This window comes from Vitis vinifera, chromosome 5 (assembly GCF_030704535.1).
Source record: "Vitis vinifera cultivar Pinot Noir 40024 chromosome 5, ASM3070453v1".
In the NCBI taxonomy this organism is placed as follows: domain Eukaryota; kingdom Viridiplantae; phylum Streptophyta; class Magnoliopsida; order Vitales; family Vitaceae; genus Vitis; species Vitis vinifera.
Window position 1 is genome coordinate 573,701 of NC_081809.1, and position 125,809 is coordinate 699,509.

A 125,809-nucleotide genomic window follows, 5' to 3' on the forward strand; every position below is an offset into this window, starting at 1 on the left:
GAACATGAGAATTTTTGGGATTAGGAGTTTAATTCGGAAATCAGAAGTTTTAGAGAATTTGATTTAAAATGGAGTTTTGAAATAAATAAATAAATAAAATATCAATGATCAAATAATTTAGTGCGAACATGAGAATTTTTGGGATTAGGAATTTAATTCGAGAATCAGAAGTTTTAGAGAATTTGATTTGAAATGGGGTTTTGAAATAAATAATCAAAATAACAATAATTAAATAGATTAAAGTGAGTATGAGAATTTTCGGAAATCGAAATTGAGTTTTAAAGATCGGAATTTTGGAGTATCATTTGAAGGTTGAATTTTTATAAATTGGGCTTGGAAATTGGAAGTTAGAAAGTTTGAATTAATAATAATAATAAGGTTTTGAAAGTTTTAATCAATGATAATAATAAAAATAAGATTTTGAAAGTTGAGGTAATAATAACAATAATGATGAGATTTTTGAAAGCTTGGATTAATGATGATAATAATAATAAATAAATTTTGAAAGTTGAGTTAATTATAATAATAATGATGAGATCTTGGAGGTTTGGACTGATGATAATAATAAATAATAATAAATAGGTGTTGAAAGTTTGAATTAATAATAATGATAATGATGAGATTTTGGAGGTTGGGTTTAATGATAAGGATAACAATAATAAATAGATTTTGAAATTTGGATTAATGATAATAATAAATAATAATAAATAAATAGATTTTGAAATTTGGGTTAGTAATAATAATTATAGGGTTTTGAAAGTTTGGATTAATGATAGTGATAATAATAATATTTTAAATGTTGAATTAATAATAATAATGATAATAATATTTTAAATGTTGAATAGAAATAATAATAATGATAAACGTAATAATAATAATAGTAATAATAAGATTTTTAAAAGTTTGATTAATAACAATGATAATAATAGTATTTTAAATGTTGAATTAATAATAATAATAGAGCCCAAACCCAGTCCATCAGCAACCCTAATAAAGCCCAAACCTAGTCAAGCCCAAATCCACCAATAAGCCCCATCCTCATCAAGCCCAATCCATATGATATTAATGGGCAAGCCCAAGGCAATTAAAGCCTTCATAAACCTGGGCTTCTCTTCATAGGCTTGGGCCTGGGTTCCCAGTTCAAACCCAAGCCCAAAAACCATCATGGGCAAAGCTTCTCTTCACCAATTGCCTCTCCACCCGCGAAGACTCCACCGGCGGCACGATGAAGAGGAGAGCCATGGCGGCGCGGGGAAAAGAGGAGCAGCGGCGGCGCGGGGAAGAGGGGAGCCGTGGCGGCGGTCTGGTGACGTTCAGAAGGTGCCGCCGCCATGGCTGCTGGTGCAGGCGCGCGCGTTGCCGGAGCAGGTGGCAGCGGCCTGGCGACGTCCAGAAGGCGCTGCCGCCATTGGTGGCTGGTGCAGGCGCGCACATAGCCGGTGCAGGAAGACGCGGGGAGGGGCGGCATGCATGGCTCCCATGCAAGTAGGCGAACGGCTTTGAGGTTCCTATGGGGGTGAGCTAGGCGCGGGCATGGCGGGGTGCAGGTATGAGGGTTAGGTGTTGTGTTGAGGAGTTTGGAAGGATGAGAATATAGGAATAGTAGTGAGGGATCGTATGCATGAGATGGACGAAGCATAACCACGGCTGGCGAGAGGAAAATGGGTTAGTGATGAACTAGATATGACGATGGGTGTGATGGATAGGTGAGGAAGGTACGGGAAAGGTGAAAAATGGGTATGGAGATATGTATTTGACTGAGGATGGTGTAATCATGGAAGTGTAGCCGTGATGAGTGAATGAGAAAGATGAGATGGGTGCATAGAAGGTGATCCGTTCACGAAGTCACTTCCCCAGTTTCGATAACCTGGCCATCGATGACCTCATTCCCACAACCAACAAGGAATAGAGCAACAAACAGAGGGAAGAAACCACAGGGAACAAAGCATGATTTTTATATAATCGGGCTCAGGGATGAATTCATACATTCAGGTGCTTATGGAAGGAGTTAGGGAAACCAGAATAGAGTCAAACAGAGCACCTCCGCACACGGATAAATTCAGCAAAAATAAACCAATAATCCATGACATCCAAACCGACCAACAAATCACATCCTGGAATCAACAAAAGAAGTGAGCACAATAATGTCATAACGAAGAAACATGGAGTTCACAGAAAATTTTACCTGAAAGTTTTCTCCTTGAGCAAGGTATCCCCCCCGTCCTCCAACACTTTTTTTCCTGCCTTTCTTTCGCTTCCTTCCCCTGTTTTGAGTCTTCCTCCACAAGCCATCCCCCGTACACCATCCCATCTGCCGCCCAAAAAAAAAAAAAAACGCCCACTTGAGTCCCCTCTCTGCCCCAAAAACCAGCCCACTTTAGTCCCATCATGTCGAGCGGCTTGGGAAGAAAAAGGTAGGAAAAATTAAAAATAAACAAATAATAATAATAACTAAAAAAACTGTCTGCCTCCGGGGGTCTACACCTTTTTAATTAGATAACCCAAAATTATATTAAATCCAAACTTGTTTATCTTTTCATTGTGAGCGCTTCAATACATTTTGTGCTTAAAGAAGCTATTGTACGAGTGGTTAAGGAATTTTATTTATAAGGTGTTTATTTTTTAAAATTTTTATTGAAAACAATCTGTTTTTACACTTCAAGTTGTTTGTTTGTTTGTTTATTTTTTATTTTTTATTATAAATTTTTAGCTTAAAAAAAAGTCAAAATATTTGACTTTTTTTAAATAAAAAAAAAACATACTGATTTTTCTTTACTTTTTAATATTATATAGAAATAAAATGTTATAAAAAAAACAACCTAATACTTGATATTATTAAATATTATTTAGTTTTAACTTATATTTAGAATTAAGTGAAAAAACAAACGTCATCTTAGTGATTGTAAAAGTCTATTGAAACTTAAGAAATCCAGACTTAAAGAACAATAAGGAGAATCATGATTAAAAAAACTTTTAAAATTGTGAAATATGTCAAGGTGTGGAAGTGGATAGGTCGTTGAACCACAATAAAAACATTTTATTTACAACATTTCTCCCCTTACTTTTTTATTTTATTTTTTTATCACATTCATTCCATTACTTGCATATATAAAGAGATCATCACCTAATTTACTCATTTATCGGATGATTATCTATATTTGTTAATTAGATTAACTTACGACTTTGTACTCCATTTATGCAAGGATGAAACATAGAAAAATAAAAGATAAAAGCATCCTTGAATGTGAGTTAATAGAAAACTATTTTTAAGAACAGTTTTTAAAAACAGTTCTAAGTTGTTTTATGTTTTGAAATTCAAATATAAAAATTGTTTTTATCGATTTATTTTTCATAAAAGCCTCGTGTAAGTATCTTACTTATGCAAAAGTTTTTAAAGTATTCTGTATATTTCTCATTGCTTCTCAAAACTCTTTACCACAAAAAATACCTAAACATGCCTCAAATTTATTCTAAAAAAATTATATATTTTTAATTTTTTTTAAAAAAATTTATTATTAACCAAAAAAAAAAAAAGTTACCAAATGTGTTTTTAAGTAAGTCCTTATATTTCAATGTTAAAAATTTAATTTTATACAGAAACACATTCAATACTCATTGGGCTCAGACAGCTGAATCCAGTACAAAACCCATCCACTGGTTTAAAATTCAGGCCCATTATATTGTTCATCCTGGCGGGCCTTTCGGTTCAGCCCATCTCAATTGTACCTAACAAAAAGCCCGAAAACAAGTTCCACGAATCTAAAAACACAATCTGAAATTGGATTTGGGAAATTCAGAGACTGCAAGTATCTATGCCACACCTCTCCATACTTCATGAAGCTCCTATAGCAAGTATCTATGACTTCTTCCAACTCTTTCCACCGTTTCATGAAGCTGCTCGGGCGGGGGCCGACACTGCATAGCTTCCAATCAGTTCAATTATATAAATAAATCCTCAAACTTAACCAGATCACTCCATGATGATTCTTTCCCTTCAGGAGTAGGTTCTGAGCTCTGAGAGCAATTTGCATGAGAAGACAAAGCCCCCTTCTCCTCTTCATTGCATCATTGCTCCAATAGCGTGTAATGTTTAGATCCTCCATTGGTTATGTAGTGTCTTCCACCCTCTCTGTGGTAGGCAGCAATGTCAAGTGGTTCAACCATCTTTCTATAATTCGTTCCTGTACAGAGCCAGAGGGTTTGCAAAGCTGCCCCTTCCTGGTGAGGCTTCCTCTCTACTTGTGCTCATCTTTTGATTTCTTTCTTGTACCGTTCTAGCTGGAACATATCTAGTTTTATGTCAGTCAGAAGCTTAAAAGGAAATTTTCAATGGGAAGTTGTTGCAAGTTTTGGTGGAGTTGAATCTAAACAAACATGTTTTTCTTCCCCTCCCCCCCCCCCCCCCCCCCCCCCCCCTTTTTTTTTTGAAGGAAAAGACTCTTTGAAGTCTTATTTGATTTTCTTGTTTACATTTATTTGTTTAGGATATAAATAAAACACAATGTAATAGAACAACAATGAAAGTGCATCCCAGCAACATCATAATATTCATTTCCTAACAAAAAAAACAGAGGAAAAGAAGGAAGAAAATAGTGCTGAGAATATGGGCAGCAACCAAGAAAAAGGGAAAAAGGTCACACTCTTTCTAGTTTTATCCATTGAACGCTCACAAAACAATAAACACAACACACAAACTGGATTGCCCCTCTAACCATACTTCATATAGCTACGTTTCTTCATGAAGTTGATCAATTGCGACCCATGGGAATTACTGCAAGTATCTATGTAGCCCTCATACAGTCCCCACCATTTCATGAAGCTGCTTTCCCGCAAGAAAATCTCAGGGGACGCTGCATAGTTGTTAATCTGTTCCATTACATACTCCTCGAACTTAACTAGATTATCCCATGATGATTTTCCCTGCTCAAGAGTACAGTTTTTACTCTTGAGCAATTCGCATGACAAGATGGCCTCCTCCACATGTGCCCAAAACAAAGAATCCTCAGTTAGGATACCAGACACCTTTTGCTTCTTGGAATCAAGCTTATCTCTAGAGGGGGGTTTCACATCTTCTTCATACCATTGCTGCAACAGCTTGTAATGAAGAGATCTTCCATTGTTTATGTAGTCTGTTCCACCCTCTCTATAGAAGGCAGCAATGTCCAGTGGTTCAACCATTCTCCTATAAACTGTCCCTGCATAGAACCAACGGGTTCGAAATGTTGCTCCTTCCTCCTGGGGCTTCCTCTGTACTTGTGCAACCATGTCTTCCCAGTACATTGTGAGGTTTCCCCTAAACTGTTCAACGTTGAGGTCCCTTTTAGACCCCTGGTTTTTGAAGCAATCGTAGTAACCCATTTCCGATTTCTTCTTATACCATTCTAGCTGGGCCATGTCTCTTTTTATGTCATTCAGTTTCTTGGCATCGGAAACTTTATTTTTCTGGATTAGTCTTCTGGTTTCCGCTTCCATTGTTCTTATCATAGCATTGATATCAATGTTATGCTGCAGCAGCTGCCATGAATTTTAAAAATGAGACGAGTTATGGAAGATCCCAAAGAACAAGAAGATAAATCTGAATAGGGAAGTTATTGCAGTATTTGGTGTAGTGTAAACCATGTTTCATAACATCATTAGATGGGAGAAAGCTGTTTACCTTTGTTTGATTAAATCCAATTGTCTCAAGTTCCATGATGATCCCAGCTGAAAATGGATCTGCAAACCGTTCACCCACCTGCGGCAGTCCCTTGCAGATTGCCCTCTCCTTGAGGTTTCTTAAAATCTCCCCATAGTCAACATCCTGCAATCCTCCGGCAACCTCTGATGATATGACTTTAAGCAATCCCAAAATTAAATCAGGGTTGTCAAAACAAGCACAACCAAGTTCAGAGCACAAGAGATATGTCCCAAAGGGCTTGTAACCGGTAGTTTGTGAATGGGAGGATGTGAGCGGAGATCTGCCGGATGGGAGGAAGAGTCCGGGGACTGGGTCTTGGTTAGACACTACATGCAGGAAGAAAGAATTCCATATGGAGTGTTGGAGGCCAAAGTCGCCTATAAGGGGTGAACCAAAGGTGATACAAAAGGGGCGGCATTTGGGTTTTAATAAATTGCCATCTAGCAGGCGTAAGGTGAAGAGAGAAGCAACGGATCCTCCCAGGGAGTGCCCAGTGATGATTAACTGACCTTCAATCTGAGTCAACTGCAAAACAAGTAACCATATGAAATCCATGTCAGAATAATGCCACTAATCTCACTTCTGAACATTCCTTTTTCAGTGACAAGATATATGCAAGCTGATCTAAAGACAGATACCAACACCAGTTCTACTGTGTTCCTATTAAGAGTTGAATCACAACCGATCAATGGGTCATGTGACGATGCCATGAAAATGGATATGTGTGACGTCTTATCCTTCAGGTAGTTCGACTCCATGAGGGAGATCTCATGGTCAAGCTGTTTCGTGTCTCACAATTGTTAACGAAAAGGAAACGAAAATTCAAACAAGTATCAGATTTTGACCTCATCTGTTAGTCCAGAGAGATGATCATGGAGAGGGGTAAAGAGGGCTAATGCTGCTCTGTTAATGGAGACGGACGGGTATTCTTCGGTACGGAGGAAGTCAAAGAGAGGAGACCGATCTAAATCTCCTTGTCCAGGAAGAGGGTATTGAGTGCAGTCAGGTGAAGAGACAAAAGCTACAATTGTGCACTTGGAAGACAGTTGATAAAGTCTGTATTGAACAGGCAAGGCTGTTTGGCCTCTCTTAAGTTCAAGAATTTTGGTGAAAGCACAGTCGATTAGATTGGAGCTCAGCACCAAATTTGCCAGTTCCCGTGCAGAGCTAAACCTGCAGTGAAAGACCCAACAGAAAAAGGAGAAATTAAGCAAGAACAGAGCGAGGATTCGATTCTAGGAACCAAAAAATGAATCAGAGACATTGATACTTACAAAGGAACTTGATTCATCTTCTTTCCTTCCACGGAGATGCAACCAGAACAAGACCAAAAACAATATTATTTGGGAGGATGAAGGGAATCCTGACAACTTGTAATTGTTAAAGAAAGACTACAAAAGCCGGTCTACGAGCAAAGATGCTTCCCCGGTCCTCACACGGTATGACGACCACTACGATGGTCTACGAGCAAATAAGCTTTGTTTTCTCAGCAAGACTCAAAGGTGATTACGATGTTTTACCAACCTTTCGGAAAAGCTCTCATGGTATAGTCTCTTCAGACTCTCTTTGTTCTGTGTTTCTAAGGTTACGAATTTTCATATCAAATATTGATATATATTTCCGTTAGTTTTCAAGATGAAGAAACCAGCTAGAGAAATTTTCTTTTTAATTTTTTTTTTTACCGTTTAATTGGTTTAAGAGATCTATTTTTCAAACTTAAAAACCTAGTTTTGAATGTGAATTTGTCTTAAGACTTAAATTTAAACTTTGAAACTAGACTCTATATTATATAATACTTTTTTCTTATAATAGCTTCCACACTAAGTTATGAAACTCTTTAAATGATTTTTATTAGTTTATTTATTTAATAAATATTTTTTTAGAGAGAATTGTGTTTTGGGCCTAGTTGGGCCCAAAAATTGACCAAAGATTCATATATTATGCACATTTAAGCCCAAAACCCAAATAAAGTGTAAAAATTAAGTTAAATGATATTATCTTTCATTAATCCCTAAACTACCTTAATCCCTGCCTGGCACATAGTGAGTGTAAATTTCAATTTTTTTTTTTGTATTTTTTCCCCTTTTCTATTCCCAATTAAGTATTACTCATTTTTAACTTTTTGTTTTGTTTTGTTTTTTTTTAAAGATATTGAATCTTTTTACTCTTATAAAAATTTTTCATATAAAATTTAATGGATAATTAATGAATGAAATTTAATTCTTTTTATTATTTTCATATAAAAAATAGTACTAAACAAGGTTTTCAATTTTTATTATTTTTCATTTTTTAATTAAAATTTTTTTTCTAAAAGAAAATATAAAAAATATAAAATCATATTACCATTTTTTTAGAAAGCATTTTTTAAAATAGTTTTTGAACGTAATTTTTCTTTATTTATAATTTAAAATAGAAAATAATGCTAATTTTCAATTATTTATAAAAAAAAGTTTTAAAAAACAATGAAAAATCTAAATGGTTAAAATATAATTATTATGGTTGCATGAATAGTGGTGCAATAAAGACCAAAAAAGCTTACGTGAAATGTCAATGAGTATTTTGGTCTTTTGATAACTTATATCATTTTCGTCAATTATGTAAGTTATATTAACCAAACCTTAATTTTTGGACTCACCTGAGGTCCAAAATACAAATGTCCCTATTTTTTATGTATATATTTGTGTCATTAATTATTTAATTAGGGTTTCAATTATCACAAGTAATAATCAATCTTATGTGTTGACTTGGGTTTGCTCTGTCAATTGAATATGAATTGGAGTATATTGGGGAATTCGTGTCTTTAATGTTGTTAGTAAAACCTTATTATCTTGACTTCGCTACTTCGTCGTTAAAAAAAGAGCATTGATTTACTTCATATGTCCTACCAGAGTTGCTCTTCCAGTGAAAACATAATGTTCATTAACCTTTTTTTTAGGTGAAGTCATCATTGATGGTACCAAATGCTCTAACTATTTTTTTTTTTTGTCCTTCCTAATTCAAGTATAGGGTTTATATATTGTGTGTAAGGGTTTTCACATTATGCTAATTGGGTTAACATCTATAGATGCATAATTGATGCTAAGCCCATGAAAATTTATGGTAAAAAACACCCTTTATCATTCACACTAATTTATTTGCATGTTTTTCTTGATTATCATTATTTGTTTTTTAAATCAAACCATTAGAAAAATTACTTACCCACATGTATAAATATCAAATACTATATTTTTGCATTTTCACAAAGTATAAGGTATATGTATTAAATATACAAGATATTTATACTAATTGAATAAGTTTGTCCATTGAAAATATATTTATATGTTTTTCTTCATTTTTTTTTATTTGTTTTTTTATATCAAACTATCGGAAAATATTGTTTGTATACAAATATAAATGTTGAATATAATTTTATTTATTTATTTCGTATTTTCACACATAATGTATAAGACATTTATAATAATTGTACTATGTTTAATGTGCATATGTTCCATTGGTTATGTTGTTTCTTACACCATCTTAGTAGTAGGCAACAATGTCAAGTGGTTCAACCATTGCCCCTTCCTTTTGAGGCTTCGTCTCTATTTGTTTGACCATGTCTCTCTAGTATATTATATTATGAGGTTTTCCTTTAAAAGCTTCAATTTTAAATTTTATGCTAAAAACTTTAAAAATAAATGTGTAAGAAAATGTTTAATTTCAAAAGTTTTTAAAACTTTAAGATAGAAAATTAACTTGTCATATCAACATACTAGCCTAAAGTTTGGTTAAATCTAAATTTTGATGATAGTAAAATAATATTTTGATTAAATATTTAATTTTAAGTATGATAATGATATCCGGTCAAAAGAGGAAAACAAGGGAGGTTTTTTTTTTCTTTTTTCTTTTTATTATTTTTTTATTTACACTTTTTTACAAGATCATATGTATAGAATAGTTTTTCTTGTAAGGCATAGTAAGGATAAGTATGCTTTAAAATTGACCTTTAGAACCTAAGTATTTGGGAATGAAAAATAATCACATTTTTTATAAGATTTTTTAAAAGAATTCATTCATGTATTATTAATGATTTTTTTGTGAAAAATGAAATTGATTACTTCAAAGATAAAAACTTGTGTTTTACAAGATTTTTCAACATTATAAGCAAGATTTTTGATCTTAAGTTTCAATTTGAAATAATCCGTTATATATATCTTTTATCCAATATTTTTCTAAATTTCTTGAATAATTGATTAATTGACCAAAGTAATCGATTGTATTTATGTCTTTTAATTATTATAAAAAAAAAAATGTCTAATGACTAGGTTGTAGTCAATTGTATGATTGCTTAATTGACCAAAGTAGTAGATTGTATTCCTATCTTCCATTGATTATAAAAAAAAAAAGTGTCGAGCGAAAAATGTGTCTAATAATTAGTGTTTTTACAAAATGTGTCTAATAATTAGTCTTTGTCTAGCCTTCTTAAACTCTTAAAATTATAGAAATAATTAGTTAAAAGGGATGAAATACCCCATATTTGTGAATTTATTCCCTCCAATATTTTTATTTGAAGAGTAATTCATTTTTTTTTTACATAAAAGCCCTTGACTATTTGAAATATTTATAGTGTGGTTTAAAAGAAATGATTATTTTTATAAGAAAATAATAAGAGCATTTTTGTTAAAATGAGGTAAAAAATTGATGAAAGGTTATATTTCCAAAATTGGGTTTTTAATGACCCTTTTAATTAGATAACCCAAAATTATATTGAATCCAAACTTGTTTATCTTTTCATTGTGAGCACTTTAGTCATTTCACCAGAGTTGTATTCATTCATTACATTTTGTGTTTAAAGGATCTATTGTACGAGTGGTTAAGGAATCTTATTTAAAAGGTGTTTGTTTTTTTAAATTTTTGTTGAAAACAATCTGTTTTTACACTTTAAGTTGTTTGTTTATTTGTTTTTATTTTTATTTTTTATTTTTTATTATAAATTTTTAGCTTAAAAAAATCAAAATATTTGACTTTTTTTTAATGAAAAAAATAATATATTGATTTTTCTTTACTTTTTAATATTATATAGAAATAAAATGTTATAAAAAAAAACAACCTAATACTTGATATTATTAAGTATTATTTAGTTTTAACTTATATTTGGAAGTAAGTGAAAAACAAACACCACCTTAGTGATTGTAAAAGTCTATTGAAACTTAAGAAATCCAAACTTAAAGAATAATAAGGAGAATAATGATTAAGAAAACTTTTAAAATTGTGAAATCTATCAAGGTGTGGAAGTGGATAGGTAGTTGAACCACAATAAAAACGCTTTATTTACAACATCTCTCCCCTTATTTTTTTTTCATTTTTCATCACATTCATTACTTGCATATATAAAGAGATCATCACCTAATTTACTCATTTATCGGATGATTATCTATATTTGTTAATTAGATTAACTTACGTCTTTATACTCCCTTTATGCAAGGATGAAACATAGAAAAATAAAAGATAAAAGCTTCCTTGAAGGTGACTTAATAAAAAACTATTTTTAAGAACAATTTTTAAAAACAGTTCTGAGTTGTTTTATGTTTCAAAATTCAAATATGAAAATTGTTTTTATTGATTTATTTTTCATGAAAGCCTCGTGTAAGTATCTTACTTATGCAAAAGTTTTTAAAGTATTCTATATATTTCCCATTGTTTCTCAAAACTCTTTACCACAAAAAATACCTAAACATGCCTCAAATTTATTCTAAAAAATAATATATTTTTCTTAAAGTCCATTATTAACCAAAAAAAATAGAGTTACCAAATGTGTTTTTAAGTAAGTCCTTATATTTCAATGTTAAAAATTTAATTTTATATAGAAACACATTCAACACTCATTGGGCTCAGACAGCTGAATCCAGTACAAAGCCCATCCACAGGTTTAAAATTCAGGCCCATTAATGTTGTTCATCCTGGCGGGCTTTTTGGTTCAGCCCATCTCAATTGTACCTAACAAAAAGCCCCAAAACAGGTTCCACAAATCTAAATACACTCAAATATGGAGGCTAAAATGAAAAATCCTAAAATTGAAAAAAAAAAAAGAAAAAAAGAAAAAGAAAAAAAAAGGGGCCCTTGTGAAAAGAGCAGCTACGCGGCTGCGTTCCTAAAACCCCACTCTCGTTCTCTCTTTTTCTTTGCTTCTCGCCGCTGCCGGTCGCCAAAACAGGTAAAACCCCTCTCTCGTTCTCTCTTTTTCTTTGCTTCTCGCCGCCGCCGGTCGCCAAAACAGGTAAGCGTGCATCATCTCCTCAAAACAAGTTTATCCTCTGTTTGGTTGCTGAAAAACGGAGGAAAATTAGTATGATGATGCACGACGGTCCCTTATTGGAACTGCTATATAAGATTTTCTAAGAGAACCGGAAATTCAGCCTGATCCGGATCGGTAATTTCTCAGGATTTAGTTCTGTTGATTTTTCGTTTGCTTTTTATGGAGAACAACTGAAAATACCTGGTTTTTGGTTTTAGTTTCTTTTTATTTTCCTCTAGTTTGTCCGTAGACAAACCGGGAAGCTGAGAAAATGCAGGAAAGTAAAAGAGATAAAATCTTGAATTTTCGTTACTCAGGCTGAGAAAGCTAAAACTGCTGTTTAGCCAAGTTTAACTGAATTGTTTGGCTTGATTCAGTAACAGATAGCATGATATTGCATTTTTTTCCTCCTTCTCTTCCATTTTCTCCGCTACCAAACGAAGGTTATTAGAGCTTGAGTGCTGAATCAGTTTAGTTAATGAAATGATTTACTGGATTGGCAACATATTGGCGAGCTTTAAAATTTTTAATGCTGTGACTTTCTTATACATTTTTTTTATCTCTTCTTCATCATATGTTTCATAGGATTGCCACCTTTTTTTGGCACTTCCTACTGTGATTTTGAGCTATATTATTTTCGTCATGGTAAGTTGTTTTGTTTCTTTATCAATAGGCAGTTACAGTCAATCTCCCTTAATAACGTCTTGGAACACCTCTCGTATATCTACAATTTCATTTCTAATTTGTAAATTATGAATTGTAAGGACTTTGACATTTAATTTATTCTTTTGATACAGGACCATGGGCCCATCGAATATCCGAGATTTATTAACAACCTTTAGCCCTTCTTTGGACTTCTTTGCTATCAGTTCTGGAGATGGACGAATTAAGGTACTTGAAACTTGGTTGTTGAAGAGGCTAGGAATTAAGAATGGAGATGAAGGAATCTGAGGCATTTGAACTTATTTTCATACTGTCAGTCTCCAAGAGTGATAATAGATAATTTAATGTTTTGTTTTTCACTTGTTTAACAATAATTTTGTAGGTTTTGGTCTGTTTCTTTTTACTAAATTTGATATACTTTTGGATCTTTAATGATCAGTGCTAGAATTGTTTTGTCTTTGTTTATTGTTTGAACCCTCTTCCGGTTGGTAAGCTATTTCTGAAAATCTATATTAGTTTTTAATGTATATATGAATGTTTAAGTATATTGATAGGGATATTTGTTGAAAGAGGAAACAGGTTGTTACCTGTGGTTTGTTTAGTGGTTCATGTAGATTATAATTTTACTTTTTTCTCTGTTCAGATTTGGGATACTTTGAAGGGTCAGGTTCAGACTGAATTTGCAGACATCATATCAACAGACACAACTAATTTATACAGCAAACCTGAAAGAGGGCACCTTTCAGTTGATTATACTTGCTTGAAGTGGTTGTCTCTGGACAGCAAGGTCCTTGTTTAGTTGTTTTAATTAAAATTTAATTGAAGAATTGCTTTGCCATTACATTTTTGGATTGGTAACCTATATCTTTATTTTGTCATCTGTTAATGATTGGCAGAAAAAAAGGAAGCTTCGATGTTCATTATTAGTGCTAGGAACAGGCAGCGGTGATGTTTTAGCACTTGATGTATCTGCTGGTGAGTTGAAGTGGAGAATTGGTGACTGCCATCCTGGGTGAGTTCCTTGCTAACAGCTTTCTTTCTTTTCATTATTTTTAAATGTAAAGGTACATTTTTTGTAAGTTGCTAGAGTTTTCTTTCAGTTAGTTAACTTGAGTTTGGATGCGGTATTTATCCCTCTTATAGCTTCCTGAAGGGCTTGATTCCCAGACCTGACTGTTGGAGCAATATTTTTTTTTGAACAGAGGCAAACAATTGTATTAAAAGAGAAAAACATGAGAAGGATGATAAGTCCTCCCCATGATGTACAAACCTAACCAAAAACTGAGTAAACCTCTACTAAACAAGGAAGACTATACAAAAAGGACAAAAGGCTTATACACATATGACAAACCTAGAACTTGTAGACCCAACCCTAGGGTGTTCAAATCGACAGCCAACTAAGTTGAATTACACTCAAAGGATACGGTTTAAAAATGTCTGTACAATAAGCCCAAAAGGAAACATAGAACTGAAGCGAATCCCACATAATCTCCGGCGTCCTCAAAGTACCCTTGAAAATCCTAGCATTCCTCTCTCTCCTCACAATCCACAACAAGGAGAGACATGCTATCCTCCAAAGAGTCCTGTCTTTGATAGAATTTCTAAAACACTTGAAGGAAATCATCATCATATTGTAAATATTGCCTAGTTGAACCCAATCCATCCTAGCCTAAGAAAAAAAATCCTATGCCATGAATAAAAACCAATCCTACTGTGGAGCAATATTCAAACTTTCTTTCATTCTAACATATCTTGACACAAATTTCCTAGACAATTTCATGCTTCATACTTAATTAACCCTTGATTCCTTCTAATTAATGCAATATAGCAAGTATTATTAGGAGGCTTGGTTAGTAGGAAGTTTGGGGAGGAAGAAGGAGGGTGGTGTACTAGGGATGTGAGGGAAGGGTTTAGTGTGGGATTTTGAAAGGAAATCAAGAAGGAAGAGTCTCTTTTGCAAAACAAAGTTGTATTTTTTGTGGGGGATGGTAGAAGAGTGAAATTTTGGAAAGACAAATGGTGCAAGAACATTGCTCTTTGTGATTCTTTATCCTCTTTGTATGCCTTAACAACTTCTAAAGAGGCTTGGTTAGTGGAGTTGTGGGACTCAACGAGCGTGGAAGGGGGTTGGACTGTTGGAGTCCTAGGTTCTCTAGGCCTTTCAATGATTGGGAAGTGGAGGAGGTGGGGAAGTTACTAGTGACAATACAAAGAAGGTGGCTTAATCCTAATTTGGAAGATAGGGTGCTGTGGAAAGAGACTAAGGACGAGATTTTTTTTTGTAAAATCTCTTTATAGTGCTCTAGATTCAAGAAGTGCTATTCAGTTTTCAAAGAACATCATTTGGAGCCCTTGTGTTCCTACTAAAGTGGTTTTTTTTGCTTGGGAAGCCTCTTGGGGTAAGGTGTTAACTTTGGATCAACTTAAAAAGAGGGGGTGGACTTTAGCTAATAGATGCTTCCTTTGTTGTGCGGAAGAAAAGTTTATTGATCATATTCTAATTCATTGCACCAAGGCAAGAATTTTATGGGAGTTATTGTTTGCTCTTTTTGGAGTGATGTGGGTGCTTCCTTATTTGGTTAGAGATACCCTTCTTGGTTGACATGGTATCAACATGGGCAAGAAGCGTAGTAAGGTGCGGATGACAGCCCCCTTATGTCTTTTTTGGGTGGTTTGGAAGGAAAGAAATATAATTGCTTTTGAAAATGAGGAGCTTTCAATTCATAGGATGAAAAATTCTTTTGTATGTAATTTTTGGTTTTGGACTAAGTTGATTATAGATGAAGGACCTCTTCCTTTAATCAACCTTTTTGATTGGTTGGGTTCTAGATGAGGACTGGTAATATTTTGTATCTCCTCTTCTTTTTGTTTTTGCTTTTTGGCGCCTCTTGTATGCCCCTGTATGCTTTGGGTCAACCTTAAGGCGCCCTTTCTTCTAATATATATATATTTTTTGTGTTTACTTATAAAAAAAAAAAATAGCAAGTATTATTAGGACCAAAGGATGAACCTTGTTTTTCAAAACTTTTTTGTTCTTCTAATATCTATAATCTCATTTATTTATCTGCAATTTGAATTGCATCAAATTCCTTCTTATGATTGATTCTTAAATTAGATACAGTGATGTGATATACTAATGCACATTTTCTGTCTAAAGTACATAGAAGACATGGTAGAAAATGAGGAATTGAGTTAAGCCATTACTATTCAATTCAAATTATATTGCTGTGACCGGATGGTGAGACCAAAAAAGTTTATTGTGTTTTAGGTGATGGAATGCCATTTGTAGCATGCTGGTCTCTCTCTCTCGCTCTCTCTCTCACTCTGAGAATTTAATGGACAAACTCTATTAATTAAATGGATGATGCGGGCTGAATATTCATAATGTTAAAACACAGCATTTACACTTGGAATGCCTGATCAACCGGATTTGCTTCTACAATGTGCAGGGGTGTTAGTGCTATTTCATGTTCTACTGATGGTTCATGCATTTATGCTGCTGGAGCTGATGGGATGATTTCCAAAATCGATTCCAGTGCAGGAAACCTATTGGGGAAGTTTAGAGCTTCTACAAAGGCAATATCATCTATGTCTGTTTCGTCAGGTCTTTGCCCTTAGCTTTTGAGTTGCTGTTGCTTTATTTTATGTAGAAGCAAACACATTATTCGATGGTAAATTAGTGTTTGATTGTCAACTGAATTAAATATTTTATGAAGAATGTCACTGATAAAAAAAAAAAAAAAATTTTATGAAGAATGTCATGTGGAATGATGGAGCTCATGTCTTGAAGATGGCTCTATGGTTACTATTAAATGAATACACAAAATGGACAATTTACTAATATTACAAGAATAAAGCATTAAAAGCCACTGGGAAGACAGGAAATTGTCTATGCTGGAAACCAGAATGCAAGATTTTTCAGTATGCTGATTACTCTTCTTTTTATGATAATGCCACTTGGATGGGAATTTGTCCACCTCAGATGGAAAGGTATTGGCGACTGCAGCTGCTCAATTAAAGATCCTCAATTCTTCTGATCACAAGAAGATACAGAAGTTTTCTGGTCATCCTGTGAGTCCTATTCAGTTTTTATATTTCTTATCAAGTTTACTCCTATTTCATCTCATTCAAAACAATCAACCTGATGTGTGGAGTAAACTGGTTATCTTTTTTATTTTCTGTTCATAGTTGAGTAAATTATCTCTTCACTCATTAACAGGGAGCTGTTCGCTGTATGATCTTTACTGATGATGGGGAGTACATCCTATCATCTGCTATTGGTGAGAGATATATTGCAGTTTGGAGAATTGATGGTAGCAAAAAACAGTCAGCCAGCTGTGTTCTTGCAATGGAGCACCCTGCTGTCTTCCTAGATAGCAGGTGCATTGACAATGGGGATACAGATAAGTCAGGCTTATATGTCTTGGCTATTTCTGAAATTGGTGTTTGTTATTTTTGGTATGCAAAGAATATGGAGGACTTACGTAATACAAAGCCCACAAAAGTTTCAGTATCTCTTGAAGACAACTTCTCTAAGAATCACAAGGGTTCATTGCCTACAATATTTGCTGCGAAATTACAAGGTGTTGTCAAACCTGCATCAGGTGATGTATTTGTTGCCTATGGTTCACTAGTAAAGCCGTCATTTCAGAAAGTCATAGTGCATTCTGGCACAGACATCAAGATAAACATCTCCCAGGATGGTATCCTTCTACCAATGGACCAGTCTCATAAATCTAAGAAAGGGCTTGGTGTGAAAGATGGAGGTAAGGCTTGATCAAAATTTTTACTATTGACTCTGTTTTAATTAGTTGAACACTACAGTATGGATCCTAATGTCTTAGAAACCTGTACAAAAGTTTTGGAAATTCATATTTTATTTACAATGAAGTTTTTCTTTCATAGAATAAACTAGGTTTTATACAAAAATGATTTGCTTCTGATCAAACTTGATACACCTGGATGGTAGTGGTCTCTTGCTGCCCATTTCTTTGACCATTTTCCTTATCTTTTATGGTTCCATAAAAATATCAAAGATGGGTGAAAAAGGGCAATCTTAATCTTTGGCATGGAGATTCTTTAGGTGGGAGCCATCAACTCCTGTGAAATCTTCTTATTTTTAGTATTTGTTTGATTTTTTTTTTTTTGATAAGTAAGCAGATATTAGATTAAAAAGGCAAAAAGCCACACAGCATACAGGACGTATACAAAGCAGCCAAACCCAAAAACCAGAAGAAGCCCACAACCACACCTACCCTCAAGTGGACGCTAGCCACTCTAGAAAACCTAAGAGTGAAGAGGACTCCTCTCCAATATACACCCTAGCCCAACTCCACAGATTACATACAAAAGAATTTTTGAGTTTCTGTATAGATAAGAATCCCCCCCTAAAAGCTAATCTATTCTTTTCCTTCCAAACCGTCCAAAAAATACACAACGGGATGGAAATCCAAGTCTTTTTCCTTTTTTTCCCCACAAAAGAACCCCTCCAACTGAAAAGCATATCTTTAATCGTTTATGGAAACACCCACTGAATGCCAAACAAGACTAGGACAATCTCCCAAAGAACCCGGATCACTGTACAATGTAGAAGAATGTGATTTACAGTTTCTTCTTCACACCCACACAAAAAACATCGGTTAGGGAGCTGCCACCCCCTTATTTTGAAGCCTATCCAGGGTTAGAACCTTCCCCCACGTGACCTCCCAAGCAAAAAACACAACTTTAGTTGGGACCTTGTCCACCCAAATGCACTTTTTCGGAAATACAATATCATTTGAATCAACAAGCAGATTGTAAGCCTCCTTAACCCTAAAAATGCCACTTCCCCCACCTTTCCAGAAAACCGAATCCTCCTCTGAAGAAATTTTGTAGTCCCTTAGCATAGACAGCAAATTACCTACCAAATCCACCTCCCAATCATTAAAGTCTCTAGAGAAACTGATGTTCCAACTTCCTTGGCCAAAATTAGGGTCCCAAACTTCATTAACCGTTGCATTCCTATGAGCTGCCAATTCGAATAAAAGGGGGAAAATTTGAGACAGCGCTGCATTGCCGCACCAATGGTCAGTCCAGAACCTAACTTTGGTCCCTTTACCCACCTTGAACTCTATGTTATCCCAACACCAATCAGCCTCCTTCAGAATCTCCTTCCAAACTCCCACTCCAAACGTCCCACGAGCCTCATTAGTCCTCCAACCAAGGCCCTCTTGACCAAACTTCTCCATAATCACCTTCTTCCAAAGCTTATCCTTTTCAAAGGCAAACCTCCATAACCATTTTCCCAGCAAAACCTTATTCAAAAGGGCAATCCTCCTAATGCCAAGACCCCCCTTCTCCTTTTGAGCACACACCACCTCCCAATTAATTAAGTGAACTTTCCTTTCCAAGCTTCCCCCTCCCCAAAGGAAGTCTCTTTGTAGCTTTTCGAGCCTTCTTGCCACCATCTTGGGCATTCGAAAGAGGGACAATTGGTAAATTGGCATGCTGGCCAGTGTGCTCTTAATGAGGGTAACCCTCCCGTCTTTGGAAATATATTGCCTTTTCCACAAGGCTAATCTTCTCCTCATTTTCTCCTCCACCCCATCCCACATCGAGGAAGCCTTGTGGGAAGCCCTTAACGGCAGCCCCAAATACACATTGGGCAAATACCCCACCCTACAACCTAGCTCCACGGCCATCTCCTCAATCTCTTCCACCTCGCCAACTGGAATTAACTCACTTTTGGCTAAATTTATCCTTAACCCAGACGCAGCCTCGAACCAAGCCAGAATCCAGCTTAGAAAAGTCATGTTTTCTTTCCTTGCTTCACAAAAAATAATTGTGTCATCCGCAAAAAGCAAATGAGAGACATTTAACTCCATCCTGCTCCTCCCCCAAAATCTGCAGCCTGAAAAGAAACCCCCGACAGCAGCCCTTCTTAAAAGTGCACTAAGCACTTCCATACCCAAGACAAAAAGGTAAGGAGAAAGGGGGTCTCCCTGACGCAACCCCTTGGTGCTTGAAAAGAAGCCTGTTGGCACTCCATTAACAAGAACAGAGAATTTGGCAGTTGAAATGCACCACCAGATCCACTCCATCCACCTAGACCCAAAGCCCAATTTACACAGAATCTTCATAAGAAAATCCCAATTTATGCTGTCATAGGCTTTTTCAATGTCCAGTTTACAAATCAACCCTTTCTCCTTGCGTTTTTGCCAAGTATCAATCACCTCGTTAGCTATAAGCGAAGCGTCCAATATTTGTCTCCCCTTCACAAACGCATTTTGGTCCAAGGAAACCACCCTTCCTAGGACCTTCTTCAGCCTATTTGCCAACACCTTAGCCAAAAGCTTGTACAATCCCCCTAATAGGCTGATCGGCCTAAAGTCACCCAAATCCTCGGCGCCTCCTTTCTTTGGAATAAGAACCAGAAACGTTGTATTCAAGCTCTTTGCAAAAGATCTTTGGTCATAAAATTCCTTGAATAACTCCAGGATCTCCTCCTTCACAAAGTCCCAGCATTCTTGCCAAAAAGCTACTGTAAACCCATCCGGGCCTGGGGCTTTGTCCCCATCCATATCCATCAAGGCAGAATGTATTTCATCTTCAGAGAAAGGTAACTCCAAATTTCCAGCTTCTTGACTACTTAAATGACTTAGATGCAACCCCTCTATGTCAGCTTTCCAGCCTGACTCTTCTGAGAGAAGCTGCTGAAAGGCATTGACAATCCCCTCCTTCACCTCCTGCTCCTCCGACAGCCATACCCCATTAATCTTGATTCTGTCCAATGTATTATTTCTTTGGTGTGCGTTTGCCATTCGATGGAAGTAGCCTGTGTTCTTATCCCCTTCCTTTAACCAAAGTTCCCTGGACAGTTGCCTCCAATGGAGTTCTTCCAGCAACACCCACTTCTGATAGGTTTCCTTGGCTTCTTTCTTTAGCTCTGTCTCCCTCTCTGAAAGGATCCTCTCATTTTCCACCCCATCCCAGTGCTCTACTTGATGGAGAGCTAAGTTTTTGTTAACTTCCAACCGACCAAATACATCCCTATTCCACACTTTGATCTTCTTCTTCAACTCCTTCAACTTTGAGGCCAGTCTGAAGCTGGCATTCCCTCTCACCACAGTCTCCTGCCACCACCCCCGAAGCAAGTTCTTAAACCCAACAACTTTAAGCCACATATTTTCGAACCTAAACGGGGAGGGACCCCTCCTAAGACCTCCGCACTCCAGCAAAATGGGAAAGTGGTCTGAAGTGGGTCTTGGCAGCCTGCTCTGAATCACCCCACTGAAATGATCAAGCCAATTCTGGGTCACCAAGAATCTGTCGAGCCTAGCCCACGACTGACTCTCCCTACCCCCATTCCAAGTACACCTCCCCCCTTGCAAAGGAAGGTCAATCAGCTCAAGCTCGTCCACCATCTGGGCGAATCTTCTCATCGCCCCAGTAATCCTTCCTTGCCTGCTTCTTTCCCCTTGAAAGAGGGTAATATTGAAGTCCCCCCCTAAGCACCAAGGAACATCCCAAAGACCTCTAATCGCTCCTAGCTCCTCCCACAAACAATCCCTTTCCTCTCTAGAGAAAGGTCCATACACTCCTGTGAACATCCAAATTAGACCATCTTCTACATTCCTGACTCTACAGGAAATTGAGAATTGGCCCACCTCCACATCGAGCACATCCAACGTCCTTTTATCCCAACATACCAAAATCCCTCCTGCAGAGCCTGAAACTTCTAAGGCCCCCCAACCTAGGAACCTACCCATACCCAAGCTTCTCATCACACCCTCCGACATAGCTTGAATTTTTGTTTCTTGGAGGCAGAACACATCCACCCGCTGGCTTCTAATCAGGGCCTTAATCACCTTCCTTTTGGAACTATCATTAGCTCCACGGACATTCCAACTCAATAGTCTTAACTTCATAGGACTTCTAAGATTTGACACCCTCTTCCTTGCCTACCACCAATCTGTCTTTTCCCTCCTTCGTAGTTGATAGAACACTCTAGTCTTCTTAACTCCCTCTCAAATTTAGATTTTTCCAACAAAGATTTACTATGGATTCTTTCCCTTCTCTTTCTAATTTTAACCAGAAAGTCCATGATATCCTTCTCCAGTCCCTCTGTGGAGAACCCCAAGAAATTGCTGAACCTAGCCAAATCACTCTCCTCCCAACTGGCCTCCTCCCAATCTCTACCTTCTTGAGGCTTAGATTGATCTGGTCTCAATTCCGCTCTGCTTACTTCACTGCAACCGTTGTTTGCCTCCACCAGCTCCCACTGAGTAACGGTTTTACCCTCCGTGAAGCCCGAAGCATTGAGCATACATAACGGCGTTTCCCCCTGGACGGTCTCACACACGGTCCCAGAATAGTCGTAATACTCCCTTTCAGGAGTCCGACCATGAAAAAAAGAGAAAGGGGAAGAGAATCCAGAGACTAATGCTCCTTTAAGATTAAAAGCATTCCCATACCTCGAAGCTTCCTCAATTAGGGCAAGATCAGTCTTTGATTTCTCCACAACTTGGATTTCTATTTCAAATTGCTTTCTTAAGCCATCCTTCTCCCAGAAAATGGAAGACTCTGATTTTGGCCATCCCAAGCAGTTTGGATCTAGTCTCTTTGAAGAAGTGGCCTCTCCCACTTGGGCTTTGCCCACTGGCACTGAATGGGGCTGAACCCTTACCAGCCCAGGCTCCTCATTTAATCCATTATCCTTGGTCTGCCCAGAATCCTTCCTTGTGCACAGCCCATTAAGACACGGCCCAAAAGAACCAAAAGCTAAATCCACTTCTAGACTAGGGAGAGGGACCTCAACTGGGCCCTTCTTGGGGGAGCCACCCAGCAATGGCCTGCCTCCACGGGTCCGGCCCAACACCCCATCATGGCTCCGAATAGAGCCCATAGGACGCCCTGACCCATACGTCTGACTCTGCATCCCATCTGCAGACTGAATCATGACCTCGAGCCTCGTGTCGTTACCCTCCTCCACCACGCGCTTCCCCGCGCGTGTATCTGCCTCACCCCCAATGTCGACATCTACCACAGCTCTCTTCCCGCTTTTTTCAGTCGGAAAAATCCTCAGAAGCGGTCTGACTTCCCACCACAGGGTTAGCACATAGCACCTCTCATCAACCCAAATTTCCACCGCATTAGGAAGCTCGTCACCGTTTACCTTCACCAGTATCCGGGCCCACTGCAACTCCTCCAGCTTCTCCGTTTGCGTGTCGACTGCCAAGAATCCCCCACATTCCTCCCCTACTCTTCTCAGAATGTCCCAGTCCCATAACGAGACCGGTAACCCCACTATCCTCACCCAAGCCTCGCTTCTAGCTTCCCCTTCCATCACACACCCCGTTTCGGGGCTCCATTTTTCCACGCGTAAGAAAGTCCCCCCAACCGACATTTTCCCAGAGTTGATTTTGATGCATACAATTAGATCATTTGATTGTTTAATTTTTATTTTATTTTATTTTTTGTCTTTTATAATGTTTCATCCATGTGTCCTCAGGAATGGTTTTTCTCAGTGTTCTCCAAGTCTTCTCTTTACAATTTTGGCTTGATTTGATGTTTATGGTTTGTTAGTCTGAAAGTTTTCGTATTTTTTTTTGAAATATCAAATAGTTGTTGTATGGATGGTAAAAAGAAATGGAAATTTTTACATTTATCCCTATAGTCCCATGTGAAAATTTTTAATTTTTGTTCTACATTTTATATGGATCACTAAATACTTGTTTAATTATTTGACAGTTACTGCTTTAGACCGTGCAAATGCTGAAGAAGCCTTGCTTCCAATCCCCAAGATTTTTGATTTTCATGAAAAAAATAAAAGATATCAAAACTCAAATATTGACCCCGATGAGATAATGGCTGATGATTTGATGAATGTCAGGAGTCAAAATAAGGCTGTGGAAAGCAAAGGTACGCTTAACTTTCTTCCAGAGCAGTTTCCTAATTTTAGCTACACAACTCTTATGTAATTTGTTGGTAGAGTCACTGAATTATTGGTTGCTTTCACTGGGGCAATCTCCATTTTATTGGGGGCCTACAATGGTTCCTTGACCATTAATATTTTCTTCAAGATGGTTTGTTGAGCCTGATCATCCTGAAGGATGTCTATAAGAATGGTTACATAAATCAAATGGTTTTGATGGAAATTTGGTTTTAGATCTCTCCTCACACTAAAAGCAATGACATGTTCTTGTGGTACTTTGGTCTATCCCGTATTTCCTTTTGCATATGCTTGGAGACACAATATAGACTCTACTGCCATTTGGTAGAGGAAAGGAAAATTCAAGAAACACTAATGGAAGTTGGAACTAGGAAGCTGGATTTTGACCTCAAGATGGAGGAAGAAGCAGAGAGGAGGTAAAATTAAATGAACTGAATGTGGTTGGCAGAATTTTGAATTTAAATCCTACCTCATGTTTAAGGCTCATATTCATGAAATAAAGTTGCCTTCCTGTGGTTATTTGCTCTACTCAACAAGAGAGCAAGTTACCCATTGAAAAGTTGGATTTTCAGTTCACCATTAACAATATTTATTGACAAGAGGATGAGGATGGCAATGGGCTTGGATTTTGATGTAAGAATATGCCATCTTTAATAAATATGATCATAAATCCTGTTTTGTGTTTGGTAATTGATGTTTTATGGGTTTGTTCCACTGCTTTTGTTGATGGAAGCAGTGTGGACTTTTATGTCTTCAGAAGGGTTGTGTGTTGAGTTAATATCCTGAATTTTGTGCAATCTAATGAATTTCCTTGAGCTGTCTGGAGTTGTTGGTGGCATTGTAAATATCTTGATATCTTAATATTTGGTGTATATCTCAATGTTAGACTCTTGTTTAAGTTGAGCAAATTCTTGACAAACTCAGATGTGCACAAATCAACAATAAACTTCTCTTTCAGAATTTCCCTTCCTGTTAAAACTACTTGAATTGTGACTTCAACTTTTGGTATAGTGGAAAAGGTTCTCAAAGTATATGGTCATAATATTTTTGTACTTAACTACTCCTGTTAGGGAGTTACCCTTCAGGGATTTTGCTTCTTCCTGGTCCAATTTTTTTTGTTATGTTAGTACATGCAGATGGCTTGGAATCAGTTGAAGCTTCCAATGAAACTTCTTGTTTGGAGGAGCAGCTGAGATCATTAGGGTTGCTTGATAACAAAGATGATCTTACATCCAATTCAATGCTTAATTCTAGAAAATTTAAGGGTATCAGTCTTGAAGAAAATATGCCTCCAAAGAAGGTGTGTTTCTTTGCGGAAATAGAAAAGAGATTGCTAGTGGTGTATTTTTGGTTTCATGTGTTTGTTTTTTCTATTTCAGTTTGTCTTATGACTCTTTCTCTATATATCTTCTCCATCAGATGAGGGCAGCTGTTTCGTCTATAATACCTGGCGATGCATATGAGTTGTTGAAAGTCTTGGTGACTATGTGGCAATCAAGGTATGTGCCTCTATTCTTGCAACATATGCCCTTTTTTGTTTTCTTTATCTAGGGATCCCTAAGTTTATAATTTGAATTCCCATATAATGTGGCAATCATCTATTTCTTTTCTTTTCTTTTTCTTTTTATTTAGGTAAGTTGATTTTTTTTCCATATTCAACTGATAGTGTATGATGCACCGGGTGATGTCTGAGCATGAATATAAGCAAAGTTGTTGACTTATAAAAACTATTATTCTTTTACACAAAAATAAAATATTTTTTTTTTTGATAGATAAACACAGAAAAATTATATTAAAAAGAGGGAAGCAAGAAGGGAACCCAAAGCATACAGGAAGTATACACGAGAGGCCCCAAAAACAAAAAGCACAAGGAAGCATACACTCACCAACCCTCAATTAGAGCCCAACCAATCTACAAAATTAATTAAGGAGTGGGGCTCTCCATCTAAACAAGACTTAGTCCAAGAGGAAAGATTACAAACGAAGGAGGTTTTCAATCTTTGGATCGACAAAGCCTCATTGTCAAAAGCTATCCTATTTATTTCTTTCCACATCGTCCAAAATAAACAAAGGGGGGCTGCCCGCCAAATCTTCCCACGCTTCTTGTCTACAAAGGAAACGGACCAGCCAAGGAGAGTGTCTTTAACTGTGAGCTGAAGAACCCAATTAACCCTAAACATCGTAAACATAAGATTCCACAACACCTTCGCCTTGGGGCAATGAATAAGGATGTGGTTAATAGTCTCCTCATCATCACAACATAAGAAGCATCTGTTTGCTAGAGACCAGCCCCTCCTTTTGAGATGATCTTGGGTTAGGACCTTCCCCTAAGAAGCTTCCCAAGCAAAAAAACCCACCTTAGTAGGCATGCAAGGGCTCCATATGATTCTCCACGGAAACGGGACTGCACCACCAGAATCCAGAGTATTGTAAAGGGATTTTACAGAGAAACTCCCATTCTTAGAAGCATTCCACACCACTTTATCCTCCATCCCAACATTGAGCCTCTTTCCTTGAAGGACCGAAAGGAGACTCGCCACCACCTCCAGCTCCCAGTCATTAAAAGACCTAGAGAAACAAGGATTCCATCCCCCTGCATCCCCCATATAATCCCAACAATCCTCTACCCACGCATCTTGGGAAACCGCAAAGGCAAACAGAGAAGGAAAAGCCTCACATAGGGGAGTGTTTCCACACCAAATGTCCTTCCAAAATTTCACCCTTCTACCATCCCCTACAGTGAAGGAAGCGTTTTTAAACAACAAAACGCCTTCCTTTCTAATTTCCTTCCACAACCCCACCCCATAGCCTTCCCTAACCTCACAAGAGATCCACCCTCCTTCTTCCCCATACTTCGAGCTGATAACAAGTTTCCAAAAGAATCTCTTTCAGCCGCAAAGCGCCAGCTCCATTTACACAACAGGGCCCTATTGAGGATAGAAAAATTTCTGATCCCCAATCCACCCTTCATTTTTTGAGAGCGCACCACATCCCAATTTACAAGGTGAGGCCTCTTCTCCAACGCACCCCCTCCCCAAAGGAAATCCCTTTGGATTTTCTCAAGCCTCAATCTTACAACTCTTGGGATACGCATCAAGGACATAAGATAAATCGGCATGCTAGCCAAAGTGCTCCGAATGAGAGTGAGTCTCCCCCCCTTAGAAATAAACTGCCTCTTCCATAGAGCGAGTCTCTTCCTCATCCTTTCTTCCACACCATCCCACACAACCACTGATTTGTGAGGAGCACCTAGAGGCAGCCCCAAGTAAGTGGAAGGAAGAGACCCCACTTTGCAGCCCAATTTAGAAGCCAAGACCTCAGCATTCTCAACACTTCCCACCGGCAGAATTTCACTCTTTTCCAAGTTAATATTCAGACCAGAAATGGCTTCAAACCACATTAAAAGCCAGCTTAGAACAACCATTTGGTCTTGGGAGTCCTTGCAAAAGACCAGCGTATCATCCGCAAATAATAAATGAGATACTTGAATCCCATTTCCACCCCTTCCCCTTAGTCTGCAGCCGGAAAGGAAGCCCCCCCTAATCGCTTTGTTAATGAGGCAACTTAAGGCCTCCATTCCTAAGACAAACAAGTAGGGGGAAATGGGGTCCCCTTGCCTTAACCCTCGAGTGCTTTGGAAGAAACCCGCTGGTGACCCGTTAATCAGAACTGAGAAAGAGGCAGTGGAGATGCACCACTTGATCCAGCCGGCCCACTTCTCCCCAAAGCCCATTTTTTGCATCACTAACATCAGAAAATCCCAGTTAATATGGTCATAAGCCTTCTCTAGGTCCAGCTTGCATAACACACCAGCTTCATCCCCTTTCAGCATCGAGTCTATGGCCTCGTTAGCAATTAACGCTGCGTCAAGGATTTGCCTTCCTTCAACAAAGGCATTTTGGGCCGAAGACACCACCTTACTCACTACTTTCTTCAGCCTATTGGCTAGAACCTTGGCGAGAATCTTGTACAGACCACCCACCAAGCTGATGGGTCTATAGTCACGTAAATCCTCAGCCCCACCTTTCTTGGGGACTAAAACCAGAAACGTGGAGTTGAGACTTCTAACGAATTTTCCCCTCTCAAAAAAATCCTTAAAGAAGCCCATAATTTCGTCTTTGACAAAATCCCAACAAAACTGCCAGAAGGCAATGGGAAATCCATCCGGTCCAGGAGCCTTGTCCCCATTTAGCTCCGAAAGGGCCAGATACACTTCTTCCAAAGAGAACATCTCCTCCAGCCTGACAGCCTCCTCTCTTCCAATACTATCAAACTCCAAGCTGCTCATACTCGGGTGCTAGCCACCAGGATCCGATAACAGATCCTGATAGGCCCTCACCACTCCCCTTTGAATATCTTGCTTGTCTGAAAGCCAAATACCTCTGACTTTAATCTTTTTCAAACAATTCCTTCTACTGTTAGAGTTCGCCATCTTATGAAAGAACCCCGTGTTCTTATCTCCTTCCTTCAACCATATTTGTCTTGATTTCTGCTTCCACGAGATTTCCTCCATAATCGCCCACTTTTTAAACTCCTCCTTGGCCTCCTTTCTAGCCTCTAACTCCTGCTCGTTTAACGTTCTCTGCCTCTCCTGATCATCCCAGAAAGAAACTCTGCCCAAAGCCATCCTCAAATTTACTCCCACTTTACCAAAGACTTCCTTATTCCAATTCTTCAGCTTAACTTTTAAAGCCTTTAGTTTTTCTGTGAGGACAAAGCTATATGAACCACTGCAATTAAAACCTTGCCACCAACCCCTCAGAAGCTCCTTAAATCCCTCATCCTTCAACCACATATTCTCAAAACGGAAAGGGATAGGACCTCTCCTAACACCACCCCCATCTAAGAGGATTGGGTAATGGTCAGACACAGGCCTTGGTAGTGTGCACTGAGACACTCCACTAAAATGGTTTTCCCAATCCTCCGAAATCAGGAAGCGATCCAATCTCGACCAGGATTGGCCATTTAACCCCCCACTCCACGTATAAGGACCCCCCTGAAGAGGCATATCTCTTAAAGCCAACTCATCTAGCACCTCTGAAAACCTTCTCATAGGACCAGATAGTCTTCCAACTCTACTCCGTTCACTGGGAAATCTAATAACATTGAAGTCCCCACCGATGCACCAGGGATCAGACCACAAACCTCGAATAACACCTAACTCTTCCCCAAAAGGTTCTCTAAACCTTTTCATAGTAGGTCCGTAGACCCCTGTGAAGAACCACATAAACCCATCCTCGCAATTCTTAAATTGACACGAGATTGAGAAGATTCCCACTTCCAGGCCTACTAGCTCCAAAACTCTCTTATCCCAGAAAACCACCACCCCTCCAGCTGCCCCTCTTGCATCCACAGCTCCCCAACCTAAGAATCTTCCCACGCCAAGACTGTGAATAACCCCTTGGGACATTTCTTGGATTTTGGTCTCCTGCAAGCACACCAAATCCACCTTTTGTGATCTGATTAGGGCCTTGATAACCTTCCTTTTACTTCTGTCATTGGCCCCTCTGACATTCCATGATAGAATCTTTAGCTTCATCTAACTGTCGAGATTCTAACCCCTCCTTCTCTGACCACAGATTTCTTCTTTCTTGCCCCAGTATAATTGATAGACCACTCAAGTTTTTTCAATTCCCTATCAAACTTAGTGGTCCTTGACGTGCCCTTCTTCAGATTTTGCTATCTTCTTCTCTTAGTCCTTAGGAGCAAATTCAGAACTTCGCCTTCAAACCCGTCCGTGGAGAAGCCCAAGAATTTGCTAAACCTCGCCAAGTAATTGTCGTCCCACCGGCACCCATCTAGATCCTGAAACATCCCCTCAAACTCCCCCCCCAGTCCTTCTCCAGCCACTTGCTTCTCACCCTTAGAGACTAGCACTCCCTTGCTACCATCAGCCAAAATAATACTCAACGAAGTCTGCTCCTCTTCGATGCCCTCAGAAAACGAAACACCAGTGGTCCCCTCATTCATCGTCACCCGTTCAAAAGAAGAAGAAGAAGGAGAAGAGAGATCCCGACCCCCCAAAGGAATATGACAGAGATCGACATACCTGGAAGCCTCTTCGCATAGAGCTTCGTCAGTCAGGAACCCCCGATCCATCATCTGAGAGGAAACTCGCGCCATCGAGTCTCGCGGCAGCCCGACGAGGGGATCGACTTCTCCTCTTGCGTCTTGACTAGCACCCCTGGAGATGGGAATCGGCTGCAGAAACTGAGCCCTAGGGAGCGAGGAAGGGGTCTCGAAACCATCAAAGACCTCATCTAACAAAGCCCCAGCTTGGACAGGCCCACAGGCCTCACCCGACATCCCCACACTAAAGGAGCAGGGATTGGGCCTTGGACCCCGGCCCAAATCGATCCTATAAAAGACTTGGGCTTCCCCACAGCTTAAAGCTGAAGGGCCAGAGCTCTTGCTTGGGCCTTCCTGCCCACTTCCGCAGTTGACCAAACTGATGGGAGAAGACTCCCTACCCCTTCCCACTAGGTCGGCTGGGCCACCAGCCCATCTCCTCTCAACAGTCCCATCTGCAGAGGCTTCAACAGAGGGAAGGAGAGTTTTTCCTCCATTACACGCCACGTCTCGTACCTCCACCTGCAACCCCAACTGCTCCACCCCCTTCCTTTGACTCCCACAGCAAGCCACCCGAAGAGGCCCATCAACTTCTTCACCTGCCCTTAACCCGCTTTTCTCGGAGGAGCTTCCCGCCGGTACCACCTGTGAGAACCAAGGAGCAGATTCCCACCATAGATGAAGGGCAAAGCACCCTGTCCCCAAAGCTATATGAACTGAGCTAGGGACCTCCCAATCCACACGCTTCACCAAAATCCTCGCCCATTGCAGCTCAGACATGGATTTGGTTCCTTCATCCACTGCTATAAATCCTCCGCACCCATCTCCAATACTTTTAAACACCTCAAGACACTAGAAATGGAGTGGGAGCCCGACCACCCTAACCCATGTCTCTGCGGCAATGGGATTCTTTAAGGAACACCCCACCTCCGAATTCCATTTGTCCAGGATAAGCCAATTATCCTTAATGCTTCTTTTGCCTCTGGCCAAAACACGCTCAGCCTCTTGAGCCTGATCGAATTCGAACAACATAATACACCTGCCCAACGTGGCAATCGACAACTTCCCCTTAACCTCCCAAATCTGGCGGGTCCAATTCCTTACGAAATCCAACTCAGGTAGTGGAACTGAGATAGAACCCCACCTCCCTATTAGACAATGTTTCAGATGCTCTAGTCTACCACGCACCTCATTTTCCCCTACCTCTAACCACACTGACTCACCCGCCCTTCTCGGTGACGATTTAACAGCTTCTGCAAAAGACTTCATTTCCACCCCCTTTTCCTTCCACTGAACCTTCAGGACTCCCTTCGGCTTCATCGAAAACTCTGGCACATTGGAAATCTTTAATCCTTCTGTCAGTGTCACTCCAAGACCTCTCAACCTCATAGCCAAAGAGTTCCATCCACTGGCCTAACCCTTTCCTTCAGGGAAGATAATGCTGTATCTTTTTGCTTCCATATCTCGGACAGAGCATAGGATGAACCTCCCTGCCTTGTTCAACCGACGCTCCATTCTAAACTTTCTGTTACCCTCCAACCATTCAATAGCCCATCTTTGATCATCCACCTCTCTACAACAGGTTTCAACGCCTTCCAAAAGACAACGAAGACTAGCCTCCCCAAATCTAATCCAAGACTCAAAACCCCTACTTCTCTCCCATATGCATCCTTTCAAACTCCCACCTGACTCCTCAATCTCAATCTCAAACCACTTAGACTCCACCACAAACCGACTTCTTCCTCCCCTTAGCACCATCTTCTAAAAATAAAATATTAACTATCATTTACTCAAAATAAACCGTCAACTATCAACTGAATTTGATTGAGACCCATTTAATGAGCTTGCTACATATTTTAAATAAAATATAGAGATACCCTTAACTTGTGTGATTTCAATCCTTGTTTAGTCAATCCTCCATACCCAATTTGTGGTTCCAAAATCCACTCGGAGTACTTGATTGATAATTGTCTATGGTCTAGCTTTAGTTGAATAACAACTTTGGATTTTAACAAAAATAATGTAAAAATGGTTGTGGTGTGCAAGGGGATTCTGATCCATTCCCTTCTGATCATCACCATAAAATGCAAAAGATTGAATTACAACATGGGAAGATGTGACTGAGAGATGCAAGCACATGTAACTTATTTTATTTTATTTTTAAAGAAAGGTTGTGCATATTTGCTTGTGTTGAAAGAAAGTACAAATTTCTTATTTGGTCAAAGTTACTGTTTTTTTTTTGTCCTTTATTCTTTTTGTTTGACATAAAAATTTTCCATATATGTTTTTGGGCTGACCTCTTTAAAGCATTCAATTTTTACCTGTCATTAGTACAAAATATGAGGGAGATTGTACCCATGTCAGGGAGAAAAGAGTGGACCTTAGAATTGATATATGGGGGAGGTTCTTATTCTTCTTCTTCTTCCTCCTCTTTCTCTTCGTTTTTATTTTTCTAAACTTAAAAGTCAAATCAGCCAATTTTCACCAGTACTTTTAGATATATACGAGCCAGGTGGTGCCCAAGTCAGTGTTTGCTTTTACTGCCTCAGAGCTTTGGTTGTCTTCAACAGGTCATGCAGTGGAAACTATGTCCTCCCATGGATTTATACTATATTAGTGAATCATAGTCAACACATAGTATCTCAGGAACCAGTGACCCAGCTTCTTGATTCCTTGCACCAGGTAAAGTCTTGTTTTCTTCATTTCTCCTTCATGTATGTATTTTTATATATGAACTTGCTTTTGTTGTTAGTATTAGAAATTTTTAATTCTGTGAGTCCTTCCCCTTTGTGGTTTGTAGACTGTATGAAAAGATGATGGGGAAAATTTACTTAGTTTCTATGTATAAATTGATAATGTTCGACTGTTTTTGCGTAAATGAAGAGGCTTATAGGGTATCAAAAAGGTGAAGGAGTGGCCTTTACTTGAAAATCATGACTATCTGCCAACAATTCTGAATACTATTGAATGTGAATCTATATCAGGGAACCAGTCAATTAGTGTAGTTACTTTATAGGCAATGCCATTCAAGTTTATCAATTTTAATATTACATGGTTACAATCTATAGTAGTACTATTGATGTAAATAGAATCTGTATAGTGTATTATTCATTAGTCCATTTATCTGCATTGATGTTATATATTAATGTTTATATTAATAAAGAAATTAAATCATTTTCCGAATCAGGAAAATTCATGTTATTCTAAAGTTTGATTATTATTTTTTGGGCAAAAAGTGAAAAAAAGAAGCTGTGCATGGGTTTTATTTTTATTTTTATATGACAACTGATATATTATTGGGCTTGTTCAACGTCTAACCATACCTTGGTATTGACAGTAGGGTTGTTGGTTGGGTTAGGCTGAGATCAGCTGGAGATGCAAAACAGAGCCAAAGCTTTTCCCTAGAGTGTTCCCAGCCCTTAAGCTCCTGCCATAGTGGTCCTGTGATGTATGATTAGAACTTCAGTTGGGTTTTGGTTTGACTTGAAATAACAGCTCACTGAAATAGTGAAATATATAATTTCTGTAATTCAATATAGGTTTCATCAAAATCTAGACTTCAACAGGAGAACCTTTCCTTACAGCTAGACATCTACTTAGAGATCAAAGTCTTGATTTTGGGAACTTGAAGTCCTAAAGTTGGGGTCTGTATTCATGATCCTGACCTCTGCTCCTTCTCAGTTTTGTGGGCTGGGAAATAAATATTTGACCATTTTAGTTCTTTCAACTCAAATGATATCCACAGCTGACCTTCTAGGGTCTTTGTGATATGCATAATATTTGTAGGTTCTCTAGTTTGCACATAGTTTTCATGCTCTGCTGTTCCTATTGGTTTGTTCCCCAAAATGTTGTTGCACTTTATTCATACTTTTCTAGGGTCATAATTCATAGTGTGGAGGACTTGAATGATGTTTTTTCCCCTCTCAGAGCACAAAATCTAGAGGGACGGCTGTTCAATCTTTATTACAGCTATCAGGTGGTTTGCAGCTTGTAATGGCACAGGTTAGTAACTTCACATCCTCACCTTAGTTCAGTATATGTTGTATGATTTTTTTTGGCATTTGACTTTATTTCTTTCTTTTAACAGATTGATAAGGCTTCCCAAAACATAAGTCAAATACAACATGGTCACCAGGTGGATGAAAGTGAAGATGAAGAAGAAGAAGTTGAGGATGTTCTTTATGGAGAAGAAGATGATGAATCCCAGATAAGCAGTGATAATGATGACTAACTGTATCTTACTGCAGAAGGTATTAATTCTTTGTCAAGTCAATATCCCTTTGCCTTTTTTATTACTAGGCATGGGCTTTTGAGTCATTAGTACTTGAAAAATACTTGATGGAGATTATCTGAAGCTGTACAATATTGTAAGGCCCTGTGTAGACAGGGGGAATGAGAGGATAGGAATGCTAGTTGGAATTGGGAATCAAGGAATTGGAATGGGTGACTGCTGTTCCATTACTTCCATACTTGGATGCAGACGGAGTCAGGTGGAATCAGAATCATTAATGGAAATTGCTGAAATGTATGGAGCTTGGCAGAATTTTTGTCAGATATGCAGTTACCTGCCAAGTCATTAAAAAAACATGGCACCCGACTACCTTTTCTGACAGTTTAAGATTTAGCAAGCTGTAGAATTCTTTTGGCTTTAGAGTTTTTTCTGTTGTAAAAAGAAATATTCATGCATTTGAGGTACATTCAGATTTTGAATTAGTTTGAGTTAAAGAATAGAAGTTTTCTTCTTTTATTACTTTCCTTGAGATCTCTCCTATGTTGCTTCTGCTTTACATCACTTCTTTATTAAACAGGCTTCAAGATGAGGCTTGAGCTTGGTCTGGATTCAAGGTAATGAGGCTATTACCAAGCTGGGCCAACATGAATGATGAGTAGCTCAGTTCATTTGCAACCCTATTTGTGAGGGACTTCAATAATGTGGTCATTGTCTTATCTTTATTTATATCATTTCATTAGTTATCATAACCATCTGGTGGTCGACAACTTTGTTCTCTGCTATGCTTTGTGCTCCATAATTTGAAGGAATGACCAACCTCAATTAACAAAAGCCTGAAAGCAGAATTTTGATGTAGTTCATTTTATCCACCATCAATGAAGATAGTGAAAGTATTTTAATTTTCATAAATAATAGAGAATGTGCATTAGTGAGAATATTTTATTTGATGTTGGTAGGTGACAACGAGGCATGGAAGGCTCATCTTTCATATGTCCATTCATTGGGTTTATTGTTAGTGTAGTGACTGAGCATGACCCTTGATGGTAGTTTACACAACACAACTCTTTTATACTTGAAAACATCAATCATAAGATAAAGGCCTCTTATTTGGTAGGCATGAATACATGGTGGTGGAAAGGAATCATATTCAGCTCCAGATTTGTGCAGTAGTTAGAGCCAAGTTTCTTACGGTTTAATGTAAGCTAGGCCTGTCTGATATTAAAAATAAAATATAAGAATAATGGCATTCAGCCATTGTGTGTAGTTTGAAGGGCATGCTTATGTTTGATATAAACTTGGATATTAATTCTCATAGTTCATTTTCTATTTTGCTTCTTGCTTCTCTCTTCCGATTTCGTTTGGGCAAATCTTAACAAATCTAATCACTGGAAAGAAACACTTGAAGACTTCTTTCTTCTGTTGCATGTTTTTCAGAAAATTGAGCTGTTAGGATTGATGTTCCCTTTTTGCTGGTTGCACTTGGAGGTGGAGCCTGATGAAATGAACCTCTGTATGTAGGGCAAAAACAACATCTACCTGCTTCTTCTAGGAGAAATATTGAACTTTCTTCTTTCTCAAATATGCTTCAATTTATGTTGTGAAGCTAAAAATTCAAGCATGATCCTTTTTTGCTGTTAGGTTCCATTGTCACAAAGCGGCTGGGTTCAAATAATAAAAAAGCATCAGTTCTTATGATTCAGGCTGTTACTGAGATGCTGCCAAACTGGATTTTGGTTTGCTCTAGTTATAAGCACCAGGGTCTAGATGATCTATGGTGGTCAGCTTATAGGGATGGGTTTGGCATCAAGTACAGGAGATGGCTGAGCTTTAGACCTCTAATAATTCCCATGGTCGTAATTAACTACAACCTTAAAAAGAAATGTACTATAGTTTCAGGGATCTGTTGTAGTTGTCAATCTTGATTGTGACTATACAAAATAGCTTGAAATTCTTTTGGGGTTTGAATCCCCTTTAACCACTTTCTTTGGTGATCCTTAATTTTACTTCTTTGCATGACTTCAAATATAGTGCAGGTTGGACAATTAGAGAACTAATCATGGTAAAATTATGCTATTATGATGCTTCTTTTAACATTCTAGGACATTGTATCGTTTAACCAAGCAGGAAATTCTGATCCATTGTTTGTCATCATGCATATATATCACACAGCTTGTAGAGTTGAACATCCTGTTATCTTTTGAATTTTAGATGATAGATTATGAATGTCATTGCAGATCTAATCAGCTGAGAAGAAAAAGAAAAGAAAATTTGTACTATCAATGGACTATGGAAAAAGGCAGTTCACATAACTTTATGACAAGCAAAAATTGTTGATCTTTGTTTCGTCTTTCAAGGGCAGATGCTTTTATGAGATAATCTAAACTAAAGAGAAGGATGGATGTCTTTTTGAAAAATGGAAGGATGTGGATTAGGCTTGTAGAATATATGCTTTACAGGATTCTTACATAAGAAATGAATACCCGGCAGTATGTATTGGCCCTATCAGAAGTGGAATGCAGGATCGATTCTTCCTCCACTTACAAGCTCAGAATCTCATTCCTCTCGCAATATCTTCACGTGCTTATTAGGAAACATCACGGCCACAAATTACTTTTATTTCATTAATTATTCTCCAATGACTTTCTAGCTAAGACTCTCTTGGAGGCAAAAGAAAGAGCTCCGTTTTCAAACTGACTTCTCTACCCTGTCTAGACTATTCTACACGCATTTGGATTTTCATCGCTAAACATTGAAGTGATGTTTCCATTGCTGTTATTCACGTTGCGATAATCCTCACTATAGCGGTCCATCCTACTGTAATGTGCGTGCCGTGGTGGCGACCGGATGTACTCGTATTCAGTGATGTAAGGTGGTGGCTTGTATGTGTTGTACCTATGAGTCACATAGACAGGTGGGGGTGGCTCATGATGGAGTCCTTGGACATTGGTGTACATTGTCGGGGGTGGCTCGTGATGGACTCCTTGGACATTGGTGTAGACGGTTGGGGGTGGCTCTTGTTGCAATCCTTGGACATTGGAGTAGTTGTTCCAGTGCCCTCCATACCGGTGACCATACCCATATCTGTAGCCATACTCAGGTGGGTGGTGGTATATTACGTGAACCTCTTCCACATCTTTAGGTCGTGCTGGGTTACCTGCATTAACATCTGCAGCTGCAGGTGCTGGTGTTGCCTCTGGCGGAGGATTTTCAGGTGGTGGTGGGTCTTTTGGTGGCTCCGCTGGTGGGGCAGCCTCGGCTTGTGGAGCTTCTGCAGGGGGAGGGTTTGCAGCTTCTGCTGGGGGTGGGCCGCCGCCTTCAGGTGCTTGTTCCGGTGGCTTTGTGGCTGGGTCTGTCGGTTCTGTATGACTACAGATGGTGGCAATCTTTCTCGTCTTCTTAATGGCTTTCATTATTTTTTCAGGATCCGCCCACCCAATTATTGTCAATTTTTGTTGGGGGAAGTCAATATAGAGATCATATATACCTGTTGGAGAACTCAAAAATTAGGTCACCTACACCAAAACATAGGAGTAAAGGGACAAAATAGAAAGACCACTATTGAGGTACCCATTAGCAATAAATCACTCACCATTGATGCCGTATAGGGCTTTCTTGATCTTCTGTACGCACCCATTACAGTCCATCCGGACCTGTATCTCAGTGACCCGAGGCTTCTGCATTTTTTTTAACAAGAAAACTGACAGGTTAGGAAAATGTCTTGCAAGATATCTGCAAAGAAGAACGCTAGAACTACGATGTAGGCACTAGTTGTTCTGTATCAATATGTTCCTACTGTGGATTTGGCACATACCTCCAGTTCTGGGATCATGAGTTAGGGAAAGGCAGGAAAATGAAGAAAAAACAAAGGGTTGTGTTTTCTATGGAATGGAGAGGGTGGAGAGTGAATGAAGAATCAATAGGTGGCATTTATTTGTATATGAGGAGGGAATATTTGAAGGGCAAAAGGCCTGGGACATGCAAGGAATCTTTTTTTGCTTTTCCCTCAGAGAGTGAATTTTGCCCTTGCTTGGCTTTCAGAAGTCACTTTCAAATCTTAAAGAGAGGGAGGAGGGTATGGCTTCGAGAAAGAGGGCGGTGTTTTGTATGGACCTTTGAATGTTGAGCCAAAGGGAATTTGCTTTAAGATGGATGGCCATCTATAATTGAGGGACGTTTGCGCAGTTTGGATATCCAAAGCCCGGCCAAGAAAGAAATAAAAGAATTAAAGTGAGAGCAGATGATGGATAGATCATTCATATATATGTCAAAAAAAAATCTAAAGTAGCTTTTTCAATGAAGGATATCCACTCTTGAGGAATCCTTTTGTTACAAGAAACACCTTATAGTGTCAAAATTGTAGTTTATTTTTCTTATACTGAGTTGCATCCCACAAACCTTTCTTTCAGCTTTGCCATAAAAGGTTGACGGAGACCAGATTCTCCCACTGACATTGGGTGGTGCTTGAACTTTTTGTTAGTCTTACTGATGAGTTGGGTGTTGATTAGATTGTGATTTAGACATCTACCCAAGTTTTGTTATGGTTTGATTAGTTTGGTTTGCTATTGGCCTCTTTGCAGGAAGTGGTCCTATGACTCGGATTCAGCTCTTCTTTACTCTGCTTCGGATTGAATCACTAAGCACAATTACATGGAATCAGGTTGCATAATTCACAAGTAACGAATCTTCATTTTTAGCCCAGTTTTTGCTGGACTATGTGCTCAATTGTTTAACCTTTATTAGGTTGGGTTCTGATGTTATTGGCTCAACGAGTCAAGATTCCATCCTGAGATCCAGAGAGGTTCCATCTCTGCCCGTCTTAAAAATTTCTAAATATAGTGTCCATCTCCTAAGTAAGACTAGACTGTTTTCAGACTAAACTTTTTGTTACGGTGTGGTCCTAGTTGGCTTGGTTCTTGTTCTTGATGCTATTGTGAACAGTGGACGGTGTTTGGCATGCTTTCTCTAGTAGGCAAGGAAGCCAGTAGCCTTATATGTTTGGCAAATTTTGAGATTTAGGCTTGTGGGATTCAAGAAAAATTAACGGCAATTTTGTAGAAAAAAACCATGATGCTTTATTTTGAGGTGGTATTCACCTTATAGCTTTGAATGATCTTTATGAAAAGCCATGATGTCACCACTGAGGGTGTGAACATGAGGACTCTCTGGAACTTTAGTTTTGATGTTTCACTCTTTTTGAAAATTTAATAGGATTTGCTTGAAAACAGTTCTTAAAAAAAATAATTTTTGAAAACAATTTTTACTTATTTTAAAAAATAAAATTCCATATAAAAATATAAATATGAAAAACAGTTTATCCAGGTTTTTCTCTATAAAGGCATTGTATATTCTTGTATAAAGAGAATGTTTTTTTAAATATTTTTTATATTTTTAATTTTTCTCTAAAAATTCTACAAGGAATAAATGAAAGCACAATAACATTATAGAACAAATTCTTGAAAAACATGATTTTGTTTTTTTTTTTTTTTTTTTGTTTTTTCAAAATGTGCTTATTGAAGTTGGAAAATTGATATGAATGAGGTCATTTTGATTTTCTTCATTTGGTACCGCCCCTCTGGTTGGCCCACAAGAGAAAGGGGGGTGATGTAGATGGGAACATACCCAAATATGCCTCTACGAAATTTAGCCATCTATCAATTCAATGGGTTGACTTCAGTGTGTAGATAAACATAGATTTACACTACATGAACTTTTTTTTTCTATGATTGAAGCAGGCAATTTATAGTGCCTACAGCTACTGTGCTTTATGGAAAGTGAAACCTACTCTTGTTTTCAAGTGTAGGACATTGACTCGCTGCCTTGTATTTTCCAGGTCGTCTTCTTGGGGGAATATACGGTCTGGCTATGCATTCCCCAAATTATCTGTCGCACTTGGTTATGGTGGTAAAAGGCAGCCGACTGCAAAAAAGTGAAAAGGAAAGAACGCTCATCCCAATTCTCTCCCAATCATTGTTGCTGATGCCCATTGCGGATATATCACATTGCTGCATGGCAGGCCAGTCCATATTCATTACCTATTCGCTCAACGAAGGGCCTCTTCTGCAGGATTCTTAAAGAGGGAAGATGGGTTCGTTAAATCTGGAATCCTGGATGAAGACCAACAATACTCATGCTTTCTGATGGAGTGGACAAATGGGTGGAGCTCTTATGGAATTGTAGCATTGTGATTTGGATTTGAAGGGTCTCATTGGGCCTCATTTTTCAGTTCTGTTGAGGCTCGGGCATTAGTAATCCCATCAGCAAATTAGTTGCTGTGGGTGAGAGTGCGGCTAGTACTCTTTTATGGTACTTCAACATCACATCAGTCATGACCATTTCGAGTGTGGCTATTCCACTATATTGCACGTATAACAATCTTGAAGGAGTACCTCCATAATCTTTTCCTTGGAAATCCTAAACCTTAAACTCAAATCTTTTATATAAGCCATACCTATGACTAGGCACCGAAAGCAAACTAGCCATTACCAACATCTCACTATACCATTTTATAAGATTTAATATCATATTCATCCTCATGCCTTGAGTATCATGAGTCATCGTTTTATAACATTAGTCTCCTGATTTTTATCTTCTTCAGGCTTATAGCCAAAATTTATATACACCTATTGATATTAGTGTACTCTTAACAATTGTTTGAGTTCATTTTTTTTAGCCCCGTATTGGTTCGGCGTTTGAACCATCATTTCCCATAGAGCAACATTTTTGCACATGTAACAAGTTCTTCCTAAAGGGCATTTATTTTCTAACTGAATTTGTAGTCTCCTTTGATGGTAGTGAAGTGTATAAAACTCTTCTAATCATTAGAGAGCGTTAGGATATATGTGAATTATATTAAAGCTCTTCTTCTTCCACAAGCTAGGAAAGTAATGGTTTTCATAAAAAGGTTTATAAGAAGAGATTTCAAAATGAATTTTCTTTAATATATCAAATGAATTTCTCTTATTTTTTGAAAGGTTTTTATCGAAAGATGTTACATCCATATGTTGACAACTGTAATAGATATATAAAAGAAGTGATTGTATTGTAGTGTGTACTTAGAAAATGAGGATTCTTTCAACATTGAAAGAGAAAAAAAGTAGATAAGAGAATAATTCTTTTTTCCTAACTAATTTTGCTTTTATAAAATATTCATTGTTCTATATAATTTTTTCATATAAAACCATCCCGAAGTTGAATCCACTATCATCCATTTTATTCATCTCTAATCTAAATCCAAACAAACCTCTTTAAACGTTAAATCAAACCATATGCTTGAATTTCAATCTAGACACTATAAAAACAAAGGAGACAATCATTAATAAGATTTTTAATACCAATTTGTTGGACTTGATATTAAAGACAAATAATAGTATGCTTTTGACACCACTCTACGAGTAAAAGCTTGAATTCTTTTACTTCATAGATCACGTTGAAAAGTATGAAAATCATAGTTGAGACTTGATAGTAATATCTAACCCTTGTTTTACCTTTGCTACTTTTAGGCTTCAAGAAGTTCTCCAAATAAGGCTTCAAATAGAAATTTCATAGGTATATCTAAACATTGTTTTGCCTTTACTACTTTTAGGTTTCGAAAAGCACCCCTAAGGCTTAAGATAGAGATTCATATTTTCATTTTGATCCCAAACCTCTCCAATAGCATACCAATTGCAATTTTTTCATCACATGAATTAAGATGCTTTTATGTTCTCTAGAATTTCACCTAACATCACCAAACTCATAATAACATATCCCCCTTAATTTTCAAACTAATCATTTCATTAACATGCAATATTTAATGAACTAATTATTGAATATTTTTCAATCATCATGCAACTACGAAAAGATTACCCTCAACTTATATGGGTGTTGCCATTCCAACAATTCAAATAGAAAAATTCGTATTTCTTAGTTTTTCCATTTGTCAATAACATTACAATAGGGAAATTTAGAGGCAATTTTGGCCAAGGAAAAAAAGAAAAAAATTAAGGGTACATGTAATGAAGAATACAAAACACCAGTATAAAGTATATAATAGAGAAAACATTGGACAACAGAGAAGTGACAATCAAATATGTGTGAATATGTATATAGAGGAAGATAGAAACTAAGCATAGACATGGGGATTCTCCAATAGATAGGCTTCCACAACTTTGTATATCCCCATAGCTCTAGCCTTACCAGCTTTTATCTCTTCTTCCTTAATCTCAAACTTTCCCTTGGTGTGATACTCGCTTGCCATCTTACAAATGCTACCTCCATCTGCTGCCTCAAACTTCACCTCATGAGCAATTGATTCAAGCTCCTCACCCAATACATCTCCCTCAATCATACGATACTTGCACACAAAATTCTCTTTGTCCAATTCTTCGATTTGGTGCTTCACGTATTTGAGATTGCTAGCTGCATGACAAGCCAAAAGAAACATATTTCAGGCTCTTGCTGTAATATTTCACATGGGATAGGGAAAAAAGTTTCTATTGCAATACATGTATGAGTTGCTTTTAATTATTTAAAAGCATTTTAAATTTGTGTGGGCTCATAAATAATACCTATACACGGTTGAGAGTGGATTGTTATAAATTGTTTCAAAGTAATTCTCAATCCCTATGGAAGTTTTAAAAGCCATGTGGGTTTATTGGACTTAGAGCGAATAATACCTACACATGGGGTTGAGACGAGGTTGTTACAAATAGTATTAGAGCTTGTTTAGCCTCGCAAAGAGTGTATGCCTATTTGGGGAAAAAGTTCCTAATGTTATGTATATACAAACTGCTTTTAACTATTGAGCTTAAAACATATAATATCTATTCTTTTGATTTAAGATTACTGACCTTCGGTGAAGTTCACTTGTTCAATGGTTCCAGCTCCTCCATCTCCTTGGACAACATCGATGCTTCTTATGGTCTGGGGCAAGAGCTTTGGGATCAGGTTGTTGGAGTCTAGGATCAGGGCCTTGAAGATGCGAGAGGGGGCAATTGGGCATGTGAATTCTTGTGTGAAACTGGTGACACCCATGTTTTGGGAGAATATGAAAGCAATGGTCTTTGAAAATTGTGGGGATCTTCACCAGTTTGCAGTACTTATAGATTGGGTTTTAGGTGGTATGTGTTTGGCATGAATTCACAAAAGAGGAATTAATTGGAGATTCAACCTTCTGCCTCTCCGAGTTTTGACTAAACACGCACTTATGCATATGCCACATGGGCGGCTTGACCTGAGGAACCAAGGTACCCACCCCATGTCTGCGATGGCAAGAGCCACCTTTACATGGTCCCAGTATGGGCAAAAGTTCTAGTCAGATGTATACGCATATCCTTTCAATAGAATTGTAGATTTCTTTCTTGATATCAGGTTTAGATCAAGTGTGGAATCACAAAAGCATATCTTATGCTTCTGGGTGGGTTTGAACTACCTCAACAAGGAGGAACTTTCAGAATTGGCTGGGGTCGTGTGACCCAGATGAAGTTTGGGTCCAGCCAAAGGAGAGAAAGCAAAAAGGGTTTAGACCTTTCAGACAAGAACTTTGAACAAGATAGATTTTGGATAAGTTAGGTTGGGTGGCAGCTGAGGTTGAGTCAAAAATGGCCAATTTGATAATTAGAACTACCACAAAAATTGGCCTATAAGTTGTTTTATCATTCTTCCTTTTCCCCTACAGAATCCAAGACCCTTCACACCAAACCAATCTATACTTCAATTTTATTTCTAAGAGATCATAATCTTGCTCTGAAAGCAATGATGGGTGTTACCTGCTTTACTTTACCCAAAAAGTTCATGACTCTGGCTGCTCCTGCTAAAGATGTTCAAGCCTTTGGTACATGGTGAATGATGGAAAATCAAGATGGAATCCCAACAAAAGAAATCAACGCAGGAGATGAGATCCATCACCATGAAGAACATCGAACTAATTTCCACTGTGACCAAACAAACCCCTTATATCATTCTTCTTCTTTTCCCCATTAGAGGAGTCAATTCTCTCATCGTCACCACTGTGATAAAACCCTTGTTTTTATTTTGTGGTTTAATGAACCAGAGGGAGATCATAGTACCATATCATAGAAGGGTGCCTTGAGGTTCAATTGACTTGGAAAGAATCCTACTCTCTCTGTACCACAATCAAACCATTAAAGAGGAAACAGACAAAAACCTGAGAGAGATTCAGTTGATTGAGACCATAGATCAACATAACATGGGAACTCAATATCAACCTGGATAATGTGCATTTATATATGTTTAGATATGAAGATTGATCACATCAATGGCAGTTTTACTTATCTATCAGCTCTTTATCTTTCTTTCTGGAAATTTTATTATTCATCTCCCATTTGATTTCTCCGATCAATTCTCATATTTGGCATTGATAGGATGCTTATGGATTGAACTCCAATGAAAAAGTTCATAACAAGCAAAAAGATCATTAGATAAAAATGAAAACACTGCTAGATCTGCTGCTAAGACTTTTCTGCCTGCCATGAATTTGTCATTTGCAGAGCCACAAAACCAGAGCCCAGAGACAACATAACCCATAACTTGGCAAAATTCACATACTGATTGTATTTTGCATTTTTCAAGACAAGAACCAAAAAAAGAAAAAAAAAGAAAAAAGAAAAAAAGAAAAAAAAAAAAGGTAGCTAAACATATTAGGAAAAAAAACATACAATTCTCAAAATAATCAGAGAGGTTTTTTTCAAGTATAGGCGCGAGGGTGTGCCATGAGATAGGCTTCCAACACTTCATACATCCCAATTGCTCTGTCCTTGCCATGCTCTATGTCCTCTTCTCTGATCTCTACATCCCCTTTTGTTTTGTAGACGCTTGTCAGATTACAAACACACCCCCCAAAACCATATGGCTCGAACTTCACATCATAAGTAATATATTCAATCTTGTCCATTATCAGGGCATCAGTCTCAAACATAGTGTATGTGCATGTGAGTTTCTCTTTGTCTAGTGCATCGATCCGATGCTTCATGTATGTTAAAGGACTAGCTGCATATTCCATCACAATCAAACATGTTTGTTAGCTATGTTATCACTGAATTATCTAATTCAAAGGCACTGAGTATATGCTGGAAAATTAGTATCTAGTACTTTTGCTGACCTTCAGTGAAGTTGATCTGTTTGATGCTCCCAACTTCTCCTTCCCCTTCAAGAAATTCAATGCTCTTAATGGATGAAAACATGAGCTTGGGGCAGAGGTTGTGGGAGTCTAGGATCAAGGCCTTGAACATCCTGCCTGGAGTGACATGAGTCGCGTACTTTTGACTGAGTCTTGTGACACCCATGTTCTTTTACAGAGTTGATTGAGAGGAATGGTATGGAGAGGATTGGGAGAAGGAGATGGAAGAGTTGTAGCTCAATGGGTGGGGATAGATTTCTTTTGAGAGGTGAAGATGAAGACTCTTATGTGTTTTTTTTACTAGTTAGCAACTTGAGATTAGGGTGGCTTGGGTTAAATATTGCTAATCCATGATTCAAAGTTCGATGCCGTTGCAATATTATAATGTTGGCCTCATCTTTTTCATTTCTGACCTGTTCAACATGCCAAGGAGAAATCTCCATATAAAAGTCATCTCAGTGATCTATGGAGACATGAAACTTTCATACTTTAAGGGAATAAAAAAAAAAAGAAAAAGGAAATAAGGAGAAGAATGTGCAGAAAGGAAAATAACAAATATCTTCAACCAACTCCGTTGGTCTCAAACAAAACTTTATACATTATGTTTTGTTTGAAAAATGTTTGAAAATTTGACTTTTAGGACTAACTTTATTAGAAAAAGGGAAAAATAGAGGGATAATTCTTTTTCCCCAAAAACAATTTGTGGGCCTTCATTGCTTTAGAAGAACCTCCTACAATGGGTGCGTTGCCAATGCATATGACTTGTGGTGGTCCGACTTTGAAAAGTAGCAATAATTATTAGAAAGGAAAATTATTGTTGGGCATGAATTACCTTGAAACATCACGTAATAGGTGCAATATTGCCATGGCATATGACCTGTGGTCGTTGTTTGGGTTTGGGCAGGGGTAACATGAGATAACCAGGCCCAGACCTATCCTTCCAAGCTTTCAAAAATAAGGCCTAACCCACTTTGTGGGGCATATGTCCTTTCAAAAGAAAACAAGCCCATTTGAATAGGCATCATAGAGTTGTAAGAGCTTGTAAACCTGGGAGTTGGGACCATGTAATTATCCCTTAGAAGAATTTTATTTATTAGAAGTGGAGAAAAATCAAAATGAAGTGATTATTATTTTTTTTTGTGGGCCATGCGGGGATTTCTAGAATGAATAGTTGTGGTTTAAGGGGTCAATAGTAAGCAACAGTGGGTGGTAAAATTGATCTTAAAATGATATTTCCATATCTTAAGAGAATGAATGTGACATTTGTTGACATTCAAGATACATTAATCTAGACTTGTGTTCTTTGTTTTATTTTATTAGATAGGAGATTTGAATGGTTGCTAATATGTCACAACAAGTTTGAAAATTTGGAGATACTAAATAGGATTTGAGCCAAGAAGACCGGCATAGAGATAGACTCAAGTCTCACAGATTTTATGGATAATTTTCTTTGCTTCTAGGCAGTCTATGCCACAAGCCTTCCTGAAGAAGTTTTGCTTTATCTTCCTTGTGATTTTCTTCCATTCCTTTTATCCTCCCTTTTGTGATAACTGTAATTTGAAGAATACCTAGAAAATCAATTTCATTCAGGACAGCAATGAGAGAGCCTAAAGAAACATTAAAGAACAGGTCATGTCCATTTTTTAGGCTGAAAATATAACTAATAGATGAACCCAGAGACAAGCTGAACTTTTTTACAGTAATAGAATTAATGGATTTCCTTTGTAATCATTATGAAGCATAGATTCCTCAAGTCCCATGTTATCTTCTAGTATTATGGACTTGCTTAGCACCATAATCCATAAATTACAATGAAGCATCCTGTTCTTGAGAAAATAGGCAAAATAGGGAAGTTCACACTGTAGGGCTCACATAGCTCACAGGCTTGAATGGTCTATGTATTCCCTGGAATATTAATGGAAAAGGATGTGGACCCTTGTGATTAATACAATTGGGATGTGTTTGGTGTTGCAATTAAACAGGCATGTGAATCCACAATTTATCAGTTCATGGCCCTGAGGAAACAGTTGGGAATAGTGGCCCGAATTATGTCAAAAGTCACCATCATCAAATCAGTGCACAGATTTTGTCTTTTCTAGTTGATTTCTTTTCTCAAAAAAAGAAAAAAAGTTTCACTAGATTAGTAGAAAACATGGCCATAGTTTGGAGTATGTTTCCTACGGGACAGAGTATCTGGTGGCCATCACAGGCTTAATGTTTTTGGTGAGGTAACCAGTTCTCTAGCTGGTAATGGCTTCCGTTAAGACATAATAGCAGTCCTCTAATCAATTGAATCAATCCTGCTCTATGAGGTCTGGATTTTCAGGAATGTGACGTGTTCTTCTGGATTGATTCATGTTGTAAAATAGATACAGCACAGATCTACATATATATGAAGGGATTAATTCCATCTGGTCATTAGTATTATGAGGACTCAGGAAGTGTATGATAATCTCAGCCAAGTGGTGGAATAGAGAAAATGCTCAAGTTTTCTATACTACTTTAGAAGCTAAAGGGCTTGACAATTCATCACTATCCTAATTATGTCTTGGAACAGTAAGGCAAAGTTAGATTCACGAGTCATACTTTAGATTCTTCTCTGATATGTTAAAGCTGTGAAAGAAAGGTACACATTCTTAGCAGTTTTAATTAAATTCGAACTTTCTAATTAAAACTTTCTAGAGTTCAGTCCAACAAGAAAGAATAGTAGATCAAAATTATCAATATGGAGCAAATCAAATTTGAATATCAGGTTGATAGAGCTTTTATTTATCAGGCCAGAGTGGCAGATTTGGTGGAAGGAAAACAAAAAGGCAGCAAGCAACAAGTGATTAAGTGGAGGAGAAGCAATACAGGTTCGAAACTCTCAACAGGATGCATTAGGCTCAGGCATCAGGATTAGCTAAGAGGTAGGCTTCCACAGCCTTGAAGACAGCTGCTGCCTTTTCTTTGCCATCCTTGATTTCCTCTTCTTTGATCTCCACACCGGGTTTGGAATGATACACGCTCACATTCTTGCTCTTGCATCCCCCATCAGGACTGGCCTCAAATGAAATCTCGTAACTTATATATTCAATCTTGTCCATCAAAGCATCACCTTCAATCAAAGTATACTTGTAGATCATCTTCTCTTTGTCTAGTTCATCAATCCTATGCTTCACATATTTGAATTGGCTACCTGCATAGAGAGCAAAAATTCAAACATCTTTGGTTAGTACAATTTTATATATGTGAGTAAATTAAGACCATATGCTAGTGAAAATTTATGTAAAGTAGCTAGCCTTCAGCAAAGTTCAGCTGCTTGATGGTTCCAGGGCCTCCATTTCCTTCCACTGTTTCGATACTTTTAATGGCCTGAGGGACGATCTTGGGCAAAAGGGAGTCAGCCTCAAGGATCAGGGCCTTGAAGAGTCGTGGTGCAGGGACAGGACTAGTGAGCTCATCAGTGTAAGTGACAACACCCATGTTCTCCTTATGGTCTTGGAAGTGATCAGAGGGAGAACCAAGGAGGTGGATCAATTGAAATTGGAAAACTTTGGAGTGAGTGAGATGGTGAAGACTACTAGAGGTGGTATTTGTAGATTGAGAAATGGATGCGTAAATGCTCTGCATTAATTACCATGAAATACCTTATAGAAAGCCATCATTTTTAGGTGCATATCAGTATGGTGGATCAGTTCTAAGGACCTATGTCTCAGTTACTGCAAGTCATGACTGGGAATTTAGGTACAGTTTGTCCTTTGACTGATAAAGCACAAAAAATTGAACTACCAAAATATTTTTATCTGATCTTTGAATTGAAACTGAGCCAGAAAATGCAAATGATTTCCATTGTTTTTACTTGCCAGAGAAAGCATAGTATCCTGAGAATGGTTTAGAAAGAAGAATACAAGACATTTAGTTCCAAATATGCTCAGAATATTCTCAACCTTACCTGTAGATTAAATTTCATGGGATATTTAAGGGTGCCTTAATTCGAAGAGAACCAACAAAAGTATATTAATCTAAGTCGTAATTAAGTTAAAAGTAAGAATATCAGAAGGCAAGAGACACCAACAAAAATGCCAGAAGATGATGCATAGTGTGACATATTCAAGAGGCTTACACCTCTATCTTCAATGTCACTTTTGTAGCTGATTTTAATTGAGGTCGTTGGAGATCTATACTGCTTCCAACCAACAAATTAAATAATGGAAGATTGGTCTTCTATGTGTACCACCAAAAAAAAAAAAAAAAAAAAAAAAAAAAAAAAAAAGGAAAGAAAGAAAAATAATGCTATGGGGGTCATCATCATAATGATCAATGTATTAAGATAAATTGTTCTTTGTTACTAGCTTCTTGTGGAATGGCTGCATCTCAATTCAATTTTTTTAGGAAGATTACAAACAAAGGAACTGCTCTCGTAAATAGCCGAAGTATGTGGTAGAATTTAATTTTCTAACAAGGTCCATGCCCTTCTGTTGCCTTAAATCTTTCATTTTCTACTTCCACCTTCACTCCTGCGGATGTCTCTTTGAGATCTGGAGATTCAGTCAAGGAGATATTTTCGAAGCTAGTCATTTGGGGTGGCCACCCATTTCACCCAACAGAAATATTCTCCAAACTGGGATAGACACAAACTGACCCAACACCAATGGGCGCATCTTCATTTCTGGGTGTATATATATATATATATGATAGGGCCTATTGCATTTAAGGTCTAGCTAAGAAGGACAGATCGAAGATATTTACCCATGCCCAGTTTGTAACACAAAGTCTTCACCTTATATTAACAAGGATAGAAGCCCACAAGGGGGCCTTCAATATATGTTATTGCATTCTAATTATTATAGATCTAGTATATTAAATATGTAAGTCCTTATCAAAGGATAAGCTCCATCTGAAACACAAAGTCAACAGTTAATGTATGTGGTGTATATTCAAAACTGCCAGCAGAGATTTTTGGCAATGTCAGAGACCTCTCCGTGCTTCTTAAAATTTACAAGTGATAATGATATACTTAAAACACATATCTCCAAAATCAAGATAACCCTCCAGATTTATAGGTTTAGGAATCTCTTTTCTTAGTGGATGTGAGATATTACAGTTAGTCAAAAACACGTTGATTTTCATACCAAGTTGGGGAACAGGTTGTTACAAAATAGTGTCAGAACTAATCCTTAAATCTAAGGTAAATATAATGACTGATCTTTACAATTCCATGGGACATGATGTAAAGGTCCTATCTGTATTAAGGTGATTATGATAATCTACATTGGTTAAGGAGAAGACATTCCATCATTATATATCGTTTTAAAATTATGGGAACCTTATTTCAAAATAGGTAATACCTATATAAAAGGGAGTGACCATTACAACTTCAATCATCAATAAATCCTTCAACCAGTCTTTGATATCCTTCCCAATCGCATGACAAGTTCACTCTTTTCATATTTCTATTGTTTAAAGTGGAATAATTACATTCTATGTTTTTAATAATTATTGAATTTATTTGATGATTTTTATATGTTCAAGTAACTTGTATTATGCAGTAAAAGATATTAGTGAAACTAATGAAGGATCCACCTTTCAAGTTGTTCACACTTCATATCAAGAGACCTTCAAAGAAGTGTAGTCGCTTGTGCTTTTCTTCACTGGTTGACTCTGGATGAGTAAATTCTCCCTCGGTTCTTTCCTCTATATTACAAAGCAAGACTGCCAAAAATTCTATCCACCCTTTTGGCTGTTCAGATTTATATTTTAATTTGGAACTAGTTGCAGAAAAAGTCCAATAGACTAAGCAAATACATAATTTTAATTAATCACATAATCAATTAATTAAGAATAAATTTTAATATATATATATATATATAGATATTTTCCTTATTGGGTTTGAAGCCAAATTCAAGTATGAATAAATATTTTGGTCATCTTCCTGAATCATGCCCAGTTACTGGTTTAATGAAAAGTTGATCTTCATTGTATTTATTAGATCCATACAACAACCAATGCTCTTCATTCCAATCAAATATTACAAGCCAAGTTCAATAATCACACACCCACAAAACTCTTATTACCAAGCCGGAGGGTTTTAGCCACAAGGTAGGATTTATATCAAAGCCAAGCCTTTTAACTGATGTATATGAAGGAATGACACAAATTAAAGATAATCTCAATACGGTCAATTTTACTTAATAGGCATCAGGATTGGCCAAGAGATAGGCTTCAATGGCCTTGAACATGCCCATAGCCTTCTCTTTGCCAGCCTTGATTTGATCTTCTGTGATCTGGATGTCGCCTTTGGTATGGTACTTGCTGATGTTCTTGCAGATGGATCCTCCATCAGGAGAGGCCACCAGCTTCACCTCATAATAGATTGACTCAAGGTTGTCCATCAAAGCATCTCCTTCAATTATGGTGTAACAGTATGTGAAATTCTCTTTGTCCAATGAATCGATCCAGTGCTTCACGTAGTTGAATTGGCTGCCTGCAGCATACCAACGAGTTAAGGAAAAAAAAAAAGCACTGCTTACCCTATTTGCTAACATATATAACAAATCATATAAATAAGTACTTCTATTGTTTTTAAAAGCATAAACATAAAAATACAAAAAAAAAAAAGGTACTAATAAAATAGTAGTAACGCATGCTAACCTTCACCGAAATTAATCTTCTTGATCGTTCCTGGCCCTCCATCTCCTTCAATTATTTCGACGCACTTAATGGCTTGTGGAAGGACCTTAGGGATGAGGTTATCAACATCAAGGACAAAAGCCTTGAACATCTTGGCCGGAGGGATTGAAGAGGTGACCTCCATTTCATAAGTGATAGCACCCATGATGCTAGAGTGTCTGAATTAATGAACAAAGGAGGAGGACGAGGATTGATTGGTACGTAAAGAGTGGGTTTGGGGTGAAGAGAAGTGAGAAGTAGGGGGTGGTATTTATAGATTGAGTTCAAGCTTCACATGTTTGATGTAGGGGGTGGTATATCCTTTTTTTCTCAGCAGATGCCTTAAAGAAAACTCCAATGAGTCCATTATTATTCTCAATAAAAAACCTTAATTTTGTTTTATTTTTGAGTGGGACCAGGTTTTACAAATTGGGTCGGGTATAGACTCTTGACCCTGATATTCAAAGCACCAGCCAAAGGGAATAGAGATTGAGTGATCTTAAAGATGACACAGGAAGTGTAAATGGAAAACAAAAAATTGGATCAAAGTTAAGAGTGAGAAAAATTACGGAACCAGTGACAAAACTATGGATCTTTCTCAATTTTGAATGAAATAGTGAGGACTTGACTTAGAACAAGGGGCAAAAACCATGAATCTTTGAGTTTAAATCTACTTGTAAGGGAGAAGTTTTTGACTCAGTAAACAATAACATATCAGTGGAAAGTGACCTTTTATATTTAACTTTTTTTACTAATTATGGTGACCTTAGTGGTGAAGGAAGAGGATGTTAAGAATTTTTTCTAAGCTACTTATTTCAATCATTAGCGTCAAGATTAATAATTAAATAATTTTTTTATTATTTGATGTCTTTGTTATGTTCAAATTAGGTGTTTGATAAAATTTCAAAATTACTTTTAAACTAAAAATATTTTAAACCTTTTTTTTTATTATATTTAAATATAATTAATTCTCTATAAATACATTTTAATAAAAATATTGGACCTCTTATATCATTTGAGGACATTTTTAAAATTTTATTTGTTTTTTCATTGTCTCATAAACCTTTAATTTTATGAGAGCAATTGAGTTTTTATTAATTGGAATTAAAATAATTTACTAAGTATTGCTCTTAATTAATTGGGGAAAGTTATCTTATTACTAGTTAAGTTCATAGGCGTAATAGTATATAAGAAATGAATCATTTTCTTCTCTATATTTAAGTTTCTAGAATCAAGCCTATATAAAAAAAAAATAACTTTTAAGTTTCTAAAATCAGAAACCATATGATATTAATCTTAGACCATAATAATGATAACATTTTCAAGAAAGTGAAAGTTATATGAAAAATCATAGGTTCTGTTAGTATCATAGAAAATTTGAGCATAACTTTACAAAAGAAAAAAAATAAAGGAAAAAAAATGAAAATACAAAGTTATTTTTCTCTTTTTTTTCTTCTCTCATAAAAAAACATATATATATATATATATATATATTTTAATAATTCTAGATATATCGGTTTTTTTGTGTACTTCTTATGATAAATAAAGAAAAATATGAAATTTGATTTTATCCCATTTTTTTTTTTTTTTGTTGATATTTTGAGTTTAGTGAGGAACTCCATCCTTGCAACTTGATCAGACAACTCGATCCCGGTATTCCCAACAAAATGCAACAAAATTGATTAAGGTTTCACAATCCAACAAAAACTATAATCAAACTTAATAAAACAAGATGATCATTTCTTTATATTTATTAAAATCATGCGTCTTTCCTTCTTTGGAGTTAAATATTACAAGTCCAAGGATTACACACAGGAAACTCTTTTTATTTCAAGCCGGACGTCGGAGAAATATATATGAAACCCAACCCACAACTTTAACTGATGATATGAGACAAAGGAGTTTCTTAATAGGCATCTGGATTTGCCAAGAGATAGGCTTCAACAGCCTTGAACAGGCCCAAAGCCTTCTCTTTGCCAGCCTTAATTTGGTCTTCTGTGATCTCAAAGTCACCTTTGGTATGGTACTTGCTAGTGCTCTTGCAGATGGATCCTCCACTGGGAGAAGCCACCAACTTGACCTCATAAGAAATTGATTCAAGGGTGCCCATCAAAGCATCTCCCTCAATCACACTGTAACTGTATGTGAAGTTCTCTTTGTCTATTCCATCAACCCTGTGCTTCACATAATTGAATTGGCTCCCTGCATATATATCAACAAGTTTGGTTAGTATTTTGAAGTGCCTTTGCTGCTTTTAAAAGCTAAAAACAGAATATTGAGGACAAAAAAATTTAGAATGTTAGTGATTCAATCTCTAGAAATTATAATTCAGATTAACCTTCTCCAAAAGTAATCTTCTTGATGGATCCAGGCCCTCCATCTCCTTCAATTATTTCAACGCACTTTATGGCTTGAGGAAGGACCTTGGGAATGAGGTTATCAGAGTCAAGGATAAAGGCCTTGAAAATCTTGGCTGGTGGGATTGAAGAAATGATCTCATGCTCATAACTGATAACACCCATGATGCTAGAGTTTGAGAGGGGATCAAAGGAGGAGCAAGAGGAGTGACTGGTTTGTTGGGATAGTTTTGGGGTGGGGGAGATGTGTGAACCAGGGATGATATTTATAGACTTGGGGGAAGATTACTATGTTTGAAAGTGCCCTCCAGTATTCCAAGTGTTGAGGCAATCCGTCATTTAAAAAACAGATGCTTCTCATAAAACTATAATGTAATCCATTATATATATTTTTTCTAATAAATAAATCTTTTCGTGTCAGGGCAGGCTGCCAAATTTGAATTCAAATGATGATCTAGTCTTGATGTCCAATGCACTGAAAAAAAAAGGTAAAATGAGACAGATCACATGATATCCTGATAAATAAGCAATCTACAAATCATAAGAGGGAGAAGTAAAATACAAAAAAATGGATCTCGTGAAATGATTTGGTATAATTAAATTTTAATACCCGCGGAGGGACAAAATTAAGGATATGGAAGTTGGACTTAATAAGCATATGCTTTTGGCTTAGTAAAAATCAAAGGTGCTTGAGGGAGAGTCACATTGTTGAAAATTGGCCCTAAGGTTCTTGGATGTATTATTAACCTCTTCTTATTATAATAGCTTTGCTTGTCAAGGTTTAATTTAGGTCATTTATCAAAGGAAAACTCTTTCCTTTCAACTATATGTTCACATGCCCATTTTTATCTTTTCTTCAACCACAATTCAGGTCGCAATGGCTTATAGATATTCCTTTATATTTCACATTTTAATTTTTAATATATCATGTTCACATGTCATATTAATGTGCATTTGACTTTCTTGTACTAGAAGTGTTGAGAATATCTGTAGGCTCAAATGGTAAATCATAGGGTAGTTTGCATAAATATTATAAATGCAACCATAATTTAAAGATTATAAACAACCATAAAAAAATGAATTCAAATACTATAAGCCATGTATCACATGTTTGAACCCATAAAAAAGGCCCATAGAAATATCACACCAAAAATACACTAACAATGTCTACAAACAAGGCCCAAGAATATCAATTACCTACTCAAAAAATGCTTAAAAAGTAACTCTCAAAAGAACTCTTTTCTCCCCAAACGCTCCCCAAGCAACTTTGCTTCTTTGCCTTCTTTGACACTCCTCACTCAAACCCCATGATCTCGTGTTGTTGCAAACATGGAGAATGAAATCACACACTTGTATTAAAATTACTAGAAGCTTAGAGGGTGGAAAAAGGTTATAGTTAGAAATGAAGGGCAATGGCTGCAACCAATGATGATGGTTTTAACTTCACTTTCAACTTTTCTCTTGAATTCTTTGAATGTATTCAAAATTTTTTATTTTTGTTTTTAGAAATTACACCTATGCATATTTGAAAAATCATCTATATATCAATGTCACTATGCAATGACTTCCATTGATTGATACTTTATCAAAAAGGTTCAAGGAGAGAGAGTCAAAGTCTTAAGTACATAATATGTGAATTTAATTACTTTGGGCAATTAATCCACCACCCAAGTCATCGACCACCCAAGTCATCGGTAGGGCTTAATTTATAGTTTCTCTTTCATCTTTACTCACTAAATAAACTTTCCTTTTATAATATTTTATATTAAATTAGAAGTAAGAATTGAGGCAAAATCTACCAACTTCATGGCCCATGGGAGAACAAGTTAATTACTCTAATTAGTAAGTTAAATAGTCAACTAATTACATTGAATAATTTTTAGAAATGAAACTACAGATTGTCTCTAGTTAATATATAACTACCTATTTGTTACCACCATTCGTAATAATAAAATTTGCCAAACTTAATCTTATTCCATAGGAAACTGTTTTCATGAACAAGCTATTCAATGAGCCATGAACACCGGCATATGTGGTAAATTCAAGTCTAATAAATACTTTGGTTGTTTGTTCCCAATTAGACCATCATATCCAAACTTTATCAGATCTTTGTGGAAATTTGAAGATTAAAAGCAACACTAAAATCATACCAGAACTCATCTATTGCTTAATAAAATATGATTTCCACTATGTTTATTAAAATAATAGAACAATTGTTAGAACTAATGAGAGTTTGCCTCTGAAGTTTGAAAAAGTCTTAGTTAGACTTGGTCTTTGTTATTGTTTCATATCATATTCTTGCTTCATAATTTTATGTTTTCAATTAGTAAAAGTAGTGCCAATAAAATCTGAAAGTAGCTGAGATTTTTTTGCAATTTCCGTTTGGTTGTAAGCCTATAAATAGGCATTCTCATTTGTGAAATAGATGTGTGTGCCTTCTTTCAATTCTTAACTCTCAAATTATTAATTTTTTCTTTGCAAGTTCTAGTTTTTTTTTATAGATTCTGACAATGGTATCAAAGCCCTGTTCCTACAGGTTGTGAGGCAAAGTTTCTTTGAGTGTTTTGAGTGCTAAACACAGGGAGGTTAAGTGATTTATTTTTTTCAGGCAGTTGTGGTGCAAACATGTCTACTTCCAGTAGTACTTCCTTTGTTATTCCAGTGTTTAATGGTGAACATTATCACATTTGGGCTGTCAAGATGAGGTTTTACTTAAGGTCTCAAGGTTTGTGGAATGTTGTGGTGTTTGAAGCTGATCCACCACCATTGGGAGCAAATCCTACAATTGCTCAGATGAAAGCATATGAGGAGGAAAAACTCAAGAAAGACAAAGCCATCACCTGCCTACATTCAGGACTTGCAGACCACATCTTCACCAAAACCATGGACTTGGAAACACCTAAATAGGTATGGGACAAGCTCCAAGGTGAATTTGAGGACAGTGACAGAGTCAAAACTATCAGGCTCCTCACATTGAAGAGAGAGTTTGAATTGATGAAGATGAAAAACAACGAATCTGTGAAAGATTATTCTAGCAGGTTAATGGATGTTGTAAACCAAATGAAGCTTCTTGGTGAGGCATTTACAAATCAAAATGTGGTAGAAAAGATCATGGTTTCAGTGCCTCAAAAGTTTGAAGCCAAGATCTCTGCAATTGAAAAGTCTTGTGACTTGTAAAGTCTCACAATTGCAGAGTTAACCAACAAGCTTCATGCACAGGAGCAAAGGGTCTTAATGAGAGGTGATGAAGCTACTGAAGGTGTTTTTCAAGCAAATCATAAGGGAAAGAGTTCTAGAAACTTGCAAGGAAATAAGTTCTTCAAGAACAACAAAAGGAAAGTTGAAGGATCTTCAAGAAAAGGAAACTTTTCGTCTTGCTCTCATTGCAGCAGAACCAACCATGTTGAGAAAGATTGTTGGTACAAAGGTAAACCTCTTTTTAATTGTAATTTCTACAATAAACTTGGCCACAGTGAGAAGTATTGCAAAGCCAAGAAAAAACTATCTTAGCAGCAAACACAACAACATGCAAATGTGATTGAAGAAGACAAAAAAGATGATGAGCATTTATTTATGGCATCACAAGCCCTCAGTTCTCATGAACTGAATACTTGGCTCATTGACAATGGTTGCACCAGTCACATGACCAAACATCTATCAATTTTTACCTCCATTGACAGATCAGTTCAACCAAAGGTCAAGTTGGGAAATGGTGAAGTTGTGCATGCCAAAGAAAAAAGACAATTGCTATTAGCACCAAGAGAGGTACAAAAATTGTCACTAATGTTCTTTACATTTCAGAACTAGATCAAAATCTTCTTAGTGTTACACAAATGCTAAGAAATGGATATGTAGTCTTTTTTAAAGAAAATTTTTGGTTTATCACTGATGTACGTGGAATAGAGATAGCAAAAATTAAAATGAATGGAAATAGCTTTTATTTGAAGCTTGATTTAGTTGAAGGTCATGTCTTTAGTGCCAAGATTGATGAGAGTGTTGTTTGGCACAAAAGATATGGTCATTTCAACTTGAAGTCATTGAAGTTCATGCAAGAAGCTGGTATGGTTGAAGACATGCCTGAAATCATAGTTAATGCTCAAACTTGTGAAAGTTGTGAGCTAGGGAAGCAACATCGCAAATCATTCCCTCAAAATATGTCCAAGAGAGCTACTCACAAGATGGAATTAGTTCATTAAGATATTTGTGGACCAATGAGGATAGCCTCATTGAGCAAATATGTTTATTTTGCACTATTTATTGATGCTTTCAGTAGAATGACTTGGGTTTATTTTCTAAAAACCAAATCACTAGTGCTCTATGTGTTCAAAAGCTTCAAGAAAATGGTTGAAACTCAAAGTGGCCAAAAGGTTAAGGTGCTCAGAACTGATAATGGAGGTGAATATACCTCAAAAGAGATCAATGTTTTTTGTCAAGAAGATGGAATTGTACACCAGCTGACAACTCCATACTCACAGCAACATAATAGAGTCTTTGAGAGGAAGAACAGAACGGTAATGGAGATGACAAGGTGCATGCTATTTGAGAAGAAACTACCAAAGCTTCTATGGGCTGAAGCAGTTAACACCTCAGTATATTTACTTAACAGACTACCGACTAAGTCTGTTCAGAGCAAAACACCAATAGAGGCATGGTCTGGTGTAAAACCATTTGTCAAGCACTTGAAAGTGTTTGGTTCATTGTGTTACCTTCATGTGCCATTTATCAAGAGAGGTAAGCTTGATGAAAGAGTTGAGAAAGGTGTTTTTGTTGGGTATGCAGTAGAATCAAAAGGTTATAGAATTTATAGCTTGAGTAGAATGAAAATTGTGATAAGTAGAGATGTGCACTTTGATGAAAATTCATACTAGAATTGGGACTTGAAGAAAGTCCATAAATGTGATCAAACCACTCCATCTATTCTTGAACCAGTAGTAGAAAGTACAAGTATTGAAGCAACTTCAGGCACACCAGTGCTTAAGGTAAGGCCATTATCTAATGTGTATGAGAGGTGCAATCTTGTACATGCTAAGCCTACATGTTACATAGAAGCTACAAGATTTCCATAATGGATTGAGGCTATGAAAGCTAAAATTGATGTTATTGAAAGAAATGGAACTTGGAAGTTGACAAAAATTACCTGAAGCTAAGAAGACAATTGGTGTAAAATGGGTTTTTAGAACCAAATTCAATTCGGATGGTTCAATCTTCAAGCACAAGGCTAGATTGGTTGTGAAGGGTTTTGCTCAAGTTGCTGGAGTGGACTATGGTGATACATTTGCACCAGTAGCCAAACATGACACTATAAGGGTGCTACTTGCACTTGCTGGTCAAATGGGATGGAAAGTGTACCATTTAGATGTCAAGTCAGCTTTTCTAAATGGTAGACTTCTTGAAGAAATTTATGTTCAACAACCAGAAGGCTATGAGGTTACTGGGCATGAACACAAAGTGTACAAGCTGCAAAAGGCTCTATATGGTTTGAAGCAAGCACCAAGGGTCTGGTATAGCAAAATTGACTCTCACCTGATCCAACTTAGATTTAGGAGGAGTGAAAATGAAGTTACTTTGTATTTGAAACAAAATGAGGATGGTTTGCAATTGGTAGTGTCACTTTATGTTGATGACATGCTAGTGACTAGAAGCAATGTACGATTGCTGGCTGAGTTCAAAATGGAAATGCAAGATGTATTTGAGATGTCTGACCTTGGCATCACGAACTACTTCCTTGGAATGAAAATATATCAATGCAGCTCGGGTATCTTCATTTCACAGAGAAAATATGTTGTTGATATTCTCAAGAAATTCAAGCTAGAATCATGTAAAGAAGTAGCAACTCCGTTGGCACAAAATGAGAAAATTTCAAAGAATGATGGTGAGAAACTTAAGGAACCCTTTGCATATAGAAGCTTGGTAGGCAACCTACTATACTTGACAACAACCAAACCTGACTTAATGTTTCCAGCTGGTTTGCTTTCAAGATTCATGAGTTCACCTAGCAATGTTCACATGGGAGTCGCAAAAAGGGTGCTGAAGTATGTTAGAGGTACAACAAATCTTGACATCTGGTATTTAAAGACAAGAGAAGTTAAGCTAGATGGCTATGCTGATAGTAATTGGGCAGGAAGTGTTGATGACATGAAGAGCACTTCAAGTTATGTATTTACAATCGATTCAGGTGTCGTTTGCTGGAATTCAAGAAAGCAAGAAGTAGTGGCACAATCAACTGAGTATATCTCCTTAGCAGCTGCTGCAAATCAAGGAATATGGTTAAGGAAATTGCTTGCTGATCTAGGCCAGGAACAAAGCTCACCAACAGAGCTTTACTATGACAAAAAGTCAGCCATTGCCATTGCTCAAAATCCTGTCCAACATGGTAGGACCAAACACATAAATGTAAATTTCATTCTATAAGGGAAGCTGAAAAGAATTCACCTGTCAAGTTGCATTATTGCTCAACTGATGTGCAACTTGCTGACATAATGACTAAGGCACTTCCTAAATCAAGGCTGGAGTTCCTAAGGTTGAAGCTTGGCATGTCCAAGGCAAATCTCAAGGAGGAGTATTAGAACTCATGAGAGTTTGCCTCTGAAGTTTGAAAAAGTCCTAGTTAGACTTAGTCTTTGTTATTGTTTCATATCAGATTCTTGTTCCATAATTTTCTGTTTTTAGTTAGTAGAAGTAGTGCCAATAAAATCTGAAAGTAGCTGAGATTTTTTTGCAATTTCCATTTGGTTGTAAGCCTATAAATAGGCATTCTCATTTGTGAAATAGATGTGTGTGCCTTCCTTCAATTCTTAACTCTCAAATTATTTATTTTTTCTCTGCAAGTTCTAGTTTTTTTTACAGATTCTGACAACAATGACTCCTTATTCCAATCAAGTATTACAAGCACTCGTATCATCAAGCCTGTATCTTTTTTATGGCCACAAAGAAGAAATATATATAAAGGACACAACTTGAACTGATGAAATTGAGACACAACACGAGACTGTCACAATATATCCCATTTCACTTAGTAGGCATCAGGATGTGCCAAGAGGTAGGCTTCAACAGCTTTGAACAGGCCCATAGCCTTCTCTTTGCCAGCCTTGATTTGGTCTTCTGTGATCTCAAAGTCACCTTTGGTATGGTACTTGCTGGTGCTTTTGCAGATGGATCCTCCATCAGGAGAAGGCCACCAACTTGACCTCATAAGAAATTGATTCAAGGGTGCCCATCAAAGCATCACCCTCAATCACACTGTAAGTGTATGTGAAGTTCTCTTTGTCTATTCCATCAACCCTGTGCTTTACATAATTGAATTGGCTCCCTTCATACCAGCAAATCTGGTTAGCATTTTGAAGTGCTTAATTTTGCTGCTTTTAAAAGCTAAAAACAGAATATGATGAGGACAAAAAAAATTAAGAATGTTAGTGATATTCCAATGCCTAGTAATGCAGATTAACCTTCTCTAAAAGTAATCTTTTTGATTGATCCAGGCCCTCCGTCTCCTTCAATGATCTCAGTGGACTTAATTGCTTGTGGAAGGATCTTGGGTATAAGTTTATCAGAGTCAAGGATAAAGGCCTTGAACATCTTGGCCGGAGGGATTGAAGAAGTGATCTCATGCTCATAAGTGATAACACCCATGATGCTACAACTAGAAAATGACCCAATTAAGGAGGAGGAGGATGAGTCATTGGTTTGCTGGGATTTTTTGGGGTGGGGTGATGTGTGAACCAGGGATGATATTCATAGACTGAGAAGAAGCTTCCTGTGTGTGAAATTGTCCCCAGTATTCAAAGTGTTGAAGTAATCCATTATTTTTAAAACAGATGCTTTGAGAAGACTACAATATAATCCAATAGTTTTTCTAATAAATAAATCTTTTTGGGTCGGCCAATTGAACTGAAAAAGAAAAAATAAAAATAAAAATTGATACAGATCACATGATGTCCTTATCTGAAAATCATGTGAGGGAGAAGTAAAATACACAAAAGGGGATAGCATGGAATAAAGAAAAGGTTTTGTAGAATACAAGAGATTAGATGTTATCAATGTTTACCAATTGGTAAACAGTCTGAGAGAACTTCTGGAAACTAATTAGCTTGGAGTTGAGTCGTGGTAAACATGTGGTGACAAAATTATGAATAGGAAAGTTTTATTTATATGTAATACAACATGGTTTTAGCTTAGTAAAAAACCTTGTTGAAAGTTGTCCCTGGGGTTCCTGGATGTATAATTGACATCTTCTTATTATAATAGCAACCTTGCTTTTCAAGGATGTAATGTTTAACAATAATTTAGGTTCCTAGTAGAAGGAAACTAAAGCTCTTCCTCTTGAACTAGGTTCACATGCCCATTTCCATGCTTTTAGACCAGATCAATTCAGAGCAGGAATGGCTTAAATACTGTTCCTTCATATTTCACTTTTTAAATTTTAATACACTGTCCTAGTTTTCATTCTGGGTAAACAAGCTTAATAATTTTTAAGTGATTCTTGAGTGCAAATTGTTAATTAAAGTTAAAATATGTATTAATATTTTTCTTTTATTTGTTGAAATTAATGGAGAAATTTTGTTTTCACCATATTGCATCAATTAAAAGGTCATATATAGCTGCTGTTTAAATTGTACATGGTCATGTTGTATTTTGAGGTTTTAGCATGGGAAGTGTAGAGAATGTAGGCTCAAATACTAAATTATAGAGAAATAACAAAATTAATTTGCACAAGTATATATTATAATGCAACCATAATTTAAAGATGATAAACAACAATAAAAAAATGAATTCAAATATTTTATGCCATATATCACTAAATATTGAACCCACAAAAATATCCCACTACAAATACACTAAAAAAAGCCCACAAACAATGCCCAAGACATACAATCTTCTTTACAAATGCTTAAAAGCTAATTCCAAACATGCTCTTAATATATATATGCCAAGATATAGCTCATACTCCCAAACAATTCCCAAGTTACTCAACTTCATTGCTTTCTCTGGAACCTCTCACTCACACCCCACGATCTCATGTTGTTACAAAGATGGAAGATGATGGAGAATGGGATCACAACCCTATTTTATAACTATTGAAAGATGGTGAACAGAATTTGTGATTGGAAATGATGGCAGTGGCCAATGATGATGCAAAGATATGTGACAAAAACTATTAGCAAAAAGGTATGGTGCCTATTGTTGATTAGCTATAAAAGGTGACTTTGGTATTATGGCCGTCTCTGGTGATTGCAATGGATGAAAGCATGCAGTTCTGTCATTGGGAACCCAGATCAGTGTTGATTCTTCAATTCTCCCCATCTACACTTCTCTTCCTACTATTTTGATGAATATGGTATTTATATGTTAAAGCTTTTATTGAAATTCTAATCACTAAGTTTATATGGTTCTTTTTTTTTTTTAATTAGTTTTTGCTATTATATTATTTAAAATATTACCTTTTGCTTTTTTGTACTTTTTATAATGTTTCGCTTAACTAAGGCAACATTTGCATACCTTGATTTGAGCTTTCGTTATTTAATCGATCATATAGGTTGAAATATAGATTCTTCTTGTTGATTTGGTTGCACTCCTATGTGGTTCTATGATATATGTAAATATGTTATGTGCTTGTAGTTTTACCAGTAGTCTTTGGTAAATTAACTTCTAATCCACTATCTTTTAAACTCAAGTATGACTTCCTCTCTTTAGGATCTTCTCTAATCCTATCCTGTAATTTCTCTAATCTTTGGTGTATATTAGTACTATTGTCCACAAAAATAAAGTTTTTAGCAAATATAGCATGCTTTGTATATAACATCAACCACTTATATTATAAGGTTGCAACATCTCCATATTTTCTTATCATCATAACCCACAAATATGCAGCGAAACAATTTCTTATCAAACTTGGTCCACAATGATCAAACATGAACACATGGTGTACATACATATAATTACTTGAAAATGACTCATTGGACTTGATATATTCCATAATTTCTAAAATAGTGAAGCAAGCCCTAGTTTTGTTGGTGATCGATAACATATTAATTGTCATTTTCATTAATTCAACCTAATTCTATTTGAAACAATCTTGCTATGCAACATACTCTAACATATTTATGCAAGATATTGATTATTCTTTTCTATTATATCATTATATGTACCTGTGGACACCACATTTTCAATTGCTCGATGAGTTTCCCACTCGAATGGCGAGCTCGCTTTTTTTGTTTTGAAATAAAAATTGATTTTATCGTTGATTAAGAAAAAGAAAATGACTTGGAGTCGCCACTTATTTTTGTTTTATTTTTAAAAAGGGTAAACAAAATAAGAAAGAAAAACCCTAAATGTGACTTTATATTTTGGAAAAGACGGTCTACGAAAAACCGGATTGGGTTCAGGGGTCAGGTTACTCATCGAGAAGGTACGGTAAAGACCGTAGCACCCCTCTAAGCCCCTAAAATGAGTCTCTACTAATAAAATGAAGCAATCATGACAATTAATTAGGAAATCAATGAATACCCGGAACTATCATGCACATATGAGAATCAAAATATGTATGGTGAATGAGCAAAATGAGTGAATGCGTACCTGGGCAACAATCAGCAACGCACTATCATGGAATGAGGTTAGTGAATAAACACAGAATGATTATATACATGTTATGGAATATAGCAAAACGATCATGCATGGTAAATAAATCAATCAGACGATCAATCAGTCATGAATGCACATATGTAGGGCCCCCACCAAAGCCCATTTCATCTTGCTTGAACCAATTCCGATAACCCCATTATTTGGAATTACGGAAATGGATTCCTTGCTTATTTCAAAACATTTTAAAAACAGAGGAGGTATGAAAATTGCTTGCCGGAAATAAAAGTGGCAGCAAAGCTCTATTGAAAATGTGATTATGGAACCAAAAGAAATTCTAAGGACGAAGTATGAAACAATTGGGACCATTTGAATACCAGGACTTAGAAGAAGTTATAAAATGGGATTCCAGGAGCGAGGTACCCGGGGAAGATGGCGGCGGAGGAATTCCGGACACGATGGGCGTCCGGAGGGAAAATGACGGCTGAGGAATTCTGGACACGATGGGCGTCCGGAGGAAATGACGGCGGGGGAATTCCGGATACAATGGGCGTCCGGAGGAAAATGGCGGCGGGGGGTTCCGGACGCGAGGATGTCCGGAGGAAATGGTGGCGGGGGGTTCCGGACGCGAGGGTGTCCGGAGGAAAATGGCTGCGGGGGATTCCGGACGTGAGGGTGTCCGGAGGAAAATGGCGGCGGGGAATTCTGGACGCGAGGGTGTCTAGGTGTAAATGGCGGCGGGGGATTCCGGATACAATGGGCGTCCGGAGGAAATGGCGGCGGGAAATTCCTGACGCGATGGGCGTCCAGAGGAAAAGACGGCGGGGGATTTCCGGGTACAAGGGACGTCTGGAGGAAATGGCGACGGAGGGTTTCCGAATACAAGGGGCGTCCGGAGGAAATGGCGGCGGAGGATTTTCGGGTACAAGGGGAGTTCGGAGAAAATGGCGGCGGAGGATTTTCGGGTACAAGGGGCGTCCAAAGGAAATGGCGACGGAGGATTCCGGATACAATGGGCGTCTGGAGGAAATGGCGGCGGAGGATTTCCGGATACAAGGGGCGTCCGGAAGAAAAATGGCGGCGGAGAAGTATGAGACATATGGGGATTTACGCGTGATGAAGATAAACGGGAATAAGAATGGAATGATGGGTGGGGACATAGGCATGTTGGATGAAACGATGAATAATAAACGAAAATGGGTATGGGGATGCTAATGAGGTGAGCTTTACCGCCATGGAAACTACCCCAGATTTTATAGGATCTCTTTCGAGTAGGGACGAGAAAATGGACGCGTACCATGGAAAGATATCAAGAAACAGGGGAAGTAGAGAAACAGAGCGCAAAAGAAGATGAATAAATAAAGGAGAATCTTAGAAAATCCATTTCATGAATCATCAATGAATCTTCTGAGCAGGTGGGTAAACCACATCAAATGCAAACACATGCGTGATTCCTGGGCATTTCATAATCACAAAAGGGGCAGAGCAAATTAAGATCAACAATGGCGAACACAAATGCAGGACTATCTCTCAACAAACAAACCAGTGGCCTTCAATATCCACCCCAAACAGCATAATGTTAAGGAAAAGCATAGAATAATGAGAGATGAAGGAAAGTTGTATACATACTTGGTTCCTCAAGCAAAAAGAAATCGAGCTTCAGCACTCTCAAGGAGTTTCTCCCTTTCGCTCACCTTTGGCGATGGAAACTCTCCCAGAGAAAATCCTCTACAACTCTTCGCTCCTCTCTTCTTTCTCTCCTCTTTTTCTCTTTCCCCCCCTCTAGAAGAACCTTCCCGTGCTTTTTTTTTTTTCCTCCTTTTTCTTTTTGTGCCTTGAATTTGCCTTCCCAACGTTCTCTGCTGCAACCACCTTTTTCCTGCTGAACTCCTTCTGCAGCCACCTTTTTGTCTGCCTTTTTCTTCCTGCAGCCACCTTTCCTGTCTCACTCCTTCTACAGCTTCAAAAAGCGAGGTTGATTCCTCATGGCCACTAAGGATGTGACACGTGGCCCGCTGGGATAGTGGCACCTGGCAAAAAAACGTTATCTGCAAAAACAAACAGAGAAAAGCGACCCATGCCTAAATGGGGGTCTACAGTACCCAATTCCATTATTTGTATATAACTATATCATTTTCAACTTTGTCCTTGAATTCTTTAAATTTGTTCTAAACTTGTAATTTTTGTTTCAAAAAATATATATATACATGCCTTAAAAAAAGTCATCTATGAAGGTCATTATATAACCCATTAATTGATGCTCATTGCTTTATAAAAAAGTTTGAGGAGAACGGTCTTATTAAAGCTGTCCAAAAGATTATTGATTGTATTGAAAACACGTATCAATGACACTTTCTAATTATAATATTGATCTTACTTGTCAAAGTTGTAATGGTTTAATTATTATATTAAGGGACTGTTTTAGAATAAAGTTTGACTCTTATATTTAACAAGAAAAGAAATAGAAGTAGCGGTCAAAGGAGTACTCATTGTTATATTATTTTAATATATATAACGGAAATCATATTTTCATTAAACATTATTTTATATGGTGTGACCTTGTATAATTTTAATCTACAAATTTGAATACAAATTTCCTAAAGTTTGGAAAAGATGGTTGAAATTAGAACCAACAACCAAATTATCATTCCCATAGAATTTACCTTGAATTGCATATCAATTTTACCAGTAACAACCACCATAACACTGGGTGGCAGCAATACAAGTACTGATGGAAACTTTGAAGTCTGCCATCAATTAAGAGCAAAACTAGCATTGCAACTACAACTTCAACATTTTGATTCTTAATTAATCCAATAGTTACCTCAAAGAGGTGTAGGTTCCGTGAAAAGTATATTCTTGGTTTAATTAAGAATTTATTAATCAGATTGTTGATCTCAAACCAAGCTCTTGTCCGATATTAATTGCCTTAATATAAGGTTAACTGGTCTGGCATAGAGCCAAAATTTGAACAGTAATGACATCCAGGAGGGTTGGAATTAGATCTATACATTTACAGAAATGTTTCTTATTATTAGTTCTTAACTTTATGAAGTGGGTGTCTCTTAAGGAAAAAAAGGAAGTCAATAATAATACAATAGGGCTAAAAATCATTAATTTCAAACAATCAAAAACCTTCACCAAAAGTAACCTTCTTGATGATTCCAGCCCCTCCATCTCCTTCAATGATCTCAACACACTTAATGGTTTGTGGCAGGATCTTAGGGATGAGCTTGTCGACATCAAGGACAAAGGCCTTGAACATCTTGGCTGGGGGGATTGAAGAAGTGATCTCATTCTCATAAGTGATAACACCCATGATGTTAAGATTTTGAAAATGATAAAACGAGGAAGAGAAGAAGGATTTATTGGTTTGTAGGGAGTGCTTTGGGGGTGAGGAGATGTGATAACTAGAGGATGATATTGATAGTCCAAGAAGAAGGTTCCCCCATGTGTGAAAGTGTCCCCAAAATTCAAAGGTTAAGGTGATCCGTTACTTAATTATCAGAAACTTCTGGGGAGACTTCAAAGTAAACCATTATTTTTACAATAAAGAACTACTTTTGGGGTGTAGTGATACTGTCGGCTCTGAATAATAATAATTTGAATAAATTCCATGATACTGTATTTAATCTGAAAATGATGTGAGAAGAATTAAAAAATGGATGAATTGAATTGGTAAACTTTTTGGAGTCTAGTGGACTGAAGCCTAGAGACAAGGTATTTGTATATTGGCAAACCATTACAAAATTATGGAAATCATAGAATTTTGGGAGCAGTTAATGTAAATACTTAATTTTTTGGCTTAATTAATAAACAATTAGCAGAAAAAAGAAAGAAATCATAGCAATTGGTCACTCGTAAAAATTTTCCATGGAGTTCTCTTCACATCTCTTTCCAACTACTTTTGTAATCGATAAACAATGACTTCAAAAATAAATAATTTTATATGTCCATGTCTATATACCTTTATATCATAACTAAAAACTTTAACTAGCCTTTAAATGTGTGCAAATTTTGCTTACAACTTTTAATAATTAGCTGCTGTAATTTTTGGTTGTCACATAATTGTTTTCATTCCCACCTTTAAGACATTTCTCTTAGAGATTTATCCATTGAGAGACTTAATATGTGAAAATACCTACTTACTGTTCTTTAACTTTGCAATATTTAACATGAATTACTCTTTCTTTGACAAGTTCTCTAATTAGGAAATGAAACTGATCTCGAATATACTCCTCCATGAAATATTGGCTCCTTAGTAATTAAAATGGTTGAATTGTTGTGACAAAACAAAAGTGTATGCTTTTTTTGCTCGTGATTGATGTTCTACCAAAGACCTTATACAATTAAACAATTAATTAGGATCTAATTTGGGTTAGATTAAGTGACCTAAACCCATATGAACTCAAGTCACTTAAACTCAATTAAAAACCCTATAAATACCTCATAGGGGTTAGGGTTTCTATCATTTTTATTTTTCACCATCCAGAGAGAAAGAAAATAACCTCTATCCTCCTTTCCTTCATATTGGAAGTGTGTCAAAAACAAGGTTGAGTCATCGGAAGGAAAATCGTGGGTTTATGAGACTTCCAACAACTTCAATGTCGTTTTCAACACTTAAAATTTAAGGTTTTGGAATATTTAAACCTAAAGGTTAATATTTTAACCATAAAAATCAATTTTTTGAAAAATTGATATTGCTTTCGTTGGTTAGATCTAAGATGCCAACAACTTCCTAGAACTAAAGTTGCAATGTATTCAACTTCATTAGTAGAAAGAGCAACAATGGGTTGCTTCTTTGACCTCCCTAAAGATGCCCCACCTCTAATAGTGAATACGTAAGCAATCAAATGTGCTTACTTTTGCTATCATCAAAGCTTCCTTCCATTTCTCTACTAGTGTAATACACAAGATCAATTGGACCATTGGTTTAATAGAAGATACCAAGGGATGCTAATCTTGTTTATTGCATATGTAATATATGGTCTTGTTCCTATTAAGTACATCAAATTCCCAACCAAGCTTTGGAACATGATAGAATTGACAAGTCTTCCTTTGCCTTCATTTTTTAACTTTAATCCACTAACATATAGAGTTAAAATAAAATTTATATTTTCTATTTTGAATTTCTTCAAGATCACTATTGTTGCTCTATTGAATGAATGGTAATATCAAAGAAAATAAAATATAATTAAAATTAATTAGAAACTTATATATGTTCAAATAATTTAATCTTTATATAAGATATTAAAATAAGTTAAATGAGTTTGAAATAGTATATAAAAATAATTTATAAACATTAAATTTTTTTTTTCCTACAGTTTTTCTTTTCTATTACTTCTCTTATGAAGGGATACTTAATGGCAATGTGTTTGGTCTTATTGTAATTAATTTCATTAAAAGTATAAATTAAAGGTTATAACTCCATTATTACCTTCAATGTGTATAAATTCAAAAAAACAAAACATTAAAGTAAAATTAGCTTCTTTGGTTGTAACTTTTATACACACACACACACACACACACACACACATATATATATATATATATATGAGTCAACATTATGGAAAAGTGATATGGGAAGCATCACATAAACTCAGTCAGAACCATGGAGGAAAATATCGCGAAATATCGCCGATATATCTTGTATCGGGAGGCGGCGACATGACATTTTCAAGAGAAAAATCGGAGGACGATTTTTCGCAAAAAATCACCAATAAATCGACTATAAATCGGCGATATATCGGTGAAAATCGATAAATCGGCGATTTCTCCAAATAATCGCCTGCGGCCGCGGAAAATCGCTGATTTTTTGGGGATATTTTGCTCCTCTCTCCAGCGCGATCTGACGGCCCAGATCACGCCCGCGTTGATCCAACGGCCCAGATGCGATTCCAACGTTAATAATGTGATCCAACGGCCAGATTTGTCCCAGTTTGTGATCTAACGACCAGATTTAAATTTCAACGGTAAATTGGTGTTCCAACGGCTATTTTAGCCCAAATTTCTTCTATAAATAGCCATTTTTCCATCAATTTCACCCATTTTTGCTTTCATTCTTCATTTGCTCTCTCATTACTCCAATTTTAAGGTATGTTTATTTTAAATTGTAATTAATTTTGTTTGCAATTGTAATTAATATGGATGATTTAATGTTATTTTTATATTCAATAGTAATTAATTTGTATATTTTTATTGAATTGACTTAGGTTAATTTGATTATTTAATTATAAATTGATATGTTTATTTTAGATGATTATTTGTGATTTAGTTTCACATTTAATTAATTTAATTAACATGCTAAATTATTTAATTAATTTAATTAACATGAACTAGTATATTTTGAATATGAAATATGTTCATTTTTATGATTATTGGGATTTTTTTTCATATGCAATTATGATTAGCTTTTAATTTAGTAAATTTATCATAGAATTATATCTAGATTTAAAAAATTAACTTAGCTAAATTATTTAATTAGTTTAATTAACATGAACTACTATATATGGAATATTAAATATGTTCAATTTTTATGATTATCATGATTTAATTTCATATCCAATTATGATTAATTTTTAATTTAGTAAATTTTTCATAAAATTAGATTTAGATTCAAAAAATTAACTTAGCTAAATTATTTAATTAGTTTAATTAACATGAACTACTATATATGGAATATTAAATATGTTCAATTTTTATGATTATCATGATTTAATTTCATATCCAATTATGATTAATTTTTAATTTAGTAAATTTTTCATAAAATTAGATTTAGATTCAAAAAATTAACTTAGCTAAATTATTTAATTAATTTAATTAACATGAACTACTATATATGGAATATTAAATATGTTCAATTTTTATGATTATCATGATTTAGTTTCATATCCAATTATGATTAATTTTTAATTTAGTAAATTTTTCATAGAATTAGATTTAGATTCAAAAAATTAACTTAGCTAAATTATTTAATTAGTTTAATTAACATGAACTACTATATATGGAATATTAAATATGATTAATTTTTAATTTAGTAAATTTTTCATAAAATTAGATTTAGATTCAAAAAATTAACTTAGCTAAATTATTTAATTAGTTTAATTAAATATATGGAATATCAACTATGTTCATTCTTTATCATTATTTTGTACATTTCTCATATATTTAAATTTAAATATTGACTTGATTTTTGTTTACATTGAAATCACATTCAAGTGTATTTTTATTGCAATAGATTTAGCATGGCTAGTGAAGGTGGTTCTGCCCTACCAGGGCGAGATCCGGCTTGGAAGTATTGTTTACTGATTGAGGGTAACCGAAATGGAACAATTTGTAATTTCTGTGGGTTGGTGATGAAAAATGGAGGCATCATGCGATTCAAGTTTCATTTAATGCAAAAAGACCCGCATAACAACACTTAAAAGTGTCCGAGAGTGCCGCCCGAAGTGAAAGAAGAGATACGATTCCTAGTGCATGACAAAACAAAAGCAAAAGCAAAGAAAAATGCAGATATTGAAGACATTCGTGCTCAATTACGTGGCACAATGGGGACTCATCATACACATTTGGTAGATGAAGATGATGATGATGAAGATGTTGAGAATGAAGATGTGTATATGTATCCGGCAGATATGCACCCAGATGAGCGGGATGCATATCGATCTGCAGTTCGTGCCTCGAAAGCATCAGAATGGGAACATGAACAATATGAGAATATTGTAGGAAGCAAACGCAAAACGGGGGAGTCTTCACAGTCTCCTGGATTACCGTCGATGATGCGAAAATCACATAGTATGCGACATTCGCAACAATCACCCCCTATTGCCCCTTCGCTTTACAAGTCTTCTGCAGCAAAACAAAAAAATATCAAAGATATATTCAAGGGTGATGCAATTAAAGAAATGATGGGACGCTTAATTAGCAAATTCTTCATTTATGAGAGCGTCGCACCCGCAAAAGCAAAGTCTCATCACTTCAAGAATATGATTATTGGTGCACAACAACCTGATAATTACTAATTTTTGAAATGTTATATTGTGCTATACTTTTAGTAAGTACAGTCTTTTGTGACATGTTTTACATTTTTTTTTTTATATGAAGTGCAGGAATGGGAATCGAACCTCCATCTCCATTTGACATAAAGAACAAGTACTTGGAAATGGAGTACAGAGAAATGGAAGCTTATGTGAACCAACAAAGAGAAAAATGGAAGACATATGGGTGCACAATAATGTCAGATGGATGGACAGGGCCCACGAAATTAAGTATTATTAATTTCATGGTTTATTCTAAAGGGAGCACAGTCTTTCTTAAGTCAGTTGATGCATCGAACTATATCAAAGACCACAAGTATATATACGACCTATTGAAGACTGTTATCAAAGAAGTCGGTAAAGAAAATGTGGTCCAAATTGTCACAGATAATGGGTCGGCGTTCATGAAAGCAAGGAAACAATTGATGAAGAAGTATAACTTATACTAGACTCCGTGTGCGGCGCACTGCATCGACTTAATCTTTGAAGACATTGGTAAAAGACCCAGTGTTATCGAGGTGATAAACAATGCTCGCAAGATAACTAACTTCATTTACAATCATGGTTGGTTACTAGCACAAATGAGACTGTATTGTGGTGGAGACATTGTTCGACCAGGAGCTACAAGGTTTTCTACCAATTATATTGCTCTTGACAGTCTTCTTAAAAAAAGGGTCGATTTGAAAAAATTGTTTATGAGTAATGATTGGGCACAACACAAGCTGAGTCGAACAAAACATGGACGAGAATTGGAGAAATTATTGTTTGACCATGCGTATTGGGACAGAATGACAAATATAGTTTCATTATATGAGTCATTATACGTGGTGCTTCGACTTATGGATTCTGAAGTTGTTCCCACAATGCCATTTGTGTATGAGCTTATGCACGTGATGAAAAAGAACCTTACGCGTCAAGGAGCTGGAGATTGGATGTTCAAAATAATACAAAATCGTTGGGAGAAAACACTAAAACATCCACTTCATGCAGCAAGTACTTAAGTACTATATATCTTTATAAGTTTTTACTCTGTATTTAATTTTGTTTAAAAAAATACTAACTCTACTTAATTTTATTGTAGCATACTTCTTGAATCCAAGATTTCAATATAGGCGTGGAGTTGGTAGTGATCCGGAACTACTTCAAGCGGTCCATGATGTTTTTGCAAAATTAGATCCAACTACTGAATCACTTGGTCAATTTGGAAATGAGGTAAATAAAAAACTGTTATTTGTCTATAAAACAATAATTTCATTCATCAATTTATTTGAACATTTACTAACAAATATGATATTAACAAATTAAATGTTGAATACATAGCTTGTGCTTTTTCGAGATGCAAAAAGAGGATTCGGTGATCGAGCGGCAATTGCAGCAAGGTCAACCATGGTGCCCGGTGAGTCTTTGTAGGAAAAAATTGATTATCATTATTGTAAATTCACCACATAAGTATTTATATGATTATCAAATTGGTTGCAGTTGAATGGTGGTTTATGTATGGGAATCAAACACCTACATTGAGAAAGTTAGCCATCAAAGTTCTCTCACAAACTGCGTCATCTACTGCATGTGAGAGAAATTGAAGCACGTTTGCTCTCATCCACACAAAGCAACGAAATCGTTTGGCTTACTCTCGATTGGGGCAATTAGTTTTTTGTTACTATAATATGAGGCTAAAGTTACGCGATATGGAGGCAGAAAATGATCGAGTTGCTGAAAAAGATTATCTTGATCTTCTTGACATTTCAGCCGAGGTGGGTGAAGAAGAAGATAATCAGTTGTTCCAATGGGTGAGGCCTATACACTTGGATGACGAAGTTGGAAATCCCGATCCACGAATTGCTGCTCATGCTCAAGAATTTGGAGTTAATGTTGAACGTGTGTTGTCTGAAGAAGTTCACTCTGAAAGTTTTAGCAAAGATACTGATGATTCCCACCAAGAGATTGACTCCACAAGTGCTGGCCATAGTAGTAGACCTAGTGCTGCAGGTACTTCTGCTTCTGGTTACGATGGTTCAAGAGGTGGAACTGATGATGGAGGTGATAATGCGGGAGGAGATATTAATGAACGTCAACATAGTCAATATCCAGTCAACCAATTCACCTATGAAAATACTTTCACACACTGCACACAGAATGAAGACCATGGCTCTAGAAGAGCTGGTCCAGGCATAGGAGTTATTGGGAAGCCTTATAGAGGAAGAGAACGAATGATGGAACCATATAATGAGGAGTTACTTTCAGGGAGTTTTGAATCTATGAGTATAGGAACTCAATTTAGTGACTCCTCGAATGAGGCTAATGTCTACCCTTCTCATGTGATGAGTTATGGTCAACCTTCAAGTTCAACAGATGAAGAGTATGGTATGTCGCGTTATTCACCTTCTAGACAAATTTCTTACCAAGTTCCATATCAGATGGAAGGAGGATTGGGCATTAACACATGGGTGAACTTTGAGTATCCTATCCATGTAGAGGCAGTGGGCAGGACTCAAGAGATATATGCATGGCATGTTAGAATTTTTAACCAATATTATCGAGGCTCATTGAGTTGGTACCAATATTGTCTCCAACAGCAAGACGGTGTTCCTTCATCTATCAATCCCATTGAACCACATCGATCCTCATTTTGGTATTAAAGGGACATTGTAATGTAATGTGTACAAATTATTGCTATTTAATGAAATGAAGTATTTTATGACTTTATAATGAGAACAATTACAAAATTAACATTTCTTATAGATCGACATGATATAATTACATTTAATATCGCAAATTATATCATATGTATATCAATTTTTTCTACAAAACAACTTTAAAATGTCTATTATACTTCTAATTATATTATTATGAAGTTTTCTTTACATTTCCATGAGTTTTTAACAATTTTAAGCCTACCGATATTTTTTTCCAAAATATTCGCCGATATATCTCCGATATATCCGATATATCCGTAAAATCGAAGTACCGATATATCCGTGATTACCGATATTTTCTTCCATGGTCAGAACATGCTAAAAATATTTACCAATGGACAAGAGCCCTTAAATGAGGGGAACAAAATCAGGAATAGTATTAACAAACCCTTCATCTCATTTCAGGTCTACTCTGCCATGATGATTCCCATATAGCCTATTTACTTACCGTTTTGCTAATTAATTTTCTAATGACCAATTTGGCAAAACAGTAGACGCTTGGAGTTTATTCAATAATGGCTAGCTCAATATGATTCGGGACAATTGTGTTTTGGACCCAGCTGGGCCCAAAAATTAAAATTTGGTTCATAAAAGTTGCATAATTGATGAGAATGATATAAAATGTGAAGAGACCAATATACCATTCAAAACTATTTTGACTATTTTCTACCATAATATTTGACAAACTTTTTTATCTTAAATTTTTTTTAATAATTATTCTGAAAATTTATTTTTTTTAGAAAACTATTTTTTTAAAAAAATATGTCATTTAAAAAAAATAATTTTGACATATTTTTAGTTATTTTTTACATACATAATTTTAAAAATATATATTTTTCAAGATGTTTAATTTTTAAATAATAATAATAATAATAATAATAATAATAATAATAATTTATTTTTATTTTTTTTGGAAAATGGTGTATTTTTTTTCCAAATCACTAAATTAAATTAAATTTAATTGAGGTTTATAAAAAGATAAAATTTAAATTAATATTTTTTTACTCTTTTTTTTTTTTCATAGTCAATAAAGATCATTTTTGGAAAGATAAAAAATTCATATCCTTTTTCTCAATCTTTACACTTTCTCTAGGTTTTTGGCTTAAATAGTGAACTTACATGGACCAAAGCTTAATTTTTGGGCCCAACTAGGTTCAAAGCACAATTGTTTTATATATATGATTCTCATACATACATTTAAGAGTCATAGAAATAGAGACAAACCCCATGATCTCCTTAATTATAATGTGAAATGATCAAGGAAGAAGTAGAGTAAGAAATGGACTAACTAGGAAAGTGGGAAAGGATTTGGAGTCTAGGAGACCAAGTCCGTACACCATTTGTGTACATTCAACAGGAATACAAGTGGGAAAACCTTCAACAAGAATACACAGCACATGGTTTGATATGAAGTTTTGGATTCACATGGCATGACAAAATTATAGTAATTTTAGCTGAATAAACAACACATCAAATATTGTAAATCAGAAGTTGGTCATTGACTGTTGACAGTCCTTAAATATAGGCTCCAGTCTAGAGATTTGTTTTGTTTTGTTTGGCTAGACGTTGTTGTAGCAGGGACCCATTTCTTAAATGGTTACGAATATTTTTTCCTTTCCAGTATGAAAACCATATCAGTAACCATAAGAGATCTATCCTTTGATCAAATCAATGTCAACAGTGAGAAAAGAATACTTTCCCCTTCATTCAAATGATAATTCTTTAGAAAAAAAAATGCTTAAAAAAAGAGGAATATAACTGGATAAACGTACATTTTGATCCTCTGGTTACATGCTGGTAGTTTATGTAATTTTGTGTTACAACAATAAACAAAAATTTGAAAAAGACATGTCCATTTAGCAACGGTTTTAAAAACAATTTTAAAAAAAAAAAATTAGATCGTTCTTAAAAATAATTTTTAATTCTTTTTAGAAATAAAACTTCATTTGAAAACTCAAACATAAAAAATAATTTTTTTTAGTTTATTCTTTGTGAAGATATTATACATTTATGTAAAATACAAAAATTCTTAAAATATTCTTTTTCTATTAAAATAGCTCAAATTTATTCACAATTTTTTTTTTCCCAAAAGAATGTTTTCATTCAAAATTTATCAAAATGTCTTTTAAGTTGAAAAAACTATTTTTGAAATCAATTCCTCCTAGGCTTTTTTTACGAGTTCATTTAGTTATTTGTTTTATGGATTCACAACCCAAATGATCTAAATTACGAAAGACTGCAAGTAGATATAACTTCCTTCTCATTATTTTTTTTTAACTTATCTCATGTATTTTTTTTTATTGGTTTTACCTTAAATTAGGTAGACCAAGGGTCCAATAGTGGGACAAATATTTAATGAAGTGTCTTAAATTATTTTGTTTGGTTGTCTGAAATTAGAGGTTTTTCTTGAAACTCCATAAACCTTGCCAGGAAATTTGAAGACTAAAAGCAATATTGAAAACATAAATGCAAAATTAATTCCTTGGTAGAAATATATATATACCACTTCATCTCTTTAAGATAATACAAACTATTTGTTCCAATCAAAGGCTACAACCAATTTGACGGATCACATTCAGGAAATATTATTCTCAAGCCCAAGGCTGTTTTGGACATATAGCAGAAAAAACAAATATGTAGAAGTAAAACCTTTCACCAATATATATATAGATATAGGGAGACACGAGACTAATAATATCTCAATGATATACTGCTTAATAAGCATCAGGATTTGCCAAGAGGTAAGCCTCAATAGCCTTGAACATCCCAGAAGCCTTTTCTTTGCCAGCTTTAATTTGCTCTTCATCGATCACTGCATCATCTTTTGTGTGGTACTTACTAATGTTCTTGCAGATGGATCCTCCATCAGGAGATGCCACCAACTTGACCTCATAAGAGATTGATTCTAGGATGCCCATTAAAGCATCACCTTCGATAATACTGTAACTGTAAGTGAAGTTCTCTTTGTCAATCCCATCAACACGATGTGTCACGCTCTTGAATTGGCTGCCTGCATGTTCATAAGAACACTCGTTACTTGTCTGGCTGATACGATATCATGCAAAAATGATGAATGCTTATGGAGTTCCCTGGCGAATTACTTCTCTTTAAGCTTAAACAAAACAAGTTTTGCTTTCAAAGAGTGACAAAAGTGACATAAGATGTTAGGCATAAAGTGCCAAGTAAGTAATATAATGCAAACTGACCTTCACCAAAGTAGATCTTCTTGATGGTTCCAGGCCCTCCATCTCCTTGGATGATCTCAACATTCTTGATAGCTTGGGGAAGGATCTTGGGAATGAGGTTGTCGGCATCAAGCACAGAGGCTTTGAACATCTTGGCTGGGGGTATTGAAGAAGTGACCTCCATCTCATAAGTAATAACACCCATGATGCTAGAGCCTAATTTGAAAATGATCGAAGGAGGAGGAGGAGGATGCTTGCTGGGTTTGTAGGGAGTGTTTTGAGGTGAGGATATGTGAGAACTAGAGGGTGGCATTTATAGATTTAGGCCAAGGGCTCCCTTGTGTGAAAGTGTCCCTAGTTTTCAAAGGGTTAAGGTGATAACCATTTTCCTGTTGGGTCCCTTCTACATGGTAATCCATCATTTTTCAATAAAAACACTTTCGTCGGTGGGGTTGGCCAATTTGACTACCGATGGAGTTCTCATTCATATACACAAAAACGAAAACACAAATAAATTAAACCATCGGTCTATCTTATTTAAACCCAATATCTATTATCAAAATGTGATGAAACCGCCTTCGTACTCAAATTTCATGGATGATTAGAAATCACCTACAGCTACAAGTGCTTAATTTACCTTCTGTGCTTGTAGCTTACAAGTAAATGATATGTTGAATACAACAGCTAACTGAGTCTTTTCCTTAGATACTGACATTGTAAAAATCAAGTATTCAAATTACTCTTGACCATGTAATTGGAGAGGGGGCTCTTTATAAGTCATTTTTTTGGAATGGTGAAGAATGATATAAACCCAGTCAAAACAGGCAAAAAATTTCTATCAGTAGACAACTTCCTTTAAATAATTCAGAAATATTAGAATCTCTCTATCAATTCAAAAGTTTGGTGTTTCCAACTTGCCACAACAACTAGAAGCTTGGACAAATTCAATAACAACTGCAATGACTCCAAGCATTGACGACGACTAAAAATCTAGACAAACCGCATTTCTGAACGGTAGTGCATGCAGTATTTACAGATTAGTAAATAACTTTAAGAGAGCTTTCAAAAATAATAAAAATTGATCTGTATGCCAATTTTGCATAACTTTCCACAAGAATACAAGGCTCACTTGGTTCCAAACAGAGATTTATACATGCTATGATAAAGTTATTGATCTTACACATAACTTATGGAGTAACTCTATTTCCGGCTTAGTAAACTGTTCACTAAAAGAAAGATAAATTAGAAGAAATTGGCTATTTTTAAATTCTGCCTTGGCTTGGCAAGGATCAGTTTAAGTTGTAGATAATTCTTCTTAACATAATCAACCATTACAATCCACATCTTTGATTCAACATGGTCCTTTAATCCATTCTTCCATGCCTTGAACTATATCTATGTGCCCATGGCTACACTTCTACACAGTGAATAAAAGAACAGGACCAAGTTTTAAATATATGCCCATGCATATTTCACCTTTTTATGTACAAATAGCCAATGCATCTCTGATTCAGCATACTGTGTATGACCATGCCCTGGTTCAAAACAAATTCTAATGATCATCCAGTTTCACAATGAATTTAAGAAATGATACAGCCATTTTTCTTAGAATTAGGCCCGGTGGTATATGTATTCAGGTTTCTAGTATGCCAACTGCCTGATCAAACCAATGTTAACATTCTGAGCAGTGAAGATTCTTTAAAATAAATATGAAAAATTGAAAGAAAAAAGGCAAATTAGAGTAGAATTAGATTTAGGTTGAGTTATATAGCTTGCTTAGAGTTTGGATCTTATATTACTGTATTTGACCCTCTTCTTCTTTTCTTTTTCTTTTTTTTTTTCCAGAATATTGTTGGATTGCCAGTGGATATTATATTTCTTTCATTCTTCATTGACTTGATCAGGGATCTGAATAAATACAAAAAAATAAATAAATAAAGAAATTTGAGGTTTTTCTGGACATTCAGCCATTCTATTGAAAATACAGAAAATTTGCTTGAAATTTTTTGGATTAGAAGCAATTACCCGAGGATAGCAACTCAAATATTTCTTAATGATTAAAAGATTGATGAATTTCATTACACTTTGTGAAAAATACAACAATGACATTCATTGCAATCTAACATTACAAGTCCAAGGATCATGCATGGTAACTCTTATTGTAAAGCCTAGGGTTGTTTTGGCCATATGCAGAAACAATATAAAATCCACACCTTTAACTGATGACATGAAGGGAGACACAAGAGACTAGTACTATATTGAATATGGACCACTCTGTTTAATAGGCATCAGGATTTGCCAAGAGGTAGGCTTCAACAGCCTTGTACATGCCCATGGCCTTCTCTTTGGCAGCCTTGATCTGGTCTTCTGTGATCTCAATGTCCCCTTTGGTGTGGTATTTACTGGTGTTCTTGCAGATGGATCCTCCACCAACTTGACCTCATAAGAGAATGATTCAAGGGTGCCCATCAAAGCATCACCTTCGATCACACTGTAACTGTAAGTGAAGTTCTCTTTGTTGATCCCATCTATCCGGTGCTTTATGTAGTTGAATTGACTACCTGAACGTAAAAGAAAGAAAAAAAAAACTGTTGTTAGTTACTCCATTGTGTAACATATAATATCATGCCAGTGGATTTTTATGCTATTGTCCTAATGGCATTTTGGAAGAACTTCTATTACTTTTAAGAGATGAAAACAGAATAAGATTTTTGAAAGGATTATTCATACAGTGCTGATGAATCATGATAATGCAAACTAACCTTCACCAAAAGTAATCTTCTTGATGGTTCCCGACCCTCCACCTCCTTCAATGGTTTCAACACGCTTGATAGCCTGAGGCAGATCTTCGGGATGAGGTTGTCGGAGTCAAGGACAAAGGCCTTGAACATCTTGGCTGGGGGGATTGGAGAAGTGATCTCCATTTCATAAGTGATAACACCCATTATGCTAGTGTTTAAAAAATGATCAGAGGAGGAGAAGAGGTTTATTGGTTTGGAGGGAGTGCTTTGAGGTGAAGAGAGGTGTGAGAACTAGAGGTGGTATTTATAGATTGAGGCGAAGGCTCCCTTGTGTGAAATTGTTCCCAGTTTTCCAAGGTTTGAGGTAATCCATTCTTTTCTTGTTGGATCCCCTGAAGAAGCTACAATGTAATCAATTAATTTCCACTAAAGAATTTTTCTCAGTGGGAAAGGACAAGCTTTCATGTGAAGGTCTAATGCATGCTTTCCATTGTCAACCTGAGAACTTACCATGCAGAAAACAGAACAATGGGCATTAATTAAGCCCATATCATGGAGTGTGAGAAGCTTACATTTTTTTTTTTACTAGGAATAACTTGAATGACTAGAAATTCTAATAGTCTGAGCAGCTTACCCCTTTTGTTTTTTTAACTAGTGTGAGAAGCTTATCCAAATTACTGCTCAGACCCTTCTTTCCTCTTTGTTTTAAAATACCCTAGACTAGTAGACTGCAATCAAATATGATCTTCCTTTCGTCCATGATGGACTCGTTGACACACATTTGTTGGTAGTCTTTTCTATTAATTAGGAAGAAAAAACCTGGTCTAACTATATCTCTGCTTTGCCTTCACTTTACCAGTCTTCATTTGTTAGTCACTATTACCAAAACAGAGGAAAATGTCTATCTCATTGATGTTCAGATTTCTGTCCAGTACGGGATACAAAAATGGCGACCTATCTGTAGCTTGGAGTCTCACAACTACACTAACTACTCCAGCTCATCAAATAACAGAAAAGAAAACAATATCAACTGAATTAGGAATAGCTAATTACATAAATGCCATAAGATTCTAATAGTCAAAAACAGAGTGTTGAGAAAGAAAAACAGAGGAAAATGTCTATCCCATTGATGTTCAGATTTCTGTCCAGTACGGGATACAAAAATGGTGACCTATCTGTAGCTTGGAGTCTCACAACTACACTAACTACTCCAGCTCATCAAATATCAGAAAAGAAAACAATATCAACTGAATTGGGAATAGCTAATTACATAAATGCTATAATATTCTAATAGTCACTAATCTCTGTCTCGCCTTTGGTATGGTAGGACCTCAGGGACGAGGTTTCCAGCGTCAAGGATAAAGGCCTTGAACATCTTGGCTGGGGTAATTGAAGAAATGATCTCATACTCATAACACCTATGATGTTAAGAGTTTGAAAATGATCAAAGGTGAAAACTTTTGGAACAGAGCAAACAGCATGGAAGAAAACTAAAATCCCACTTCTCTTTAATTGCAATGGGCTATTTATACATTCATGGAAAGCTTTTGGAAGAAGTTGAAACTTAGCTTAACATCACCACAAGAGCACAAAGTGAGAAAGAATTATGGTCTTGCTTTGAAGGCTAATGAACCGACTTGTAGGAAGAGCATTAGTCATTAAATCTGCCAATTGACTCATACGGAATGAAATAAGCATCCAACGTGTTCTGTAGTACTCGTTTATGAACAAAATGGTAGTCTATCACCACATGTTAGGCACAGGAGTGAAGAATCGGATTAGTGGCCAAGTACATTGTGCTCAAATTATCACAGTAGAGAGCATGTGGCTGAATCAAAGGAATAAATAATCCCCTAAAAAGAAACTGTATCCATGTCAATTCAGCTGTTGCATTGGCCAAACCTTAAAACTCGGATTCAGTCCTCGATCTGGAACGATCTTCTGTTTAGCAGCAGACGAGGAGATCAAGCTTGACCCCAAAAGGACACAATAACCACTTGTACTGCAACGACCATCTAGGCAACTGGCCCAATCAGCATGACTAAAGGCTGGAAGATGGAGAAAGAGGATGGTTGAAACGATGATCATGATAAAGGCTTCATATACACTCAGCTACCATAGCTTGTTGCTACTATAAATTCTTAAGTACTTCCGGTAAAAGAATTCAGTTTCATGACAAGATTTTGTACAAGAGAGGATGGAGTTGATGAGACAGGAGAGGAAACATTTTGTACAACAAAAGGAAAATGAAATCCACCAAATACCACATGCCTCGAGACATAATTTCGGCCACAAGAGTTATCTAAATAAAAGCATATGTACTTTATGTTTGGGGTCGTAAACCAAGAAAAGGCACTTAGTATATCAAAATTGAAGTCTGTGCTTGTTGTAGGGCGAAGAAAAGGGTAGCAAGCACACCCAAAAACTCGAAGAACATAGTAATTAGGTTTGCAGTGGTAAAGAGATTCATGAGGATAGAAAGAAACAAAAGAACCTTTGGGCAATTGATTGATCCAGCAGGTTGTTGTTTGAAACGCAAATGGCCAATATTTGAGTGGCCTTGCTGCATTAAGCCAACATAGAAAATCCAACTTTAATAACATGGCAGTTCTTATGTTCTGCTAGACCATTTCCCGAGGGATGTAAGGGCAAGGGATTTTATGAATCAAGCCATGTTTTCCCAAATAAGCAGAAATAACTTGAAACCCACCATCCCAATCAGATTGTATTTGTTGAATTCTTGTGCCAAACTGAGTCTCTCCAAGTGCCTGGGATTTGATGAAAGTATCAAAACCACTTCTTTGTTTTGCAAAATATAAATCCAGGTGAACCTTGTAAAATCACCAATAGAAGGAACAAAATATCTCACTCCATTTACTACCAAAACTAGAGATAGCCCCATACATCAGAATGAATAAACTGAAATGGTTAAACAGACGCATGAAATTGTCCAAAAGGAACATTACAACTATGCATTTTAGACTTTTTCATGCATGGTACGCAAATAACATGGCAGAAAACTAAAATCCCTCCTCTTTAATTTCACTGGGCTTTTTGTATACCTTCACGAGGAAGTTTCTAGATAGGGGTGGTATTTATAGAGAGTGGTTTGTCTGCAGATATAGTGGTTTGAGAAGAGGAGAGATGTGAGAATTAGGGGGGTCTAGGTTCCATTGTGCGAAGATGTTTCCAGTTTTCATTTTGATGGATAATTCTCTTGTTGGGTGTGTCTGAGTAAGGTACCAAGTAACTAAGCTATTACTTTACAATGAAGAACTTTCTTTTGTGGGGGAGGACTCCAATTGGAGGTCCTCAACCTGAGAATTCACCTTTAAGAGGATTTGGATATGGTTAGAAATCTGGGACTTTTGCTCCACTTACAGTTGTTTTGGATTTTGGTTGGAAATCTGGGAATTTTTGTCTACTTTCAATTCATGTAGTCTACAAGTAAACGACAAGTAGAATACACGATTCAATGAACCTTTACCTTGGATATCCAACCAAATATTTGTGGATGTGTTTCTTCATGGGTCGACATTAAATGGTGATGAATTAGGAAAAGGACACATGTCATGTAGGCTGTGCAAGTGGATAAGTTCCCATAAAGAAAGGGAAGAAAATTAAGAACTCTTCTATCTCATATAGTCCTACATGTCTTATATTATTCACCATATGGCTATTTTTCTATTTCATATTTGGCAGAACACTAGAAGGTTGGACTTATTCAACACCGGCTGCAGAGGACTTTGGAAAGAAATAAAGACAAATCTCGTGATCCACCTAACTAATTAATTATGATTTGGAAATGCATAATCATGGAAGAAGTCAAAAATGGCGATCACTAAATCAAAAGCTTGTAGTGGCATTTATGGATTGGCAAATCACTTTCAGAGAACAATTACAGGAATGCCAATCCGTACACCATTTTTTGGAGGACCTTCAACAAAAATACAAAGTACTTGGTTCCAAAAACAGTTTGGGATACACATACCTTATCAATACTAAGGTGTATGTAGCTGTACAAATTTAGGATATACATATAAGAAACACATATCAACCATTTTTTTCTTTTGAGTTTAGTGTGGAAAATCATATGATGAATTACCCTTTATACGAATGCTAACTCAATGTTGATTAAAGCAATAAAAACAAAAATTGAAAGTAGGGTTTCTTCCAAATTAATTACTGGCCTCATTGTTTTTTGTTTCTTTCAATTTCTATGCTTTAGAATGTTGCTAGAGTTAGGTCTCGAATAAATTTAGATAAGAAAAGAAAGGCTTTATGCAGAACGTATCAAGTTTTCCTGAAAATTTCTGAAATAAAAGCAATAACCCAATCATGTCAATTCAAATATATATGATCACTTAATAAGAAGATGATTTTCATTATATTTATTAAGGTAATACAACATAAGAAGATGATTTTCATTATATTTATTGAGGTAATACAACCATGACTCTTCATTCCAACAAAACATTACAAGTACACCAAGGTTCACACCTAGGAAAATCTTATTTTTAAGCCGAGGCTACTTTGGCCATATGGCAAAAACACAAAAGTTCCACACTTTGACTGATGCTATGAAGGTAGAGCACTCAAGAGACTAGTATCTCTTACTCAATAGAACGTGACAGGAAACTTAATAGGCATCAGGATGGGCCAGGACGTAGGCTTCAATAGCCTTGAACGTTGCGAGAGCATCCTCTTTGCCACCCTTAACGTGCTCTTCACAGACCTCAGCGCCCTTGGTGTGGTACTTGCTGGTGTTCTTGTAGATGGATCCTCCACCTGGAGCAGGCACCACTGTGAGCTCATGACAAATTGATTCAACGCCGTCAGTCAAAACATCCCCGTCGATCACAGTGTAGCAGAATGAGAATTTCTCTTTGTCAATCGCATCAACCCGGTGTGTCATGCTTTTGAATTTGTGGCCTGGAAACCAGAAAGATAAAAAAAAAAAAAACAGAACCCCCATTAGTCTCTTCTGTTAACATGCACTGATAGTTATATGGGTTGCAATTATTATAATAGAAACTAACCTTCACCAAAGTGAATCTTCTTGATGGTTCCAGGGCCTCCGTCTCCTTGAATGACTTCCACGCACTTGATAGCTTGAGGCCTGACCTTGGGAATGAGGTTGTCAGCATCAAGGACAGCGGCCTTGAACATCTTGGCCGGGGGAACTGAAGAAGTGATCTCCTGCTCGTAAGTGAAAACACCCATGATCTTAGAGCTTGAAATGAAAAGGATCAAAAGAGGAAGAGAAGGAGGATTGATTGGATTGCAGAGAGTGGTTCGAGGTGAGGAGAGATGTGAGAACTAGGGTGGTATTTATAGATGGATTGGACCAAGGTTCCCTTGTGTGAAGGTGTGTCAAGGTTCCCTTGTGTGAAGGTGTGTCTCAAGTTTTCAAAGGTAGAGGCAGCTTCATCTGAGGAAGGTTCAAAGTAATCCACTAGTTTTTAATAAAGAAATACTATGATCTTATGCGGAAATGAGCAGGTTAATTTCAAGTGGTGGTCTACTCCCCGTTATGACCTAGAAAGTTCTTACAAATTCGAAAAAAGAGGAAAAGATTTTGATTAAAAAAAACAATATTAATAATAAAGCCAACCAAACAAAACAAAACAAAACAAATACGTGGATCTTAATTATGTTATTAACAAGTGAGAAAGTTATCCTTTTACTCAGAAGACATCTGAGACTAGTGCTTTACTTTCGGTGCATTTACAGGTAAATAATATGTAGAATGAAACAGGAAATGGATATTTTCCTTGGATTCAAACACTAACAGTCGGGGCATTCGAGCTACTTTTCTTCATATATTGGTGGTTGGTGGCACACCCATTATTAGTCAAACATTATGGAACGGTGAGTCATGGAGAGTGATATAAGCCCATTCTAGAAATGCAGGCCAAAACAAATGGATAAGTCCCTTTAAATTGAGGAAACAAATTCGGGGATATTGAAAAGCATCTTTTATATTCCCGGCGGCTTTGCTATTCTTTTAAACTATTAGAATTGCTTTTTCTCTATTCAACATTGGCTGCAACTACTCCAACATGTTTGAAAAAAGAATAGCTATAGAGACAAATCCCATAAACTATACTTCATAATTGTAACTTGGAATGACCCTGGAAGATCATAAATAGGTAGATTGGGATATAGTGGGAAAATTTCTGGAGTGCAGTAAAACAGAGGCCAGTGTGGTATTTACAGATTGGCAAATCAATTCAGAGAACTAACTTACGGGAAAACTACAGTTCCGGCTTAGCAAGTTCCTGTAAAGCAAGAAAAGAAAATCAAAAGGGTTACTTGATTAATTGATCATAGTTAAAAGGGTTATTTGTCAAAAATGGGTCATTTTTCAGATTAAAATCTATGGAGAGTTAGATTTGTAAAATTAGAATTATTTCTCCCTCATTGACTTGTTGGTAGGTGTCATTGATTTGTTGGTAAGTGTTCATTTCTATTAAATTGAAGGATTGGGTCCTAACTCTATTATGGTCCTAAGGTAGTCAATATTGTGTTATAATAAATTAAAGAATCATCTAATAGAAACCATTTTTTATAAAAATAAAATAAAGATGGTATTATAAATAAAGTATTTCCAATTACACTATCATGCATATGTAAAAATAAATTGCTCTCTGCAAAAATTCATTAACAATAATCTTAGTGACTAAATTGGACTTAGTGCAGTGCTAGATATTGCATAATTAGTAAAATGATGATTTTCAATATATTTATTAAGGTAAAACAACAATGGCTCTTCATTGCAATAAAACATTATGGAAAAGTTATTAATATTTTCTTTAAAAAAAATAGAAAACATGAAGTGTATCTAAACAGACAATAAGTTATTATTTATTGAATATTTTAATAAAAATGCAAGTGGTAAATTTGTAAAACCAAATTGGGAAGTTCTAATATGTTTTTAGATAAAGAAATACTATTCAATGTATAATCACATGGTAGCCATAATGTCCTGTGACCATTGACATGCAAGTAATTGATTGGTTAGTGAGATAAGAGAAACACATCAAGGGATCAATCGCCAATATAGAACCATCTAAATTTAGATGCTAGTTTGTGAAAATGTTAAGAATTTGATCTTCATCATATTTCATATGCATAAGCTATTGTTGCATGTGGTTATTATAACATTTTATATCATACTTTATGCTCCCAATACTTTACTACTAACTTATTGTTATCTTAATATTCTTTGTCTATCTATCCAGCTACAAGTGATATGGGTAAGATAATATTTTAAACAAGACTATTAACAAGAAGATCAAAGAACTAACAAGAAGATCAAAGAAAGATTCCCTATTGAAAAAAGTAAGAGCACACATCATTGTAGTTGATGTGGTCAATATGGCCATAATAAAAAAAATACAAATAATCAATCCTTGAGATCATTATAGCTTTAGCATCTTATGGACTAACAAGGCATAGAAATTGTATTTTTTATTTATTTATTTTGTATATGGTGATAGGATAAACACATAGATGGAAGTTGTAATAGCGATCCTTTTTTTTGGATGCCCATACAAATGAAAATATAAATTACTTTTTTGTATTGTCATAGGACATGTATAAAGCCTTAATGGAAATTCTTTGTTTCTTCATGGTCATTAAGTTTTCTCACAATGATCTTGATAATAGTTAACTTCAAAACCTTTGGAATGGAAATAATAAAGAATGGGCTAAGAACTATTTTTGTCAAGAATGAGTCATTTTCTAATGTTAAAATATGTGGAGGGTTAGATTTCCATCATTAACCGGTTGGTAAGTGTTGTTTTCTATTAAATTGAAGAATTGGGTCTTAACCCCATTTCTATCAAGCCATGGTGTCATAATAAATTAAATAATCATTTAATAAAAACCATTTAAAAAAAAGATAAATTAAAAGATGGTTTTTCAATTAAAGTATTTCCGGTCTACACCATCATGCACAAGTCAAAATAAATTGCTCCCTGCAGTAATTCCCTAACAACAATCTATTGACTAATTTGTAGTTGGTGCAGTGCCAAAATATTTCTTAATTAGTGAAAAGATGATTTTCAATATATTTATTAAGGTAATACATGCAGCAAAGACTCTTCATTGCAATAAAACATTACAAGTACTTCAAGGATCAAACCTAGGAAAGTCTTATTTTGAAGCCGAGGCTGCTTTGGCCATATGGCAAAAACACAAATGATGCTATGAATATGAAGGTGGACTCAAGAGACTAATATCTCAATTGCTACAGGCAATTTTACTTAATAGGCATCGGGATGTGCCAGGACGTAGGCTTCAATAGCCTTGAACAATGCCAGAGCCTCTTCTTTGCCACCCTTAATGTGCTCTTCACTGATCTCTACATCGCCCTTGGTGTGGTACTTGCTGGTGTTCTTGTAGATGGATCCTCCATCAGGAGAAGCCACCACTTTGAGCTCATGAGAAATTGATTCAATGCCGCCTGTCAAAACATCTCCGTCAACCACAGTGTAGCTGAATGTGAAGTTCTCTTTGTCAATCGCATCAACCCGGTGTGTCATGCTTTTGAATTTGCTGCCTGGACACCAGAAAGAGAGAAAAAAAAAAAACAGAACCCCCATTAGTCTATTCTGTTCTGTTAACATGTTCATGACACCATGCAGTGATAGTTATATGTGCTGCAATGATTATAATACAAAACTAACCTTCACCAAAGTGAATCTTCTTGATGGTTCCAGGGCCTCCCTCTCCTTGTATGATTTCCACACTCTTGATAGCTTGAGGCCTTACCTTGGGAATGAGGTTGTCAGAATCGAGGATAGCGGCCTTGAACATCTTAGCTGGGGGAATTGAGGAAGTGACCTCACTCTCGTAAGTGAAAACACCCATGATCTTAGCGTTTGAAATTAAAAGGATCAAAAGAGGAAGAGAAGGAGGAATGGTTGGTTTGCAGAGAATGGTTTGAGGTGAGGAGAGATCTAAGAACAAGGGTTGGCATTTATAGATGGAGGACCAAGGTTCCCTCGTGTGAAGGTGTGTCTCTAGTTTTCAAAGGCAGATACGGTTGCATCTAAGGAACGTTCAAAGTAATCCACTATTTTTCAATGAAGGAGTGCTATATTTATGATCTTACGTGGGAATCCCCTGGTTAATTTCAAATGGTGGTCTAATTCTCTTTTTCTTTCTTTTTTTCTTTATTTTTATTTCCGCAGGGAGGGGGCAAAAAGGAAAAAAGAAAAAAGAAAAAAATAAAACAAAATAAATGTGTGGATCTGATTATTAACCCGTGAGAAACTAATCTACCTTCTACTTTGAGTGCATTTACAGGGAATATGTAGAATACATCAGGAAATAAGATTTTGCTTGGATATAAACATTGTATCAGTTAGGGCGGCATTCAAGTTACTTTTGATCATAGATAATTTGTAGTTTGTGGCACACCCTTTGTGAGTCAAGATTGAATAATATTGGTGATTCATGGAGAATGGAATAATCCCAGCCCAGAAATGCAGGCTAAAATTGAGAACATATCTACAAATGAATAAGTCCTTTAAATTGATGAAAACAAATTTTGGAATGTTAAAATGTACTCCTCTGTATTCTCGGCGGCTTTATGAACAACTAGAAGCTTTGACTTTGTTCAAGAATGGATGGCTGCAATGACTTCAACATGATTGAAGAAGAATAGCAATAGAGATCAACCCCATGACCTACCCGATCATGATTGTAACTTGGTAATGACCCTGGAATGAAGATAAAAAATAGATTGATTGGGATATGGGAAAATTTTTGGAGAGCAGTAGAATGTGGTATTTACAGATTGGCAAATCAATTGAGAGAGCTAACTTATGGGACAACTACAGTTCTGGCTTAGTGACTATACTGAAAAGCAAGAGAGAAAACCAAAAGAAACCGGCTATAGTTAAAAAAAAGTTGATTAAAATGAACTAAATAATTCCAATTTTGCAAATTTAATCCTCCACATATTTCAATCTCAAAAACAACCTATTCCCCTCCAATTCAAGCTTTTTCTCCCATTTTCCCTCTTATTATCACATTTCTTCAAGTTTTAAACATCAATTTACGTTTATTCTCTCTACCTCATATTTTTCTTTCAATTCTTATATATTGAATGTTCTAAACTATTGATGAGATATAGTGAATATGTAAAAGGTCTCAAATTGTTACCATTTTTTTTATGTCGTTTGCAGCCATGATAAACGACTCAAAAGCAGTAAAGAAACATAAAAAGTGTGAGGAGCATTATCCATATGAGAAAGTCCAATGATGGTAAGTAATTAAATTCAACTACCGAATTTAGGGTGGTTTTTGTTTTTATTGGCATATTTTAACATAATAGCTGAAGTAGTACCTTTTATTTGTATACCAAACTTTAACTTTGATCCAACTTGATGTAGGTTTAGTCTATAAGTAGTTATTCTATCTTAACTCTATATTGTTATTATTATTATTATTTTTAGTTTTACTCTATTGAAGTTGAATCATTTAAAAATTATCCTTGACATTCATTCTTAAATTAATGTATCATTCTTTTACTGAATAAATGTTTTTTTTTCTTTGGTAAAAATGATTGAGAGTTAAAATATTGGAAATTATTTCATAGCTAGAAACATTTTATTTTGTAGTATTATTGACAATATTTGTGATAGTAAAGATGATTAATAATCTTTCTATTTTTTATTTACTAAAAATAAATAAATATCTACTTAATTGATATGAATTTAATAGTGAATAATTTTTTAAAAATGAATACCCATTTACTAATGGCAATGCTTTGTTATAACTCAAAAATATTGTATTATTGTGTGTTGGTATTCATAGTTGGGATTATTTTGTTGTTTCGGTAATTGATAAGTAGGAATGATGTTTTTACATGAAGGAGATTGGGTATGGGATGAAAATGCTTTCTATTTTAAATGACATAAAGGTAAAGGCATTAAGGTCTCAAACACTATTTCATGTGAAGAATTATTAAAATTTGTGTATCACATTTTGAAGGTAGATCCAATAGAGTATTATCTTTCAATGAAACATGTATTTAATGCAAATATATCATGACTCTTATACAACTAACTGGTGATAGGTTTTAAAACTTTTTATTAGCTTAGATCGCACTACTGGTAAGCTACATGTTCCATTGTGTGTCACAATAGAAAAGATAGTTGGGAATCATAGTCATAAATGGATATGTAACTTTTAGTTTGAATATCATATGTTAGTCGAGATTGAGAAAGAATTGGATAGGACTCAATGTTGATACATAAAAGTGGACACATGCATTATGAGTCCTTAGAAACTCTAGTCAATGGTTGTGGTAAAAATCGAATGAGATTTAACAATAAGCCACTTGAAGGATCTACTGATCATGATTGGAATATGAATTAAGATGCCCTAATTAATGAGAAGGATTATAGGATGCATACTAATCATACTAATGATGGGCAAGTGTCCCAAATTGATCCTTTTAGAAATGATATTACTTAGAGTGCATAGATTCTAACCATCGGTTTCATAGATGATAATCCTATCATAATACAAAAAGCAACAAATAAAGGACAAAGCATGAAACAACCACCTATGATATTAGTGGCATTAATAATGGCTCTTAAAATGAAGTTTGAGTTCAAAACAACTAAATCTACAACTAAGGCTTCATTTGGATACACTTTTTTCTTTTAATTTATTTTTAAAAATAAAAGTTCTATATAAAATTTAAGGAAGTAAATTTTATTTTTAATTAGTTTAAAAAAATCATTATATTTTCAATGTTAATTCCTAAAATTTCTTGAAATTTATATAAAATTTACTATTATTTTCTATTTTTAAAAACAGAAAACATGAAATGTATCCAAATAGATCCTAAGTTATTACTTGTTGAATGTCTAATAAAAATGTGTTGAGAATGTCTGGATATCTCCACTCTCATCTTTGGACCATCAGGGTGCATGTATACTATCTTATACTTCTCTAGATCTATGCATGATAGTAGCAATAGTATTTAAAAATGTAGATCTAGAGATGAAAAAGCCATATTTGTGATCTTGATGTTCTTAGATCAAATCTAGTAGAAGGAGATGTGTCACAGATCTTAAAAACCAAACAGTGTTCTACTTGATAGCTCTCTTTCTTGGGTCCTAGTATCGGATGAGGTAATCCTTGTTAGAGAGGATGGGGACTAAGGTTATTTTCCAAAATCTAAAAAATAGAAGAACTTCTTAAGTCTTAACCCCTAAAAAGTTCTATATAGGCTTTCTTATGAACTTAAGTGACTTGAGTCCATCGTAGGTTTAAGTCATTTAATCTAATTAATTAATTATCCTTATTGAGTTTCAATTAATTAATTAGCCTAACCCAAAAAAACAATTCATAAGCTCTTGTGCAACCTTACATTTTTACAAAGACGCCCTTATGCACGCATATGAATAAGGAATATAAGAATTCTTTAATAAAGTGCCACCATAAAATATGAGCTTGAGTGGGGAACATAGGGACTTATAAGAAAATACTAACTCCCTCAAAATCCAATTCTGAAGTTGACTCAACATCTTACTATAGAGAGTCAACTATACTCCAATATCGTATGATATTAGAATGAGTATAAACTTGAGTTTGTGACTTACTATCCACTACATGTAGACCGCCCATGAATTAGTATTCATAAACTAATGAGATAGATGTTGTGAACATCTCAAGATTACCTCTCCAATATTTTAGTCTTAGATCCTCCTATTATGTGATCAATTGACATACTTTAACTCTATAAGAACATATGTCAAATTCCAGTTAAGAAATTACTATGACCATAGATTTTCTAATCACATGTTCTTAGGATCACCTAAGAAGACATGTTATCTCAAACCCATGAGATATCTCATAGGGCTTGTATTAAAACATTTTTTTTTCACCTAACTTAATCAATAGTGATCTTATTCGCAAGGAATATATGACTACTTTATGGTCTCATTCATAGGTTAAAGTTACAAGGCAACCTCAATTACTTCGTTCCCTATTCTTAGATCTTGTAGGATGCATGAAATCTATTTCTAGACTCTCTAAATCTAACATAACGGAAAAATATGACATTGAAAACCATAATAAAATGTAGCTCTAGAGATTTTGAGTAACATACCTATGACCTAGATGTTTCCAAATCAAGTCCACTATGATGAAGTAAACTAGAGATGTCATAGATCTCATATACACAAAGATCTTCCAATTGATCTTTCCTTTCACGGATCTTTGGCAAAAGAGAAGGGTAACGTTCTCTGTAGGAATGCTAGGGTTTTCTTTTCTGAAGTCTAGAAGATAAGGATGTAAAAATGAAACCCTAAACCCCTAAAGAGTTTATATAAACTTCTTTATGGGTTTAAGTGACTTAAGCCTAACCCAGGCTTAGGTTACTTAATCTAGCCTATTTAGGTTTTAATTAGTTAATTAACCCTATTTAATTCCAATTAATTAATTAGACCAATCCAGAAAGATCATTCATAAGATCTAATGCAACTTTGCATTTAATTAATTAACTGTATATCCTAATTAATTAATTTACTTAATCCACCAAAATGCCCTTAATTATTCACACTATGAATTACAAACCTATAATACCCTTAAACAAATGTGTCATCATAAATTAGAAGCTTGAAAGGAGATCATTGAGACTCATATGAAAATATCAACTCCCTCAAAATCTAATTTTGAAGTTAACTCAACACTCCACTAAGGAGAGTTAACTACACTCTAATATCCTATGATATTATAATGAGATAAAACTCGGGTTTGTGAACTATTATCTACTGTATGTAGACTCTTCATGAACTAGTGTCTATAATCTAATAAGTTTTGTGTTATTTTCCTCTTAAAATTACATCTTCAATCCTTGAGTTACAAATCCTCCTATAATGTAATCAACTGACATACTCCAACTCACACAGAGCATGTATCAAATTCCACTTAGAGAATTACCACAACCATAATTTTATTAATCACATGTTCTTAGGATCACCTCAAAGGAACATATTGTCTTAATCCCATGAGATATCATAATGCTGCTCTTAATAATATTTGTTACCACCAACCTTTATCAACAACGACGCAATCTGTAGGGAATATATGAGCACCTTAAGGTTTCACCCATAAATCAAAGCCTCCTATTAACTTTAGCATAGTTTCAATGTCCTATCAAGGTTGAGAGTTCATGTAGTTTAGTAGTTTGGTGAATCACGACTACTTGATAGTTAACCTGTCATGATTCACCAAATGTCATGTCCAATGGGTAACCATACACACTAGTATATTCATCATGGAAAAACAATCCTAATGACCAAGACAAATCATCTCTCCAATTAGGAAATAATGTACTATATATAACCTTTAATGGATTGTCAAAATCCATAAACCAACTATGAACAACTTATCATCTTATAAGAAACCCATGACTTGTACTTTTTATGCAACTCCTAATACACTCAAGTCATGTAAAATGCAAGTAGTAAGGGCATGAATATTTAGATAACCAATTAATGTAAATAAGATAATAAAGGAAACTAAAATCTTACATAAATAAATTTATCAATGAAACTAAAATCTATTATATCATGTCATGCTTTATAGGGCTATATTTTAACAAAATCCACTAGAAACCTAAACATTATCTAAATATTCTCTCAAGTTTGAAAGCTCATGCAACATAGAAGTTTAGTGAATCATAATTACCCAAAAACTAATATCATGATTCATCGTAGGTCCTATTTGACGTGTAACTATACATGCTAGTACACTCATCATGTGAAAACTATCTCAATGATCAAGGCAAGTCATCCCTTAAATTAGAAGGTAGTACACTATAGTCTCTAATGGATTACTTAAATCCATTAATTGAATGTGAGCTACTTATTATCTTGTAAGGAACACATGACTTGAATCTTCTATATAACTCCTAGTGCACCATAAGTCACATACAATGTAAGTGATAGAGATATGAATACTTAGATAACAATTCATGTAAATAAGGATACAAATGGGAATCATAAATAAATAAAGCTATTAATTAAACCTTATTCTATTACATCATGATGTTTTCAAGGGTTTTATCCTAACAAAATGCAAGCGGCAAATTCATGTAGCCATGTTGGGAAATTCCAATATGTTTTAGATAAAGAAATAATATTCAACACATACTTGCAAGTTAGACATGATGTTTCACATGCAAGCAGTTGACCGATTGGTGAGAGCATAAGAGAACACATATCAAGGGGTTGGTCATCAGTATTTATCCAAGTGAATTTAGACACTAGTTTGGGCACATGTCGACTATTTGATCTTGACCATATTCCATGTGCATAGGTTGTTACTACTTGTAGATAATATTATAACATTTCATGTCACGTTCAATGCTCCCAATACTTTACTACTAACTCATTGTTGTCTTAATATTCATAGTCTATCTATTGAATTTCAAATGATATGGATTGGATAATACCTTAAACAAGGTGGCTAAAAAGAAGACCAAAGAAAAAAGAAAAAAAATCCTTTTTTGTGGAGAAGGTAAGAGTATACGTTGTTATAGTCGATGTGATCAATATGATGATAATTAGAAAACATGCAAACCATCAATCCTTTTATATCCTTGAGATCATTATAGCTTTGGCACACTATGGACTAACAAGCCATGAAAATTGTAATAGTGATTTTTTTTTTATTTGATGTAAATGGAAATATAAATTTCTTTGTTGTTTATGGTGATAAGATAAGCACATAGATGGAAATTGTAATACTGATCCTTCTATATATTTGGATGGCCATACAAATGAAAATTGCATGTTTCATCTCAACTATGGGCATAAAATTCCTTAAGTTTGTTCATAGTGATTTGGATGATAGTTAACTTCAAAACCTTTGGAATAAAAATAATAAGGAATAGGTTGAAAGGTACTTTTGTCGAGAATGAATCATTTTTTAGGTTAAACTATGTAGAGGGTTAGATTTGCTAAATTAGAATTATTTCATGGATCATTGACTTGTTTGTAAGTGTTCTTTTCTATTAAATTGAAGCATTGGGCATACCTCTTAACCCTATTGTGGGTCCTAAGGTAGAAGTCATTGTGTTATAAGAAATCAAATAATCATTTAATAGAAACCAATTTTTAAAAATAAATAAATAAATAAATAAAATTAAAAATGGTTTTCCAAATAAAGTATTTCCAATTTACAGCATCGATCATGCATATATCAAAATGAATAGTTCTCTGCAGTAATTCACTAACAACAATCTTAGTGACTAATTTGGACTCGGTGCAGTGCCAAAATATTGCTTAATTAGTAAAGGGAGAATTATCTTTTGAGGGTAGATGGGCCCCCAAATTAACAAAAGGTCCATATAACTCTTCAAATTGAGTTGAAGGATATGAAATAGTAACGGACAAATATACCCTTTAAGAACACATATAAAATATTTTATAAAATTAAGTTAAATAATTTTTTTTCAATAATTTTTTTTTCAAAAATACTAAATTAAATAAAAGCAGTTTTCAAAAATATTAAATTAAATAATTTTTTTTCAAAAATATTAAATTAAATAATTTTTTTTCAAAAATATTAAATTAAAATTTTTTTTTCAAAAATATTAAATTAAATTAAAGTATTTAAAAATATATATTAAATTTTTTTTTTAAATATTAAATTAAATAAGTTTATTTTTAAAAAATATTAAATTAAATAAAAGTATTTAAAAAAATATTAAATTACATAAAAGTATTTTTTTTAAATATTAAATTAAATAAAAAATATTAAATTAAATAAAAGTATTTTTCAAAAATATTTTTTTTTTTCTCAAAATCAATAAAGGGCATATTTGGAAATACTGAAGGATAATATCCTTCAACTCAATTTTCATTCTTTCATTGGGTCTTGGGCTCAATTTGAAGAGTTATATGGATTTTTTGTTAATTTGGGGGCCCATCTACCCCCAAAACATAATTCTCCCATTAGTAAAAAGATGATTTTCAATATATTTATTTATTAAGGCAATATAACAACCACTCTTCATTGAAATAAAACATTACAAGTACTCCCAAGGATCACACCTAGGAAACTCTTATTTCTAAGCCGAGGCTACTTTGGCCATACGGCAAAAAACACAAAAGATCCAAACTTATTAAGACTGATTCTATGAATATGAAAGTGGACTCAAGAGACTAATTTCTCAATTACCACAGGCAATTTTACTTAATAGGCATCAGGGTGTGCCAAGATGTAGGCTTCAATAGCCTTGAACACTGCGAGAGACTCCTCTTTGCCGCCCTTAACGTGCTCTTCACTGATCTCTACACCGGCCTTGGTGTGGTACTTTTTGGTGTTCTTGTAGATGCATCCTCCATCAGGAGAAGCCACCACTTTGAGCTCATGAGAAATTGATTCAATGCCGCTCGTCAAAACATCTCCATCAATCACAGTGTAGCTGAATGAGAAGTTCTCTTTGTCAATCGCATCAATCCTGTGTGTCATGCTTTTGAATTTTCTGCCTGGAAACAAGAAAAAGAAAAAGAAAAGAAAAAAAAAAAGAACCCCCGTTAGTCTATCTGTTAACATGTTCATAGCACCATGCAACGATGGTTATATGTTCTGCAATGATTATAACAGAAACTAACCTTCACCAAAGTGAATCTTCTTGATGGTTCCGGGACCTCCCTGTCCTTGTAGGATTTCCACACTCTTGATATCTTGAGGCCTTATCTTGGGAATGAGGTTGTCAGAATCGAGGATAGAGGCCTTGAACATCTTGGCTGGGGGAACCGAGGAAGTGACCTCACTCTCGTAAGTGAAAACACCCATGATCTTAGAGTTTGAAATGAAAAGGATCAAAAGAGGAAGACAAGGAGGATTGGTTGGTTTGCAGAGAGTGGTTTGAGGTGAGGAGAGATGTGAGAACAAGAGGTGGTATTTATAGATGGAGGATCAAGGTTCCCTTGTGTGAAGTTGTGTCTCCAGTTTTCAAAGGTAGAGATGGTTGCATCTGAGGAAGGTTCTAGGTAATATACTATTTTTCAATAAAGGAGTTCTATTCATGATGTCACGTGGGAATCGCTGGTTCGTTTCAAGTGGTGGTCTAATTCGTTTTTTCTTTCTTTTTTATGTTTTTTTTATTTTATTTTTTTTTTGGTTTTTCGTTTTCTGGGCGGGAGGAGGGAAAATAGAAAAGAAAAAAAAACAAATAAAACAAAATAAATGCGTGGATCTGATTATTAACCAGCGAGAAACTTATCCTTCTACTTTCAGTGCATTTAGAGGTAATCAACATGTAGAATACAACAGGAAATGAATATTTTCCTTGTGATTCATGGAGAATGGCATAATCCGAGTCCAGAAATGCAGGCTATAAAATTGAATAAATATTTACAAACTGATAAGCCCCTTTAAAAGTGATGAAAACAAATTCGGGAATGTTAAAATGCATGTGCTCTTGTATATTCCCGGCGGCTTTTCTATTTTTCCAAACAACTAGAAGCTTTGACTTAATTCAAAAATGGATGGCTACAATAACTCCAACATGATCATGACTGTACCTTGGTAATGACCCTGGAAGATCAAAAATAGATTGATTGGGATACGGGAAAATTTTTGGAGTGAAGTAGAATGAAGGCCAGTGTGGTATTAACAGATTGGCAGATCAATTCAGAGAGCTAACTTATTGGACAACCACAGTTCTTGCTTAGCGAGTAAACTGTAAAGCTAGCAGAGAAAATCAAAAGAATCTGGCCATAGTTAAAAGGACTATTTGATTAAAATGAATGAAAGAATCCTAATCTTGCAAATTTAGCCCTCTACATATTTCAATCTCAAAAATGAACTATTCTTGATAAAAATTTCCTCCAGCCTATTTTCCCTCTTATTTATCCCATTTCTTCAAACTTTGAACTTCAATGTACCTTTATTCTTTTTACCTCCATTTATTTTTCTTTCAATTCTTATTTATTGAATGTTCTAAAGTACTCTTGATGCATGAGATGCGGTGAATATTTAAAAAGTCTCAACTTATTACCATTTTTTTTCATGTCGGTTGCAGCCATGGAAATTAAGGGACTCAAAAGCAGTAAATAGACATAAAAAGTGTGGAGGAGCATTGTCTATATGACAAGGTCTAATGATGGTAAGTAATTAAATTCAACTATGTAATTTATGGTACATTTTGTTTTGTTGGCAAATTTGCTTTTTATATAAATATAAATATATGTTAAATAGAGTTTTAAGATAACAAATAAAGTTGCGCTTCTTAGTTCTATACCAAACTTCACCGATGCTCTGAACTTGATGCAGGTAATTAAGTCCATATATATGTAGTCATCCTATATTAACTCTATATTATTATTATAAATGTTTTATTTTTTTTGTTGAAAATAGTTACGAGTTAGGATATTAAAAATTATTTAATAATTTAAACAATTTTTGTAAGGGTAGTATTTGTGATAGTAAAGATGATTAACAATTTATTTATTTTTTATTTACTATGGTTAACTTCAAAACATTTGGAATAAAAATAATAAGGAATAGGTTGAAAGGTATTGTTGTCAATAATGAGTCATTTTTTAGGTAAGGTATGTGAAGGGCTAGATTTGCAAAATTGGAATTATTGCATCCATCATTGACTTGTTGGTAAGTGTTCTTTTCTATTAAATTCAAGGATTGGATATTTATTAAAGACTTATCCATGTGTCTTTATAAGATATATCATTCCTAAAAATCAGCAATAGGACGAAACCCACCAAAAAGCAGCCTCAATTATACAAACACAACCAACTTGCCTGAAACGTCTGCATCCAATTTGGAAAGTTCAAAGTACTCCACCGATTTTGATTATCAAATTGGTGTCCACTTCCTGAAAATCAGTTCCAATTTGAGGATGAAAATACATTAACTTGCCTGAAAATTTTGCATCAAAAATCTCAATATCAGAAAATCTTTGATTGTTCTACATCAAAAAATGGAAGCTGGTCAAGATATATTTTTTTTATTTGTTGACCTTTCTTTTATGGATAACACTGATGACACACAAAAAATGTCTAGGTACACAACTTTCTTTTATTTTTAAGAATCATCACCCAAGGATATGCATTGAAAAGTATAACATAATGGCTAAATTAGGAAAACTGTATGGTTAATTATCTATTTCATTTCTCATGAGTACCATAGTAATAATAATATTGGTTCCATCAATGAGAAAGAATTCTTATAAAGGGTAATTGGATGGTTATACTAGAAACTCAATTGTACAGTACTTGGGGGTAAGAAAAAAATGGCTGAATTGTATTTCTTAAACACTTTCTGAAACGACTAGAACACTCATTTGAATGGTATGATGAGTATCATGCTACCATGGGCAGATTAAAACTGTGGTTAGTTTCTTCTGGTTTTCTTTTCTTGATTTACAGTTTCCTGGTTAAGCTAAAACTGTAGCTGTCCCATAAGTTAATTAGTTCTCTGAATTGATTTGCCAATATGTAAATACCACACTGGTCTTCATTATAATTTTTTATCTTCCAGGGTCGTTTCCAAGTGACAATTACCAGGAAGGTGGTGGGATTTGTCTCCACTGCTGTTCTTCAATCCTGTTGAAGTCGTTGCAGCCATCCATTTTTGAATAAAGTCCAAGCTTCTAGTTGTTTAGAAAATTAGTAAGGACTCCTTGAATATAGAAGATCACATTTCCACATTCCAGAATTTGTTTTCATCAATTTAAAGGGATTTATTCATTTGTAAATGCATATTCTATTTTGGCCTGCATTTCTGGATTGGGATTATGCCATTCTCCATCAATCACCAATATTCCACAATGTTGACTGCAAAAAGGGTGTGCTACCCAACTACAAATATATGATCAAAAGTAACTTGAATGCCATAACGATTACAATGTTAATATCCCAAAAAAAAAAAAAAAAAAATTCATTTCCTATTCTATTCCACATATTCTTTACCTGTAAAAAGCACTAGTCCTCATATGTCTGCCGACAAAAAGGATAGGTTTCTCACTTGTTAATAATAAGATCCACATATTTGCTTTGTTTTGTTTGTTTGCTTTCTTTCTTTCTTTCTTTCTTTTCCCTCTTTTTCTTCCTCCTAGCTACCCCCAACTGAAAAAAAAAATTAAAAAGAATTAGGTCACAACTTGAATTTAACGAGCCGAGTCCAACATGAGATCATAGTACTCCTTTATGGAAAAGTAGCGGATTACTTTGAATCTTCCTCAGATGCAACCGTCTCTGCCTTTGAAAACTAGAGGCACACCTTCACTCGAGATAACCTTTGTTCTCCTTCTATAAATGCCACCCCTTGTTCTCACATCTCTCTTCACCTCAAACCATTCTCTGCAAACCAATCAATCCTCCTTCTCTTCCTCTTTTGATCCTTTTCATTTCAAGCTCTAAGATCATGGGTGTTTTCACTTACGAGAGTGAGGTCACTTCCTCGGTTCCCCCAGCCAAGATGTTCAAGGCCGCTATCCTCGATTCTGACAACCTCATTCCCAAGATAAGGCCTCAAGATATCAAGAGTGTGGAAATCCTACAAGGACAGGGAGGTCCCGGAACCATCAAGAAGATTCACTTTGGTGAAGGTTAGTTTCTATTATAATCATTGCAGCACATATAACCATCGTTGCATGGTGCCATGAACATGTTAACAGATAGACTAACGGGGATTCTTTAATTTTATTTTTTTTTCTTTTTCTTTTTCTTGTTTCCAGGCAGAAAATTCAAAAGCATGACACACAGGGTTGATGCGATTGACAAAGAGAACTTCTCATTCAGCTACACTGTGATTGACGGAGATGTTTTGACGAGCGGCATTGAATCACTTTCTCATGAGGTCAAAGTGGTGGCTTCTCCTGATGGAGGATGCATCTTCAAGAACACCAAAAAGTACCACACCAAGGCCGGTGTAGAGATCAGTGAAGAGCACGTTAAGGGCGGCAAAGAGGAGTCTCTCGCATTGTTCAAGGCTATTGAAGCCTACCTCTTGGCACACCCTGATGCCTATTAAGTAAAATTGCCTGTAGTAATTGAGATATCAGTCTCTTGAGTCCACCTTCATATTCATAGCATCAGTCTTAATAAGTTTGGATCTTTTGTGTTTTTTTCCGTATGGCCAAAGTAGCCTCGGCTTAGAAATAAGAGTTTCCTAGGTGTGATCCTTGGGAGTACTTGTAATGTTTTATTTCAATGAAAAGTCCTTGTTATATTGCCTTAATAAATAAATATATTGAAAATCATCTTTTTACTGATCAAGCAATATTATGGCACTCCACCGAGTCCAAATTAGTCAAAAGATTGTTGTTAGTGAATTACTGTAGAGGGCTATTTATTTTGATATATGAATGATCGATGCTGTAAACAGGAAATACTTTATTTGGAAAACCATTTTTAATTTTATTTATTTATTTATTTATTTATTTTAAAAAAATTGGTTTCTATTAAATGATTATTTAATTTCTTATAAACAATGACTTCTACCTTAGGACCCACAATAGGGTTAAGAGGTATGCCCAATGCTTCAATTTAATAGAAAGAACACCTATCAACAAGTCAAGGATGGATGAAATAATTCTAATTTTGCAAATCTAACCCTCTACATAGTTTAACCTCAAAAATGACTCATGCTCGACAAAAGTACCTTTTAACCTATTCCTTATTATTTTTATTCCAAAGGTTTTGAAGTTAACTATCATCCAAATCACTATGAAGAAACTTAAGGAATGTTAAGCCCATAGTTGAGATGAAACATGCAATTTTCATTTGTATGGGCATCCAAATAGAAGGATCATTATTACAATTTCCATCTATGTACTTATCCGATCTCTATAAGCACCAAAGAAATTTATATTTCCATTTACATGAAATAAATAAAAAAATCACTATTACGATTTTTATGCCTTGTTACTCCATAGTGTGCCAAAGCTATAATGATCTCAAGGATATAAAAGGATTGATGGTTTACATGTTTTCTAATTATCGTCATATTGATCACATCGACTATAACAACGTATACTCTTACCTTCTCCACAAAAAAGGATCTTTTTTTTCTTTGGTCTTCTTTTTAGCCACCTTGTTTAAGGTATTATCCAATCCATATCATTTGAAATTCAATAGATAGACTATGAATATGAAGACAACAATGAGTTAGTAGTGAAGTATTGGGAGCATTGAATGTGACATGAAATGTTATAATGTCTACAAGTGGTAACAACCTATGGACATGGAATATGATCAAGATCAAATTGTCGACATGTGCTCAAACTAGTGTCTAAATTCACTTGGGTAAATATTGATGACCAACCCCTTGATATGTGTTCTCTTACGCTCTCACCAATCAGTCAACTGCTTGCATGTGAAACATCATCTCTAACTTGCAAGTATGTGTTGAATATTATTTCGTTATCTAAAACATATTGAAATTTCCCAACATGGCTACATGAATTTGTCGTTTGCATTTTGTCAGGATAAAACTCTTGAAAACATCATGATGTAATAAAATAAGGTTTAATTAATAACTTTATTTATTTATGATTCCCATTTCTATCCTTATTTACATGAATTGTTATCTAAGTATTCATATCTCTTTCACTTGTATTGTATGTGACTTAGGGTGCATTAGGAGTTATATAGAAGATTCAAGTCATGTGTTTCTTACAAGATGATAAATAGTTCACAATCAGTTCATGGATTTAGGTAATCTATTAGAGACTATAGTAGATTACCTCCCAATTTAAGGGATGACTTGTCTTAATCATTAAGATAATTTTCCCTAGTGAGTGCACTAGTATGTACAATTACGCATCAAACAAGACTTACAATAAATCACATTAGTTTTTGGGTAAGTATGATTCACTAAAATTCTATGTTGCATGAGCTTTCAAACTTGAGAGAATATTCAGATAATGCTAATGTATTTAGTGGATTTTGTTAAAATATAGCCCTACAAAGCAAGACATGATATAACATATTTTAGTTTCATTAATAAATTTATTTATGTAAGATTTTAGTTTCCTTTATTATCATATTTACATTAATTGGTTATCTAAATATTCACACGTATATTAGAAGTTGCATAAAATTATCCATGTGTCTTTATAAGATGAAACCCATCAAAAAGCAGCCTCAACTATACAAACACAACCAACTTGCATGAAATTTCTGCGTCCAATTTTGGAAAGTTCAAAGTACTCCACCTATTATGATTATCAAATTGGTGTCCACTTCCTGAAAATCAGTTCCAATTTGAGGATGAAAATACATTAACTTGCCTAAAAATTTTGCATCAAAAATCTCAAAATCAGAAAATGTTTGATTATTCTAAATCAAAAAAATTAAAGTTGGTCAAGATATTTCTTTTTATTTGTTGACCTTTCTTTTACAGATAACACTGATGACACAAAAAATGTCTAGGTACACAACTTTCTTTTATTTTTCAGAATCATCACTCAAGGATATGCATTGAAAAGTATAACATAATGGCTAAATTAGGAAAATTGTATGGTTAATTATCTATTTCATTTCTCATGAGTACCATAGTAATAATAATATTGGTTCCATCAATGAGAAAGAATTCTTATTAAGGGTAATTGGATGGTTATACTAGAAACTCAATTGTATAGTACTTGGTGGTAAGAAAAAAATGGCTGAATTGCATTTCTTAAAACACTTTCTGAAACTACTAGAACCCTCATTTGAATGGTATGATGAGTATCATGCTACCATGGGCAGATTAAAACTGTGGTTAGTTTCTTCTGGTTTTCTTTTCTTGATTTACAGTTTCCTGGTTAAGCTAAAACTGTAGTTGTCCCATAAGTTAATTAGTTCTCTGAATTGATTTGCCAATATGTAAATACCACACTGGTCTTCATTCTAATTTTCTATCTTCCAGGGTCGTTTCCAAATGACAATTACCAGGTAGGTGATGGGATTTGTCTCCACTGCTGTTCTTCTTCAATCCTGTTGAAGTCGTTGCAGCCATCCATTTTTGAATAAAGTCCAAGCTTCTAGTTGTTTAGAAAATTAGTGAGGACTCCTTGAATATAGAAGAGTACATTTTCACATTCCAGAATTTGTTTTCATCAATTTAAAGGGATTTATTCATTTGTAGATATATATTCTATTTTGGCCTGCATTTCTGGATTGGGATTATGCCATTCTCCATCAATCACCAATATTCCACAATGTTGACTGCAAAAAGGGTGTGCTACCCAACTGCAAATATATGATCAAAAGTAACTTGAATGCCATAACTATTACAATGTTAATATCCAAAAAAAAAATCATTTCCTGTTCCATTCTACTTATTCTTTACCTGTAAAAAGCACAGTCCTCAGATGTCCACCGAGGAAAAGGATAGGTTTCTCACTTGTTAATAATAAGATCCACATATTTGCTTTGTTTTGTTTGTTTGCTTTCTTTCTTTCTTTCTTTCTTTTCCCTCTTTTTCTTCCTCCTAGCTACCCCCACTGAAAAAAAAATTAAAAAGAATTAGGTCACAACTTGAATTTAACGAGCCGAGTCCAACATGAGATCATAGTACTCCTTTATGGAAAAGTAGCGGATTACTTTGAATCTTCCTCAGATGCAACCGTCTCTGCCTTTGAAAACTAGAGGCACACCTTCACTCGAGAAAACCTTTGTCCTCCATCTATAAATGCCACCCCTTGTTCTCACATCTCTCTTCACCTCAAACCATTCTCTGCAAACCAATCAATCCTCCTTCTCTTCCTCTTTTGATCCTTTTCATTTCAAACTCTAAGATCATGGGTGTTTTCACTTACGAGAGTGAGGTCACTTCCTCGGTTCCCCCAGCCAAGATGTTCAAGGCCGCTATCCTCGATTCTGACAACCTCATTCCCAAGATAAGGCCTCAAGATATCAAGAGTGTGGAAATCCTACAAGGACAGGGAGGTCCCGGAACCATCAAGAAGATTCACTTTGGTGAAGGTTAGTTTCTATTATAATCATTGCAGCACATATAACCATCGTTGCATGGTGCCATGAACATGTTAACAGATAGACTAACGGGGATTCTTTAATTTTATTTTTTTTCTTTTTCTTTTTCTTGTTTCCAGGCAGAAAATTCAAAAGCATGACACACAGGGTTGATGCGATTGACAAAGAGAACTTCACATTCAGCTACACTGTGATTGACGGCGATGTTTTGACCAGCGGCATTGAATCAATTTCTCATGAGCTCAAAGTGGTGGCTTCTCCTGATGGAGGATGCATCTACAAGAACACCAAAAAGTACCACACCAAGGCCGGTGTAGAGATCAGTGAAGAGCACGTTAAGGGCGGCAAAGAGGAGTCTCTCGCATTGTTCAAGGCTATTGAAGCCTACGTCCTGGCACATCCCGATGCCTATTAAGTAAAATTTCCTGTAGTAATTGAGATATTAGTCTCTTGAGTCCACCTTCATATTCATAGCATCATTTGTGTTTTAGCCATATGGCCAAAGTAGCCTCGGCTTAAAAATAAGACTTTCCTAGGTTTGATCCTTGGACTTGTAATGTTTTATTAGAATGATGAGTCATCGTTGTAATACTTTCATAAATATACGAAATTATTAAGCAATATTCCGGCACTGCACTAACTCCAAATTTGTCACTAAGATTGTTGTTAGGGAATTACTGGAGGGAGCAATTTATTTTGACATGTGTATGATGGGTTTACAATGGAAATACTTTAATTGAAAAACCATCTTTAAATTTATTTTATTTAAAAAAAAAAATGTTTCTATTAAATGATTATTTAATTTATTATGACACAATGACTTTGACTTAGGACAAGAATAGGATTAAGACCCAATCCTTCGATTTAATAGAAAACAATACTTACTAACCAGTCAATGATGGATGAAATATCTCCATTTTAGGAAATCTAATCCTCCACACATTTTAACATAAAAATGACTTATTCTTGACAAAATAACTTCTCAACCCATTCCTTATTATTTTTGTTCCAAAAGTTATGAAGTTAATTATAATTATTATGATCAATCATTGTGAAAAACTTAATGAATGTTAAGTCCATAGTTGAGAAGGGACATGCAATTTTCATTCATAATTTATACATGATGTCCTCTCACAATGTACAAAAAAGTAATTTATATTTCCATTCACATGGTATTGAAAAAAAATCATTCTTCTAGTTTTCATGGCTTGTTAGTCCATAGGGTGCCAAAGCTATAATAATCTCAAGGATGTAAAAGGATTGATTATTTGCATATTTTTTATTATGGCCATATTTGATGGCATCAACCACAATGATGTGTGCTCTTACCTTCTCATCTAGAAAAGATTCTTTCTTGTTGTCTTCCTTGTTTAAGGTATTATCCAATCCATATCATTTGTGTTAGAATATTTGGAAAAACTTCGATCCAAGCCTTGGATTGTGAGGTGCATACATCTATCATCCTGAGGATCCTAGATCTAATAGAAACAATATATACACACACATATATTAAAACATTAGATCTAGAAGTTTTGAAAACTTTACTTTTGATCTGGATGTTCTTATATTAAATTCAATTGGTGAAGAAGATCTCAAAACCTACATATCTTCCACCCATTGTATCAGTACTCTTGAAACCTTGTACTTGAGAAGGGCAAACATCTCTCTACAAGGATGAAGGTTAGGATTCTTTTTCTCCGGAAGTCAATGGATAAGAATGTGTCTAATTTTAAACCCCTAAGGGAGCTTATATAAACTTTTTTATAGGTTTAAGTGACTTAAATTCATATTGGGCTTGGGTCACTTAATTTAGCACATTAGATTCTAATTAATTATTTAGTCTTATTGGGTCGTAATTAACTAATTAGCTTAATTAAAAAAGAATCATTCATAAACTTCTGTGCAATCTTATATTTTACTAAAATACTCTTATGTGTACACTTATGGAGAAGAAACTAATAAATCCATAAAATAACATGTCATCGAGAAATGTGAGCTAAAGCATGGATCATTGAGACCCATAGAAAAATATGGGTTCCCTCATAACCAATTTTAAAATTGACTCAACATCTCATTATAAAGAGTCAACTGCACTTTACTATTTTATGAAAATTATATCAAGATTAATTAAATTCAATTTAATCAATTTCTGGGGCTCATAACCTATTATTCACTACATGTAAACTCCTCATAAACTAATGTCTATAATTAAAAAGGTACAAAATGTTAACCTCTTAAAATTGATCACTTCTGCTAACCTTAAGTCTTATATCTACTTATAATTTGATAAATTGATATACTTTAACTCACCAACACTATATTTCAAATTCCACAAAAAGAATTACTACAACACCACAAATTTGAAGTTCCTTGCAGCCATTACAGCCATCCATTTTTGAATAAAGTCCAAGCTTCTAGTTGTTTACAAAATTAGTAAAGCCTCCTTGAATATAGAACAGTCCATTTTAACATTCCAGAATTTGTTTTCATCAATTTAGAGGACTTCTCATTTTGGACATATTTATTCAATTTTAGCCTGCATTTATGGACTGGGATTGCGCCATTCTCCATGAATCACCAATATTCCACAATGTTGACCGCAAAAAGGGTGTGCTACCAACTGCAAATATATGATCAAAAGTAACTTGAATGCCATAATTACAATGTTGATATCCAAAGAAAAAATTCATTTTCTGTTCTATTCTAAATATTCTTTACCTGTAAAAAGTACTAGTCCTCAGATGTCTACCGAGGAAAAAGATAGGTTTCAGCCGAGTCCAACATGAGATCATAGTACTCCTTTATGGAAAAGTAGCGGATTACTTTGAATCTTCCTCAGATGCAACCGTCTCTGCCTTTGAAAACTCGAGACACACCTTCACTCGAGCAAACCTTTGTCCTCCATCTATAAATGCCACCCCTTGTTCTCACATCTCTCTTCACCTCAAACCATTCTCTGCAAACCAACCAATCCTCCTTCTCTTCCTCTTTTGATCCTTTTCATTTCAAACTCTAAGATCATGGGTGTTATCACTTACGAGAATGAGGTCACTTCCTCAATTCCCCCAGCTAAGATGTTCAAGGCCGCTATCCTCGATTCTGACAACCTCATTCCCAAGGTAAGGCCTCAAGCTATCAAGAATGTGGAAATCATACAAGGAGAGGGAGGCCCTGGAACCATCAAGAAGATTCACTTTGGTGAAGGTTAGTTTTGTATTATAATCATTGCAGCACATATAACTATCACTGCATGGTATCATGAACATGTTAACAGAACAGAATAGACTAATGGGGGTTCTGTTTTTTTTTCTCTTTCTGGTGTCCAGGCAGCAAATTCAAAAGCATGACACACCGGGTTGATGCGATTGACAAAGAGAACTTCACATTCAGCTACACTGTGGTTGACGGAGATGTTTTGACGGGCGGCATTGAATCAATTTCTCATGAGCTCAAAGTTGTGGCTTCTCCTGATGGAGGATCCATCTACAAGAACACCAGCAAGTACCACACCAAGGGCGATGTAGAGATCAGTGAAGAGCACATTAAGGGTGGCAAAGAGGAGGCTCTGGCATTGTTCAAGGCTATTGAAGCCTACGTCCTGGCACATCCCGATGCCTATTAAGTAAAATTGCCTGTAGTAATTGAGATATTAGTCTCTCGAGTCCACCTTCATATTCATAGCATCATTTGTGTTTTTGCCATATGGCCAAAGTAGCATCGGCTTAAAAATAAGACGTTCCTAGGTTTGATCCTTGGACTTGTAATGTTTTATTAGAATGAAGAGTCATTGTTGTAATACTTTCATAAATATACTGAAATTATTAAGCAATATTCCGGCACTGCACTAACTCCAAATTTGTCACAAGATTGTTGTTAGGGAATTACTGGAGGGAGCAATTTATTTTGACATGTGTATGATGGGTTTACACTGGAAATACTTTAATTGAAAAACCATCTTTAAATTTATTTTATTTTAAAAAAAAAATTGTTTCCATTAAATGATTATTTAATTTATTATGGCACAATGACTTTGACTTAGGACAAAAATAGGATTAAGACCCAATCCTTCGATTTAATAGAAAACAATACTTACCAACCAGTCAAAGAAAACAATACTTACCGACCAGTCAATGAAAACAACACTTACCAACCAGTCAATGATGGATGAAATATTTCCATTTTAGGAAACCTAACACCCTACATATTTTAACATAAAAATGACTTATTCTTGACAAAAATACTTCTCAACCCATTCCTTATTATTTTTGTTCCAAAGGTTATGAAGTTAACTATAATTATTATGATCAATCATTGTGAAAAACTTAATGAATATTAAGCCCATAGTTGAGAAGGAACATGCAATTTTCATTCATAATTTATACATGTCCTCTCACAATGTACAAAAAAGTAATTTATATTTTCATTCACATGGTATTGAAAAAAAAATCACCCTTCTAGTTTTCATGGCTTGTTAGTCCATAGGGTGCCAAAGCTATAATAATCTCAAGGATGTAAAAGGATTGATCATTTGCATATTTTTTATTATGGCCATATTTGATGGCATCAACCACAATGATGTGTGTTCTTACCTTCTTCTCTAGAAGGGATTCTTTCTTGTTGGCCACCTTGTTATTTTCGTTTCAAAGGTTTTGAAGTTAACTATAATTATCAAGATATCATTATGAAAAACTTAATGAACTTTAAGTCCATAGTTGAAAAGAAACATGTAATTTTCATTCTTAATTTATACATGTCCTATCATAATATACAAAAATGTAATTTATATTTTCATTCACATGGTAACCAAAAAAAATCACTCTTACAGTTTACATGGCTTGTTAGTCCATAGGATGCCAAAGCTATACTAATTTCAAGGATGTATAAGAATTGATCATTTGCATGTTTTCGATTATGACCATTTGATTGCATCAACTATAACAACGTGTGCTCTTACATACCTTCTCCTCTAAAAGGGATTCTTTCTTATTGGCCACCTTGTTCAAGGTATTATCCAATCCATATCATTTGTGTTAGAATATCTATAAAAACTTCATTTGAAGCCTTGGATTATTGTAAGGTGCATACATCTATCGTCCTAAGGATCCTAGATCTAATAGTAACAATATATGCACACACACATATTGAAACATTAGATCTAGGAGTTTTGAAAACTTTACTGTTGATTTGAATGTCCTCAGATCAAATCCAGTTGGTGAAGAGGATCTCAAAACCCACATATATCTTCCACCCAATGTATCACTCTTGAAGTTTGGTACTTGAGAATGGTAGACATCTTTCTCTACAGGGATGAGGTTTGGGTTCCCTTTCTTGAGAAGTCAATGGATAAGAATGTGTCTAATTTTAAACCCCTAAGGAAGTTTATATAGATTTTTTTTTTATGGGCTTAAGTGACTTAAATTCATATTAGTCTTGAGTAACTTAATTTAGCAGATTGGGTCCTAATTAATTATTTAACCCTATTGGATTGTAATTAACTAATTAGCCTAATCCAAAAAAAAAAACCCATTCATAAGCTTCTGTAAAACCTTGCATTTGATAAAAATAAATAAATAAATAAAACACTCTTATGTGCACAGTTATGTATAAGAAACTCATAAATCCTTAAAATAACATATCACTAAGAATGTGAGCTCAAACAAAGACCATTGTAATCCATAGAAAAATATTGGCATCATCATAACCAATTCTAAAGTCGATTGAACATCTCATTACAAAGAGTCACTTGCACTTTAGTATGCTATGAAAATTATATCAAGAATGAAATTGATTAAATTCAATTTAATTAATTTCTCAGGATTATGACCTACTCTCCATTACATGCAAACTCCCTATGAACTGATGTTCATAACTTAAAATGCTACAAACTATCAACCTCTTAAAATCAATCACCTCTATCATCCTTAAGTCTTAGATCTACTTATTATTTGATAAACTAACATATTTTAATTTACTAAGAGTATATGTCAAATTATTACAACACCATAGATTTCATGATCACTTGTCCTTAAGATCACACAAGATGACACATTATCTCAAACTTATGAGATATCAAGGTACCTATAATCATCTGTCTTGATCAACAATAACCTAATCCATAGATAATATAAGACCACCTTAAGATCTAACTCGGAAGTTAAAATCATTTAAGACCTTAACATTTGCTTAATATCTTCAACACTAGCTCAATATTCTCTCAATGTTGAAACTCATGCAAAATAATAGTTTGGTAAAGTTATGACTACTCGATAACTAATATCATAACTCACCATAGGTATTATCCAATATGTAACCATACACACTAGTGCACTCATTATAGAAAATCTCAATAATCAAGACTAGTCATCCTTCTAATTAGGAGGTAGTACACTGTAACCTAAAAGAATTTATTAAGTCCATGAACCGATTACGAATAACTTATCAACTTGCAAGGAACTTATAACTTAAATCTTCCATGTAACTCTTAATGCACCTAAGTCATGTATAATGTTAGTGATGCATGCATGAATGCTTAAATAAATCTTAATGCAAACACATTTAAAATAGTGGAAATAGAAATCATAATATATAAATGTATTAATGAAATCTGACTTTGTTAAATCATGTCATGCTTTTAAAGCTCTATCGGAACAATTTGTCATTGGATAGATAGATAATGAGTATGAAAATAACAATGAGTTAATAATAAAGTATTAGGAGCATAGAATGTGACATGAAATGTCATAATATCTATAAGCAGCTGTAATAGTCTGTGCTCATGGAATTCACATGTGCATGAACTAATGTCTAAGTTCACATAGGTTGAAATTGATGACCGACCTCTTAATATGTTTCTCTTATATTCTCACCAAGACAATCAACTACTTGCATGTCAATTGTCATAGGATATCATGTCTAACCTACAAGTATGCATTGACTTGTATTTCATCATCTAAAACATATTAGATATTCTCCACTTGGTTGCACAAATTTGCCACTTGCATTTTTATCAAAACATTCAAGAAGCAATAACTCAATATCCATTTGAATACACTTCATGTTTTCTTTTTTTTTTTTAAACAAAAAATATTAGTAAATTTTAAATAAAATACAGGATCTATTAGAGAATTACACTGAAAATGTAATGGTTTTAAAAAATTGATTAAAAATATTTTACTATACTAAATTTTAAAATTTTTTTAAGTAATTTTTAAGAACATAAAATAGGTCTATAATTTTTGTATCAAATTTTCTACATTTGTATAGGATTCTTTTATTTAAAAAATTTAAAAACAAGAAGTGTATTCAAATAAAGCCTTAGATGTAGATTTAGCTATTTTGAACTCAACTTTCTTAAGTTTGAGAGGCATCATGTACAAACTTCTTTTGTAATTATTTTTAACTTGAATATAATTGGTGCACTTCTATATAATCATTGCTAATGCCACTAATTATCGGGGGTAGTTTCATGCTTTGTCTTTTATTTGATGCCCTTTCCATTATGGTATTATCATGTGGGAAACCATAGTTTGTATTAATGATGGTTAGAATTAGTGTACTCTGAGCTATTTCACTTCTAAAATGGTCAATTTGGGTCACTTGTCCATCATTAGTATGGTTAGTATGCACCATCCCAATTCATATTCTAGTCATGATCATAAGAGCCTTTAAGTGGCTCATTGTTAAATCTTATTCCATTTTCACTACCATCGCATAGAGTTTTGAATCACTCATAATGAATGAATCCACTTTTATACATCAACATTAAGTTATATCAAATTCTTTCTCAATCTCGAATGATATATGATATTCAAAATAAGAGTTGCAAATCAATTTATAACCATTATTCTCATTCTCTATTCTATTGTGATACACAATAAAAAAAACCCATTACTGCAATCAAAACTAATAAAAATTTTCAAAACACCATCCTTAGTTAATTGTATAGGAGTTGTTGGTATTTTAGCATCGAATACATACTTCATTGAAGCAAAACACTTTCTTGGATCTAGCTTTAGAATATCATACACAAGCCCTAATAATTCTTCATATGAAATAATCTTCAAGACTTCAAAGCCTTTAACTCTACATCCTTCAAAACAAAAATCATTTTGATCATGTACCTAGTCTTTTTCATATAGAAACATTATTCCTAATTCATTAACCATTAAGATAATAAAATAATCCCAACTATTAATATAATTACACAATAGTAGAATATTTTTAAGCTATAATAGAGCATTACTATCTATAAATTGGTATTCATTTTCGAAAACTTATTCATTGCTAAATTCATATCATTTTAATAGACATTTAATATATATTTTTTAGTGAATAAGAAACAAACAAAAATTAGTCATATCTACTATCACAAATACTACCAATATTAATGCTACAAAAATAAAATGTTTCTCAAAAATTAAATAATTTCAAATATTGTGACTCTCAACCTTTTTAACCAAAAAAAAAATCATTAAAAGAATGATGTATTTAGGCTTTAGTTCATGCCATGAATTTCAAGGTTAATGTGCCAATGATTCAACTCCAAGTTGAATACAACGGAGAATAATAATAATATAGAGAGACTTAACCTACGTTCAAAACATGATAAAATTTGTCAACCAAAAATTGTAGCTTTATATCTTTATCTATTATGTCAAAACCCTATTTCACACACACACATTGGTATAAAGAGGAAATATGCCAACAACTTCAAAATCACCATAAAATTCCATAATTGAGTTTCATTACTTACCATTATTTGACCTTGCGATATTGACAATGATTTAATACACATGTTATGTCTATTTCCTGTTTTTAACTTACCTTTCCATGGCTGCAAGTTAATGACAAAAAAAATGGTCCAACTTTCTTATATATTCAAAAAATTCAATGAATAAAAAATGAAAGAGAAATAGATGGAAAAATGGTCGAACTTTCTTATATATATTCAAAAAATTCAATGAATAACAAATGAAAGAGAAATAGATGGGAGTGAAGAGAAGAAACACATATTGATGTTGAAAATTTGAAGAGATGATATGATAAATAAATGAGAATGGAAGAAAAAGCTAGAATTGGATGAAAAATAAGCTGAAGGGTATTTTTGTCAAGAATGGGTCATTTTTTAGATTGAAATATGTGAAGGATTAGATTTGCAAAATTACAATTCTCATTCATTTTAATCAAATAGCCTTTTAACTATGGCCGGTTTCTTTTGATTTTCTTTTGATTTGCCAATCAAAAGAACATATTCCCTCTACATTGTAATTACTACTGGCCTTCATTCTACTGCACTCCAAAAATGTTCCCTCTATATCTCAATCAATCTATTTTTGATCTCCCAGGGTCATTTCCAAGTTACCGTTATGATCAGGTAGGCCAGGGGATTTGTCTCCATTGCTATTCTTCTTCAATCTTGTTGGAGTCATTGCAGCAATCCATTTTTGAATAAAGTCCAAGCTTCTAGTTGTTTAGAAAATTAGTAAAGCCTCCTTGAATATAGAAGAGCGCATTTGAACATTCCAGGATTTGTTTTCATCAATTTAAAGGGACTTCTCACTTTGTAGTTATTTATTCAATTCCAGCCTGCATTTATGGACTTGTATTGCGCCATTCTCCATGAATCACCAATATTCCACAATGTTGACCCACAAACGGTGTGCCACCGACTACAAATATATGATCAAAAGTAACTTGAATTCCCCGTCTGTTACTATGTTTATATCATGGAAAATATTTATTTCCTGTTGTGCTCTACATATCGTTTGCCTGCAAATGCACTGAAAGTAGAAGGAAAAGTTTCTCATTAATTGGTTAATAGTAAGATCCACACATTTGTTTTGTTTTGTTTGTTTGCCTTTTATTTTCTTTTTTGCCCTTTTCCCCCCTCTCCGCTGAGAGAGAAAGAAAAAAGGAATTAGACCACCACTTGAATTTAACCAGCCGAGACCAACATGAGATCATAGTACTCCTTTATGGAAAAATAGTGGATTACTTTGAACGTTCCTTAGATGCAACCGTATCTGCCTTTGAAAACTAGAGACACACGTTCACACGAGGGAACCTTGGTCCTCCATCTATAAATGCCAACCCTTGTTCTTAGATCTCTTCTCACCTCAAACCATTCTCTGCAAACCAACCAATCCTACTCCTCTTCCTCTTTCGATCCTTTTCATTTCAAACTCTAAGATCATGGGTGTTTTCACTTACGAGAGTGAGGTCACTTCCTCGGTTCCCCCAGCCAAGATGTTCAAGGCCGCTATCCTCGATTCTGACAACCTCATTCCCAAGGTAAGGCCTCAAGCTATCAAGAGTGTGGAAACCATACAAGGAGAGGGAGGCCCTGGAACCATCAAGAAGATTCACTTTGGTGAAGGTTAGTTTTGTATTATAATCATTGCAGCACATATAACTATCACTGCATGGTGTCATGAACATGTTAACAGAACAGAATAGAATAATGGAGGTTCTGTTTTTTTTTTTCTCTTTCTGGTGTCCAGGCAGCAAATTCAAAAGCATGACACACCGGGTTGATGCGATTGACAAAGAGAACTTCACATTCAGCTACACTGTGGTTGACGGAGATGTTTTGACGGGCGGCATTGAATCAATTTCTCATGAGCTCAAAGTGGTGGCTTCTCCTGATGGAGGATCCATCTACAAGAACACCAGCAAGTACCACACCAAGGGCGATGTAGAGATCTGTGAAGAGCACGTTAAGGGTGGCAAAGAGGAGGCTCTGGCATTGTTCAAGGCTATTGAAGCCTACGTCCTGGCACATCCCGATGCCTATTAAGTAAAACTGCCTGTAGTAATTGAGATATTAGTCTCTTGAGTCCACCTTCATATTCATTGCATCTATCAGTCTCAATAAGTTTGGCCTTTTGTGTTTTTGCCATATGGCCAAAGTAGCCTTGGCTTAGAAATAAGAGTTTCCCAGGTGTGATCCTCGGAGTATTTGTGATGTTCTATTGCCATGAAGTGTCATTATTGTATTACCTTAATAAATATATTGGAAATCATCTGTTTTACTAATTAAGCAATATCTGCACCAATTCCAAATTAATTAGTCACTAAGATTGTTAGCGAATTACTGCTGGGCGAGATTTATTTTGATACATGCATGATGGTGTAAACTGGAAATACTTTATTTAGAAAACCATCTTTATTTTATTTTTTTTTATAAAAAATTGTTTTCTATTAAATGATTATTTAATTTACTATAACACAATGACTTCTACCTTAGTGATAAACACCACACACCGATGATAAACACCAGTCACAGCAACCCAGCAGCAGCAGCAAGAATGCAAAGTCTCCAACAGATTCCACACCTCACAGTTAGCATGAGCTTTTCAGTCCTGAAACTGACTAACTGTTAGAAACTGTCTGTGAGAAACATACTCTCTGATATGAACCGACTGTCATCTACTGTATATAAGAACACATTCATGAATAACAAAGAAGTGTTCCACTCTTCTTGAAATAAAAAGAACTTCAAAATTATTTTACTTAGGACCCACAATAGGCTTAAGATCTTCATAAGTTGTCTCACCAATGAATCTTCTTTCATGTTTCCAAGAAGCCATGAAGTTTAAAGTCCATCATTGCTAGTTTGGGTTTCGACATTTTTCCTCCTTGTCATCCTTAAATTCTTTAGGGGGTTCTTCTCCATTTGACAAATGATGGAGAACACCAAGATTACGAACTAAGAGAGTGATCGGTTGCACCACAATAGCAAATCGGTAGTGTTCAGTTTGATGGGGATCAAGTTAGAGCAGTGGTGAAAGGATTGGATGTTTAAATCAGGTTATGTATGTGGGATAGAGGATGAACTATGAAGGCATGTTCGTGGAAGCAAGTCATTATATGTAGTATCAAATCTAAATCCTAATAGTAAGGAATTTATTTGATCCTATAAAAATGTTTATCTATTTGACTCTATAATCCAAGGGATACAATATGGCATTGCATGTGATATCTTTTATCATATAGTGGAAAAAGTTTGTTAAATCATATTTTAAAGGGTGAAGATTATGACATCAAGAATGGATAATATTTATATTAAATTTATTTTTTAAAATCATTGTTCAACATTTTGCTATATTTAATTTCATCTCCCAAGTTGGCAAAACCACTAGAAGCTTAGACTTCTATTCAACAACGGCTGCAAGGGTCAATATTGGCCATCACCATCTGTTCTTTTCCTCCTTTCACAATTTGAGATTTGGCCACATGTCCTCCGTGGCTCCAATTTTATTAAAATATTTTCATTTTAAATATTTTAAAATATACAATTGGCAGGTCAGATTTTAATCAACATCACCTAGTGTGAATACTAACAACATAAAATTCTCGCACGGACCGAGGATTGCGATAGCACCCTCAAGTCTCCAAACTATGGCCATATATATCTGAATCTCATACTTGCATTAATATTAAAGAAATTGATATCCGCCTAACTACTATGATTTATAATTAATTTTCTTGATCTCAAGGTCTTCATCAATGGGTTGGGAAAATTAAAGTATGTCATATTATGATTTTTTAAAATTTTTTTTAGTCACTTTTTATATAGTATAAGAAAATAATTCAAAGTGAGTGGGTATAAAAAATTTATTTATTGTTAATTGAATGAATGGTTTAAATAGTTTATTGTCTTGAAGAAAAATTCAAAGTATAAATTTAAAAGAATTAAGATTAGAAAAAAGTCAATAATCATCATTCAATAGTTGACCATGTAGGTTACTTTCAACTCCTATATGACAAAATTAAGAGTAAAAAAATCCCTAATAAAACAAAGTCCAATATCTCAATTGTTTATTTAAAGGAATTTAAAATGTATTTAGGTGAAATAAGAGAAGAAAATGAGAACATTATCATGTTTCAATGGCTTCATAAAAATGAAAAAATAAATCAATAGCTCTATATATATATATATATATATGAAGGAATATAGATTGGAATCTATAAGAATATGCCAAATCCTATTTTATATTATCCTTTAGATATGATATAAAATGCCTCTTACACATATCACTATGTTATTTATATGATTTTGGATTAATCATTCCTTACACAACTGGCCGTACTATATATAAAATTTTAGAGTCAAAATTGGAGGCTGATCTATGATGCTTCATAATGAAGTTACTATCTTTTTCTTTTTTGTCTCAAGGATAAATTATTAGCAAGTAATACTTCTTTGTTTTGTTTAAAATACAAATTCATCTTTAACCTCTAGTTGCTTGCACATTCAAAATATAAATTAGAACACCCCTTGTCTCTTGACAGTTGATTTGAATGCATCAAGTAAAATATAAACTTCCTATTAAGAAAGAAAGTCTACCTAAATTACTTAAATCTAATTCTTTTTCCCTTTTTTTCCGTAACTTTTTCACTTTTCAATTTAGGCATTGAGGTGCTCATATTTAGGAGTTGGTGAATTGAACCAATTCAACCTGATGTTTAGGCGGGATTTGAACAAACATTTTTAATACTAAGATTAAATTTGTGTTAAGTTTTTTTCGATTTAGATTAGATTAAGATCAAATTTCGAATAACTCAAGCTTAATCTGAATCGATCTAATGTTTTTATAATATTTATAATATCTATTGTTTTTTATATAATAATATTTATTTAATTATCAACTTGACTAACTCCTTCAAATTGCAACCCTATTCATATTGGACACACTTAGATTTTTATTTTTTTTTTCCAAGATTCATAACATCTTTATTTAGACTAAATATCCACTATCTAAATTAGGAAAATTTGTGAGATACCAAAATTAGAGTCCTTGTATGATTAAATTTGGACTATGAAATAAAAAATTAAAATATAAAATATCCTTCTTTATCTGTTTTTCCATGGAAATGGATCAATATCTTTGAACAATGTGGGTCTTTTATAGACTACGAAAGTTTAATATTCTCAACAAAAACCAGCCAAAATAAATAAATAAATAAGGTTTTCAGAGCAGAGCCAAGGAATGAATTTATGAGGGTCCATTACATTAGAAAAAGTAATCACAACTCCTCGTCAGGGTTAGCAAGAAGGTAGGCCTCAACCAGCTTATACACTCCCATGGCTTTTTCCTTCCCTTCTCTGATACTCTCCTCCTTAATCTCAAACTCCCCCTTAGTGTGATACTCACTCCTCGTCTTGCAAATGCATCCTCCATCACCAGACTCCTCGAATTTCATCTCATAAACAATCGATTCAAGCTGATCACCAAGCACACCACCTTCAATCAAAGTGTATCTGCACTCTAGCTTCTCTTTGTCCACTGCATTGATCTTATACTTCAAATACTCGCAATCACTATCTGTAAAAAAACCAACCCAAATTCCTCATTATTCATACTGATCTGCAGCAGATATATCATAGGAATTTTCACTAAGAAAGTCGATTTTCTTGCTAGACTAACCACCAGAGAAGTTCGTCTGTGTAATGCTTCCAGCCCCACCATCACCTTCAACAAACTCGATGCTCTTTACTGATTCAGGCACCAACCTGGGGACAAGGATATGGGAATCCACGACCAGCGCCTTGAACATCCGAGCAGGAGAGACCGGAGTTACAAACTCTTGAGTAAAAGTTGTGACACCCATCTGTGCTTTGAAGGGGAGAAGGAGCTGAAGATGATCAACTTTGATGCAGAAGGTTTTGAGATATGGTATGTTATATGGTTAGATTTTTGGTTTTGAGGTACCCTAAGTACTGTGAAAGTCTATATTCAAATTCAATCTTGATAGCACTCCATTATGGACTCATTCAATCCCTACATCCACAAAGATGAGCAGTTCAAGATTATAATTAAAAAATTTAAGGTGGCCGCTAGAAGAACTTTCTGATAACCAAGAAAAAAGGGTTAAGTAATTTGATTTCTAATCTGAGTCTACACAAGTTGATATATAATTTATACGCCTAATAGATTGGTAATCATTCCGTCCACCAGCTAAAGGGCAAGAGTCAACTAGTTGCTCTCACTTATGAACTCATTATTTGACATTAATAAGGGTAAACATGTTAAATTCTAATACTATTTAAAAAAAAAAAAAAAGGTTAAAATCTATTTTAATTATCAAATAATCTTAACACTTAAAATAAAATTTAAGTAATAAATTTTAAATCAACAAATTGATCGAGATTAAGATAAGTCATTTTAACTTATAAAATATTAAATTTTCAGTTCTACTGAGTAATACCTTGATTTGTCATTTTCTTATTTCTTCTAGATTCTATAAAGTAGTTCATTCAATTATGAAGGTCTATCAAGGTTATGTCTATTATCAAGTGTTGACATTAGAATTGGCACAATTTTCTGCAACTATTGCCATTACATTCCATTCCCAAATGAAAATTGAACCATTCCTCCTTACAGCTGTTTGCAAATTAGCATAGATAGCTACCTTACCCTACAAGTTTCATTAATATATATATATATAGCAATGTTTTATGGAACAAAATTGACAAATTAAATCTTACAAATAGTTTATTTAGATGTCGTAATTAAGCATTATGTTACTATTTATCACAACAATGCCTTGCTCTTGAAGATGCTAGTTCAAAATAGGTTAAAATTAAGTATTCAAGAGAGTGACAGGTTAAAATTAAGTATTCCAATTATGAACAATATGTTACAAATATTATGCATATAAAGATAACTCAAATCACACAAAAAATATAGGATATTAAGCGAAAAATCACCTAGCAATCATGATTTTACCTGTTCAAATGCACTTCTTAAGGTTTTATACCATCAATACCTATACTCGTTTTTTACATATCTGACATAACACTCTCATATGCTTCCTTGTGAATCTCTTGAATTAAAGTTTCACGATTAGAATCTTTGACCTCTATTGATGTCAAATATACTTACAAGGCAAATCTACGAAGTATTAAGAGATGGAGGCTCAAGCTTTGGAAATGACGATTATTCTCTTAGAGTTCTCTCTTTTTTTATTCTTCAAAACAAATCTATTTATACTCAAAAATCCTATGAACTAATTATGGAGAGTTTCCTAATTTTGAAACATTCCAAAAACCTTTTAAAAATAAAAAAATAAAAAAATAAAAGAGTAAAAATCAAATTTGGAAATGCCTAAAAGTCATCTCAGTGTATGAACACTTGAAGGGAGCATTCAAACGCCCTATTGGGTGGTTGAACACTTACTCCAAAATCAACTCTCCAATTTCCAATTTTTCAAGCTTTTGTCCATAATTTCCAACATAGTATCATGTATTAGTCATCACATAAGTTTTACCAACCATAAATGAATACTTAATTACCTTGAATTTGATGACTTTGACTTAACCCAAATGTGAATCTAATGAAGTTCAAAGTTATCTTGAGATGACCAAGGATGTAAATTGCATCCAATGAGTAAAAAAATTATCAATTAACTCAAAATATCATCAACGTATTTGCTAAATATATGGTATGAAATATAATTACTGAATTGGTAATTATATTTAAAAATCCAATCAAAATTAAATATTCTAAACACAAAATTGACATAAGACACAATAGTATTATCTTATTATATAGTAAGCTTACAAAAATTAGTTTTACAAATTGAGATAATGGAATGACTAATCCCATGAATTTTAGGAGTCTAAACATGAAAAGAAAAAAATAAAGGGTAAAACTTTAATAATGTTGGCCCTCAATTGTTGACCTAATTAGTTAGTATAATTTCATTAATAATTAGTTTCACCTCCTTTATAAAAAAATTTAAATAGAAAATTAATTCCACATAATGTACCATGGATGGTAATTGGATGTCTATAGTTAAAAATCTAGGCTTCTTATGGCATATGCAAAGTATTTCAAATATTATTACAATGAAATTTAAATAGAATGCATGAGAAACCACATTATTTTACTATAAATGATCGCTTTAGAGTATTCTAAATATGTCCACAAAGATACAATAATATTAATTATCTTCCAAAAATCATCATCATAATTAGGAGATAAAATTTAACATTTAACTAATAGAATGAAAGCAATATGGGGATATATTAGGAAAAATTATTTCCATATATAATACAAACTTGGGAGATAAAAATTAAACTGAAATTTAAACTATATGGTGAAAGCAATATGGGGATATTTCTAATTTCATACTTGTACTTAGTCCTTAATCTCTATCTATAAATACCCCTGCTAATCCTCCATCATCTTTGTTCTTAGTATTTCTCCATCATCTTCGTCACTCCTCACTCACAAATTTCTTGAGTTGTATCATGTCTTTATATAAATATGAGTGTCACTAGCCATGTTGTGAAGCTTACATCCTCAATTACAACGGCAAGATTTTCCAAGGCATTATTTGTGGATTCTCATAACCTTCTCCTAACAATCTTGCTTGATGTCATAAAAAGTATTGGTGTGATTAAAGAAAACAAAGATAATGGAACCCTCACAACAATAAATTAATTTCTCTAAGGTTGGGTCGATAAATCATAAATTTCTACATACTAGTTTTTTGTGTTCATATACTTCAAATGAATAAGCTAAGACTCAGTTTGGCAATTCTTTTAAAAGACACTTTAAGATAAAAAAAAAAACATTTTTAAAGAAAAATTAGACTTTGGAAAAATCTAAAAAGCACTTTAAAAAAAGTTTTAAAAAAATCAATTGTAATGATTCTCATAAAAACACTTGATATAAAGAAAACAATTCTATTTTCGTTAAAACGTTTTACTTGTAGTGCTTTTATTAGTAACATCTTTAAAGAATCACTTAATCTTTAAATATAAACTAACAAAGTATTTTAATCATGTTTTTTACAATATTGTATTATAAAACTAAGTAACTTTGAAAGAATCCCCTACCAAGTAATTTTAAAAAAACTTTATCAAATATTTAATATTTAATATGAAATTAAGCGCTTTCAAACATTGGAAAATCTTCGATAATATTACTTCTAAATGGATTCTAAATATATTGTGTTTGCAAGGAAATATGTGAAGAATCAAATCGATCTATTAGACTAGAGAATTTGGTGAGTAAGTATGCAATATTGATCTAGGTGATGATCCATTGCTGGGGAAGGTTGAATCCATCTCTTTTGAGAGGTGAAGGAGCATTGAATTCAAAGATGACAATTGAGATCCTTAGTGTGGGTGAAGCCATCAATGCTGTGGAAGAAATCAAAGGGGGGATCAGGCAGCAAGTGTTGTAGGGAAGGTCGTGGAAGCCCACCTCTTCCGAAAGTCAAATCTCTATGCTTAATTAAATTGAATTTTTTCCATATTTTAAAAGTTATAGCATTTATGTCACTAGGTATGTACCCTAATGATAATTAATAACAATCTTGATAAAAAAAAACTAGGGTTTGTTTGGTTGGGATGTTAATCACTCCATTGAGACCTAAAATTTAAGTAGGTCATAACTTTACATATGATTTAACACGAAAAATTAATATTTCACATTTAAAATACATTGTATTTAGTTTGCATACAAAAAGATGTGAACGAAAATACTTTTAAATCAAAATGCATATTTAATTCAACAAACATAAAATCGGAATTAATAAATCAAACTTTAATTATAACGTTTAACATTTTAATATCACCAAATTTATGGTTTCATTTTAATTTCATAGCCAAA

The 125,809-nt window shown here is 35.0% G+C and overlaps 17 protein-coding genes and 3 pseudogenes across 29 annotated transcripts; 6 read left to right on the top strand and 14 right to left on the bottom strand.

The window, feature by feature from the left end:
- Window positions 1-4,507: 4,507 nt before the first annotated feature.
- On the bottom strand, window positions 4,508-7,275 carry LOC100256873 (senescence-associated carboxylesterase 101). The gene is made up of 4 exons (XM_010651260.3): window positions 6,952-7,275; window positions 6,523-6,850; window positions 5,657-6,202; window positions 4,508-5,514 (listed from the first exon to the last, which is right to left on the bottom strand). The coding sequence occupies exons 1-4, from the start codon at window positions 6,966-6,968 to the stop codon at window positions 4,708-4,710; spliced, it is 1,698 nt and encodes a 565-aa protein (XP_010649562.1). The 5' UTR covers window positions 6,969-7,275; the 3' UTR covers window positions 4,508-4,707.
- A 4,467-nt stretch (window positions 7,276-11,742) lies between these two features.
- LOC100251740 (uncharacterized) lies at window positions 11,743-40,222 on the top strand. Of its 13 annotated transcripts, none has more exons than XR_009465612.1 (16): window positions 11,743-11,867; window positions 12,746-12,839; window positions 13,255-13,398; window positions 13,508-13,623; window positions 16,061-16,215; window positions 16,594-16,682; window positions 16,831-17,377; window positions 23,340-23,510; window positions 24,678-24,841; window positions 24,961-25,040; window positions 32,181-32,292; window positions 33,538-33,612; window positions 33,698-33,860; window positions 34,419-34,455; window positions 38,419-38,498; window positions 39,672-40,222. XR_009465612.1 is itself a non-coding variant. In XM_059736695.1 (14 exons), exons 2-13 carry the CDS (start codon window positions 12,750-12,752, stop codon window positions 33,839-33,841), a joined length of 1,896 nt encoding a protein of 631 aa, XP_059592678.1. In that variant the 5' UTR covers window positions 11,743-11,867; window positions 12,746-12,749; the 3' UTR covers window positions 33,842-33,860; window positions 35,276-35,839. The 13 variants fall into 13 exon arrangements, 9 of the variants coding, with proteins under 9 accessions (XP_059592678.1, XP_010649555.1, XP_059592681.1 ...); XR_002030077.1 differs by lacking the exons at window positions 38,419-38,498; window positions 39,672-40,222 and adding exons at window positions 35,276-35,351; window positions 35,480-35,839 and having other exon boundaries at window positions 24,669-24,841; XR_009465611.1 differs by lacking the exons at window positions 38,419-38,498; window positions 39,672-40,222 and adding an exon at window positions 35,276-35,839 and having other exon boundaries at window positions 24,669-24,841.
- Window positions 36,245-38,065, bottom strand: LOC100263762 (heavy metal-associated isoprenylated plant protein 35). The gene is made up of 3 exons (XM_002273657.5): window positions 37,653-38,065; window positions 37,431-37,515; window positions 36,245-37,325 (listed from the first exon to the last, which is right to left on the bottom strand). The coding sequence occupies exons 1-3, from the start codon at window positions 37,668-37,670 to the stop codon at window positions 36,550-36,552; spliced, it is 879 nt and encodes a 292-aa protein (XP_002273693.2). The 5' UTR covers window positions 37,671-38,065; the 3' UTR covers window positions 36,245-36,549.
- A 1,497-nt stretch (window positions 40,223-41,719) lies between the features above and the next one.
- On the bottom strand, window positions 41,720-43,949 carry PR10.8 (pathogenesis-related protein 10.8). The gene is made up of 2 exons (XM_002273779.5): window positions 42,670-43,949; window positions 41,720-42,238 (listed from the first exon to the last, which is right to left on the bottom strand). Exons 1-2 carry the CDS (start codon window positions 42,851-42,853, stop codon window positions 41,943-41,945), a joined length of 480 nt encoding a protein of 159 aa, XP_002273815.2. The 5' UTR covers window positions 42,854-43,949; the 3' UTR covers window positions 41,720-41,942.
- A 423-nt stretch (window positions 43,950-44,372) lies between these two features.
- Window positions 44,373-45,371, bottom strand: PR10.9 (pathogenesis-related protein 10.9). The gene is made up of 2 exons (XM_002271324.4): window positions 44,940-45,371; window positions 44,373-44,827 (listed from the first exon to the last, which is right to left on the bottom strand). The coding sequence occupies exons 1-2, from the start codon at window positions 45,121-45,123 to the stop codon at window positions 44,526-44,528; spliced, it is 486 nt and encodes a 161-aa protein (XP_002271360.1). The 5' UTR covers window positions 45,124-45,371; the 3' UTR covers window positions 44,373-44,525.
- A 2,324-nt stretch (window positions 45,372-47,695) lies between these two features.
- Window positions 47,696-48,522, bottom strand: PR10.7 (pathogenesis-related protein 10.7). The gene is made up of 2 exons (XM_002273754.5): window positions 48,239-48,522; window positions 47,696-48,135 (listed from the first exon to the last, which is right to left on the bottom strand). Exons 1-2 carry the CDS (start codon window positions 48,420-48,422, stop codon window positions 47,843-47,845), a joined length of 477 nt encoding a protein of 158 aa, XP_002273790.2. The 5' UTR covers window positions 48,423-48,522; the 3' UTR covers window positions 47,696-47,842.
- Window positions 48,523-50,941: 2,419 nt separating this feature from the next.
- PR10.6 (pathogenesis-related protein 10.6) lies at window positions 50,942-51,887 on the bottom strand. Its single transcript, XM_002273916.5, has 2 exons — window positions 51,591-51,887; window positions 50,942-51,423 (listed from the first exon to the last, which is right to left on the bottom strand). The coding sequence occupies exons 1-2, from the start codon at window positions 51,772-51,774 to the stop codon at window positions 51,128-51,130; spliced, it is 480 nt and encodes a 159-aa protein (XP_002273952.1). The 5' UTR covers window positions 51,775-51,887; the 3' UTR covers window positions 50,942-51,127.
- A 1,440-nt stretch (window positions 51,888-53,327) lies between these two features.
- PR10.5 (pathogenesis-related protein 10.5) lies at window positions 53,328-54,266 on the bottom strand. Its single transcript, XM_002273946.5, has 2 exons — window positions 53,947-54,266; window positions 53,328-53,810 (listed from the first exon to the last, which is right to left on the bottom strand). The coding sequence occupies exons 1-2, from the start codon at window positions 54,128-54,130 to the stop codon at window positions 53,515-53,517; spliced, it is 480 nt and encodes a 159-aa protein (XP_002273982.1). The 5' UTR covers window positions 54,131-54,266; the 3' UTR covers window positions 53,328-53,514.
- A 2,324-nt stretch (window positions 54,267-56,590) lies between these two features.
- On the top strand, window positions 56,591-60,356 carry LOC132253721 (uncharacterized; annotated as a pseudogene).
- A 529-nt stretch (window positions 60,357-60,885) lies between these two features.
- LOC104877420 (major allergen Pru ar 1-like) lies at window positions 60,886-67,859 on the bottom strand (annotated as a pseudogene).
- Window positions 67,860-77,739: 9,880 nt separating this feature from the next.
- On the bottom strand, window positions 77,740-78,736 carry PR10.4 (pathogenesis-related protein 10.4). The gene is made up of 2 exons (XM_002274072.5): window positions 78,479-78,736; window positions 77,740-78,282 (listed from the first exon to the last, which is right to left on the bottom strand). Exons 1-2 carry the CDS (start codon window positions 78,660-78,662, stop codon window positions 77,987-77,989), a joined length of 480 nt encoding a protein of 159 aa, XP_002274108.2. The 5' UTR covers window positions 78,663-78,736; the 3' UTR covers window positions 77,740-77,986.
- A 1,840-nt stretch (window positions 78,737-80,576) lies between these two features.
- LOC100255029 (major allergen Pru ar 1-like) lies at window positions 80,577-85,071 on the bottom strand (annotated as a pseudogene).
- Window positions 85,072-85,555: 484 nt separating this feature from the next.
- PR10.2 (pathogenesis-related protein 10) lies at window positions 85,556-86,698 on the bottom strand. The gene is made up of 2 exons (XM_002274206.4): window positions 86,238-86,698; window positions 85,556-86,130 (listed from the first exon to the last, which is right to left on the bottom strand). Exons 1-2 carry the CDS (start codon window positions 86,419-86,421, stop codon window positions 85,838-85,840), a joined length of 477 nt encoding a protein of 158 aa, XP_002274242.1. The 5' UTR covers window positions 86,422-86,698; the 3' UTR covers window positions 85,556-85,837.
- Window positions 86,699-89,241: 2,543 nt separating this feature from the next.
- LOC100244758 (major allergen Pru ar 1-like) lies at window positions 89,242-90,276 on the bottom strand. Its single transcript, XM_002274273.5, has 2 exons — window positions 89,892-90,276; window positions 89,242-89,764 (listed from the first exon to the last, which is right to left on the bottom strand). Exons 1-2 carry the CDS (start codon window positions 90,073-90,075, stop codon window positions 89,469-89,471), a joined length of 480 nt encoding a protein of 159 aa, XP_002274309.1. The 5' UTR covers window positions 90,076-90,276; the 3' UTR covers window positions 89,242-89,468.
- Window positions 90,277-98,191: 7,915 nt separating this feature from the next.
- On the bottom strand, window positions 98,192-99,115 carry PR10.3 (pathogenesis-related protein 10.3). Its single transcript, NM_001281027.1, is given in 2 exon segments — window positions 98,192-98,726; window positions 98,853-99,115. Coding segments are annotated over 2 exon segments (480 nt in total). The 5' UTR covers window positions 99,037-99,115; the 3' UTR covers window positions 98,192-98,430.
- Window positions 99,116-102,359: 3,244 nt separating this feature from the next.
- Window positions 102,360-103,451, top strand: LOC100261887 (pathogenesis-related protein 10.3-like). Its single transcript, XM_002274499.5, has 2 exons — window positions 102,360-102,811; window positions 102,941-103,451. The coding sequence occupies exons 1-2, from the start codon at window positions 102,628-102,630 to the stop codon at window positions 103,234-103,236; spliced, it is 480 nt and encodes a 159-aa protein (XP_002274535.1). The 5' UTR covers window positions 102,360-102,627; the 3' UTR covers window positions 103,237-103,451.
- Window positions 103,452-106,902: 3,451 nt separating this feature from the next.
- LOC100256795 (pathogenesis-related protein 10.3-like) lies at window positions 106,903-107,804 on the top strand. Its single transcript, XM_002274581.4, has 2 exons — window positions 106,903-107,174; window positions 107,303-107,804. Exons 1-2 carry the CDS (start codon window positions 106,991-106,993, stop codon window positions 107,596-107,598), a joined length of 480 nt encoding a protein of 159 aa, XP_002274617.1. The 5' UTR covers window positions 106,903-106,990; the 3' UTR covers window positions 107,599-107,804.
- Window positions 107,805-110,062: 2,258 nt separating this feature from the next.
- LOC100251668 (major strawberry allergen Fra a 1.05-like) lies at window positions 110,063-111,012 on the top strand. Its single transcript, XM_002274670.5, has 2 exons — window positions 110,063-110,387; window positions 110,510-111,012. Exons 1-2 carry the CDS (start codon window positions 110,204-110,206, stop codon window positions 110,803-110,805), a joined length of 480 nt encoding a protein of 159 aa, XP_002274706.1. The 5' UTR covers window positions 110,063-110,203; the 3' UTR covers window positions 110,806-111,012.
- A 4,649-nt stretch (window positions 111,013-115,661) lies between these two features.
- On the top strand, window positions 115,662-118,217 carry LOC100246525 (major strawberry allergen Fra a 1.05). Its single transcript, XM_002274749.5, has 2 exons — window positions 115,662-117,558; window positions 117,683-118,217. The coding sequence occupies exons 1-2, from the start codon at window positions 117,375-117,377 to the stop codon at window positions 117,976-117,978; spliced, it is 480 nt and encodes a 159-aa protein (XP_002274785.1). The 5' UTR covers window positions 115,662-117,374; the 3' UTR covers window positions 117,979-118,217.
- A 2,994-nt stretch (window positions 118,218-121,211) lies between these two features.
- Window positions 121,212-121,796, bottom strand: LOC100263738 (pathogenesis-related protein STH-2). The gene is made up of 2 exons (XM_002271392.5): window positions 121,613-121,796; window positions 121,212-121,510 (listed from the first exon to the last, which is right to left on the bottom strand). Exons 1-2 carry the CDS (start codon window positions 121,794-121,796, stop codon window positions 121,212-121,214), a joined length of 483 nt encoding a protein of 160 aa, XP_002271428.2.
- Between the last annotated feature and the right edge of the window lie 4,013 nt (window positions 121,797-125,809).

Excerpts from the sequence above, each read along its gene's own strand:
- PR10.8 (XM_002273779.5), bottom strand. The coding sequence starts at position 42,853 with ATGGGTGTCACCAGTTTCACACAAGAATTCACATGCCCAATTGCCCCC. Across the intron at positions 42,239-42,669 it reads ACAAGTGAACTTCACCGAAG|CTAGCAATCTCAAATACGTG; the intron begins GTCAGTAATCTT and ends CTTGTCATGCAG.
- LOC100263738 (XM_002271392.5), bottom strand. The coding sequence starts at position 121,796 with ATGGGTGTCACAACTTTTACTCAAGAGTTTGTAACTCCGGTCTCTCCT. Across the intron at positions 121,511-121,612 it reads ACAGACGAACTTCTCTGGTG|ATAGTGATTGCGAGTATTTG; the intron begins GTTAGTCTAGCA and ends GTTTTTTTACAG.
- LOC100244758 (XM_002274273.5), bottom strand. The coding sequence starts at position 90,075 with ATGGGTGTTTTCACTTACGAGAGTGAGGTCACTTCCTCAATTCCCCCA. Across the intron at positions 89,765-89,891 it reads GAAGATTCACTTTGGTGAAG|GCAGCAAATTCAAAAGCATG; the intron begins GTTAGTTTTGTA and ends TCTGGTGTCCAG.
- PR10.9 (XM_002271324.4), bottom strand. The coding sequence starts at position 45,123 with ATGGGTGTCACAAGACTCAGTCAAAAGTACGCGACTCATGTCACTCCA. Across the intron at positions 44,828-44,939 it reads ACAGATCAACTTCACTGAAG|CTAGTCCTTTAACATACATG; the intron begins GTCAGCAAAAGT and ends TGGAATATGCAG.
- PR10.7 (XM_002273754.5), bottom strand. The coding sequence starts at position 48,422 with ATGGGTGTTGTCACTTACACTGATGAGCTCACTAGTCCTGTCCCTGCA. Across the intron at positions 48,136-48,238 it reads GCAGCTGAACTTTGCTGAAG|GTAGCCAATTCAAATATGTG; the intron begins GCTAGCTACTTT and ends CTCTCTATGCAG.
- LOC100256873 (XM_010651260.3), bottom strand. Across the intron at positions 6,203-6,522 it reads TCTCTGGACTAACAGATGAG|TTGACTCAGATTGAAGGTCA; the intron begins GTCAAAATCTGA and ends CTTGTTTTGCAG. Across the intron at positions 5,515-5,656 it reads TTGGATTTAATCAAACAAAG|CTGCTGCAGCATAACATTGA; the intron begins GTAAACAGCTTT and ends AATTCATGGCAG.
- PR10.4 (XM_002274072.5), bottom strand. The coding sequence starts at position 78,662 with ATGGGTGTTATTACTTATGAGATGGAGGTCACTTCTTCAATACCCCCA. Across the intron at positions 78,283-78,478 it reads GAAGATCTACTTTGGTGAAG|GCAGCCAATTCAAGAGCGTG; the intron begins GTCAGTTTGCAT and ends ATGAACATGCAG.
- LOC100251740 (XM_059736695.1), top strand. The coding sequence starts at position 12,750 with ATGGGCCCATCGAATATCCGAGATTTATTAACAACCTTTAGCCCTTCT. Across the intron at positions 24,842-24,960 it reads AAAATATGCCTCCAAAGAAG|ATGAGGGCAGCTGTTTCGTC; the intron begins GTGTGTTTCTTT and ends CTTCTCCATCAG. Across the intron at positions 33,613-33,697 it reads TGCAGCTTGTAATGGCACAG|ATTGATAAGGCTTCCCAAAA; the intron begins GTTAGTAACTTC and ends TTCTTTTAACAG.
- LOC100256795 (XM_002274581.4), top strand. The coding sequence starts at position 106,991 with ATGGGTGTTTTCACTTACGAGAGTGAGGTCACTTCCTCGGTTCCCCCA. Across the intron at positions 107,175-107,302 it reads GAAGATTCACTTTGGTGAAG|GCAGAAAATTCAAAAGCATG; the intron begins GTTAGTTTCTAT and ends TCTTGTTTCCAG.
- LOC100263762 (XM_002273657.5), bottom strand. Across the intron at positions 37,326-37,430 it reads AGCCCTATACGGCATCAATG|GTATATATGATCTCTATATT; the intron begins GTGAGTGATTTA and ends GTTCTCCAACAG.
- PR10.5 (XM_002273946.5), bottom strand. The coding sequence starts at position 54,130 with ATGGGTGTTATCAGTTATGAGCATGAGATCATTTCTTCAATCCCACCA. Across the intron at positions 53,811-53,946 it reads GAAGATTACTTTTGGAGAAG|GGAGCCAATTCAATTATGTG; the intron begins GTTAATCTGAAT and ends ATATATATGCAG.
- LOC100261887 (XM_002274499.5), top strand. The coding sequence starts at position 102,628 with ATGGGTGTTTTCACTTACGAGAGTGAGGTCACTTCCTCGGTTCCCCCA. Across the intron at positions 102,812-102,940 it reads GAAGATTCACTTTGGTGAAG|GCAGAAAATTCAAAAGCATG; the intron begins GTTAGTTTCTAT and ends TCTTGTTTCCAG.
- LOC100246525 (XM_002274749.5), top strand. The coding sequence starts at position 117,375 with ATGGGTGTTTTCACTTACGAGAGTGAGGTCACTTCCTCGGTTCCCCCA. Across the intron at positions 117,559-117,682 it reads GAAGATTCACTTTGGTGAAG|GCAGCAAATTCAAAAGCATG; the intron begins GTTAGTTTTGTA and ends TCTGGTGTCCAG.
- PR10.2 (XM_002274206.4), bottom strand. The coding sequence starts at position 86,421 with ATGGGTGTTTTCACTTACGAGCAGGAGATCACTTCTTCAGTTCCCCCG. Across the intron at positions 86,131-86,237 it reads GAAGATTCACTTTGGTGAAG|GCCACAAATTCAAAAGCATG; the intron begins GTTAGTTTCTAT and ends TCTGGTTTCCAG.
- PR10.6 (XM_002273916.5), bottom strand. The coding sequence starts at position 51,774 with ATGGGTGCTATCACTTATGAAATGGAGGTCACCTCTTCAATCCCTCCG. Across the intron at positions 51,424-51,590 it reads GAAGATTAATTTCGGTGAAG|GCAGCCAATTCAACTACGTG; the intron begins GTTAGCATGCGT and ends GGTATGCTGCAG.
- LOC100251668 (XM_002274670.5), top strand. The coding sequence starts at position 110,204 with ATGGGTGTTATCACTTACGAGAATGAGGTCACTTCCTCAATTCCCCCA. Across the intron at positions 110,388-110,509 it reads GAAGATTCACTTTGGTGAAG|GCAGCAAATTCAAAAGCATG; the intron begins GTTAGTTTTGTA and ends TCTGGTGTCCAG.